Here is a 130,910-nt window from a genome sequence, read left to right on the forward strand (position 1 = left end):
AATATTCCAATAACAGCACACCATGACATGTCTTATTCCTTATGCTTCTACATTTCCAACATGTCCTCCTTGATCCAGTATCCAGCAAGCTACATAGAAAACAATCCAATTTGATTATAATGAGCTAATATAGCTAATATAGGGATCGAAATGAGAAACCATGTCCATTGAGATTTTGAAGGTACTCACTGAAATCTGCATACTGACACAACCATTTTTCATTCTTCTTTCACAAGTCCATGGGCACTCCAGCTGGTGATCGTAACAGCCCCCCCCCAAGGAGCGGCTTCCAGACGCTCCTCAACAGGAATAGACATGAGTCCAGGGGGAGGGATGGAGGGCCAGGTCCATGTGGAAGTGGAGGAACAGGGGACTGAGGCAGAGCGGGCTGAGCAGGGTACCAAGGTGGGGCAGGCGGAACAGAATGGCACCAGGGCGGAGCGGGCGGAGCTGAAGGGCACCAGGGCAGAGCTGAAGGGCACCAGTGCGGAGCGGGCGGAGCTGACGGGGACCAGGGCTGAGCGGGCGGAGCTGACGGGGACCAGGGCCGAGCAGAGGAGAGCAAAGATCCCCACAGCGGAGCCGACAGCCACCACAGCAGAGCAGATGTCCACCAACATAGAGCTAACAAGTTAGGTGCCCACCAAGGCTGATCAGGCTGGACTGGAACAGAGAGCACAGAGAGGTTAATAACGGGCTCTGGGGACAAGACAGGACAGGCTGAGAGTTCAAAGACGGCCTCCTTGGCCATGACAGCGCAGGCAAAGAGCTCAGAGATGGCCTCCTTGGCCATGACAGGGCAGGCAGAGGGTTCAGAAGCGGACGCCGCCAACTCGGGAGGTTCTGCAGTGGAAACTGCCACCTCGGGAGGAGCTGGAGCGGACGCCGCTGATTTGAGTGGTAGATGCCACCTCAGGAGCTAGAGCGGGCTCTGGGGCAGATTCGAGGACTGGAGCGGGCTCTGGAGCGGGCTCTGGAGCGGGCTCTGGAGCAGATTCGAGGACTGGAGCGGGCTCTGGAGCAGGCTCTGGAGCAGATTCGAGGACTGGAGCGGGCTCTGGAGCGGGCTCTGGAGCAGATTCGAGGACTGGAGCGGGCTCTGGAGCGGGCTCTGGAGCAGATTCGAGGACTGGAGCGGGCTCTGGAGCGGGCTCTGGAGCAGATTCGAGGACTGGAGCAGGCTCGAGGACTGGAGCAGGCTCTGGAGCGGATTCGAGGACTGGAGCGGGCTCTGGAGCGGATTTGAGTACTGGAGCGGGCTCTGGGGCAACCTCATGGACTGGAGTGGACTCTGGAGCAGGCTCAGGAAAAGATTCATGGACTGGAACAGACTTGGGGGTATATTCTTGGACTGGAGCAAGAACAGAGCAATATGTAGCCCAAACACACAGTATGGCGACTGCCATTACAGGGAGCACTGAGGATAGGGGAAGTGTCTCTATGACGACCAGTGCTGAAGCTCTTGGAATGCCTGCTGCACGCACCGACATCAACGGTGGGTCCGCCAGACTGGACACCAGCCTCAAACGCCCTTGGAACACCTTGGTGTCTTCAAACGCAACATCCACAATGCTCGGGAATACTGGAGTGGCATCCGTGATGGCTGAAGACTGAGGCTTGACATCCATAAGGGCTGGAGACACTGGTGTGACAGGCATCTTGGGAAGAGGCTCTGGGCAGGCGGCCATCTTGGGAAGAGGCTCTGGGGATCACAGAACAAGAAGCTGCAGAAAACACAGGAGTGGTGACCATAATCACAGGACCTGCTGGTGGCCATGATGGGTCAAGCTCCGGAGCTTGCCGCTGTTGCCGCCCCCCCCCAAAAAAATTATTTGGGGCTTCAAAGTCCTCTGCCTCTCCCACAGTAGAAGGAGAGCCACATGACAACAGTGCATAGTCCATAAAGTCTCTTAAACTACAGTTGAATTCCCCTCCAGGTAACAATGATTTCGTTGGCTCATTCAGTCCAAAACGGAACAAGTCCTTAAACAAAATCTCATCATATAGCGGTACTTGATATGACAACTGACAGAATAGTTGAACGTATTCCTCAATGGATAGGACCTTTTGCCGAATGTGCAGTAGTTGATCGACTGGGTCCATGATTGGACTGGAATGCACAAAAAAGCCGCTGGATCCGGGTGTGGCGGATTATTCTGTAACGTGGGGGTCGACAACGGAGTTGGGGATCCAAGTGCAAGGCTTTATTTACAAACGTGGTCAAAACAGGCAGGGTCGAGCACCAGCAAGCAGTACAAACAAAGGCAGAGACAAAAGAGTAATCCGAAACACAGGCAATGGTCAGGGTCCATGGGCACTCCAGCTGGTGATCGTAAAACTCTACTTGTTTTTTGGACTGTGGAGGGTAATCTAACATCATTTTGGAGAAATTTTGGCCTACTCTTCTTTACAACATTGCTTCAGTTCATTGATGTTTGAACGTGTTTGGTTATGCACAGCTCTCTTAAGATCCTGCCACAGCATTTCAGTAGGGTTGAGATCGGGGCTTTGACTTGGCCATTCTAACTACCTCTTTTTTTTTTCTTCTTTACCCATTCAGATGTTGATTTGCTGGTTTGCTTGGGATCATTGTCCTGCTGGAGCTCATCACTGTCTCAATGATTGCAGGTTTTACAGGTCCTGTGGCTGCAAAGCAAGCTCATCACCCCTGCACCACCATGCTTGACAGGATTGAAATCCATTGTGTATTTTTGTTGTCATCTGATGTTATTTGTTTGTTTATAGAAGTTGGTGAGGACCACACAATTGTTACTTAGGCCCTGATAATAAACACATGGAACTGAAGGAGGGTGTACTTTCTTTTTCCCGTGATTGTATGTTTTCTTTTACCCAGATTCCACTTCAATCTATCATATTTTTCTAGTGTTCAAACTTATGTATTAACTACATTTATTTAGTTAGTACAAGTTTATTTATTTACTATATTTATTAGCCAATCAAATTCATACCACTGCCAAAGCACAAAAATCATTTAGGGTAAGGACTGTATATCTCATTCACTTTTCATACATTCAGTTTACTCAAATAAAAAAAACTGATCTGTTAGGTGGGCTGCCAGAGCCAAGAAACCAGTCTCTAACTTAAAATAACTTTGTGTAAGACTGCATTCACAACATTACTTTTCACATTTACAATGCTGGCTAAGAAAGTATGGCGTATTATAAGTGCATGTATTCCTTCTATTCTTTAATCTCTTCTTCTTCTTTTTTTACTCTCTTAATCTCTGTTCACCTACTGCATGTATGCAAACGTGCATGTGTGTGGATCACATTCACATCACTCGTAATGTCTGTATTTATTTCTGAAGGCCAAAACAAAACCTCAGTGACATTATGGAGCAATGAAGCAGTGTGACCATGAAGAGGTAGACAAGGGAGTGTCAAAATGTTGGTGTTACTAGCAATAATTTCAACCTTTTCAGCTACAGCTTCAACAAATTTCATGTTGGATGAAGCTCTTATTTTATTAGTACACAGAGAAAATCTTTTTCCTTACATCAGATAAATCATTCATTCTGATGTTAGATAAAATATTAGAATCTTTATCAGGATCACAAACAACCCATAACACTTGTGATCCTGATAAACGACATACAAATAGCTTTTTGAGACTTATGCCACATCCTTTGTGTATGTATCTACAGAAACACATGTACACATTTATTCACATATAGATAACAGAAACATTGATCACATTGTCATTGTCTCATCATTAGTGTTTTGTAAAAGCCTCTAAAGGCACAACTTTGTTTGTACCACAGTACAGGAAGTTCTGCTTGAACAGTGGCCTGAAGGTCTCGTCCCTGAGGCCATAGATGAGTGAGCTGAGGCAGCGTGGAAGGACCAGCACTATGAAGAAGATGAGGAAGCGCATCTGTGTGTATACAGGGAGTGGCAGGCTTCCCAGCAGGTACTCTATATACTCATAGAGAAATGACATGAGTGAGAGGCCGAGCTGCAACGCGTGCAGTACCACAGTGCGCGAGGCCTTGCGGGCAGAAGAGGAGTCAGAGGAGGCGGCACGCGCCTGCCACAGGATGGCCACATACGTGTAGAGTAACACAATGGCCACTGTGATGAAGAGCAGAACTTTGAATGTCACACTCCTGCCCTGCTGCCAGGGTGCCACCATGAGTTGTGCAATGGTACACACTGTAGGAGACAAGTAGAAGGATGGCTCTGCGAGGAGGAAGAGAGCACACACATCAGTTAGCACATCACTGATGCCCAAAACCCACACCAGAGCCACAGCCACATTCACTCGCGCCGGCGTAGCCAACTCGCTGTGCCGCAAAGGGAAGCAGATGGCCGTGTACCTCTCCAGGGACATGACAGCCAGGTTGAGTGGCGCATTCACAAATGTTGATGTAGACAGAAGCACGATGAAGGCGCAAGCAGCACGCACCACCACAAGGTAAAAGATATTGAGCATGTAGAGCAACAGGGCGATCACCAGGTGAATGGTGTCATTCAGGAGCATGTGGGTAAAGAGGATGTAGCGTGGTGTCTCACGGAAGATGGCCTTGGTGCGCAGCGTAAACAGCATCACAGTATTAATGTAAATGAAGAGGGACTGCGTGGACAGCACCAGGAACACCTTAAAGATCCTCTCACCTGTAAAAGCGAGTCTGATGGCCTGCATATCAACAAAGGTCAAAGGGCCAGACATGTTGGCCATCAGTAGTCCTGCAGAAAGAAAGGGAGAATTAATTAGAGCAAGGGGTTTCTTTCACAAGTTTTGCAGCCAGAAACCCCTTCAAGTGTAAAAACAATCACAAGCCCTCCCAGTGATCACAGCGCAGATTAGTTTCATCTGTTTTACAGATGTGTACTACTATATTTAATGCAGACATTGCTGCTTTTTATTCCTGAAAGTTCCACCCACTACAATAAAGTGTATTCAATACATTTTGTATCATTATTATCACTTTTCATAATATTATTATGATTGTACGTAGATTCAGGTTGGCATTTTATATACATATACTTAATTTTTAAGTTATGGCACAAAACTCTTACAGCACCAAAATATGACACAGCATTAACTCTCAGTACCTGGTTATTATAAAGCATTAAACACAACAAAACTGGCAATGATCAGTAAAATCAGTAAACTGTATAATTGACTATTTAATTACAGACTATTGTAATTTGGGTTATTTACACTAACACACATTACACAAACTGCCAGTGAGACATTTTTCAACACTCAGTGTAGAGGTTCTTGTGATTTATTACAATTTATTCGCTATTGGTGCCATAGATAATCCAAATATCAACAGAAACCTAGTAAAGAGGAATATTAAACGAGCATCCAGCAGAGACATAAAAAGGTATTGAAGGACTTTAACTGGCTGCTTTCCAATCATACTGGGCCTATAAATTATGCTTAAAGGAAGGTGCAGTAGGACGGTAAAACATTCATTTATACGTATTATTTATTTAGATTTTAGAAACCATGAATATGGCTTTGGACTTCAATTGATATGAACAATTTTGCTATGATGGCTTAGGACTACAATTCCCACGAACAGTTTTGCACTCAAGTCTCCATCAGTGAACAGCTGATAACTTGTAAACCTTATAATGCTCTGTTATGACCATTGTTAAAAGCACTATACAAATAAAATAAAATTGAATTGAATTGAAATAAAACCAGCTAATTGCCTGGTTGTCCAAAATGCTGACATTTAAAAATTTTGTACAATTTTGTAAATGTTATTTAAAAAACAACCTGTAATGCTTCAGTCACTGTAAAACATATATTTACAATCCATTCATTAAAGAACGAAAATTGTATATAAACATATTTAAAGTTCTTGCTTCACAACATATAGAGTACTTTAACAGCAAATACTATAAAGCATAATGTAATATGCATATTAAAGATATATCTATCATGTAAGCATATATATATATATATATATATATATATATATATATATATATATATATATATATATGCTTATATATATATATATATATATATATATATATATATATATATATAATCATGCTATATGTAACATACAACTAGAATATATCATGTAACCAGCTAAAGTTTTCTTAAAGTATAAAATTGTCATTATTGCAAATGTAAAAACCACCTACAGTGTAGTGAGCTTTACACCTGAAGCACTCACACCCCTGCTCAGTCTCTGGGTGACAAAGGCCACTATTTAAATATACCACATCTCTCTTACATCAGCGAGCCTTGAGAGTTTTAAGCTCCAAAAATGTTTGTGTCAATAAACATTGTCCCTTAACTCATTAAAGTAGAAGACATCATTAATGGACTTTTCTGAAGTCATATCCATGTGCAGGCAGGAATAATTTTGCGATGAATGTTTTGACTCATCATTTAAATCCAGTGTCACATTTATTCATATATATTAATATAAACTCACTGACCACTTTATTAGGAACACCTGCACATTCATGCATTTATCCATTTAGCCAATCATGTAGCAGTAGCACGATGCACAAATTCACGCAGATACAGGTCAAACAGCAGAATGAGGAAAATGTGATCTCAGTCACTTAGACTGTGGCATTGTTGTTGGTGCCAGTATGGTTTGAGTATTTAAGAAATTGCTGATTTGCTGACACAAATGTTTATACAGAATAGTGGAAAAAATGAAAAATATTCCAGTGAGCAGCAGTTCTGCAGGTGGAAACACATTATATTTGGAAAGGTCAGAGGAGAATGGTCAGTCTGGTTTGAGCTGACAGGAAGGCTATTTCCAACCAAAGTGAGCAGAAAAGCCAAGAACAGGTATCTGAGGCTACAGTGGGCATAGGCTGGACAGCTGAAGATTAGAAAAACATCTCCTGGTCTTTTCCCTAACCTCAGCTGCTCTGTTTCAGTGAGCCTGTCATACTGAATGAGAATAAAATCTTATTCATGTAACTTCATAACTGAGTGTGCAGTATCATGTTTCCTATTTAAGGAAGATGGATATGGAAAATGCTTATGTAAGATTGGTTTCTTCTGAGTTCTCTGGTTTCCTTCCACCTTCCAAGAACATGCCAGTAGGTGTATTGGCTACGATTGTCCCTAAATGTGAATGAGTGTGTGAATGTGTGTGCAAATTGGTCTGGAAATTGTACAGTGTAAAGCTGGCTTAAGGGCTTATATTTCATAACAACTGCATTTTTTGTATTATTAAATTAAGCAGAAATAAAAAGGGAGGCTGATGAGGGAACTATTTATAGCTGCTATAACGTAAGTGATAACAAGAACTAACTTTTTTCACAGATGTTCCACAACATTAAATGTAATTATAAATTGATAAAAAGTACATGTTGTTCTTTCATTTCTTTCAATTGTTGGCAAATTGCTTTGATAAAAGTGCAATAAAACACTCTGAGATGTCACTGATTATATTCCTATAACAGCACACCATGACATGTTTTATTCCTTATGCTTCTACATTTCCAACATGTCCTCCTTGACCCAGTATCCAGCAAGCTACATAGAAAACAATCCAATTTGATTATAATGAGCTAATATAGCTAATATAGGGATCGAAATGAGAAACCATCAACATGTCCATTGAGATTTTGAAGGTACTCACTGAAATCTGCATACTGACCATTTTTTATTCTTCTTTCACAAGTGAATTATTGACTGTATTTATTTTTTGTTTGGTGATAAAATTTCATTAATCACATTCTCACTGGGAAAATGTATTTAAATAACTAATTAACATAATTAACCAATCCCCAGTGCTTGAGTACTAATGTGACTCAAATATGTTATCCTTTGAATGTGTTTATCCAGATTCAAATTCAATCATTCTTGGTTCTGTAGAATTCCAATTTATTTATTAAATATATTTATTTGGTTCAACTGTATTTATTTAGTTCTAGTTTGTTTATTTATTAGCTATATTTATTAATCAATCAAATTCATACCATAGCACAAAATCAAGTATGGTATTAGTTTCACTCACGATTCATATATTAAAGTTACTTAATTTTGGAAGGGAAAAAAGATCTTGTGAAAAAGTTTTATGAATTTGAATGATCAAGGATGGTTGGATTCCATTTGAGTTCATTCAAATAAAGTCATGCGAAATGGTACAGACGTTAAGTCTGTCCCAACCCTAACCTTATGAAGAGATACAAATTTAGAAGTGTGAAATGATTTGTTTTCAGTAATAATGATTTCATGTGTGGAATTGTATGAAACTGTATAAAATTGGCTCTTTGGCTACACAAGAGAGCTCACCTACGAGACACACCCACAAAAGAATATGTGCAGGCCAGAAGGTCATCAGTGACGATCTCTCAGTTTAGCTGCCAGAGCCATGAAAACACTCTCCCAAACTTTGAATCACTTTGTGCAAGGCTGCATTCACAACATTATTTTTGTCATTTATAATTCTGGCCATCCTACAGGATGGATCGTTTAGGTAATAAATCTGTTTTAACCAAGAAAGTATGGTGTATTATAAGTGCATGCATTCCTTTCTATTGTGTTCACGTGTGTATGGATCACGTCCATTTCAGTCTCAGTGGCTGTATTTATTTCTGAAGGCCAGAAGAAAAACTTAGTAATGTGACATTATGGAGCAAAAAAACATATGATTGCGAGACAGCAGGCAGTGGAGATGTTGATGTTACTCGAAATAATATTAACATTTTCAGTGACGGATTTGACACATCTTTAGCAAATATCACATTTGAAATGTTGGATGAAGCTCGGATTTTATTAGTACACAGAGAAAATATTCTCCCTTTTTTACAGCATTAATTCTGAGATACAGCATTAATTCTGAGGTTAGATAAAATCAATAGAATCTGTAGTTTATCAGGATCACAAACACCCCATAACACATGTAATACCCATAAACTACATACAAATATTTTTTAAGACATAACATGCCACATTTTTGTGTACATGTCTACAGAAATACACGTACACATTAAATCATAGACAGATGAAAGAAACAATCACATTGTCATTGTCTCATAATTAGTGTTTTGTAAAAGCCTCTAAAGGCACAACTCTGTTTGTACCACAGTACAGGAAGTTCTGCTTGAACAGTGGCCTGAAGGTCTCGTCCCTGAGGCCATAGATGAGTGAGCTGAGGCAGCGTGGAAGGACCAGCACTATGAAGAAGTTGAGGAAGCGTAGCTGTGTGTATACGGCAAGAGGCAGGCTTCCTAGCAGGTAATCTATATACTCGTAGAGGAAGGACATGAGCGAGAGGCCAAGCTGCAGTGCGTGCAGTACCACAGTGCGCAAGGCCTTGCGGGCAGAAGAGGTGTCAGAGGAGGCGGCACGCGCCTGCCGCAGGATGGCCACATACGTGTAGAGTAACACAATGGCCACCATAACAAAAAGCAGCACTTTGAATGTCGCACTCCTGCCCTGCTGCCAGGGTGCCACCCTGAGCTGCGTGATGGTACACAGTGTAGGAGACAAGTAGAAGGATGGTTCTGCGAGGAGGAAGAGAGCACACACATCAGTTAGCACATCACTGATGCCCAAAACCCACACCAGAGCCACAGCCACACTCGCTCGTGCTGGTGTAGCCAACTCGCTGTGCCGCAAAGGGAAGCAGATGGCCGTGTACCTCTCCAGGGACATGACAGCCAGGTTTAGTGGCGCGTTGACAAACGTCGATGTAGACACCAGCACAATCATGGCACAGACAGCACGCACCACCACAAAGTATAAGAAACTGAGCATATAGAGCACCAGTGCTATCACCAGGTGAATGGTGTCATTCAGGAGCATGTGGGCAAAGAGAATGTAACGTGGTGTCTCACGAAAGATGGCCTTGGTGCGCAGCGTAAACAGCATCACAATGTTAACATAAATAAAGAGGGACTGCGTGGACAGCACCAGGAACACCATAAAGATCCTCTCGCCTGTATAAGCGAGTCTGATGGCCTGCATATCAACAACAGTCAAAGTGCCAGACATGTTGGCCATCAGTAGTCCTGCAGAAAGAAAGGGAGAATTTCTTACAGTACATGGGAATAGCCGAGGGCTTCACAGCACAGATTTTCATTTTTTATTTTAGTTTCATGTATACAATCTAATTATACAAACACTGAATATTTTACAACTATATACGACTATATTTGCTGGTGCCATTTGTGTTTTTTATCCTGAAAGTTCCATGCAGTGAAATAAAATGTATATTCAAAATATTTTGATAACTTGTAAACCTTATAATGAACCTTCATGGTTACACAATTGCACTTTTTGACCATATAGTATACAGTCATAGAAGGGAATTATTTATAATCGCACTATCCAGTGTCACTCAGATGAGGATGGGTTCCCTTTTGAGTCTGGTTCCTCTCAAGGTTTCTTCCTCATATCATTTCAGGGAGTTTTTCCTTGCCACCTTACCACCTCGCCTCTGGCTTGCTCATTAGGGATAAATTCATAAATTTTAAATTTATATCCTGAATTAATATATTTCTGTAAAGCTGCTTTGCGCTCTGTTATGACCATTGTTAAAAGCACTATACAAATAAAATAAAATTGAATTGAAATAAAACCAGCTAATTGCCTGGTTGTCCAAAATGCTGACACTCAAAAATTTTGTAAAATTTTAAAAATGTTATTTAAAAAACAACCTGTAATGCTTCAGTCACTGTAAAACATATATTTACAATCTATTCATTAAAGATCGAAAATTGTATATAAACATATTTAAAGTTCTTTCTTCACAACATATAGAGTACTTTAACAGCAAATACTATAAAGCATAATGTAATATGCATATTAAAGATATATCTATCATGTAAGCATATATATATATATATATATATATATATATATATATATATATATATAATCATGCTATATGTAACATACAACCAGAAAGCATAATTTCTAGTTGATAAAATATATCATGTAACGAGCTAAAGTTTTCTTAAAGTATAAAATTGTCATTATTGCAAATGTAAAAACCACCTACAGTGTAGTGAGCTTTACACCTGAAGCACTCACACCCCTGCTCAGTCTCTGGGTGACAAAGGCCACTATTTAAATATACCACATCTCTCTTACATCAGCGAGCCTTGAGAGTTTTAAGCTCCAAAAATGTTTGTGTCAATAAACATTGTCCCTTAACTCATTAAAGTAGAAGACATCATTAATGGACTTTTCAGAAGTCATATCCATGTGCAGGCAGAAATAATTTTGTTATGAATCTTTTGACTCATCATTTAAATCCAGTGTCACATTTATTCATATATATTAATATAAACTCACTGACCACTTTATTAGGAACACCTGCACATTCATGCATTTATCCATTTAGCCAATCATGTAGCAGTAGCACGATGCACAAATTCACGCAGATACAGGTCAAAAGCTGTTCATGTTCACGTCAAACAGCAGAATGAGGAAAATGTGATCTCAGTCACTTAGACTGTGGCATTGTTGTTGGTGCCAGTATGGTTTGAGTATTTAAGAAATTGCTGATTTGCTGACACAAATGTTTATACAGAATAGTGGAAAAAATGAAAAATATTCCAGTGAGCAGCAGTTCTGCAGGTGGAAACACATTATATTTGGAAAGGTCAGAGGAGAATGGTCAGTCTGGTTTGAGCTGACAGGAAGGCTATTTCCAACCAAAGTGAGCAGAAAAGCCAAGAACAGGTACCTGAGGCTACAGTGGGCATAGGCTGGACAGCTGAAGATTAGAAAAACATCTCCTGGTCTTTTCCCTAACCTCAGCTGCTCTGTTTCAGTGAGCCTGTCATACTGAATGAGAATAAAATCTTATTCATGTAACTTCATAACTGAGTGTGCAGTATCATGTTTCCTATTTAAGGAAGATGGATATGGAAAATGCTTATGTAAGATTGGTTTCTTCTGAGTTCTCTGGTTTCCTTCCACCTTCCAAGAACATGCCAGTAGGTGGATTGGCTACAATTGTCCCTAAATGTGAATGAGTGTGTGAATGTGTGTGCATGGTTGCCTGTGATGGACTGGCATCATATTCAGGGTGTGTTCCTGCCTCACGCACAGTGTTCCAGGATAGGCTCCGGATCCACAACAACACTGGCAAGGATAAATTAGTTACTAAAAGTGAGTGAGTGAGTCAGTGAGTGAGTGAGTGAGTGAGTGAGATCCTCTAAAATAAGATCTGTGATTAAAATCACTAAATTCTGCTTGTCATCCATCAGCTTCATCCAGGCTCATACAGAAAATGGGCTTGCATAAACAGAAACATTCTTTGGTGAGCTTGTAATTCTTTTCTGTCCATTAGTATGCTTCATTTGTGTTTTTTCCAGTCCCGCTATCACGTGTTATCCTATACCGTCCTCCTATTTGAGGCTTTCAGACAAGCGTGGTAACAGAGCTCACACTCTGAGATTTTAATAAAAAGTCACTGATCATAACTTAAAACCAAAGAATTCTTTTGCAATGTACAATTTTCATGTGTGTCAGCAAAATTCATCTGGAAATTGTACAGTGTAAAGCTGGCTTAAGGGCTTATATTTTATAACAACTGCATTTTTTTTTGTCTTATTAAATTAAGCAGAAATAAAAAGGGAGGCTGATGAGGGAACTATTTATAGCTGCTATAACGTAAGTGATAACAAGAACTAACTTTTTTCACATATGCTTATGCTTCTACATTTCCAACATGTCCTCCTTGATCCAGTATCCAGCAAGCTACATAGAAAACAATCCAATTTGATTATAATGAGCTAATATAGCTAATATAGGGGTCGAAATGAGAAACCATCAACATGTCCATTGAGATTTTGAAGATACTCACTGAAGTCTGCATACTGACACAACCATTTTTCATTCTTCTTTGACAAGTGAATTATTGACTGTATTTATTTTTTGTTTGGTGATAAAATTTCATTAATCACATTCTCACTGGGAAAATGTGTTTAAATAACTAATTAACATAATTAATCAATCCCCAGTGCTTGAGTACTAATGTGACTCAAATATGTTATCCTTTGAATGTGTTTATCCAGATTCAAATTCAATCATTCTTGGTTCTGTAGAATTCCAATTTATTTATTAAATATATTTATTTGGTTCAACCGTATTTATTTAGTTCTAGTTTGTTTATTTATTAGCTATATTTATTAATCAATCAAATTCATACCAATACCATAGCACAAAATCAAGTATGGTATTAGTTTCACTCACGATTCATATATTAAAGTTACTTAATTTTGGAAGGGAAAAAAGATCTTGTGAAAAAGTTTTATGAATTTGAATGATCAAGGATGGTTGGATTCCATTTGAGTTCATTCAAATAAAGTCATGCGAAATGGTACAGACGTTAAGTCTGTCCCAACCCTAACCTTATGAAGAGATACAAATTTAGAAGTGTGAAATGATTTGTTTTCAGTAATAATGATTTCATGTGTGGAATTGTATGAAACTGTATAAAATTGGCTCTTTGGCTACACAAGAGAGCTCACCTACGAGACACACCCACAAAAGAATATGTGCAGGCCAGAAGGTCATCAGTGACGATCTCTCAGTTTAGCTGCCAGAGCCATGAAAACACTCTCCCAAACTTTGAATCACTTTGTGCAAGGCTGCATTCACAACATTATTTTTGTCATTTATAATTCTGGCCATCCTACAGGATGGATCGTTTAGGTAATAAATCTGTTTTAACCAAGAAAGTATGGTGTATTATAAGTGCATGCATTCCTTTCTATTGTGTTCACGTGTGTATGGATCACGTCCATTTCAATCTCAGTGGATGTATTTATTTCTGAAGGCCAGAAGAAAAACTTAGTAATGTGACATTATGGAGCAAAAAAAACATATGATTGCGAGACAGCAGGCAGTGGAGATGTTGATGTTACTCGCAATAATATTAACATTTTCAGTGACGGATTTGACACATCTTTAGCAAATATCACATTTGAAATGTTGGATGAAGCTCGGATTTTATTAGTACACAGAGAAAATATTCTCCCTTTTTTACAGCATTAATTCTGTGATACAGCATTAATTCTGAGGTTAAATAAAATCAATAGAATCTGTAGTTTATCAGGATCACAAACACCCCATAACACATGTAATACCCATAAACTACATACAAATATTTTTTAAGACATAACATGCCACATTTTTGTGTACATGTCTACAGAAATACACGTACACATTAAATCATAGACAGATGAAAGAAACAATCACATTGTCATTGTCTCATAATTAGTGTTTTGTAAAAGCCTCTAAAGGCACAACTCTGTTTGTACCACAGTACAGGAAGTTCTGCTTGAACAGTGGCCTGAAGGTCTCGTCCCTGAGGCCATAGATGAGTGAGCTGAGGCAGCGTGGAAGGACTAGCACTATGAAGAAGTTGAGGAAGCGTAGCTGTGTGTATACGGCAAGAGGCAGGCTTCCTAGCAGGTAATCTATATACTCGTAGAGGAAGGACATGAGCGAGAGGCCAAGCTGCAGTGCGTGCAGTACCACAGTGCGCAAGGCCTTGCGGGCAGAAGAGGTGTCAGAGGAGGCGGCACGCGCCTGCCGCAGGATGGCCACATACGTGTAGAGTAACACAATGGCCACCATGACAAAAAGCAGCACTTTGAATGTCACACTCCTGCCCTGCTGCCAGGGTGCCACCATGAGCTGTGCAATGGTACACACTGTAGGAGACAAGTAGTAGGATGGTTCTGCAAGGAGGAAGAGAGCACACACATCAGTTAGCACATCACTGATGCCCAAAACCCACACCAGAGCCACAGCCACACTCGCTCGTGCTGGTGTAGCCAACTCGCTGTGCCGCAAAGGGAAGCAGATGGCCGTGTACCTCTCCAGGGACATGACAGCCAGATTTAGTGGCGCGTTGACAAACGTCGATGTAGACACCAGCACAATCATGGCACAGACAGCACGCACCACCATAAAGTATAAGAAACTGAGCATATAGAGCACCAGTGCGATCACCAGGTGAATGGTGTCATTCAGGAGCATGTGGGCAAAGAGAATGTAACGTGGTGTCTCGCGGAAGATGGCCTTGGTGCGCAGCGTAAACAGCATCACAATGTTAACATAAATGAAGAGGGAGTGTGTGGACAGCACCAGGAACATCCTAAAGATCCTATCGCCTGTATAAGTGAGTCTGATGGCCTGCATATCAACAACAGTCAAAGTGCCAGACATGTTGGCCATCAGTAGTCCTGCAGAAAGAAAGGGAGAATTTCTTACAGTACATGGGAATAGCCGAGGGCTTCACAGCACAGATTTTCATTTTTTATTTTAGTTTCATGTATACAATCTAAATATACAAACACTGAATATTTTACAACTATATATGACTATATTTACTGGTGCCATTTGTGTTTTTTATCCTGAAAGTTCCATGCAGTGAAATAAAATGTATATTCAAAATATTTTGTATCAATACATATATATATGTATATATATATATATATATATATATATATATATATATATATATATATATATATATATATATATATAATTATTATGTATATTATGTAACATAGTATAAACACAACTAGAAAGCCTAAAGTATATCATGTGAGCAGTTAAAGTTTTCTTAAAGTATAAAATTGTCATTATTGCAAATGTAGAAACCACCTACAGTGTAGTGAGCTTTACACCTGAAGCACTCACACCCCTGCTCAGTCTCTGGGTGACAAAGGCCACTATTTAAATATACCACATCTCTCTTACATCAGCGAGCCTTGAGAGTTTTAAGCTCTGTGTCAATAATGTCTGTGTCGATAAACATTGTCCCTTAACTCATTAACGTAGAAAAGACCATTAATGGACTTTTCTGAAGTATTTTTTTATTTTTTATGAATGTTTTGACTCATCAGTTAAATCTACTGTCACATTTACTCATGTATTAATATAAACTCACTGGACACTTTATTAGGAACACCTGGACCCCTGTGCATTCATGCAATTATCCATTCCACCAACCATATGGCAGGACAATGCATAAAACCATGCAGATATAGGTCAACCATATCATCTTAATATTCACTTTAAAAATGTGATCTGAGTGGCACTGACTGTGGCATTATTGTTTTTATCTATTAGAAAAATTGTAATTGCAGGCTAATTGTTATGATAAAATAGGAACACTTTGTAATGGGCTGATACACCCGTTTAGTGATTGACTAAACTAACACCTTCAAATGGTGTAACTCTAGAAGAGCCGTGTGGCCTGGTAGTGGGTAAATGGTGCTAAGCGGTGGTCTAGCCTGCATTAGCCGGACATATATACATATCTTATATAAATTCCAAACAATCATACTAGAGAGAAATTGAAGTCTCTTGATGCTTACAACTTTGTTGTTTGGTGTTTGTGAGCATTTTACGATTACAGTGTACAAAGAATTCAACTTAATAAAAGTTTGATGGACTATTTTTTTTTCAAGTTTGAGTAAAAAAGGCATGAAAAAAGTCAGACCAATAAATTTTACATTTTTGCATTTTTTACCTATATTTCGAAAAGCTAAAGGATCTATTTCTTAAACTGAAGAATATAAGGTTGATAAGTAATATCCAATGAGTTCATTTAGAATTTCTCTGCCAGCTTATCATCTTGCGTTGAGTCAGCTGTGTGATGACGTAAAAATTTTTGGTGATGACATCATATTTGATCAGGTAGATTTCATTTATGTGTCTAAAAATGTTTCTTCCATTTATGTTATAATTTTTTATTATTTATATTTTTAAATCAGCTTCCACCTTGAACCATGTCCCATCAGCCTCATAGACTAAAGCCATGTCACAGTAAAGTCACATTGGCCCAACATGGTTTTCTTTGGGCATCCCACACTTTGGCATGTCCACATGAATCCCATGTGGGACCACTGTGGGTTAGTCCACATTGTGCCAGTACCTTTCTTACCCACATTGGCCCATCAGAGGTTTCTGTGGCCAACCCAAACTTTGGGCTGTTTACATGAATCCCATGTGGGACCACTGTGGGTTAGCCCACATTGGCCGAACGTGGTTTTCCTTGGGCAGACCAAAATTTGGCATGCCCACATGAATCCCATGTAGGACAACTGTGGATTAGCGCATATTGGGCCAATACTTTTTATTATCCACATTGGCCCAACACAGGTTTTCTGTGGGCACTTTGACATGCCCACACGCATTCCATGTGAGATGACTGTAGGCAAGCCTTCATTGGGGATTTGCACATTGGTGCAACATTGTCCCCATGCCATTGGCCCCTTATGGGCTTCCCACATCAGGCCAGTGTCACTGAACCAATGTCGCGCTGATGAGCAAATCACCAATGGCCCCAAGTGGGCTGCCCACATCGGACCTGTGAGGGTCTGTGTTGCTATACTTCATGGTATCTGAGCTTCAACATGGGTTATGTGGGTTACTTGTGTGACTTGACTGTATGAAGCCACAGTTAAAGTGGGACATCACATGTTAACTTAAAAATAAGTTGTTATTTTTGGTTACATTGCAACATTGAAATATTGGCAGTGAAATATTTTCAATTCAGCATGTTGAAATTTCCTAATATTTGCTTACTAACAAGACTAGTGCTTGAAGTCACTCTATGATTTTGTGAAAAGTTGAACTTTTTTGGGTTTTCCCCATTTTCTCCATAGTTTGGTCACCTGCCAATTCCCACCCTCCAGCCAGCTCTTCCCTATCATATTACAGCTATCAGCAAACACTCTTTACTTAGATTTTTAGTTGTACAAAATGATAAAATAGTAAAAAAACAAACAAATAAATTATTGATCTACAATTCATTAATTACTGATGGAAAACAGATAGAAGGTCTTGTTTCACACTATATATAGTACTTTAATAGCAAATAATCTAAAGAATAACAATTATGGAAAACAAGTATTAAATTGTAACTACTGCAAATATAGAAACCACCTACAGTGCAGTAAGCTTAAGACCTGAAGCACTGACACTTTTCTTATGTCTCTGGGTGATAAATATCACTATTTAAATATACCACAGATCTCTTACATCAGCGAGCCTTGAGATTTTTAAGCTCCAAAAACATCTGTGTCAATAAACGTCCCTTAACTCATTAAAGTAGAAAAGTGTCAGGCAGCAGAGGTGGATGCAGATCCAGATAAAGACTTTATTCAACAGGCAAACAAATACAAAATATCAATCAATATCAGAAACCAAAAAACAGGCGAAGCTCTTCCCACAGCAAGTTTTAAGAAACCTTCTTATTTCCTGATTTGCTCTCTCTACTCGTTTGTTGGACTGTGGATGGTTATCTAACATCATTTTGGAGAAATTTTGGCCTACTCTTCTTTACAACATTGCTTCAGTTCATTGATGTTTGAACGTGTTCGGTTATGCACAGCTCTCTTAAGATCCTGCCACAGCATTTCAGTAGTAGGCCATTCTAACTCCTTCATTTTTTTCTTCTTTACCCATTCAGATGTTGATTTGCTGGTGTGCTTGGGATCATTGTCCTGCTGCATGACCTAATTTTGTCCCAGCTTAAGTTGCAGGACAGATGGCCTTATGTTTGTCTCAAGAATATTCTTATATAAAGTGGAGCTTATCGTTGTCTCAATGATTGCAGGTTTTCCAGGTCCTGTGGCTGCAAAGCAAGCCCAAATCATCACCCCTGCACCACCATGCTTGACAGGATTGAAATCCGTTGTGTATTTTTGTTGTCATCTGATGTTATTTGTTTGTTTATAGAAGTTGGTGAGGACCACACAATTGTTACTTAGGCCCTAATAATATAAACATGGAATTTACCCAGATTCCACTTCAATCTATCATATTTTTCTAGTGTTCAAACTTATGTATTAACTACATTTATTTAGTTAGTACAGGTTTATTTATTTACTATATTTATTAGCCAATCAAATTCATACCACTGCCAAAGCACAAAAATCATTTAGGGTAAGGACTGTATATCTCATTCACTTTTCATACATTCAATTTACTCAAAAAAAAACTGATCTGTTAGGTGGGCTGCCGGAGCCAAGAAACCAGTCTTAAACTTAAAATAACTTTGTGTAAGACTGCATTCACAACATTACTTTTGACATTTACAATGCTGGCTAAGAAAGTATAGCGTATTATAAGTGTATGTATTCCTTTTTTAATCTCTTCTTCTTCTTTTTTTAATCTCTGTTCGCCTACTACATGTATGCAAACGTGCATGTGTGTGGATCACATTCACATCACTCATAATGTCTGTATTTATTTCTGAAGGCCAAAACAAAACCTCATTAAGAAAATCTTTTTCCTTACATCAGATAAATCATTCATTCTGATGTTAGATAAAATATTAGAATCTTTATCAGGATCACAAACAACCCATAACACTTGTGATCCTGATAAACGACATACAAATAGCTTTTTGAGACTTATGCCACATCCTTTGTGTATGGATCTACAGAAACACATGTACACATTTATTGACATACAGATCACAGAAACGTTGATCACATTGTTCTTGTCTCACCATTAGTGTTTTGTAAAAGCCTCTAAAGGCACAACTCTGTTTGTACCACAGTACAGGAAGTTCTGCTTGAACAGTGGCCTGAAGGTCTCGTCCCTCAAGCCATAGATGAGTGAGCTGAGGCAGCGTGGAAGGACCAGCACTATGAAGAAGAGGAGGAAGCGCATCTGTGTGTATACAGGGAGTGGCAGGCTTCCTAGCAGGTACTCTATATACTCATAGAGGAAGGACATGAGCGAGAGGCCAAGCTGCAGCGTGTGCAGTACCACAGTGCGCAAGGCCTTGCGGGCAGAAGAGGTGTCAGAGGAGGCGGCACGCGCCTGCCGCAGGATGGCCACATACGTGTAGAGTAACACAATGGCCACCATGACAAAGAGCAGCACTTTGAATGTGACACTCCTGCCCTGCTGCCAGGGTGCCACCATGAGCTGCGTGATGGTACACACTGTAGGAGACAAGTAGAAGGATGGCTCTGCAAGGAGGAAGAGAGCACACACATCAGTTAGCACATCACTGATGCCCAAAACCCACACCAGAGCCACAGCCACATTCACTCGCGCCGGCGTAGCCAACTCGCTGTGCCGCAAAGGGAAGCAGATGGCCGTGTACCTCTCCAGGGACATGACAGCCAGGTTGAGCGGTGCGTTGACAAATGTTGATGTAGACACCAGTACGATGAAGGCGCAAGCGGCACGCACCACCACAAGGTAAAAGATATTGAGCATGTAGAGCACCAGTGCGATCACCAGGTGAATGGTGTCATTCAGGAGCATGTGGGTAAAGAGGATGTAGCGTGGTGTCTCACGGAAGATGGCCTTGGTGCGCAGCGTAAACAGCATCACAGTATTAATGTAAATGAAGAGGGAGTGTGTGGACAGCACCAGGAACACCTTAAAGATCCTCTCACCTGTAAAAGCGAGTCTGATGGCCTGCATATCAACAAAGGTCAAAGGGCCAGACATGTTGGCCATCAGTAGTCCTGCAGAAAGAAAGGGAGAATTAATTAGAGCAAGGGGTTTCTTTCACAAGTTTTGCAGCCAGAAACCCCTTCAAGTGTAAAAACAATCACAAGCCCTCCCAGTGATCACAGCACAGATTAGTTTCATCTGTTTTACAGATGTGTACTACTATATTTAATGCAGACATTGGTGCTTTTTATTCCTGAAAGTTCCACCCACTGCAATAAAGTGTATTCAATACATTTTGTATCATTATTAGCACTTTTCATAATATTATTATGATTGTACGTAGATTCAGGTTGGCATTTTATATACATATACTTAATTTTTAAGTTATGGCACAAAACTCTTACAGCACCAAAATATGACACAGCATTAACTCTCAGTACCTGGTTATTATAAAGCATTAAACACAACAAAACTGGCAATGATCAGTAAAATCAGTAAACTGTATAACTGACTATTTAATTACAGACTATTGTAATTTGGGTTATTTACACTAACACACATTACACAAACTGCCAGTGAGACATTTTTCAACACTCAGTGTTGAGGTTCTTGTGATTTATTACAATTTATTCACTATTGGTGCCATAGATAATCCAAATATCAACAGAAACCTAGTAAAGATGAATATTAAACGAGCGTCCAGCAGAGACATAAAAAGTTGTTGAAGGACTTTAACTGGCTGTTTTCCAATCATACTGGGCCTATAAATTATGCTTAAAGGCAGGTGCAGTAGGACGGTAAAACATTCAGTTATACGTATTATTTATTTAGATTTTAGAAACCATGAATATGGCTTTGGACTTCAATTGATATGAACAATTTTGCTATGATGGCTTAGGACTACAATTCCCACGAACAGTTTTGCACTCAAGTCTCCATCAGTGAACAGCTGATAACTTGTAAACCTTATAATGAGCCTTCATGGTTACACAATTGCACTTTTTGACCATATAGTATACAGTCATAGAAGGGAATTATTTATAATCGCACTATCCAGTGTCACTCAAATGAGGATGGGTTCCCTTTTGAGTCTGGTTCCTCTCAAGGTTTCTTCCTCATATCATTTCAGGGAGTTTTTCCTTGCCACCTTACCACCTCGCCTCTGGCTTGCTCATTAGGGATAAATTCATAAATTTTAAATTTATATCCTGAATTAATATATTTCTGTAAAGCTGCTTTGTGCTCTGTTATGACCATTGTTAAAAGCACTATACAAATAAAATAAAATTGAATTGAAATAAAACCAGCTAATTGCCTGGTTGTCCAAAATGCTGACATTTAAAAATTTTGTAAAATTTTAAAAATGTTATTTAAAAAACAACCTGTAATGCTTCAGTCACTGTAAAACATATATTTACAATCCATTCATTAAAGAACGAAAATTGTATATAAACATATTTAAAGTTCTTGCTTCACAACATATAGAGTACTTTAACAGCAAATACTATAAAGCATAATGTAATATGCATATTAAAGATATATCTATCATGTAAGCATTATATATATATATATATATATATATATATATATATATATATATCATGCTATATGTAACATACAACCAGAAAGCCTAGAATATATCATGTAACCAGCTAAACTTTTCTTAAAGTATAAAATTGTCATTATTGCAAATGTAAAAACCACCTACAGTGTAGTGAGCTTTACACCTGAAGCACTCACACCCCTGCTCAGTCTCTGGGTGACAAAGGCCACTATTTAAATATACCACATCTCTCTTACATCAGCGAGCCTTGAGAGTTTTAAGCTCCAAAAATGTTTGTGTCAATAAACATTGTCCCTTAACTCATTAAAGTAGAAGACTTTTCTGAAGTCATATCCATGTGCAGGCAGGAATAATTTTGCGATGAATATTTTGACTCATCATTTAAATCCAGTCCTGTCACAATTATTCATCATATTAATATAAACTCACTGACCACTTTATTAGGAACACCTGCACATTCATGCATTTATCCATTTAGCCAATCATGTAGCAGTAGCACGATGCACAAATTCACGCAGATACAGGTCAAAAGCTGTTCATGTTCACGTCAAACAGCAGAATGAGGAAAATGTGATCTCAGTCACTTAGACTGTGGCATTGTTGTTGGTGCCAGTATGGTTTGAGTATTTAAGAAATTGCTGATTTGCTGACACAAATGTTTATACAGAATAGTGGAAAAAATGAAAAATATTCCAGTGAGCAGCAGTTCTGCAGGTGGAAACACATTGTCTTGAGAAAGGTCAGAGGAGAATGGTCAGTCTGGTTTGAGCTGACAGGAAGGCTATGGTGACTCAAATAATCACTCTTTCCAACCAAAGTGAGCAGAAAAGCTAAGAACAGGTACCTGAGGCTACAGTGGGCATAGGCTGGACAGCTGAAGATTAGAAAAACATCTCCTGGTCTTTTCCCTAACCTCAACTGCTTTGTTTCAGTGAGCCTGTCATACTGAATGAGAATAAAATCTTATTCATGTAACTTCATAACTGAGTGTGCAGTATCACGTTTCCTATTTAAGGAAGATGGATATGGAAAATGCTTATGTAAGATTGGTTTCTTCTGGGTTCTCTGGTTTCCTTCCACCTTCCAAGAACATGCCAGTAGGTGGATTGGCTACGATTGTCCCTAAATGTGAATGAGTGTGTGAATGTGTGTGCAAATTAGTCTGGAAATTGTACAGTGTAAAGCTGGCTTAAGGGCTTATATTTTATAACAACTACATTTTCTGTCTTATTAAATTAAGCAGAAATAAAAAGGGAGGCTGATGAGGGAACAACTGTTTATAGCTGCTATAACGTAAGTGATAACAAGAACTAACTTTTTTCACAGATGTTCCACAACATTAAATGTAATTATAAATTGATAAAAAGTACATGTTGTTCTTTCATTTCTTTCAATTGTTGGCAAATTGCTTTGATAAAAGAGCAATAAAACACTGAGATGTCACTGATTATATTCCTATAACAGCACACCATGACATGTTTTATTCCTTATGCTTCTACATTTCCAACATGTCCTCCTTGATCCAGTATCCAGCAAGCTACATAGAAAACAATCCAATTTGATTATAATGAGCTAATATAGCTAATATAGGGATCGAAATGAGAAACCATCAACATGTCCATTGAGATTTTGAGGGTACTCACTGAAATCTGCATACTGACACAACCATTTTTCATTCTTCTTTCACAAGTCCATGGGCACTCCAGCTGGTGATCGTAACATAGCCCCCCCGCAAGGAGCGGTTTCCAGATGCTCCTCAACAGGAATAGACATGAGTCCAGGAGGGGGATCGAGCGGAGGCAGAACAGGGGGAGGGATGGCGGGCCAGGTCCATGTGGAAGTGGAGGAACAGGGGACTGAGGCAGAGCGGGCTGAGCAAAGTACCAAGGTGGGGCAGGCGGAACAGAATGGCACCAGGGCGGAGCAGGCGGAGCTGACGGTCACCAGGGCGGAACGGGCAGAGCTGACGGGCACCAGGGCGGAGCAGGCGGAGCTGAAGGGCACCAAGGCGGAGCAGGCGGGCACCAGGGTGGAGCTGAAGGGCACCAGGGCGGAGCTGGCGGAGCTGAAGGGCACCAGGGCGGAGGTGAAGACCACCACGGCTGAGCAGGTGGATCGGAAGATCCCCACGGCAGAGCAGACAACCACCACAGCTGAGCAGATGGGTCCAAAGATCCCCACGGCGGAGCAGACAACCACCACAGCTGAGCAGATGGGTCCAAAGATCCCCACGGCGGAGCAGACAACCACCACAGCAGAGCAGAGGAGAGCAAAGATCCCCACGGCGGAGCGGATGACCACCACAGCAGAGCAGATGTTTACCAACGTAGAGCTAACAAGGCAGGTGCCCACCAAGGCTGATCAGGCTGGACTGGAACAGAGAGCACAGAGAGGTTAATAACGGCCTCTGGGGACAAGACAGGACAGGCTGAGAGTTCACAGACGGCCTCCATGGCCGTGACAGGACAGTCAGAGAGTTCACAGAGGGTCTCCTTGACTGTGACAGAACAGGCACAGAGTCCAAAGACGGCCTCCTTGGCCATGACAGGGCAGGCGAAGAGCTCGGAGATGGCCTCCTTGGCCGTGACAGGGCAGACAGAGGGTTCAGAAGCGGACGCCACCAACTCGGGAGGTTCTGCAGTGGAAACTGCCACCTCGGGAGGAGCTGGAGCGGACGCCGCTGATTTGAGAGGTTCTGCAGCGGGAGCTTCCACCTCAGGATAAGCTGGAGCAGACGCTGACGACTTGGGAGGTTCCGCAGCAGGAGCTGCCACCTGAGGAGTTGATGCAGAGGCCGAAGACCTGGGAGGTTCTGCAGTGGGAGCTGCCACTTCGGGAGCTAAAGCGGGCTCTGGAGCGGATTCCAGGACTGGAGCAGGCTCTGGAGCGGATTCGAGGAATGGAGCGGGCTCTGGAGCGGATTCGAGGACAAAAGCGGGCTCTGGGGCAACCTCATGGACTGGAGTCGACTCTTGGAGTCCTGAGAACAATGGCAAGAGTCCGGGGTGGAGTGCCCTCTAGTGGAGTCCATGGGCACTCCAGCTGGTGATCGTAACACTCTACTTGTTTTTTGGACTGTGGAGGGTAATCTAACATCATTTTGGAGAAATTTTGGCCTACTCTTCTTTACAACATTGCTTCAGTTCATTGATGTTTGAACGTGTTCGGTTATGCACAGCTCTCTTAAGATCCTGCCACGGCATCTCAGTAGGGTTGAGATCGGGGCTTTGACTTGGCCATCCTAACTACTTCATTTTTTTTTCTTCTTTACCCATTCAGATGTTGATTTGCTGGTGTGCTTGGGATCATTGTCCTGCTGGAGCTCATCGTTGTCTCAGTGATTGCAGGTTTTCCAGGTCCTGTGGCTGCAAAGCAAGCTCATCACCCCTGCACCACCATGCTTGACAGGATTGAAATCCGTTGTGTATTTTTGTTGTCATCTGATGTTATTTGTTTGTTTATAGAAGTTGGTGAGGACCACACAATTGTTACTTAGGCCCTGATAATAAAAACATGGAACTGAAGGAGGGTGTACTTTCTTTTTCCCGTGATTGTATGTTTTCTTTTACCCAGATTCCACTTCAATCTATAATATTTTCCAAGTGTTCAAACTTATGTATTAACTACATTTATTTAGTTAGTACAAGTTTAGTTATTTACTATATTTATTAGCCAATAAAATTCATACCACTGCCAAAGCACAAAAATCATTTAGGGTAAGGACTGTATATCTCATTCACTTTTCATACATTCAATTTACTCAAATAAAAAAACTGATCTGTTAGGTGGGCTGCCGGAGCCAAGAAACCAGTCTCTAACTTAAAATAACTTTGTGTAAGACTGCATTCACAACATTACTTTTCACATTTACAATGCTGGCTAAGAAAGTATGGCGTATTATAAGTGCATGTATTCCTTTTTTAATCTCTTCTTCTTCTTTTTTTAATCTCTTAATCTCTGTTCACCTACTACATGTATGCAAACGTGCATGTGTGTGGAACACATTCACATCACTCATAATGTCTGTATTTATTTCTGAAGGCCAAAACAAAACCTCAGTAACATTATTTAGCAATGAAGCAGTGTGACCATGAAGAGGTAGACAAGGGAGTGTCAAAATGTTGGTGTTATTAGCAATAATTTCAACCTTTTCAGTTACAGCTTCAACAAATTTCATGTTGGATGAAGCTCTTATTTTATTAGTACACAGAGAAAATCTTTTTCCTTACATCAGATAAATCATTCATTCTGATGTTAGATAAAATATTAGAATCTTTATCAGGATCACAAACAACCCATAACACTTGTGATCCTGATAAACGACATACAAATAGCTTTTTGAGACTTATGCCACATCCTTTGTGTATGTATCTACAGAAACACATGTACACATTTATTCACATACAGATCACAGAAACATTGATCACATTGTCATTGTCTCATCATTAGTGTTTTGTAAAAGCCTCTAAAGGCACAACTTTGTTTGTACCACAGTACAGGAAGTTCTGCTTGAACAGTGGCCTGAAGGTCTCGTCCCTCAAGCCATAGATGAGTGAGCTGAGGCAGCGTGGCAGGATCAGCACTATGAAGAAGATGAGGAAGCGTATCTCTGTGTATACAGGGAGTGGCAGGCTTCCTAGCAGGTACTCTATATACTCATAGAGAAATGACATGAGCGAGAGGCCAAGCTGCAGCGTGTGCAGTACCACAGTGCGCAAGGCCTTGCGGGCAGAAGAGGTGTCAGAGGAGGCGGCACGCGCCTGCCGCAGGATGGCCACATACGTGTAGAGTAACACAATGGCCACCATGACAAAGAGCAGCACTTTGAATGTCACACTCCTGCCCTGCTGCCAGGGTGCCACCATGAGCTGCGCGATGGTACACACTGTAGGAGACAAGTAGAAGGATGGCTCTGCGAGGAGGAAGAGAGCACACACATCAGTTAGCACATCACTGATGCCCAAAACCCACACCAGAGCCACAGCCACATTCACTCGCGCCGGCGTAGCCAACTCGCTGTGCCGCAAAGGGAAGCAGATGGCCGTGTACCTCTCCAGGGACATGACAGCCAGGTTGAGCGGTGCGTTGACAAATGTTGATGTAGACACCAGCACGATGAAGGCGCAAGCGGCACGCACCACCACAAGGTAAAAGGAACTGAGCATATAGAGCAACAGGGCGATCACGAGGTGAATGGTGTCATTCAGGAGCATGTGGGTAAAGAGGATGTAGCGTGGTGTCTCACGGAAGATGGCCTTGGTGCGCAGTGTAAACAGCATCACAGTGTTAATGTAAATGAAGAGGGAGTGCGTGGACAGCACCAGGAACATCTTAAAGATCCTCTCACCTGTAAAAGCGAGTCTGATGGCCTGCATATCAACAAAGGTCAAAGGGCCAGACATGTTGGCCATCAGTAGTCCTGCAGAAAGAAAGGGAGAATTAATTAGAGCAAGGGGTTTCTTTCACAAGTTTTGCAGCCAGAAACCCCTTCAAGTGTAAAAACAACCACAAGCCCTCCCAGTGATCACAGCACAGATTTCATCTGTTTTACAGATGTGTACTACTATATTTAATGCAGACATTGGTGCTTTTTATTCCTGAAAGTTCCACCCACTGCAATAAAGTGTATTCAATACATTTTGTATCATTATTAGCACTTTTCATAATATTATTATAATTGTACATAGATTCAGGTTGGCATTTTATATACATATACTTAATTTTTAAGTTATGGCACAAAACTCTTACAGCACCAAAATATGACACAGCATTAACTATCAGTACCTGGTTATTATAAAGCATTAAACACAACAAAACTGGCAATGATCAGTAAAATCAGTAAACTGTTTAATTGACTATTTAATTACAGACTATTGTAATTTGGGTTATTTACACTAACACACATTACACAAACTGCCAGTGAGACATTTTTCAACACTCAGTGTAGAGTTTCTTGTGATTTATTACAATTTATTCACTATTGGTGCCATAGATAATCCAAATATCAACAGAAACCTAGTAAAGATGAATATTAAACGAGCATCCAGCAGAGACATAAAAAGATATTGAAGGACTTTAACTGGCTGCTTTCCAATCATACTTTATGCTTAAAGGCAGGTGCAGTAGGACGGTAAAACATTCATTTATACGTATTATTTATTTAGATTTTAGAAATCATGAATATGGCTTTGGACTTCAATTGATATGAACAATTTTGCTATGATGGCTTAGGACTACAATTCCCACGAACAGTTTTGCACTCAAGTCTCCATCAGTGGACAGTTGATAACTTGTAAACCTTATAATGAACCTTCATGGTTACACAATTGCACTTTTTGACCATATAGTATACAGTCATAGAAGGGAATTATTTATAATCGCACTATCCAGTGTCACTCAAATGAGAATGGGTTCCCTTTTGAGTCTGGTTCCTCTCAAGGTTTCTTCCTCATATCATTTCAGGGAGTTTTTCCTTGCCACCTTACCACCTTGCCTCTGGCTTGCTCATTAGGGATAAATTCACAAATTTTAAATTTATATCCTGAATTAATATATTTCTGTAAAGCTGCTTTGTGCTCTGTTATGACCATTGTTAAAAGCACTATACAAATAAAATAAAATAAAATTGAATTGAAATAAAACCAGCTAATTGCCTGGTTGTCCAAAATGCTGACACTTAAAAATTTTGTAAAATTTAAAAATGTTATTTAAAAAACAACCTGTAATGCTTCAGTCACTGTAAAACATATATTTACAATCCATTCATTAAAGATCGAAAATTGTATATAAACATATTTAAAGTTCTTGCTTCACAACATATAGAGTACTTTAACAGCAAATACTATAAAGCATAATGTAATATGCATATTAAAGATATATCTATCATGTAAGCATTATATATATATATATATATATATATATATATATATATATATATATATATATATATATATATCATGCTATATGTAACATACAACCAGAAAGCCTAGAATATATCATGTAACCAGCTAAAGTTTTCTTAAAGTATAAAATTGTCATTATTGCAAATGTAAAAACCACCTACAGTGTAGTGAGCTTTACACCTGAAGCACTCACACCCCTGCTCAGTCTCTGGGTGACAAAGGCCACTATTTAAATATACCACATCTCTCTTACATCAGCGAGCCTTGAGAGTTTTAAGCTCCAAAAATGTTTGTGTCAATAAACATTGTCCCTTAACTCATTAAAGTAGAAGACATCATTAATGGACTTTTCTGAAGTCATATCCATGTGCAGGCAGGAATAATTTTGTTATGAATCTTTTGACTCATCATTTAAATCCAGTGTCACATTTATTCATATATATTAATATAAACTCACTGACCACTTTATTAGGAACACCTGCACATTCATCCATTTATCCATTTAGCCAATCATGTAGCAGTAGCACGATGCACAAATTCACGCAGATACAGGTCAAACAGCAGAATGAGGAAAATGTGATCTCAGTCACTTAGACTGTGGCATTGTTGTTGGTGCCAGTATGGTTTGAGTATTTAAGAAATTGCTGATTTGCTGACAAATGTTTATACAGAATAGCGGAAAAAATGAAAAATATTCCAGTGAGCAGCAGTTCTGCAGGTGGAAACACATTGCCTTGAGAAAGGTCAGAGGAGAATGGTCAGTCTGGTTTGAGCTGACAGGAAGGCTATGGTGACTCAAATAATCACTCTTTCCAACCAAAGTGAGCAGAAAAGCTAAGAACAGGTACCTGAGGCTACAGTGGGCATAGGCTGGACAGCTGAAGATTAGAAAAACATCTCCTGGTCTTTTCCCTAACCTCAGCTGCTCTGTTTCAGTGAGCCTGTCATACTGAATGAGAATAAAATCTTATTCATGTAACTTCATAACTGAGTGTGCAGTATCATGTTTCCTATTTAAGGAAGATGGATATGGAAAATGCTTATGTAAGATTGGTTTCTTCTGGGTTCTCTGATTTCCTTCCACCTTCCAAGAACGTGCCAGTAGGTGGATTGGCTACAATTGTCCCTAAATGTGAATGAGTGTGTGAATGTGTGTGCATGGTTGCCTGTGATGGACTGGCATCATATTCAGGGTGTGTTCCTGCCTCACGCACAGTGTTCCAGGATAGGCTCCGGATCCACAACAACACTGGCAAGGATAAATTAGTTACTAAAAGTGAGTGAGTGAGTCAGAGTGAGTGAGTGAGTGAGTGAGATCCTCTAAAATAAGATCTGTGATTAAAATCACTACATTCTGCTTATGTCATCCATCAGCTTCATCCAGGCTCATACAGAAAATGGGCTTGCATAAACAGAAACATTCTTTGGTGAGCTTGTAATTCTTTTCTGTCCATTAGTATGCTTCATTTGTGTTTTTTCCAGTCCCGCTATCACGTGTTATCCTATACCGTCCTCCTATTTGAGGCTTTCAGACAAGCGTTGTAACAGAGCTCACACTCTGAGATTTTAATAAAAAGTCACTGATCATAACTTAAAACCAAAGAATTCTTTTGCAATGTACAATTTTCATGTGTGTCAGCAAAATTGGTCTGGAAATTGTACAGTGTAAAGCTGGCTTAAGGGCTTATATTTCATAACAACTGCATTTGTTTTGTCTTATTAAATTAAGCAGAAATAAAAAGGGAGGCTGATGAGGGAACAACTATTTATAGCTGCTATAACGTAAGTGATAACAAGAACTAACTTTTTTCACAGATGTTCCACAACATTAAATGTAATTATAAATTGATAAAAAGTACATGTTGTTCTTTCATTTCTTTCAATTGTTGGCAAATTGCTTTGATAAAAGAGCAATAAAACACTCTGAGATGTCACTGATTATATTCCTATAACAGCACACCATGACATGTTTTATTCCTTATGCTTCTACATTTCCAACATGTCCTCCTTGATCCAGTATCCAGCAAGCTACATAGAAAACAATCCAATTTGATTATAATGAGCTAATAAGCTAATATAGGGGTCGAAATGAGAAACCATCAACATGTCCATTGAGATTTTGAAGGTACTCACTGAAATCTGCATACTGACCATTTTTCATTCTTCTTTCACAAGTGAATTATTGACTGTATTTATTTTTTGTTTGGTGATAAAATTTCATTAATCACATCCTCACTGGGAAAATGTGTTTAAATAACTAATTAACATAATTAATCAATCCCCAGTGCTTGAGTACTAATGTGACTCAAATATGTTATCCTTTGAATGTGTTTATTCAGATTCAAATACAATCATTCTTGGTTCTGTAGAATTCCAATTTATTTATTAAATATATTTATTTGGTTCAACTGTATTTATTTAGTTCTAGTTTGTTTATTTATTAGCTATATTTATTAATCAATCAAATTCATACCAATACCATAGCACAAAATCAAGTATGGTATTAGTTTCACTCACGATTCATATATTAAAGTTACTTAATTTTGGAAGGGAAAAAAGATCTTGTGAAAAAGTTTTATGAATTTGAATGATCAAGGATGGTTGGATTCCATTTGAGTTCATTCAAATAAAGTCATGCGAAATGGTACAGACGTTAAGTCTGTCCCAACCCTAACCTTATGAAGAGATACAAATTTAGAAGTGTGAAATGATTTGTTTTCAGTAATAATGATTTCATGTGAGGAATTGTATGAAACTGTATAAAATTGGCTCTTTGGCTACACAAGAGAGCTCACCTACGAGACACACCCACAAAAGAATATGTGCAGGCCAGAAGGTCATCAGTGACGATCTCTCAGTTTAGCTGCCAGAGCCATGAAAACACTCTCCCAAACTTTGAATCACTTTGTGCAAGGCTGCATTCACAACATTATTTTTGTCATTTATAATTCTGGCCATCCTACAGGATGGATCGTTTAGGTAATAAATCTGTTTTAACCAAGAAAGTATGGTGTATTATAAGTGCATGCATTCCTTTCTATTGTGTTCACGTGTGTATGGATCACGTCCATTTCAATCTCAGTGGCTGTATTTATTTCTGAAGGCCAGAACAAAAACTTAGTAATGTGACATTATGGAGCAAAAAAAACATATGATTGCGAGACAGCAGGCAGTGGAGATGTTGATGTTACTCGCAATAATATTAACATTTTCAGTGACGGATTTGACACATCTTTAGCAAATATCACATTTGAAATGTTGGATGAAGCTCGGATTTTATTAGTACACAGAGAAAATATTCTCCCTTTTTTACATGAGATACAGCATTAATTCTGAGGTTAGATAAAATCAATAGAATCTGTAGTTTATCAGGATCACAAACACCCCATAACACATGTAATACCCATAAACTATATACAAATATTTTTTAAGACTTAACATGCCACATTTTTGTGTACATGCCTACAGAAATACACGTACACATTAAATCATAGACAGATGAAAGAAACAATCACATTGTCATTGTCTCATAATTAGTGTTTTGTAAAAGCCTCTAAAGGCACAACTCTGTTTGTACCACAGTACAGGAAGTTCTGCTTGAACAGTGGCCTGAAGGTCTCGTCCCTGAGGCCATAGATGAGTGAGCTGAGGCAGCGTGGAAGGACCAGCACTATGAAGAAGTTGAGGAAGCGTAGCTGTGTGTATACGGCAAGAGGCAGGCTTCCTAGCAGGTAATCTATATACTCGTAGAGGAAGGACATGAGCGAGAGGCCAAGCTGCAGTGCGTGCAGTACCACAGTGCGCAAGGCCTTGCGGGCAGAAGAGGTGTCAGAGGAGGCGGCACGCGCCTGCCGCAGGATGGCCACATACGTGTAGAGTAACACAATGGCCACCATGACAAAAAGCAGCACTTTGAATGTCACACTCCTGCCCTGCTGCCAGGGTGCCACCATGAGCTGTGCAATGGTACACACTGTAGGAGACAAGTAGTAGGATGGTTCTGCGAGGAGGAAGAGAGCACACACATCAGTTAGCACATCACTGATGCCCAAAACCCACACCAGAGCCACAGCCATACTCGCTCGTGCTGGTGTAGCCAACTCGCTGTGCCGCAAAGGGAAGCAGATGGCCGTGTACCTCTCCAGGGACATGACAGCCAGATTTAGTGGTGCGTTGACAAACGTCGATGTAGACACCAGCACAATCATGGCACAGACAGCACGCACCACCACAAAGTATAAGAAACTGAGCATATAGAGCACCAGTGCGATCACCAGGTGAATGGTGTCATTCAGGAGCATGTGGGCAAAGAGAATGTAACGTGGTGTCTCGCGGAAGATGGCCTTGGTGCGCAGCGTAAACAGCATCACAATGTTAACATAAATGAAGAGGGAGTGTGTGGACAGCACCAGGAACACCATAAAGATCCTCTCGCCTGTATAAGCGAGTCTGATGGCCTGCATATCAACAACAGTCAAAGTGCCAGACATGTTGGCCATCAGTAGTCCTGCAGAAAGAAAGGGAGAATTTCTTATAGTACATGGGAATAGCCCAGGGTTCACAGCACAGATTTTCATTTTTTATTTTAGTTTCATGTATACAATCTAAATATACAAACACTGAATATTTTACAACTATATACGACTATATTTACTGGTGCCATTTGTGTTTTTTATCCTGAAAGTTCCATGCAGTGAAATAAAATGTATATTCAAAATATTTTGTATCAATATATATATATATATATATATATATATATATATATATATATATATATATCATTATTATGTATATTATGTAACATAGTATAAACACAACTAGAAAGCCTAAAGTATATCATGTGAGCAGTTAAAGTTTTCTTAAAGTATAAAATTGTCATTATTGCAAATGTAGAAACCACCTACAGTGTAGTGAGCTTTACACCTGAAGCACTCACACCCCTGCTCAGTCTCTGGGTGACAAAGGCCACTATTTAAATATACCACATCTCTCTTACATCAGCGAGCCTTGAGAGTTTTAAGCTCTGTGTCAATAATGTCTGTGTCGATAAACATTGTCCCTTAACTTATTAATGTAGAAAAGACCATTAATGGACTTTTCTGAAGTATTTTTTTTATTTTTTATGAATGTTTTGACTCATCAGTTAAATCTACTGTCACATTTACTCATGTATTAATATAAACTCACTGGACACTTTATTAGGAATACCTGGACCCCTGTGCATTCATGCAATTATCCATTCCACCAACCATATGGCAGGACAATGCATAAAACCATGCAGATACAGGTCAACCATATCATCTTAATGTTCACTTTAAAAATGTGATCTGAGTGGCACTGACTGTGGCATTATTGTTTTTATCTATTAGAAAAATTGTAATTGCTGGCTAATTGTTATGATAAAATAGGAACACTTTGTAATGGGCTGATACACCCGTTTAGTGATTGACTAAACTAACACCTTCAAATGGTGTAACTCTAGAAGAGCCGTGTGGCCTGGTAGTGGGTAAATGGTGCTAAGCGGTGGTCTAGCCTGCATTAGCCGGACATATATACATATCTTATATAAATTCCAAACAATCATACTAGAGAGAAATTGAAGACATACATGTCTCTTGATGCTTACAACTTTGCTGTTTGGTGTTTGTGAGCATTTTACGATTACAGTGTACAAAAAATTCAACTTAATAAAAGTTTGATGTAAAAAAGGCATGAAAAAAGTCAGACCAATAAATTTTACATTTTTGCATTTTTTACCTATATTTCGAAAAGCTAAAGGATCTATTTCTTAAACTGAAGAATATAAGGTTGATAAGTAATATCCAATGAGTTCATTTAGAATTTCTCTGCCAGCTTATCATCTTGCGTTGAGTCAGCTGTGTGATGACGTAAATATTTTTGGTGATGACATCATATTTGATCAGGTAGATTTCATTTATGTTTCTAAAAATGTTTCTTCCATTTATGTTATTATTTTTTATTATTTATATTTTTAAATCTTGAGGACCAAACATCACCAGCTTCCACCTTGAACCATGTCCCATCAGCCTCATAGACTAAAGCCATGTCACAGTAAAGTCACATTGGCCCAACATGGTTTTCTTTGGGCATCCCACACTTTGGCATGTCCACATGAATCCCATGTGGGACCACTGTGGGTTAGTTCACATTGTGCCAGTACCTTTCTTACCCACATTGGCCCATCAGAGGTTTCTGTGGCCAACCCAAACTTTGGGATGTTTACATGAATCCCATGTGGGACCACTGTGGGTTAGCCCACATTGGCCGAACGTGGTTTTCCTTGGGCAGACCAAAATTTGGCATGCCCACATGAATCCCATGTAGGACAACTGTGGACTAGCGCATATTGGGCCAATACTTTTTATTATCCACATTGGCCCAACACAGGTTTTCTGTGGGCACTTTGACATGCCCACACGCATTCCATGTGAGATGACTGTAGGCAAGCCTTCATTGGGGATTTGCACATTGGTGCAACATTGTCCCCATGCCATTGGCCCCTTATGGGCTTCCCACATCAGGCCAGTGTCACTGAACCAATGTCGCGCTGATGAGCAAATCACCAATGGCCCCAAGTGGGCTGCCCACATCGGACCTGTGAGGGTCTGTGTTGCTATACTTCATGGTATCTGAGCTTCAACATGGGTTATGTGGGTTACTTGTGTGACTTGACTGTATGAAGCCACAGTTAAAGTGGGACATCACATGTTAACTTAAAAATAAGTTGTTATTTTTGGTTACATTGCAACATTGAAATATTGGCAGTGAAATATTTTCAATTCAGCATGTTGAAATTTCCTAATATTTGCTTACTAACAAGACTAGTGCTTGAAGTCACTCAATGATTTTGTGAAAAGTTGAACTTTTTTGGGTTTTCCCCATTTTCTCCATAGTTTGGTCACCTGCCAATTCCCACCCTCCAGCCAGCTCTTCCCTATCATATTACAGCTACCAGCGAGGGAGGGTGAAGGTTAACATGTGCTTCCTCCGAGACACACGAAGCCAGCCAACTGCATCTTTTCGAACTACTGCACACAGGGCAGCGTAAAACCCTTGGAAGACAGCACTATCTGCTCTCTTTCACTTACGTGAACTCACAGACACCCTCAGTTGGCTAGTGTCATGTGTGATGAGAGAGTATGCCATCCCTCCCACCCAGACAGCATGGCCATCTAGCCACAGATTGCTGTGGCATCATCAGGATTTGGATGTGCAATCTCCCACTGAAAGGACGAATGCTTTTCTGTTACTCTGGAGTCCCCAAATTTAAACTTTTTAAACTTCTGGAAGGACTGCTTTGACAAATAAAAGCACCACCAAATGCTTTTTAAAAAACCCATAGGATTACATGCAAAACATGCACTGGCTATTCAGAAAGAATGGCACGTGTGAAAACAGCCAAACTATGGACCATAAAATCTGTCTTGTTAACTTCTTTGAATAAACACCTACTGTGCTGGGTGATATTTCAATAAAAAATGTAATTTAAATATGACTGCCTCATAGCTCCAGGGTCCAGGGTTTGATCCTGATCAGGTTCATAAAGGTTACCATCTGTGCAGAGTTTCCCATGGGGTTCTTTCAGGTTTGCTGGTTTCCTCCCAATGTCCAAAAATATGCAGGTAGGTAGACTGGCTATTGCCTGGTATGAATGTGTGTGCGTGCTTCCCTGTGATGGACTGCCATCCCATCCAGCATGAATTCTCCCACCTTGTGCCAAGCCTGCCCCAGATACGCTGAAACCTTGACCAAGAAAATGCATTTACACACACAAATTAAATGAAGGTTTTGTAAAACGCAGTGATTTCATATTCATAAAGAAATATTAAATAGGAAATATTATAGAAAAAAGACATATAAGATAAATCTATAACTTAAGCTAAATAAGAAGAGTCATTCAATTAAGAAGAATTGGCAGCATATAAAAGGAGGACAGGCTGTAAAGGCTCAGTAAAGCCGGTTCCGTTTTCTTCTTTCCGTATCTTCTTTTAATGCTGTGCTACACTTTATTAGTGCCAGCACTAAGTGACTTATAAGTGACCAATCTGGTATGTCTTAATTTGCAATCTGCCATATACTCCCTAGTGCTGCATGCCATCATTGGCTTCTTTATGACACATGCCCTCCTGCTTTTCCAACATGGCACTGATTTGCAATGTACTTCTGCCTGACAGTCACTGCCTGAGACACTTTGCTTTAAATCAAATTTTTAAACATAGCAGGATCCTTGTGTGATGTGCTTGGCATCCTGATCACCTGGGTATAGTACACTTTTTTATGTTTTCTACACCAAACCATTCTCGTTTCACCTCACTTAATTCATACCCATTTACCTTTTCTATAATTTGGATTCAGATTTTGTTACACTACTAAATAATATATTTTTACTGGCATAGACATGACTCAAAATAACTTCCACTTCTTCTTCTGACAATTTTCTGCTGTTTATTCATCATTTTGTTCACTGAGCTTTGCTTTTTTTATGGAGTTTTGTGGACCTCACTAAATACAACTCAGCTGTGCATGCACTTGTTTTGCACTTTATGGGTGATTGGCAACATACACACATTAATATGAAGAAAATTTGTAAATCTGGCTAGAATTTTTAGTTCAGGATGGCTTATGCAAACATTTACACACAACTTTACTAAAAGATTGACGAATGACCCCCTCTGTCCATGGCACAGTCAGGTGCGGCTGATTCGGCTTACACACACAAAAAATATGTTTTTAACCTGCCTCAGTCCAGCGGGATCATAACATGAACTTGGGATTGACTTTATTAAGTACTGCATGGTGATGAAATACAAGAGGGAGTATTTTGTCCTCTGTAATTAACAGAAGAGCTGTCTTTCATCAGCGTAAATCTCTAGAGTAAACCTAAAAACCTCCCCAGTTCCATGCAATTATCAATCCTATTAATTATTAACGCTTGCCTGTTTGTCATTGACATTGTTTTGACAAGTGCCGCTGTGAAAAGGAGATAAAAATAACATCCTCATGCAGAACAGTTTGACAAACCTGAGCTGTTGCTGAAAATAATGAATTGCTCATGTTTCTATACTTTCAGTTTTTTTGCAGCTCAATCAAAAGTTCAGACACACTTGCTTGAGTGTCTGTTTTTCATCATCTAAAAAGAAACCATTCAACAAAAAAAATTTACCAAATTATAGTGTTCCTTTTTATCCCCAGTGTTGTCAGTCAGCCATGTTTGATGTCTGACCTCTTTACACAATCACTTTTATAACAAACAGGAAATAACCCTACACATAGCTCCTAACTGTAAGCTTAACCCTAATCCAATGAGCCCAATGAATACTGCACATCCTATCAAGGAGACTGTGTCTAAAAGTAAGATTTTCAGTGACTTATGTGAAAGACGCTTCATTAACAGCCCACATTTCTGCCAAAAAACAATAAAAAATTTGCAATTACACACCAATTTCTGATTAATATGACAGAAATCTATTATTTTGATGAAGATCCTCTTGTGAGAAAGTTTCTAAAATTACAGCCTGTATTTCCTATAACTATTTGGCGTGAGAGCAGTAGCTTTGTGTACCATCAATCTTTTAAATGAGCGAAAAACACTCACTGACAGTTGTGCTTAAAGTTTATAGTTCTTCAAACTTTACTTTCATCTCTAAGAAGCTTTGGAGAAACAATAACATTCAAACCAGTTGATCTTGCTTGTTACTTCAGCTGCTGTCTCTTTAAGGACTGTTTCTTTAAGGACATTTTATCAACTTCTGAAGATGACAGCTAATGAAAACATTTTATTTTATAGTGTGTTAACAAATTAGGGAAAAAATCTGTTCCAATAACTGCAAGTGCACACTTGTATGAGGTACCTGATGCACACTTAAAAGCCTTTAGGGAATGCTGACTAGGCAGATTTTAAAACATAAATTAGGGCTATTGCTATATAAAATATATTTATTACACTGTAACAGCGTACAGACACAGAGGGTTATGTTTAAAATGTTTTATTAGTGTAAAAGAGAATCTACACATAATGAATATGAGACTGAACTGAGAGCTGAATCACATCACAGCTCGTTTAAATCACTGATATAAACACAAATCACCTCTTTTATGTCACTGTAAAACACACTCAAAAAAATGGCAGCATCTTCGTCTACAGCACTTTGTATCGGCCTTTGGCTGTCGGCTGGTACGAGTTTTGCTGAAATGGAAGAAAAGAACTATTAATGTGCAATCAAAAAATATTTTGCAATGTAACGGTTTAGCTATGCTTCAACAAATGAAACATTAGAGAAAGTTCTGATATTAAACCATCATTCACTTTATTGAAGGGGTCAGAGTCTAAAATTATTTACGTTTATGAATAATAATCCCATAATACATGCAACAAATAATAATAATGAGGAGGAAGAGGTTACCAAGCGTATGAGCTCTTCTTTGATGAGCCGTGTGATCTCTGCTTTTGCTTTCTGCACTGCCAACTCATTTGCACCTGAAACATTAAACATATCACATCATTATTTTATTCAGATTTTTTATAACAGTTCACTAATGAGTGATATTCTCAATGTCAATCAGGCTTAAACGATCAACACAGCATAACTGTGTTTGTGTGTGTTCTTACTCTCAATGGCGAGGTAAATCTTGCGTTCTCCCTCTTTGGGTTCTTTGCCAGGGGGGAAGTACGTCCCTCTGATGGTGATGGCAGCCTCTGAATATTCGCCAATCCTCTGCAGAGCCTCTTTAGATGTCACCTTCCACCTCGCCGTCTACATGCCAACAACACATCAATAATAGGTCAATAACTGTGTGTGTACCTGTCTCTTCTTCACACAGTGTACACACACACACACACACACACACACACACAGAGTGTATCAGGATTAGATGTGTGTACCTGTCTCTCACTCACTCACTCACTCACTCACTCACACAGAGTATAAGAGGGGACAGGTGTGTGTACCTGCTCCCTCACACTCACACAAAGCATATCAGGTAGTAGGTGCGTGTACACCTGCCTCTCTCTCTCACACACACACAGAGTGCATCAGGGGTTAGTTGTGTGTACCTGTCTCTGTCTCTCCCACTTCCACACACACACACACACACACACACACACACACATACACACACACACACACACAAACACTCCCACACACAAACACTCCCACACACAAACACTCCCACACACAAACACTCCCACACACACACTACCACAGAGTGTATCAGGGGTTAGTTGTGTGTACCTGTTTCTCTCACACCCACACAGAGTGCATCAGGGGTTAGTTGTGTGTACCTGTTTCTCTCACACCCACACAGAGTGCATCAGGGGTTAGTTGTGTGTACCTGTTTCTCTCACACCCACACAGAGTGCATCAGGGGTTAGGTGTGTGCACTTCTCTCTCTCTCTCTCTCTCTCTCTCTCTCTCTCTCTCTCTCTCTCTCTCTCTCACACATACACACACACATATTAAGACTTTGGTGAGTGTTTGTCTACCTGGGGAAAGTCGTTGATCTCCAACTCCTCTTCATACCGCTTGACACTCTCTGCCTGTTCAGCACTCTGTCGCTCCTCCTCCAGTTTCTCGATGGGTGTGTAGTTCAACTTGGCGTTGATTTTCTCGGCGAGCTGCTCAGCAATGGTCTTAGCGGAGATGGAGGGTGCGATCATGGTGCCACCCCTCATGATGGCATTAGTGGCCTGCTGCATCACGTCCTGACATTCAGAGGAAAAAATTACAACACCACGTGATGTGCAGAGCCAAGTCTCGAGTTGTGTTCCAAAAACAGAAGTGTACTGAAAATCAGCGTGGCCTGCTAGCTAATGGGCTAATTAGTAGTTAAGACTGGGACAGAGCCTTAAAATTGCCAAGGTTTTACTAAGAACTCTAACTAGCATGCACTTTTTAGAGTTTGGGATGGACCCATCCTGTCTCACCTGAGCTTCTGCACCGAGGTTTTTCTGGGCATTGATCTTCAGTGCCAGTTTCTTGGCAATCTCAAGTTTCTGGATGTTTCCAGCTGAAGGTGCAGCGAGACCACCAAGTCCTGCAGCAGTAACGCTGAGTCCTGAAGCGGAAGGTGCAGCACCCCCTGGAGCCGCCAGGTCTTTCACACGCTTCTTAGAGTTGAACATGCTTTCGATCTGCTCATCTATCTGTGAGGGGAACAAACATCTCCTTTAAACACTACCATACACCATTAAACATTGATCATAAATGATTAATGATCAGACAAAATTTTGAACCAATCTGTGTCACACAGTCAGACCATACACATGCAGGTGGTGTGACCTTAGCTGGCCTACTTGTTAGTGAACTATCAGTTTATACAGCCACATTACAAAGAACAGTCTTAATTCATACTACCTTCCATGGACACTTTCATACGTGATATACAAAAATCATCAGTTAATCAGAACGTTAACTCTGCACTGAATCTTCAGACTTACATCCAGTGCTGTGTCCTCATCGTCCGAGTCGTGAAGTCCGAGTGCCGCCTTCTGCAGTTTCTTCCTTTCATTAGCCAGAGCATGTTCAGTCTCATCGAACTTAAAGCCTTTCCCTGAAAACCCACTGCTGCTCTTAATACTCTTCCCCTCCTGCATACACACACACACACACACAGGTGGTGTCACAGTTGCGTGGTGTAGCTGCAAGAGTGGTGTCAGCGGGTGTGATGTAGCTGAAAGTGTGGTGTTATGGGGTGTGGCGTTGGTGAACGAGTGGACTTATGTGGTGTGGTGTAGGTGAGCGGGAGGTGTTATGTGGTGCAGTGTAGATGAACAGACAGTGTTATGGGAGTGTGCTGTACCTGAACAGGTGGTGTTACTGTGGTGTACGTATATGGGTGGTTTTATGAGGTGTGGTGTAGATGAAAGCGTGGCATCATTGGGATGTGGTGTAACGGATGTGGTGTAGGTGAATGCGTGGTGCTATGGGGTGTAGTGTAGGAGAGTGGGTGGTGTTATGGGGTGTAGTGTAGGAGAGTGGGTGGTGTTATGGGGGTGTGGTCTCAGGGTCTCACCGCTTTCTGCTGCTCCTTGAATGTAGCCCAAAGCTGCTCAAGCTCAGGAGGAACTGAGGACCCTGACAACTCCAGAGCTTTAATGATCTCTCCTGCATAACGCACCTGCTCCTCTGTGATAAACGTGTATGCGTAGCCCTGACAACATAACACACAACAGCTAACATAGTAACACACAATAACTAACACACACACACACATTATATGGCCAAATGTATGTGGACACATAACCGTCACAAATGTGTGATTTTTTTTTTTTTTTAAGCATCCCATTCCAGACTTTGCCCCCCCTTCGCTGCTATAACAGCCTCCACTCTTCTGGGAAGGCTTTACACTATATTTTGGAATGTGGCTGTGGGGATTTGCCTATGTACCCATAAGAGCATTAGCGAAATCAAGTACTGATGTCAGGCGAGAATACCCAGCGTGCAATTGCAATCATCCCAAAGGTGTACAACGGGGTTGAGGTCAGGGCCACTCAAGTTCTTCCATACCATGTTGTGATGAACCTCGCTTTGTCCTCAGGGGCATCGTTATGCTCGAACAGGTTTGGGCCCCTAAGTTCCAGTGAAGGGAAATCATAATGCTACGGCATACAAAGACATTATAAACAATTATGTGCTTCCAATTTTGTGGCAACAGGTGATCAGGTGTCCACATACGTTTGGCCATATAGTGTGTGTGTCTGTATATGTGTGTGTGTGTGTGTTATATGATGTTGAACAGGGGTGTACTCACTTTTGTTTTATACCGTGTGTGGGAGGGGGAGAGAAAACAAGTGAGTACGGTATAAAACAACTGAGTACACCCTTGTTCAACATCACTAAAATGTCATAGGATTCAAAATCATATGAAATAACTACATTTATTTTAACTTAAACAGTAGAATATATGCTGTTATATATAAATAAAACAATCAGGTTAGACAAACCATACTGAAATTACAGACATTGTAGAAACTCAATGAAAAAAAAAAAAAAGTGAGTACACCTGTGATGGTTTTTCCAATTAATGTTAATTGCATACACCGTTAGACCTTTTCACAAAAATAAAATGGCTGGCTGCCTGTTTGTTTAGACAAACTGCATGTTACATAGATCATTTTCTCATATTTTAGTGATATTCGACAGGGGTGTACTCACTTCTGTTACATACTTTATATTATTATTATTAGTATCATTATTGGCATCATTCTTAGCATTATCAGACCTTATTTCCAGCTCTGCCAGTCCTCCCGGCACGGTGGACATAGTCCTCATAATGATTGGGACAACTGTAGTTCACCACCAGGATGAGCTGCTTTACGTCCAGGCCTCTTGCAGCCACCGATGTGGCCACCATCAGCCGACACGCACCGCTCTTAAAATCATTTATTATACTATCACGATCATACTGATCGATTCCTGTGACAGAGACACAGGGTATTAATACCATACTACGCATATACCACAATATTAATACACTGAAGTTAGTGTGTGTCTACCTCCATGCAGAGACATGCAGGGGTACGAGGCCTTCATCAGATCTTTCAGCAAGCCGTCAGCGTGTTCTTGTTTATCTACAAAAATAATCACTGAGCCTTTCTCCTGATAATGACCCAAAATCTCCAACAGCTTCAGGAACTTCTTCTCCTCCTCAATCACAATCTGACCACATACACACACATACAAACACACAGCTCAGGTTCTGGAATAACAACACTAAGTGCATGTACAGTAATGCTTATGCAGTAAAGTGTGTGTGTTTTGGGGGGGATTATATTCTCACCACATGCTGCTCCACATCTGAACACACCACGCTCCTTCCTCCAACCTGAACCTCGACTGGTTTGTTGAGAATGCGGCGAGCTAAAGCCTCCATCACTCGAGGAAATGTTGCTGAAAACATCACCGTCTGACGATCCGGCCGCACGTTATCCACTATGCGCATTACCTACACACACAAACACATACACATCACACTAATGCATCTGCAGTTACTACATCACTCAGTCAGATGATCTAGACAAGGACAGAGGGGGTCGGGGCAAACATTAGGGGCCTGCTTTATCAACCATGCATATGCATAGTTTTGTGTGGTAGAAAAGTGGAATACATTACATTTCCAAAACCAGCAGCAGAAAAGGCAGCAAAAATAACAAATTTTCACACTATTACAGAGTTTCTATACACATTTAAATCATTACTATCTTATATATTATATTATTACATTAATATCTTTACTTCACTGTCAGTGAAGTTCATCTTCATAGACCTTTTGTCATGTTCCATGTCTGAAACAATCAGCACCTCGAGTAGGCTACTGTGCATTTTAAAGGACGTTGTTCACCATATATGGAGATTTGAGGGTGTTTCGTTTTGCAAATGAGTGTGGCTGTGCACAAGCACATCAATTTAGAATGTGTGGGATTTATCAAAGGCCACTGGTTACTGCTATGTGTACACACTTGTGATAAATACCAATTTTCTTGTGCGTATGGGTGGGTCTTACATCAGGTGCGTGTTTAGTGAAAGCAGTGTTTGGTGTGACAACTCACCTGTGGTTCAAAGCCCATATCAAACATTCGATCAGCTTCATCGACTACGACATACGTGACTCTGCGCAGGTTTGTGACTCGTCCTGAAAACAGCATCAACTCCACATTAGTGAACACAGTGCAGCAAACACACACACACCCTGCATTAACACTAACACTGATGCGGCTCTATGACAGACAGAAGGTTACTGCTACTGGTTTCTTGCGTACCATCGTTCGGCACAGCCAACCTGTTAAACAAACATTAAACAGCACGCGCTCACCTGGAAAACACACAGCACAGATTACACGCATGTGTGGGAGCACAAGCTAAGGATTAAAACACATATCACACGTAGGTATTGGAGGAAATAAGACCTTCTGTCATACACCACCTTCATCTTCTGTAAACACTTTCACTTACACAGAAAGGAAAATAAGTGACAATATTTACTGCAACTTATTCATACTTATTCTAGCTTACAACATACACGAGTTAGATAAACATCTATATAAATGTGGCGCTTATTTCTATACTTTCAGCTTCTCAGCATGATTATTTACCACAATTAAATAAGACCTACAGAAATGGTGTGTGTGTTTGTTAGAGAGAGAGAGTGTGTTTGAGATGATCTTCAGCCACCACGTGTCTGATCTCCTGATGTCACTCGCACTCCTCATTAAACACATCAACATCTCAAAATCCCTGTGAGCTCATAAATACACATATTGGGATGAAGACACGCGCGCGCGCGCGCGCACACACACACACACACACACACACACACACACACACACACACACACACACGAGGACACACTTACCACTGTTGGCTCCCAGCATGTCAATCATTCGACCAGGAGTGCACACAATGATTTCAGCTCCACGCTTCAGCTCTGCTATCTACACACACACAAACACATGCATGAATGCATGCACATACACACACAGTGTTAAGGTATCATTCTAAACACAGGCTATGTCCCAAACACCAGTGTGTTTATTACAGGTCACTGTGAGAGCCTTGTGTCTCTCTCAATCCAATTTTGTTCCATTAAAAATCAGGTCACTGGATAAAAATGTGAGATCGCACTGAATGATCTGACCTCCAGCGCTGTGTTCCAGAAAACAGAACATGAACTTTATATTTTATTTCTTTAAACACACAACTCACAGTGCATTATGGGTAATACACACATATGAACATATACAGAGATACACACAAACCTGCTCGCTGATGCCTGTCCCTCCATACACACACACCACTCTGAGCCCCAGCGGCTTGGAGAACTTTTTACACTCTTTAGTGATCTGCAGAGCGAGCTCACGTGTCGGCGTCATGATCACCGCTGAGACACAGAGAAACACATTAGCATGAACACTAAATACACTTATCGAGTGTTAGACTTGTGTGTTTGCAGTGTGCGTGTGTGTGTACCGATAGGCCCCTCGCCTTCCTCTAGGGGTCGCTGGTCTAAAATATGGCGAAACATGGGCAACAGGAATGCGATGGTTTTCCCACTTCCTGTTTTGGCAATGCCAATGAGGTCACGTCCTGACATGATGGCGGGAATTGCCTGAGCCTGGATGGGCGTTGGCTTCTCGTAGTTATGCCTGAAACACACACACACACACATTTCATAAAAGGATTTAAAATTGCTGGAACCAAAACAATGCCTCAGCCATCAAAAAGTACAGTATCTGTGTGGGTAGTCATTTTCTTTCTCTCTCTTCTCTCTGTCGCTCACGCTCTCTCACGCACACTGTGTTCATCACTGTTCCAACACTGATGTGACATGTGAACATGTGATCACAGACACGGATGTTAATGCTGAGTGTGAACAGGGTCTGAAGTGAATCATCTACAAACGTCCTGGTTTTCAGAACCAGGGCCAAGTTAAATTTCTGTTTCTGAGTTGGTTTTTGAAAAGTAAATATTTTAAGGAGCAACACTTACTATGTTGAACATCACTGACTTGTTAAAATACAAACTTAGCATAATGACTGATGCCTTTACTGCCATTTCCAAAAACCTGCATTTAGCCAGTTTAATCTAACACTTCACTTATACAGTCATGGAACCCAAAACTTAAACTGTCCAAGGGGAAGTGAACAAAAAATAGGAATGTAAGAACAGGATTGGGACTGGGCCAGTGGAGAAGCACTCACTTTTTAAGGGCGTTTAAGACCTTCATGGATGTTCCACACTGCACCCAGGTCTTTATGGGTTTGGGACAGCCTTTCCCCTTCACTGTGATTCCCTCAAGCTCCAGACGATACTCATTCACCTCTGAAACACACACAGGCAGTCAGGTCAAGTTCAGTATTGCTTTGTGTATTCCTGACCATAAGCGTAGTCGGTACCATACCCTCCGGTGTCATTTTGGCCAGTTCAGGAACTTCTACGTAGAAATTCTTGCGGTAGGGTTCATACTGGATTTTCTGATGATCCACAGGCTCCAGAATTTTTCGCTGTTTGGTCTGGAAGCCGGTGAGAGCCGTCTGAAGGTCCACTTCCTCCTCCTCTGATGAATACTACACACACACACACACACACACACAGACTCCCTCATGAGTTTCATCAGTTTGTGTTAAATAAGAACTCAAGTCTCACACACCATTACATCACAGACAGACCCAGTTTACAGTAACAGTGATGCATCTTTACACTCAAACACACACACAGCTGTGTATGTAAAGGCTTTTACCTCCATGGCGTCCTGATCGTTCTCCATTAACTCTCCTTTCTTTTTGGTGGTGTGAGGAGTCTTCTTCGTCTTCACCACTGTCACCACCTTTGTCACAGTCATGCCTCCTTTCTGCACACATACAATTTAAACACTTTGTTGACACGAACACATGCGAACACAATGATGACAAACTGCAACACTGTTTTGACGTGTGAGTGACACACAGGGAGGCATGCCCTCTCTCTCTCTCTCATACAAACACACAACTCACACTAACAAAACTATATTAGAATTAGAGATCAGAGTTTCATTGTGTGTCTCACTTTGTCATTTCCTCCCTTCATGGTGCCCATGTTGAACTTCTTCACTTCCTCCTTCACTTCCTCCATGTAGGCATCCAAGGGATCAAGCTCCTCCCCTCCATCCTCCACCATCGCCTCCGCTTCCTCCACCTTCCCCTCCTTCTCCTTATCCTCATCCTCCTCCCCCTCTTGATCCACTGAGGCCGGACCCTCTTCATCATCATCTACACACACACACACACACACACACATTCATTACTGTCTACAATCAATACTGCGTGTGTGTACAGTGTCTTATGCTCTCTCTCTCACACATACACACCATCGTCATCCTCCAGGCTCCACTTCTTGCCCTGTTTCATCTCTTCCAGCTCCTTTTTGATCTCGCCAATGTTCTCCATGGCCTTTTTCCTCTGCTCCTCCCTCCATTTCTCCACCCGCTCCTTTCTCTTCCTCATCTCCTCCTCCAGTGTCGTCTGGTCAAAGTCCTGCTGTGGGCCAATTCATTAATACGGTTAACTCCTGCCAAACTACAGAAGCAGAGAGGGACACACAGAGAGGGACACACAGAGAGGGACACACAGAGAGGGACACACAGAGAGGGACACACAGAGAGGGACACACAGAGAGGGACACACACAAAAACACTTACATCCTCCACTCGCTCCTCCTCCTTCTCCTCTTTCTTCTTCTTATCAGCTGACTGCTCACCTCCATCTGACTTCTCCTTACTGCATCACACACACAAACACTCCAGTCACCACACATCAGTACAGACAAACTCAGTGATTATTCTTTTTTTCTCATTAACATTGTTAGATGTTTGACCTTCGCCCTTTGCTGCGGCTCCTCGACCTCCTGCGCTCACGACTTCTGGAGCGTTTGCGCTCACGACTCCGAGACCTCCTGTTGAGCACACATACACACAGTATTACGATAATCACGAGGATGAGAGAGAGGCTCTTGTGTGTGTGTGTGTATGTGTGAGAAAGTGTGACCTCTGTCTCTTGCGGTCTCTGGAGCGTGATCTCCTACGCTCTCTGCTGCGTGATCTCTCCCTGCGGCCCCGCTCACGTGCTCGCTCCTCTTTCTTCACACGCTTAGAGTCAGGAGAGCGGCTTTTAGAGCGACTGCCCGAGCGTCCTCGTGACGATGAGCGTTTCCGGTAATGTCTGTAATAAACACCTTAATATTGTTAACAACAAAAGTTTTAACACTCATAACAAACAGATTTATTATTAGTGTACTCTGCACAGGTTATTATTTATCCTAGGCGAAATGCAGACATCAACGGTATATGTATAAAAATAAATAAATAAATAAATAAATAAATAACGTCCCGGGATTTTTTAGTGTGAACACACTGTCTGTCTCAGAGTGTGACGTCACACACACACACACACACACACACACACACACACACACAGCTGGCTAGCTAGTTCGCGATTTCTGCGGCTAGCTCACTTAAGTAGCGACTGAAATAGACAAGGAGCTCCTCATTAAATAACGTGTTCACTAAATAAACTTGACCTAAGCACCATTAATAATAAAAATTAGTAATACTAGCTGCTGTTAGCCGGTTAGTTAGCAAGACCGCTAATCTTAATTCACTAATATTTGTCCGCTAGCTAGTATTATAAGCTTCACTTCAGTTAGAACTAATATCTCTTTCTCTCCGCGAGGCATATATTTATTTTTTATCATTAGATAACCAGTTCTATAAATTAATAAAGTAATACAATTAATTTCCTCACCGAGACTCCCGTCCCATACTGTCTGTAAACTGCTCAACTGTTTCCCAACGTTTTTGTTTCTTCTCGTCCAACTTCCGGTTCCGGTCTTTCTTCTTCGGTGTTTATTTAGTGGCGATTACAACCGACTGAAGCTGATGTACTGCCACCTGGAGGAGTCAAACAGTAATGAAGTCAATTTAATTCAATTCAATTCAAAGAGATTTATTTGCACGACTTGACAATAAAGCTCAATCACACCTCTATTACAAATGATTAGCTCTTCCCTTAGCACTGGCTATGTACCTAAATCTTATAAACTAGCAGTTATCAAACCCCTGATTAAAAAATCTGACCTCAAACCCCATCAGCTGTCCAACTATAGTACAATATCAAACCTCTCCTATATAGCCAAGATCCTAGATCAGCTTGTATCACAGCAGTTAGGCTCATACTTCCATAGGAATAAAATTCATGAAATCTTTCATTCAGGGTTTAGGCCTCATCACAAAACTGAGACAGCGCTGGTTACAGTGGTAAATTACCTACTATTGGCCTCTGATCAGGGTTCAGGAATCATGTCTCCTTACTTGTGTTACTTGACCTCAGTGCATCTTTTGATACTACTGATCATATTATTCTCCTTAATAGACTAGAAAATGTGGTTGGAGTTAAAGGAACGGCTCTTTCCTGGCTAAGGTCTTATTTGACTGGTCAGGTGTAGATGTTTGTAGATGTAAATGGTGACTTCTCGATGCACGCTAAAGTAAAGATTGGCATTCCACAAGGTTCTCCTGTTTTAGGTCCACCGCTTTTTTCTCTATATATGCTACCTCTTATTCATAAACATGGTATTAGCTACCACTGTCATGCAATGTGGACACTTTTTGAGCTAATATTGCCCACCACTCCTTGCGTGTGGGAGGAGGAGTTTTGTGACAGTTTGCTGAAAAGTGTACACAAAAAGAGTACATACTTTTAGTGCATAGTATAAGTGGGTGAATAGAGGGGTCCCTGGAGGACTAGTGGTCAGGCCACAGCGGTCTCACCGCTTCAGCCCGGGTTCGATTCCCGGCCAGGGAACCAATGGGGTTGTGTGCAACAGTGCACTCCTAGTGCTGGTCCCAAGCCCGGATAAAACTGGGGAGGGTTGCGTCATGAAGGGCATCCAGCATAAAACTGTGTCAAATCAAATAAGCGGACCAATGATCCACTGTGGTAATCCCTAATGGGATCAGCCAAAAGAAGAATAACAACATAAGTAGCTGAATAGAAACGCGGGGGTATTCTGTGAACCTGGAGATCATGGACGTGTCAACCTGCATTCTACCCATCTTCTCACATAGCAGGAGAGGTTGGATGGTGTTCAATGCACTTGAGAAAACAGATCAAATATTCTTTACACATTTCTACTTTGTGTGTCCCTGAAATATGATAGTTTTGGACTTTTTGAGGTTGACTGTCAGGACCCAGGCCTGTCAGTACTGCTGCAGCATGGGGGACAGCAGGACGAGGTCGTCTGCATGCAGCAGCAATTTGATCAGTTTCCTAATCACATTGGTTTACATCTTATAATCCACCAACTGTTGTTTAATTACAGAAAATGTAATCCATATAGTTTAATTTTGACTTGCTTTTAACTACAATATTATTTTCTAGGGTGGCTTTAATTTAACAGTAGAATCCATTGCAGCACATATGCATTTCACATGAAGCATAGTCTGTAAAATACACATGCACATGACTGTTTACTGAAGTTTATTGTTCACACTTTGTCTTATAATGAACAGTAATTTTGCAGTAACAGGCAGCAGTGATTGTTATACAGAATAATTACATAAAAGTAAGCAGCATAAATAACATTAATAACAGAGTTTTTTAAAAAAAAAAATCCCCAAAAAATGTCACATCACAAACAAGCCAGCAACACAGTGAGGAGCGAAACACTATGACACTTATTAACTCGCATTTCAGCAAACACAAACACATTTATGTTCTCCCCTAATAATGCTTAAGTGCACAACAGCAGCAGTGTGTACTAAGCCTGAGGGGAGAAGTATGTAGTGCGCAGCGTGTAGGGATGTTGAACAGGAACACACACATACACACTGCAGGGAGAACACTGTACTGAAGTCTCAAACACACAATTTCTGTACAGTTTGCTGACTAGCTATCATGCTAATTAGCTAGCCTGCTAATTCATTAGCATTGAGTAGTAGTGCACCTCCAGCAGTAAAGATGGAGGATTAAAATCCAATCATGACTGTCAGGTCTGTTAAAAGTTCCTTTGTAAACAGCTTCAACTGGCAAACGGCTGATAAAGTGACCAGGGGGACTTAACCAAAGGGGACGTATTTAAAGCAGGATTGGAATACTGCAGTTAGCTGTAATAAACATGCTGATGTATGTTACTTGTGTGTATGAAGTGTTTGTGCTGTACAAAGCACGCATGTGTGTGTGTTATTTAGGTGGACTGAGAGGAGAAAGCAGTAATGATCTCGTGGCAGGTGATGAAGGTGAAAAAATAAACACAGAGATCAGAGAAAACATCTCCCATCGTCCTGTAGGTTTCTGCCGAGCGACTAATCACTTCAGCTGGAATCCCTGAGAGGAGCAGCGCTGCAGACAGCACCGTCGTCTTCATCTTCCTGTCCACCTGGACATGAACACAAAGGGCGAACAGTCAGTAGAGCGGGACATGTGTACAGCAGGACAAAGTTCCCTCACATAGTGACAACACTAACCCAGCACATTAACACCATCACTGCAGTGTCTGTACTAGTGTTTATTCTGCCGTACATGTATTTATTTAATGGTCTCAGTGTCTGTATGTCTGTCTCTGATGGTCTGTTATTGTCTCTGTGTAGTTGTCTATCTATCATTATCTCTGTGTGCCATTTTCAGTGTGTCATTTTCAGTGTGTCCATCAGGGTCTGTCTGCCTGTCTGGCCATCGTTGTCTGCCTGTCTCACCTTTGGGAAGTATTTGTATAAGCCCATGTAGGCGAGCTCCAGGGTGAGAAAGGGTGCGAATATGGACTGTGGGGAAAAATATAAAAAAAGATAAAAGTACAAATTAGGCAATTGATAAGATAATCAATTAAACAGCTGATCACATAATTAGACAACTGTCTAATAAAAGGTGTAAATGTTTTTCTGTGTCACTCTCACCAGGTAGTGACAGACAAATACGCGTACACACACGGCTAACACCACGCTGCCAAGTAGCCGGAAAAGCCGAAATGAATCAAACTCTTCCGCGTCTGCACCGCTCTCCTGAGACACCTTCTCAGTGGCCAGTTGACCCCGCAGCTTGATTGCATCATCAAAGCGAGACAGGTAGGTGTTTAGGCCCCTGCGAGGGGAGCGAGAGCGTTCTTCACTCGATGTCTCCCCCCGTGGCCTGAGCCGAACCCCTCGCTCTGTTTCCTCCCCCTCCTCCTCCCTCCTCTCATCTAACACCGATCCCTCGCTCCGAGCCTCTGAGACAAATGGAGACACCCTTTTAGTGGACATAGAGGAGGAGAAACACTCGTTCCTGTCCAAGTCCAGGTGGAACCGTGGCTCTGTCACACGCTGGGGTTCTGTAAAAAATAAAAATAAAATAAAAAAAAAAAACACAAGATAACTGATTAAAGCTTTACTTTCAAATAACATAAGGAAGTAAGGAGCTAAAATTCAAAATGATTTCTTATTTTATACAGAGTGCATTATACAGGGGGTATAAGTCATTATTTATTTAATATTGTGCATTAACACTTACAACGTGCAAGCAGTAAAACCCCAATGTGTCACAGGTTTTTAAGCCAAATTGGGCTTGTTTTGGAACAAAGTTGCAGGTGGAAAAATCAAGTCTGCAGGTGGTGGTTTTTGGGCTAGTTAAAAAGTAGTCTGTGTCTGCCAAGACCTAGTTTTAAAGCAAGTAATCACAATTAAATCTAATCAATTTCTGCAAGAATAGGCTACAGCAAACAATGGGAACGTGTAAAAGTACAGACAGTGTGTCTACAATGTACAGAACCATTTCTGTTTTAAAATATATTGTAAAGATTGGGTGAGGAAAAGAGGATTACGAAAGAAGAAGAAGCCTTTGTCACATATACACTACAGGACAGTGAAATTCTTTTCTTCGCATATCCCTGCTTGTTAGGAAGCTGAGGTCAGAGCGCAGGCTCAGCCATGATGCAGCACCCCTGGAGCAGAGAGGGTTAAGGGCCTTGCTCAAGGGCCCAACAGTGGCAGCTTTACAGTGCTGGGGCTTGAACCCTGACCTTCTGATCAGTAACCCTGAGGCTTAACCATTGAGCACCACTGCCCAGTGGACTAGATGATGATTTTATTAAAAGGCATATTGCAGATCAGGAAATTGTGTGCACCACAGTTAACTTTTTCCCACGCAATATACTGAGAAAAAGAAGAAATTTTATTTCCCTTTTCTAACAACCTTTTCGGGCTAATGTCAGTCATACAACTGAGGCCTGGCTTTCTTCAACACCACATCTGGGGTCAGGCTGTCACACAGACATATACATACACATATACACACACACACATACATAGACACGAACATACACACACATACATAGACACTCACATATACATACACACACACAGACACGCACATATACATACATACATACACACACACATACATACATACATACACACACACACACACACACACACACGCACATATACACACAGACACATACATATACATACACACAGATATACATATACACACACACACACACACACACACATATACATACACATATACATACATACATACATACATACATACATACATACATACACACACACACACACACACTGCTGAATCAGGTGTGTGTGAGCAGTGAGATCACCACCAGGACTTTATTTAATTATTTATTCCGCTTTGTAGCTTATTGCTCACACGCTGCAGGCCTGCTTCGCTCTCCACAGTAACAGCGCCAGAACCGAGCTCCAGCGCAGATTAAACCGCTAACAGAAGTAGAAGAGTGTAGAGGAGTATTAATGCATTAATCTCACCGCTGTTTTCTCCGTCATTTTTATTAAAGCCCACTATTCTGTTCATCCTCTGCTCGGAGTTCATTAAGAGTTTCCTGCGGCGGATTTCTGCTCTTCTCTGCGCCGCACTCACTCCTCTCTCCTCCGGCGTCGAGCTCTCAGCCTCCATCCCACTAACACACACACTTCACTTTCTTATTTACTACAGCCTTATTTCATAAAACCGCGTTTTCTTCCACTTTCTTCCACAATCCACCAGGGCACTGTCCTGTTCCGCCTTCTTATAAACAGGCGCTTTGTTCAGGACGCGCAGTGATGATGTCATCACACCAGACACATCACAGTAAGAAGCTGAAAAAAGCATGAGCAATGTTTTAAAGCTCTTTATGGGATATTTACAGAGAGTACGTCTAGCACGATTTTTTTTATCATGATCTCAAGTATAAAATTTTATTGTTTTATTTAGTTTTTTGTCGAAAAGAATTAAGGCGTGTGATAGATTCAATCAACGAGCCACGAGAGGGCGTTAGTTACAATGATTTTACAGCAATATTTTATTATTAATATTAATAGTAATGTTCACTATAAGCAATTCTTCCCTCACCCAATTTACTCTGTTAACGGTATTTTTTTTTTTTTTTTGTCTCTTAGCAGCATAACAGGCAAAGATAGCACACATCCATCCATTCATTCTCCATACCGCTTACAGGGTCACGGGGAGCCTGGAGCCTGTCCCAGGGGTCTCAGGGTACAAGGCAGGGGACACCCTGGTCGGGGTGCCAACCCACTGCAGGGCACAATCACACACACATTCACACACTACAGACAATTTAGAGATGCCAGTCAGACTACTACACATGTCTTTGGACTGGCGGAGGAAACCGGAGAACCCGGAGGAAACCCCCAAAGCACAGGGAGAACATACAAACTCCACACACACACAGGGCAGAGGCAGGAGTCAAACCCCCAACCCTGGAGGTGCGAGGCAAACATGCTAACCACTAAACCACCATGCCCCCCTAGATAGCGCACAATAATGTCTTAAGTGCAAAAACCTGCACATTAATACAGAATTCAGTTATTGTGATGCGGTCAGAGGGACTAATGTGTTGGGGATATTATTATGTATTGAGACAAATCAGATTTTGGTGGGGTAGTTAAAATATATTTATTTGTTTTTTATTTGTTTAGATTTAAATCATTAAATTACATTATAGGAATAAAATCTGAGGGAAAAATCTTTACAGTTTTGTCTCTAAAGTAAAAGCCTCTGCTCTTCTTTCTCACATTACTGCAGCTCTGAACCAATGACTGTATAAGATCAACATGAAGGGCCCTTTCGGGATGCATGAGTACCAGAAATAGCAGTTACATACAAATGTTCTAAACTAATTCAAAATCTAAATTTCCAAAGTCATAAGTGTATTTGAGGGAATTGAATTTTCAGTTATTCCAACACTATTACTGTTACGAAATTTGAAATATGCTTGGCAGAATCTGTATGTGGTGTAATGGTGTGTTGCCGTCTGTTTTGAAGAAAACTTTAGATTATGAGAGAAATCAGATTAAATATAGAAACATACGCAGCAATCTAAACAAATTTGCTTAAAATGTTTTAATTCTGTAGTATAATATTAAAATATAATGAATACCGAAATACTATATAAAAATAAATCTAGGTGTTTATTGGCATGTTTGCCAGAGCATCAAACATGGCCCGTGTCTCCTGGTAACATTTTAGCACGACCTGTGTTTTTGCCCACTCAGCCATTATAGCCAAGGTATAGCATGTATAGCAGGTATAGCAAGGTATAAACACATGAAATTCAGCTCATATTGATTTATGAAAATAGATGAGTGCCTTTCCTGTTCCATTTTTTCACTGTAATGAGCTCTCATGGGTTTTTCAGCTGATGTCACTATCGGTGCTAACTTCCGTGCAGCTAACAATACTAACTAGCTATTTTCAGCTACTCAATATATCAGCTGAAAAGTTCATGAGAGCTCACACTGATGCTGCTCATGCTGCTGTGAGAATGGCCACTGACTGTCACTACCGGTGGTACCAGTTAGCATCATTAGCTGCAAGGGAGATAGGTAGCACTACATATATTTCTGTGAAAGTGATTCATCCAAAGCATTACCTTACTTGGGTTTCTAAGTGACTGAAAAAAGGTGTCTACTTTATTCATTATGAAAAAAATAGACTTTCACACTGTTCACTGATTTACACAGATTGCAATTACATATCTGTCCAGGAGCAACATTGTTAATATTGTATCCAATGTCATCCCTTTCACCACTAATAAGCTTCTCCATATTGGGAAAGCACTTCCAATGTTTATTCTAGTTTTTGTGTCGCTTGTCATTAAGTTTTTTGGAAGCATGGTGAGATTTTTGTGCTTACTGTAAAAGTATGTGGCTGTGTTTCACAGTTACTAGTTTCTGTCATATGTTTCAGCAGATTGAAATAGGGTGGAGTGTCTATAAAATGTCTGACAGGAGGTCCACGTAAACACAGACAAGCAGTCTGTCACAGACTTAAGTTTTCTAAATGGATTTTCCCAGCCACATAATAAATTTGTGCTGAGGCTATGGCTGAGGCTATGGCTTAAACAATTATTTATAATCACATTCCACATATTTTCCAAGTTATTTGTACTAATAACAAAAAATACTATTGCTCCTCTGATTTCCTCCCACCTCCCAAAAACAAGCCAGCAGGTGAGTCGACTAAGATAAATTGCCATTAGTGTGAATGAGTATGTGAATTAGTGTGTGTGCATGGTGCCCTGAGTGGCATCCCATCCAGGGTGTATTCCCACCTCACGCCCACACTGTGACCCTGAGCAGAATAAAGAGTTACTGAAAGTGATTGAGTGAGTCCTGTGTCTGAGTCCTGAACACTAAGTGGAAAGCTATATGGATTTGTGCATTATTCTAGCTACTGACATAGTAGTATGGATAAGATAGGGGTGATGTGATCAAACTTTCTGCTTCTAATAAGACATCTGGCATCTGCATTCTGGACTAACTGGAGTTTAGAACATTCTGTGTATTCCTGATCATAGTAGTGCACTAGGATTAGGGTGGAAGACATATTTTCCATGTCCTATGTAGTACACTTTTACGAAGATTGGAGCGGAATGCTCAGCTACATTTGGAGCACAGCCTATCTCGGTGTGCCGGTCCAATCAGGATGGGGCGCTACTGCGTCACTGTGACGTCACACAAACACACGAAAAATGGCGGCGGCTCTGAGCAGTGAGTTTAGCGACTTGGTGCAGATTAAAAAGCAGCTGATTTCCATGATATCCCAATGTAAAGAGCGCGGACTGGTGCACAGTGTGAAGTGGTGAGTTATTTTATATCACACTTTACACAAAAACCGCACCGTGAGTGTGTTATTAACCGATACGCTCGGGCTGTTAGCCGCCTGGCTAATGTCTGTGTTCATGAGTTTCCAGAGAGTGATTACTGAAGTTATTTATAATTCTTCACACATTTTCACATTAAGTAATGTTCACTAACTACCAAACAATATAACTAGTACAGAAACGAGTACGCGAGTTCAGTGTCTGACCCAGTAACCATTCAGTCTGTCCCCGAGTCAGAGCCGCGACAGTGTTAATATTAATATTAATATTACAAACCCTGCTAAACACTGCACAGTAATGTACTAAACAGGCTAAACACTACATATTAATGTATTAAACCTGCTAAACACTACACATTAATGTATTAAACCTGCTAAACACTACACATTAATGTATTAAACCTGCTAAACACTACACATTAATGTATTAAACCTGCTAAACACTACACATTAATGTATTAAACCTGCTAAACACTACACATTAATGTATTAAACCTGCTAAACACTACACATCAATGTACTAAACCTTACACATTAATATACTAAACCTGCTAAACACTACACATTAATATACTAAACCTGCTAAACACTACACATTAATATACTGAACCTGCTAAACACTACACATTAATATACTGAACCTGCTAAACACTACACATTAATATACTGAACCTGCTAAACACTACACATTAATATACTGAACCTGCTAAACACTACACATTAATGTACCGAACCTGCTAAACACTACACATTAATGTACCGAACCTGCTAAACACTACACATTAATATACTAAACCTGCTAAACACTACACATTAATGTATTAAACCTGCTAAACACTACACATTAATGTATTAAACCTGCTAAACACTACACATTAATATACTGAACCTGCTAAACACTACACATTAATATACTGAACCTGCTAAACACTACACATTAATGTATTGAACCTGCTAAACACTACACATTAATGTATTAAACCTGCTAAACACTACACATTAATATACTGAACCTGCTAAACACTACACATTAATATACTGAACCTGCTAAACACTACACATTAATATACTGAACCTGCTAAACACTACACATTAATATACTGAACCTGCTAAACACTACACATTAATATACTGAACCTGCTAAACACTACACATTAATGTGCTAAACCGGCTAAACACTACAAATTAATACACTAAACAGGCTAAACACTAAATATTAATATACAAAACCTGCTAAACACTACACATTAATGTACTAAACATATATTTTAAATATATTAAACAGGTTAAGCAGTAAATATAAAACTCTGATTTTTCTGTGTGAAATCCTTGTTATTACATGTATTTATGATTATGTTCACTTGTTATTGCATTCACTTAGAATTAAATTTTTTTTCTTTCCATTCTGCCTTATGGTTTGTGGATTTTACAGTCCAGTGAATAAAAATCTGATCACAAAAAATCATGATCACAACATGGATTTAGTTTATAATGCAGCTGTTCACATATTAATCAAACGTCTTCCATTATAATTATTATCATATTAATCAAACGTGTTCCATTATAATTGTTTTAGGGATTTTTTTTCCTTTTCAAGTTACAGAAACCCAAAGCAGTTACACTGTTGTTTTTAAATCCTCTTGTAATTTATACAGCTCTCTTACAGAAAATATCAGTTTAGTTTAATAAGTATTTGAAATCCACAGGCGTGTACAGAAATCTGTACAGAGTTTCACTAAGAGGAATGCGATTATATCACACTTTGTATCACACTGATTGTGTAGACATTTTTAATTCTCTACATTTCTTACACTGTCTTATTAACAATAAGACAGTGTAAATTAATTAATTAATTAATAATCAGTACATCATCTTTATTCTGCCTTCTGCATGTGATATTGAGATTAAAATGTATTATATGTAAAATGTATTATATATGTGTGTGTGTGTGTGTGTGTGCGCGCTCAGGGCGTCTGAGTTGGCTTTTTCTCTTGATCCTCTCCCACTGAGTGAGATTCCCTCTCCACCCCAGATCACTGAGGTCAGTGTGTGTAATTCATCTGACCAATCACAATGCTTCTCTTTATTTACTCACTATATGAATGGTGTTGATCAGCAGGAGATGAAATTTGTTTATGGTAATACTGACTCACAAATTTACAGCTAAACTGTATCTTCTCTGTTTGTTTTAAAATAGAAAGGTAAATGCTACAAGTTAAAAAGCCACACATGTTATCTTATCGGTGATGATGTCATCACAGTATGTCCGCACACTGTATATAGAGGCAATAATGTCACTCCCTCCTCAGACACTGCTCTCTGTGTGAAGTTATGATCTGTATGTGAACTAACCATAATATTTGTTGTATAACAATCTGCTAAACAACTCCTTATTTTCACATAGTGCACTACATAGCGGGTAAGACATTATTTCAAGCCCTATGTAGTGCACTAACAAAACCCAGAATCAAGGGCTACTACTTTACTATTCTCTCTCCCATTTCTGTTCTTATTGTCCTTATGTCTCTGTGTTTAGGACGAAGCGCACGACCTGGATGCTTTGTGTTTGGCAAAGTCGTATTTCGATCTAAAGGAATATGACCGTGCAGCGTATTTCCTGCGTGACTGCCACAGTCAGAAAGCGTATTTCCTCTACATGTACTCACGCTACCTGGTGAGCCATGCCCACTGTCACTGTTCGCTTACACTAAGTATTTATTCATGCTGGCTGGTGTTAAGTGTTTCACTGGTGTGTTCAGTGTTTATTTATGCCGAGTGGTGTTACGTGTGCTCTGGTGTTTTCAGCATTTGTTTTTTTTCTGTATGTTTCAGTCAGGAGAGAAGAAGAAGGACGATGAGACAGTGGACAGTTTGGGTAAGACAGAAACAGTTGTTTGGCTGTTTTTGCAGTATATGGACTGAATGATCACCAAAAGCTTTCATTCGGTGGCATGTTTCAAACTAATTAATTACGTTTAGGGGCTGAATTGAGTCTCCTTTGCTCTGTGTGTGTGTGTGTGTGTGTGTGTGTGTGTGTGTGTGTGTGTGTGTGTGTGTGTGTGTGTGTGTGTGTGGGTGTGTGTGCGTGCGTGCACGTGTGCATGCATGTAGGTCCTCTGGAGAAGGGTCAGGTGCGTAATGAAGCTCTGAGGGAACTGCGAGTGGAGCTCAGCAAGAAACACACAGCTGGAGAACTGGATGGATTCACACTCTACCTGTAAATACACACACTTCACACACCACATGTTTATTCATTTTGCCTCTAAAGCTGAATCTCTGCTCCCCTTACTGGTGTAGTGTAGTTTAGTGTTTGTCCCTTTAGTGTTGCTGTAGTACAGCCGTGTGTTGTTTTTTGGTACAGTTCAGATCCCAGTGATTTCCAGTTCATTTTAAGATTGGCATTAATGACAAGAAATTTAGCCAACAAAACTAACTGAATTAATCAGGGATTATTTCCCCACTGAGCATCTACAAAGATCAGTCAAGTGAAGAAATGATGATGACTTCAGGAAGTCAAACACCGCAAGTGAATTTTACGTAACGTGATAAGGCAGAACCTGATGTGGATGATGCTGATACTCAAAGTAATACTAATCATTTCCTGTTGTACACTTATTATTCTTTAAAATTTGGCTGTAATGTTGTTCTCCATAAATAGATTAGATTATAAATATAGCAGTAGGTGGAGACTCTTACAGTCAAACTGGAATGAACTCTCTTCCCTTTTGTGTGTGTGTATCTGTAGCTATGGGGTTGTGTTGAGGAAGCTGGATCTGATGAAGGAAGCGGTGGATGTGTTTGTGGAGGCCACACACTCTCTCCCTCTGCACTGGGGCGCCTGGCTAGAGCTCTGCAACCTCATCACCAACATTGACATGGTACGCATTCAACACCACTCATTCACTGTCAATGCCACACACTCACTTTTAACACTACAGTGTTTCTGAAAATGACCGTACCGCCTCTCAACACCGCGCGCCGCCTCTCAACACCGCGCGCCGCCTCTCAACACCACGTACCGTCTCTCAACACCACATACTCCTTGCTGTCAACACACACATATTCTCAACACTGTCACTGCACAATCTCTCTGAGCAACACCACACACCTTTTCGACACCACACACACTCTCTCAACAACACAGTCAACCCCCTACATTATAAACCTTGCCCAACATTGAGGTAGTACACACTTAGCATCTAGACCTGGATTTCTGCTGTGGCAAAAGTGCTATGCAAACAAAAATAAATTCACACCCACACTTACCACCATACACACTCAACATCTGTCTGAACTTAATGCCATGCACACTTAACACCATGCACACACTCACTATCACTGAAAACTGTCAGCTCTTCAGCCTCATCACCAGCCTGAAGATGGTGCAGACTAAATTCAGTTTAAGAGAGATGGAGACTTCATCCAGACACAGACAGAGACGGTGAAGACTTCTATCTCTCTGTCTGTGTCTGTAAGTGAAGTCTCTGTATTTCTATCTGTTTGTCTATAACTGAAGTCCCTGTCTGTCTGTCTGTAGCTGAAGTCTCTATCCCTGCCGGACTGTTGGGTGAGGGACTTCTTCATGGCCCACATGTATACCGAGCTGCAGATGATTTCGGAGGCACTGCAGAAATACCAGAGTCTGAAGGAAGCTGGATTCTCCAAGAGTACCTACATCATCTCCCAGATCGCTGTCGCCTACCACAACATTCGAGGTCTGGGCCATCAACTTTTTCATCATCATCATCACACGTAGACTTATCTGGACTGCAACTTTGAATGTGTGGTTTGGGATGATATACACTGTCACACAGTGAAGTCTCTACAAAAAAAAAAATACTGTGCTAATGTAGCCTGTTAATGGGCTAATATGCAGCAAATGCACTCAGTACATACTAGTTTACATTAGTAAACAAACTTGCCACTTGCATTGCATTATGGGTAATACACACTCCCTCACACACTGAGAATGCACACTGGATGAACACACACTGCTCATAATGCATTATGGGTAATACAAGCACTCCCTCACAGACTCTCTTTGTGTTCTAGTAAGAACACTAGGTAGTGATTGTATTGTGTGTGTGTGTGTGTGTGTGTGTGTGTGCGCGCGCACAGATATTGACCAGGCATTGGATCTGTTTAACGAGCTCCGTGAACAGGATCCATTCCGCATTGAGAACATGGACACATTCTCTAACCTGCTGTATGTCCGGGTGAGAAAACGCTCATATCATACTCGCATTACACCTACAGAGTGTTTAATACAAAGCACGCAGGGGCACACAGGACATGTGTCTTTAAAACACGCAGCCATCATGCCTCTGAGGTTTGGTTTAAGTGAGCAGCAGGAGCTCAGAGAGATTTGTTTTGTTACTCTGGCTCAGAACTGTACCGGGATCAGAACTGGGGTCAGTATCAGGTATTGTCTGAAAGAGAGAGCTAATATATCGGCATTGATTACAAAAATATAAACAGTAATGTTATAAGTTACATCCAGCACCTGTCCTATATCAGTGTTTTTGGAGTTGAAGTGTTATGGACTTGCATCACATGCAGGGTTTACCCACCTTATACCTAGACTATGACTGGGATAAAGCTGAAGTTGAATGAATGTATTAATGAATGATATCGAAGTCAATGGAAAGACTTTACAAGCACTTGTGTGTGTGTGTGTGTGTGTGTTAGAGTATGAAGCCAGAGCTGAGCTATCTCGCCCACAGCCTGGTAGAAATCGACAAGTACAGAGTGGAGACCTGCTGTGTCATTGGTCAGTAATCACACACATACACACTAACATTACACTAATATCTCACTATACGCAGTTTCAGATGTTTGTTTTTTATATAAATAATTAGTGTATATATGCACACATGGTTACTAATAAAACCTTTAAAGCTGGTCACAGATAATTAACACTGAAATTCAACACCCAGAGAGGAGCAGCAGTGTGTACTATTATGGCAGTGTTAATCCTTAGTGTTAATTGTGTAGGTAATTACTACAGTATGCGGTGTCAACATGAGAAAGCGGCTCTGTATTTCCAGCGAGCGCTGAAGCTGAGCCCTCGCTGTCTCGGGGCCTGGACACTGATGGGCCACGAGTACATGGAGATGAAGAACACGTCTGCCGCCATCCAGGCCTACAGGTACAATTAACACAACATAATTAACACTGTCTCGTTCTACTTGTACACTAAACACCATCCAGGCCTACAGGTACAAATAACGCCATAATTAACATTGTCTCCGTCTACCAGTACACTAAACAACTTCCAGGCCTACAGGTACAATTAACACACTTTAATCAACACTGTCTCAATCTACAGTTGTAATTAATACACCCCATTAAACTCCACCTAGGTCAACACACACACACACTGTACAGCATATTATATTATGTGTTGTATGTTGTAGCTATGTTCATTCCACCACTATACAGGTGAGTTTGTAGGTGCATAATTAATGACTGTGGCCCTGCACAAAGTATTGGCACCTTTCTACCCCGTACATCTGAATACTGACCTGTCTGATTGGTGACACTGATAAAATGGCTATGAAGTGTATTCTGTATTGGTATAATGGTGTATTGTTTTATATCATATGTATTATAATGTTGTGTGTGTTTGTGTGTATAAGACATGCAATCGAGGTGAATAAGCGGGATTACCGAGCATGGTACGGACTCGGTCAGACTTACGAAATCCTCAAGATGCCCTTCTATTCGCTCTACTACTACAGGAAAGCTCACCAGCTCAGGTGCGTAGTGATGTATAGTGATGATCAGTTCTTATTTGCAGTGCAGATGTGGGTGGAGTCACTCATTCAAAAACCAACCAAATTGCATGTCATTATGTGGTCACATGATCACAAACTATTTGTCATGTGATCAGAAAGAAACGCACTTATATCAGATGTATGCGGCCAAATGCTCTTTAGTTTAAGCTAAGTATGTTTCTGGTCATGCAACATTATATATGTTGTTCTCGATGTGAATGTTATCAGACATGACTGAAGGTTTCACTGCAAAGAAGGGTGTTTAATTTAGCTAGTGTTTTACAGAGTAGTGGTTGTTTGGCTTGAGTGACTACTAGTGACAATTTTGGGTCACCCACATGTCCCTGTTCTCTTGGTAACCTACAGTAAGTGGAACTAAATTCAGCAAATACAGCATGAATCAATGTATCACAGATTAGCAAACCCCAAAAGAGTGTAAAGAAAAAAGAAATGCTTTTACTTTGTCTCTCTTCTTGCTTTGGCAGCATTGTTAATGTGTTTGTGTGTGTGTGTGTTTCAGGCCCAATGACTCCCGCATGCTTGTAGCTCTTGGTGAATGTTATGAAAAACTCTCACAGCAGGTTGAAGCTAAAAAGGTCAGGAGCTTTGAACATCATGCTAAATTATGTTTATGCCAAAGTGGATGGTGCTATTATGGTGTGTATGTTGCAGTGTTACTGGCGAGCGTATTCAGTGGGAGATGTGGAGAGAATGGCACTGCTCAAACTTGCCAAGTATTATTATTATTATTATTATTATTATTACTACTACTACTGCAGAATGATTTGTAACAGGTGTGTGTGTTAGTGATGAACACAGTGTTCATGTGTTTGGTGTGTATCCGTGTCCGTGTGTCCATGTCCAGGCTTCATGAGCAGCTGAACGAGTCGGATGATGCGGCTCAGTGTTACATCATCTACATCCAAGATATTTTCTCCTGTGGGGTAAGTGTTTAATGCTGTAAGTCTGTTAATGCTGTGAAAGTTTGTCATGCAGGTGAGCATTTAATGCCGTCTGCGTGAGTGTTTATTGTTGTGAACATGAGTGTTTAAAGCTGTGAGTGTTTATTGCCCTGAGGGTGAGTGTTTAATGCTGTGAGTGTGAGTATTTAATGCCGTGAGCATGAACGTCTAATAATGTGAGTGTTTATTTTCATGAGGGTGAGTGTTTAATGCTGTGAGTGTTTTAAGGGAGAATATTTAATCCTGTGAGGTTTTTATTGTCTTGAGGGTTAATGCCATCATGTTGAGTATTTAATGCTGTAAGTGTTATTTTAATTGATAATGAAGGTTTGTAAAATGTAATGGTGCTTAAAAATAAAGCCAGCATTTAACAATATTATCGCTAAATACAACTGAAAGTGTTTAATAAACATTTTTTTTAACAATCTGTCCACTTTATGAAAACTGTCTGTCTGATCAACACCATGAGAATGAACATAAAACTCTAACCATGCTGGGGTACGAATTAACCTACAAACTGAGCTGTATGAAGTAAAGCTGGTAAATTAGACATGTGTGTAAGTTGTTGAACCTGTGCGTGTGTGTTTGTGTGTGTGTGCGTGTGCAGGAGCAGTTGGAGCATGTGGAGGTGAGCACGGCGTTGCGTTATCTTGGTCAGTATTACTTCAAGAACAAACTGTATGACGAGGCGTCACTGTGTGCACAGCGCTGCTGTGACTACAATGAAGTGAGTATCTCTCTCTCTCTCTCTCTCTCTCTCTCACACACACCCCCACCATAATGTGAGATGGTGTCAGTGGCAGAATGAACACACCACTGCTGTATACACCCACTGTCCATTTTAATAGTAACACCTGTACACCTGCTCATTTTTGCAGTTATCCAATCAGCCAATCATGTGGCATAAATAACTGCATTAATGAGCAGGTGTACAGGCATTCCTATTAAAGTGGACGGTGGGTGTATCTTCATGTACCGTATTTAACATCACAGGAACTTTAACACGATGACAAGTGTGTGAACAAAACTGCTCATGTAAAACCTGTGTGCAAATATGACAAGTGTGTGGAGTTACAGAGGTGTTTCTCTCCCTCTCACTCACACACACATTAATTATTAAACGTATCTTGCACAGCACTCCCAAAGTTTTTTAAAGTGAGACGTTTGTGTGTGTGTTTGTGTAGGCTCGTGAGGAGGGAAAAGCTCTGCTGCGTCAGATCTCAGCTGTGCGGGAACAGGGAGAATCATCGTCTGAGCAGAGTGTGTTTAACCCACTGAACACGGCCACACACACACTGCAGAGTGTGTACAACACCACCACACCCATTCGGAGAGTGTCGCCTCTTGACCTGTCCTCCATCACACCCTGACAAATACACACACATACACATAGTTCTCACTTAATCATGTTATTATCCTGTACAGACTGATATTTTCAGTTTGCTCAGAAATAACCTGTATGTGTAATTTGATAAAATAAAGTTTTCCATTTTTGAAACATGCTGCAGGAGCATGACCATGAGAATTTCAGAGCTGTGTCTCAGTTTCAGCAGTGTGAAAAATAGTTCTTGCAAACAATGAAGAGAGAATGTCCTGTAGGAGACTCTGAAGGGGAAAAAAATGCAAGAAAAAGCTGATGGTCTGAAGGAACCTGATGATGAAGTCTGCGAACTTCACTAACCAGCACCTCCTCCTGGTGTTAGTCAGAACAGATGTCTGTCAGGTGTAGTTCAGATCACATGAGTAAATATTTAGTGGTGTCTGATTCTCTAATAGGATTTTGTACAACTCATAAATAAAACTGCACTCGGTGACGGATCAGCAAACGTGTTGTCTGTGTTTGGGTTGAATGGAGAATGCTTGTGTATTTCCTCAGTGTTTGTGGGAGTTGTTCAGTGTTGAACCTGAGTAACACTGCTCACGTGAAGGTCGTGTGTTATCAGTGTTTGTACATGGTAGTAAATTTAGTAATGTAATATTTCAGACCAGATGTTTGTCTTATGTGTGAGAAGTTTATCACGTGATGTTTCACACACATTTTACTGCTGTGCTTTATGGATAAACTTCCACAAAACTGATGCATCCAGTGTGTGTGTGTGTGTGTGTTTGTGTGTGTGTTAAAAACATTCCCAGTCATGTCTGTATCTGTGAATGTGTTTTATTCTGGCCACAGCAGTGTTTCTTTTACACACAACTCATATAAACATTAAAGTGAATAATTAACAGCATAAAGATGTGAATAGATTTATCATATGACCATGTGTAATCACATCACACAAATGAAAAATCAGCATAAACACACTGTTGCATTCAATATTATAAAGTAAAAATAAAATGTATAAATGCCACGAGAACGCCCTGTGTAACAGTGTGCACACACACACAGCTAGGCTAATTGTGCTAATCGCTTACAGATGTTCTACAGAACTGTACAAACTGTGCTGTGTGATTAAAGCTTTAAACGTTATCAAAAACAGTTTTACTCCAGAGAGAACATCAATCCAATCAAATGTTGAATAAACGTTCAGTTCAAACTTCAAACTTTACATTAAGAGTCACATATATTATTTATACCATTAATTAGTCACTGATTAGCCACAGCTGATTGTTTAGTGACTCATTAAGTGTTAATCACTGCTGAGTTATAGATAAAGATAATTAACACTGTATATTTATATCCTTATCTCCCAGCTGAATTACTGCAAAAAATCCAAGTAGTTTTTTACTACAATTTATAGATCAATCCTGTTAAATAATAAACCAGTAATCTGTTAATGAAGGAGATGAATGATTAAATAACACTGAATAAAATAAAATGATCATATATACAAAATATTACAATATTTTGTAATATTTATGCATATAAAATAATCATACCTTCATTAGCATGATGGTTATTACACTAATGAACTGTTAATGAGTAGCTAATTAAGGAAATCCTGCCTCGTCCTGCTCTTCATCTTAATGAACAGATTGTTAGTGTAACTATGGCTTAATGGAGAATTGATTAATAGTTAACAGTATAATAAATTCTACATATGTGACAGGAATGTATAGTTTAGTATAAGTATGAACAGAGGAAAAGCTGCTGCTCCATAATCCGTAAGGCTTGGCTAATTAAACATTCTGCTTTACAGCACATGTTCCCAACCCTGGTCCTGGAGAACCCCCTGTCCCGCACATTTTAGTGTCCCTGCTCCCAACACACCCACTTCAACCCAGGAAAGGCTGTTAGTTAGCTGATTAGGCATGTTAAAGCTTAACTACCATATCAGTGTTATGCGCGATTGAAAAAAGAAGAATGGGACTAGGGTTGGGAAGTAACAGAAGTAACGTGCTGACATTTAACTCAGTAATAAATGTCAGAAGACTCAGGAGTCAGATTAGTGTCATTAGAACCTGCCCCTGCGTGTGAGGGCGGGGCTGGGCGGGGGAGAGGGTTGGCGTGAGCGCAGTATACGGGCATACGGTGTTGTCGTGTCTGCCTTCGCTCTCATTTTGCTGCTACGTGACGGCGTGAAGAGCCGCAGGAACGCTCGCTTCCCTGGGGGTTGGTTCTCTACCATCGCCACAGCAACTCCACAGCCCCGCCTACTGCAGGAGCTAGGGGTCACAGGGGTGACAGGAGTAGCAGGGGTGAAAGGTCGCTTAAGATCTGCCAAAGTCTCATCTTTACGATGGAGCTGAGCTTTAAGGAGCTGCAGAGTTGAGTGAAGATCCATCAGCATCTGATCCTGAAAACAAACACACAGTGAGTACAGTGTGTGTATGTACCTGTTTGATGAATGTTAAGTTGGTGGAGTTAAGGGCAGTGCCACAACTGTTTGCTTGTGTGTGTATAATACCTGTTTGATGAGTGTTGAGTCGGCGGTGTTAAGGGCTGTGCGGAGTTTCTCTCCTTCAGTATAATGGCAGCATGCTCGCTCTCCAGACTGCAGCTTCAGCACCAGTGTGTGCAGGTCAGCACGCAACTGCCTCAGAGTCTACACACAGAAACATCAGGATGAAACTTTGTAACACAGGAGTGTATCACCTGCTGTGACCTAAACCTCTCCCTGTGGTTTTTGTGGTTCTATCACACACTCCATTCACTATATAGGGCACATTTCGTCTTTAAGCAGTGCAGTGCAATGCATTATGGGCAGTTTGTAGGCTGATAGGGTTTGAACATCATTATGAAACACTACATGCTCAAATAGGTGCACTATATTATCACACACCTTCTGTCCCTCGATGAGTTTGCGCTCTGCAGTTGCAGTCAGGCTTGAGGCTCCTGGATGATCCTGAAAACGCTTCAGCTCTGAGGAAGGAAAGACAGAGAGGTGAGGCATAGGTGTAAGATAAAGATGTTGTTGGTAGATGAATGAGGAACTATTTAAACTATTTATCCCCCCCCCCCCCCCCCAAAAAAAAAAAAGAGAAAAAGACTAATGGATCGCCTTGTCAGTCAGCTCCTCCAGTTCCCATGTTAACCATAAACTGAGCATGAAAACTATGCCAGTTGGTTGCTATCGGCGATGTTGAGGTTTAAACAATAAGACCTGATGTGCAGGGGGGCATACTGGATTACGCTGTCCAATCAGACACCAATAATCAGAAACCATGTTATTCCAGTTATAGATATTCCAGTTCATTATTGACACTTGTCCCAACACGTGTCCTATTAGAATATAAAATATATGAACTGTATATTCAAGATGAAATAAGTATGTCATCATGGTGCAAGAAATGAAACTCAGAAATAGACATACTCAGAAACAGTAACAAATTTAAAAATATATATTTGGGATGGGAATCTTCACTTAAGACAATTTTGGAATGTTTACCATCGGTTTGGATAAAGTTTAATCTGGAACTTAGGCTAGTAGCTCCACTACAAAAGTAAAAAGACAGCAAACACATCTTGGCTAATGGACTACGTTAACACGGACACTATAAACACTAGATTTTCAGCTGAACTGTTTATTTATGATGGGGATTTGCTGAAGGGAAAGCAGATGAGAGCGCAGTGAATGATTACTGATGCGTTAAGTGTGTGGTATTTGATCTTACCGAGTGTTTTGAGCGTAAGCTCGGTTTGTTTGAGGTCAAGCTCAGCTCTGCACTGCTCAAGCTCAGCTTTAACTTGTGCTAATTCGGCTTTATTTTGCTCCATATCTGCATGTTCATGCTGGCTGCTGTGTTTGTGTGATGAAGCTATGCGCTGAGATCGTCGCGGCCCATCACACTCCACCAGAGAAGGAACAATAGGAGCTGCGCTTCCACCCTCCTTCTCTCTCAGGGCTGCACTGAGCTCTCGGATCTGTTCATCTCTCTCCTGAAACACAAGGTTTTTTTTTTAAAGCACCTTTCATTTGCACAGATTCTTCTGAAGAACCCAGATATTAATAATCCCTACACTGTGTGTCCCTGAACAGTACTGCACTAACAGTACACATTCATTTTATTTAAAAGGATATAGTGATAATATAGTCATTGGTGATAGAGACATGATGTGTAATGTACAGTGTTGAGTTCAAGAGTGTTAAGGTCAGCAGCAGAGTTCAATAGTATTGAGGTCAGTAATGCAGTGCTGAGGTTTGTAGCACAGTCCTGAGGTCAGTAGTGCAGTGTTGAGGTCAATATCGCAGTTTTGAGGTCAGTAACGTAGCGTTGAGGACAGCAGAGCAGTGCTGAGGTCAGCACAGGAGCACAGTGTTGAGTTCAGTAATGTGGCTCACCTCCAGTTCCTGACTGTAGTATTTCTTTAAGCTGCTCTTCAGGTTGTTGATTTTGTTCTCACAACGGTTCTCCATAAGTTCCCTCTCGCTCTCCATTGTCTCACTACAGTCAAAAAACAGAGACAGACAGAAATGTTTAGTGTATCATGTTTCATCATATATTCACAGTTACAGTGTCCATGAACTAAGACATACACCTCTACTGTACACTGTATGTGTTACTGCAGACTGACTGCGATCCCCCCCCAGAACTCACTAATGCACTTTTCCTGCAGGACCAATACACTACCTCTATTCCTCTGACTATTCATCTGTTTGTCTGTCTGTTTCTCTGACTATTTAACAATGTCGGCTTATTTGACTGTCTATCTATCCATGTTCATTTTTAATCGCTGTTAAGATGTGTGACTTGTGTTGCAGTGTATGTGTGTGTGTGCGTGTGCGTGTCTGTTACCTGAAGTCGAGCTGCATGCGGTTGATGACCTCCATCATCTCTGTACACACCTGCTCTCTGATCTTCAGCTCCAGCTCATCTTTCTCCTCCCGCTGACGCAGGACTTCTCGTTTTAGCACATTAATCGCCTTTAGCAAAGCCTGCACACAAACAATAACTTTGTGATTACAAACAATAATTTGTGAGATTAGAGAGGAATTCCTGCATACTAATAATATTTGTTAGTAGTATGTAGAATTGTGTCTGTCTAAACCTCAATAATTTCTCTGAATTCCGCATTTTGTAATATTTTTGCATTTACGTCAAGTGTTTTATCACCTCAATGCCCAGCCTACAAGCAGTGGGAATCCTCAACCAATCAGTAATTTGTGTCAGTACAAATGACTAGCCAATCAAAATACAAGAGGCAGGATGTGATGGGATACATTATTCTGCCTAAAGAGCTGTAGTGGTTCATGACCAGGAGTATTTCCCAGAGTTCACACTGCAGATGCCTGTGTCACTGAGAGGAAGCAATCTACAGCAAAGACATCACTGTGTGCATCAGTAACAGTCACTCACCTCAGGCTGGAACATGCTGACATCCTCCTCTTCATCACTCTCCTCCTCTTCCTCCTCCAGCAGGTCTGCATGGGCGGAGTCATCACGCAGCAAGGAGAGGATGTAGGCCACTCGGTTCTTAGATGCAGGACCATGGACCAGCTAGGACGGCAACGTCATCACAAAATGAGTGTGAGCGCAACTTGTGTGGCGATGACGGAGAACTTGAAGCCGTGCTGTGTGCGTACTTGTGTATGTGTGTTACCTGTGTGGCGATGGCAGAGAACTTGAGGGCGTGCAGTGTCTCATCGTAACTGGAACTGCAAGAATTGACGTTGACCATCATGCAGGCGCGGCCGAGTCCTGAGAAGAAACTCTGCAGTACTCGGGTTAATTTACTGTCTCTGAAAGGAACGACCTGCGCCGGGCGCTGCCTACAACACAATCAACATACTAATCACTCGAAATGATCAACGCACTAACCAGTCAGGAGGCCTAACATACTAACCACTATCATGATAAGTAACACACTAATCACTCCGGGAGATTAATGTGTCATGTACTTTGTGTAGTGTGTACGCTCACCTGTACGTCTGGTTGTGTCTCATTGCACTGATGCAGCGCCCCAGTGTGAGCAAGGAAGTGTTGATGTTGTTCGCCTCCTTCATCCGCTCTCCGTTCTGCTGATCTTTACAGCGCTCAGAGCCGGCCAGGTCACACACACACAACCTGAAACACCACACACACACACACACACACACACACACACACACACACACACTTCTGTTAGTATCTTTGTATGCTAATAAATAAAGGTATTGCAATTAACTTCTGTGCTGCTGTACCTAAATAATTACACACTTAACCTCAGTGTCCAAAGCGAAATTTGTTTATTTATTTCAAACATTTCAAATAAATAAATAAATAAATAAAAACAAAAGAAAGATTTAGGAATGATAGAGTTTAGGGGTTAAGGTTAGGCTCTAGATATAGTGTGGTTCATTCTGACATCCTCTCACAAACACTGACAGATTTCAAAGTGAAAAGTTGGTGAATAAATGTTTAGTGGTGTAACTCACTCGCTGATGTGTGTGGCGCCCCCCTCCGGCTGGATATGCAGCACTCTCACAGTAAACACGCTGTGACTGCAACACACAAACACAGATCAGTTACACACGTGTATAAAGAGCAGTGATGTTCATACTTAAACAGTGAACTTCATTCTGTTATGTGTTTCTGCCACAGAAAAAAACAAACTTATTGCATGGTATCTTTTGCATTGTATCTGTTTTAAATCTTTGACTCAGTTTTGTCTTTACAATGTGTGTGTGTGTGTGTGTGTGTATACCTGCACCTGGAGCAGTGGTTGAGGGGTGGGTGTGTGTGTGTATGTACCTGCGACTGGAGTTGTGGTTCAGGTGTGTGCTGGCAAAGCTCTGGTTGCTCCGCCCTACAGTGAGCACTCGCCACGCCTCATCAGCACTGCGCACATTCACCCAAGTCAGATCTGCACACAACACCACAACACACTTACACATTAACACACCTCTGTTCAACTGTTCAACACAATGCCACACTTACAGAAACACAAGTCTGATCAACGCATGACCCCCCTGCTCCCCATATCCTTAGTGGACCCAGGTCACACGGACTGCGTTTGCTTTCTGGAACCTGATTGGCTCTGAGAATTTCAGCTGTTTCTTAAAAAGATGCTGAAGTGACAAATTTTAGATACACTGACCGACTGTTCAAATAAACTCCCCTGAAAAAATTTCATAATAAATTATAAATCACAAGAATGCCAAAACACACTGTGCTGTAGGTCATATTATCCCTAATCCGGTAGAGCCCTGTGTGTGACATTTTAATTTAGTCCTGTTTGAAAGGTTATATGCAGATTCTGTGTGTGTGTGTGTGTTTGTGTGTGTACCTTTGACATAGACGTTGCCGTGCTTGTCATCGCTCAGTCTCAGCGTATTCCTCTTCTGTGTGTGCAGAGACATGGGTGGCTCCAGCAGATCATAAACAAACTCGTTATAAATCTCGTAAAATGAAACCCAGATGCCGAACTGCAGCGTTTTATCCACTGTGACATCACCGAGACCCACTCCGTCTATGTCCAAACACACACCGTCTGAGTCTGCAACACAGCAGTGTGAGGTTAAGATACACACATATACAAGGAAAATTTATTTTTAGTTTAGAAAATTTATTTTTAATTTAGTTTATGTAAATAAACCTGATGATCACCAAGTTCCCCTTTAGCACATTTCCCATATGTCTTTTTTCCACAGGACAGTGCAGTTCAGTACCTAATTTGTATCCAGATCTATCCATACTCTAACACACGAAGGTAAGAGTTTCTTTAGAGGTTGGCAATTAAAACAAACACAAACCTTGTTTTACATTAAAATGGGCATGACTCCACTGTGTCTCTTCCTTCCACTATTGAGTGGTGTTTGCTTTAATGCCGATGAGTGACCCCAACAAAACCAAGGGGGCCAATAATTTAGTTACTATTTATTAGACGTTACAGTGCAATAACATATGAATCTCAAATGACACTGTGTCTAGCATGTAGTGCAATATGTAGGTGCTACAATACTTATGTTCTGCCCTGTGCAGGCAGCATTAATAGTGAATAGGACATGATTTGGGAGTGGGTTTAACTTGAAGATGTAAGAAATGTAAACAAACTTTCAGTCACTAAACCACTGAAGACCACTGAGCCGTACAGTCATGTAGAAAAGCTGCTCTAGTCAGAGACATTAATCAGGATGACTCTATCACCCCTGGGTTTCATTTTTCATTGATCTGCACTGTTTCTAGCTTTGCCCACATGCCCCTGTTCTCTTGGTACTCTACAAAATGTGGAACCACACCACACCACACAGTCCTGTGTGCACTGTACATTTCTCTGGAGTGTGAAACGTTTTACATCAACAGATCAGATCAGAGTGTAGATTGCCGTGGTTCTCACCTTCCAGTCGTGTGATGGCTGAGAGTCCACTGATCCCGCTGTCCCAGCTAACACTTGCATTAACACCCCCACGTTGCCTACAAACCTCCTCCTGTAACACACACACAGACAATCACAGTACTACACTCACTACACACTCACTTTACACTTAAACCCAACTATCAAACAGACTAAACACCGGATATGTGAAAGCAGACATACACTACTGTAACTAAGGAGAGAAAAGAGATAGACAGGTAATTTGTCTGGTATAAAGCAGTTGGTGCTCTGTGGGGAGTTAGCCCCGCCCACCGTGGGCATGTACCTCTCGCAGCAGAGCGTGGCGTCTGTCCTCCTCGATGCGGACCTCTGCATCGCTGAGTCGGCGGACCTCCTGCTTGAGAATGGGCTTCAGGTCGGCACGGGGGTAAAGCTGTCCCGCCAGCGCAGTGAACACAGAGACTAAAGCTCGGGGGAGGAGACCGGCTTCACCTGCCGAGCCTGCACGCGGACACACAGGACACAGAGATACTCACTAACACACTGCTGTCCACACCCGTCATCATATCTACAGTACAGTGATAATGTTTATTTCATGCAATCAGTGTGTCTGTATGTGTGTGTTACCCTGAATGGTGTAGGTCTTGCCCGAGTTTGTAACTCCGTATGTGTAGAGAAGTCGGTTCTCTCCATGAAGGACATCCCGCACCATCTCCTTCATCATCTGATCATACACTTCCTGCTGAGATGCTGCTTCCCCGAAAATCTACACATACACACACAAATGAACACAGCGCAGTATTATGAGAGCTCGTCAGCTCTGTGTGTGTGTGTGTGTGTGTGTGTGTGTGTATGTATTAACAGATAGAGTACTATATTTCCCAAAAATATAACAATGTACACAGAGCTGACCGGATGGAGCTGTTAGTTAATAAATGCCATAAACACATCAGAAGCCACATGACACACTGAATAAACAGATTGTGTGTGTGTGTGTGAGTGTGCATACCTGTGTGAAGGTGAACTTGTGTACACTCTGCGACACTCCTCTCTCCGCACTCTTCATGCTGTGAGAGTCTTTAGGGGCCTTCAGGAGGAGCGTGTCTTCACTCTGCACACACACACAGCCCTGCATGCACGCACACACACCATGTTAAAAACATTACAGACAACACAACACAATCACATCTGTTCATATATAAGGTGATGTTTCCCACACAGCTCATTACACTTACTGCACATATTGTATAAACTAGTACAATATAATGTTTATGTGAGGTTAACAAAGTGACCTGATCTTCTCCACGCTGTCTTTCTGCATCTGTAAGAGGACGAACACGCAGAAACACCTGCAGCTTCTCCTCCACACGTTCTCCTTTGTTCACCTGCGTGCACACATACACTCACTGTATTACACACAGGCTATTGGGCAGGAGTCTTCAATCTTTTCCGCAAAGGGCCGGTGAATATGTTTTCAATCCAACCAATCAGGAGCCACACCTGAATCCTCTTGTTTAATCAGTTCATCTTTGCCTTCATTCAGTTAACAGGTGTGGCTCCTGTGGGGTTGGAAAAAAAAAAAAACAACCTGTAGCCATACTGAGCCTTTGTGGCTTTTTTGGTTAAGTCTGATGACCCACGCTGTAAGGGGTGTAGGGAAAGCAGGAGCAAAAGGAAGTGATCACATACTGACTCATATAGACCTGCTATTGTGTGTAAGCATTGGGGTGTGTGTGCACATGTGTGTGCATGTCTGACCTGCTGCGTGTGTGTTTCTGCAGGACCGATGACTGAAAGTTCTGTAATCGGAGCCTGTAGGCGTCTGGCATGTGCGTGACTGCCGAGATCAGCCGCCGTCGACTCCAACACACACTCCTCCTCATCAGAGGCATACACCGGCGCACTCATCACACACACCTGCAAACACACAATAATAATAATCATCTGTGTTACACCTATTCCATGTAAACTAACACATTGCTAAAGATTCTCTCTCTCTTGATTTAATTAACTATACTAGCATGACCACAGGCAGTTACAGTATTGCCAAAGCATCATAGAAAAGAGAAAAACATAGTGAGTGTTCATACAGAAGACCCACGATTATAGAGAAAATATTAATATTAATGATAATAATAATTGTAAATTCTCTCTCTCTCCCCAAACCGAGGCACGGGAAGTCTAAAACACTGATACAATACATTACAGACCAAACATAGAAGTGTCAGAGTGACACGTCTGCTGGCTTTAAATCAGCTACTGTGCTCCTGTCATCACTACAGCCTGTATAAATATTATGTCTATGTAGCCTAGAGCAAGCACACACACACATATTTATTATTTTCCAATAACAGCAAGTGTTTGTGCCCAAGTGTTTATTCATCTTTTAGAACTGCAATTGGGCAAAGATTATATTCTTTTATTTATTAAAGAATGACACACCATACGAAACAAGTTAGTTCCTGTTATCACTTACATTATAGCAGCTACAAAGTGTCATTACAAAGTGCTGACACTGGAGAGTCCTTCTATAAATGTTACATTAACATCTCCTTATTAGTTTTAGATTATTTAAGGTGTTTGAAACCTTACAAGTCTCTGTGAAGGAGTTGTTACTATAGAAATGAGAATAAACACATTCAGTAGCTGCACTACTGTCAGAGCTGCTGTTATATGAAACTAATCAACATTTTCTGACCAATCAGAATGCAGGAGCAGTATTGTGAATCATTATTTAACACATGTCTTGTGTCTGAACTGCTGGTGTCTGAACATTCCTTTAGTGGCTCAGGTTTATTAATGACACGTCTGTAATACATTCTAATTGAATTAGTGAATATTATGAACATCGCTATCTACATAATGACGTAGTTTATTAAATGTTAATGTCATTATGTCAACAAACTCATAAGTTATAAACTCACGCTAAAACATTTAAACCTATTGTAACAAAGTTTCGTCTTTAAAACAGAAACTCAAAGTAAAGCAAAATCAGGGTTAAGCTAATCATGCTAACCGCTAGCTACACTTCTAGCTACACTTTTAGCAAGATTCTTATCTGTTTAGATAATTAGTTAATTTAATAAGTTATTTTAATAACCAGTCTTACCTTTCCCTGTAACTCCTTTGATAAAAACAAAACAAAACAAAACAAAGAATTCAGTGTATATATTTTATAAATGTTTCTCTTGTAACGCTAAGCTAAGCTAAGCTACACTACACTACGTTACTTGGAGGAAACCACACTGAACTAAACTCGAATCAACACCGAATTCAAACCTCGCGCTCCAGTCGCTCCACCAATCACAGAGCAGGAAGCTCAGCCAGTCAGAGGCGACAACGCGAACAACGCGTCTCGTGATTGGTGCAAATCAGGTCGGTTGGAAAACACGAACAACGTGTTTTAGTAGGTGTTGAGATTCTTAGGTGGTGGTGTGATCTTTCCTTCATAAATAGCTGTAAATGCGGTATGTGTGTGTTACAGGTGTGTTATACCACACATATAGGAACATATATACGCTCACATGTTTTACAGCGTCACTCATTTGAGCGTAACAAAATTCCCCCTAATGATCTTTACACAGATTTCATTTATTAATAAAATCCATCTATTCGTACATGGTTTATGTAGTCGTGTTTATTTATAGGAGCCATGAGACACCTCTCTTCCTGAATTTTCCAACCACAGAAACCCAAAACCAGATTCAAAACATTGTGTGTCATATTAAGAGCACTTTTACTTACTTAGTTCTGTGTTGGATGTTTTATGTTGATACTAATAACACAACAGTAAATCATTGTGTGTGAGTGTGTGTGTGTGTGTGTGTTGAGACACTAATTAATAGCACTGATCATTGCATAACCAGACAAACCTGTTTAAACACCTGATTCAGCCTTTACTGAGGGTGAGACAAAACTGTTAAAAAGGAAAAGGAATAATTACCTAATTAAAAATTAAATAATTACGAAATACCAAATAATTTAATTGCTTTGTTACAAAATGTATTTATTTCCTCCTTTCCTGATGGCAAAACAACAGAATACATCATAATATCTTATTATCCAGTAGTAGAGGTGTACTACTACTACTACTACTACTACTACTAATAATAATAATAATAATAATTATTATTATTATTGTTGTTGTTGTTGTTGTTGTTGTTGTTGCTGCTGTTTGTTGTTGTTGTTATTATCTACAAGCATATATTTTACATCAAATCAAATAGAAAAAAATACTTCCGTAATTCTGACCATGTGACAAACCACGTGACGAACAGTCAGTTGATTGGTCAGTCGCGTTGCGATGAGGTTTTGCTCGGAAGTTGTGCAGTGCTGATGGTGCAAGTGTGGCATAAACGGAGAAGGCGGGTATTACATTTACATTTCAAACCATGCAGCGTTGTTAGGTGTTATATGATGATTGTACGATAGTCTCAGTTTTGTGCGTTCAGACAGAAGCGGAAGTGTGTGTGTGTATGTGTGTGTGTGTGTGTGCAGAAGAGTTGAAATTACTTCGGTGAAGCAGTGATGAAGATGTTCGTCATTCCGCTGTGTGTGTGGTGTGTGTGTGGACTTTATGTGCATTGTCAGTCTCCTCCTCATGTGGTGTTTATCCTGGCTGATGATATGGGTTTTAATGATGTGGGTTATCACGGATCTGAGATTAAAACTCCTGTCCTGGACCGCCTCAGCGCCGCAGGGGTCCGACTGGACAACTACTATGTCCAGCCACTGTGTACTCCATCCAGGAACCAGCTACTGACAGGGAGATACCAGGTATCCTATCTATCTATCTATCTATCTATCTATCTATCTATCCATCTATCTATCCACACACACACACACACACACATATATATATATATATATATATATATATATATATATATATATATATATATATATATGTACACACACAGTCATTGCCCACTTTGTTAGGAACACCTGCACATTCATGCATCAGCCAATCATGCAAGAGCTTCTTCAGTTAATGTTCACATCAAACATGTGATCTCTGTGACTTTGCTCACAACATGGATGTTGGTTTGAGTATTTCAGATACAGCTGATCTCCTGGGAATTTCGCACGCAACAGTCTCTAATATTCACACAGAATGAGGAAAAAAAACACTAAGTGAGCAACAGTTCTGTGGGTGGAAAGGCCTTGAGGTTGATAAGAGAGGTTAGAGGAAAATGGTCAGGTATATAGTAACTCATATAATCACTCTTTACAACCGTTGTGAGCAGAAAAGCATCTCAGCATTCACAAAATGTCAAACGTTGAGGTGGATGAGCTACAACAGCAGAAGGCCACATCAGGTTCCACTCCTGTCAGCCAAGAACAGGAATCTGAGGCTATCATGGGTACAGGCTCACCCAAACTGGACAGCTGTAGATTAGAAAACAAATCACCTGGTCTTTTTCCAGTCTTCAGATGTCCAGTTTGGGTGAGTCTGTGCCCATGATGGCCTCAGATTCTTGCTCGTGAAATACTTAAACCTGCCCATCTGGTACCAATATCCATGTCATGATCAAAGTCACAGAGATCACACTTTTTCTTCATTCTGTTGTTTGATGTGAACATTAACTGAAGCTCTTGACCTGTATCTGCATGATTTTATGCATTGTGCTGCTGCCACATGATTGGCTGATTAGATAACTGCATGAATGTACAGGTGTTCCTAATAAAGTAAACAGTGAGTGTATGTATGTATGTGTGTGTGTGTGTGTGTGTGTTTGTAGATCCACACAGGGCTGCAGCATCAGATTATCTGGCCATGTCAGCCATACTGTGTTCCTCTGGAGGAGAAGCTGCTGCCAGAGCTAATGGTGGAGGCGGGTTACTCCACCCACATGGTGGGCAAGTGGCACCTGGGCATGTACCGGAGAGAGTGTCTACCCACGCGCCGAGGCTTCCAATCCTTCTTCGGTGAGAGGGGGCGTTGACTCGGCTCTTCACCTCACTCATGCAGGCCATGTCCACATCATCATGTGATTAAATTCCCACTGATACTCTGAACCAGATTAAACACAAATGGCTTTATACTTTCGTCCCTCTGAGCCTGATCCAGGTCGACTTCCTGTTTCTGTTTCAAATCCTGTCCACTTCCTGTGTTTCAGAGCTTCCTGTGTGATATCATCTGCCCGCGGTGTAATCTTAGTGTTAATTATATTTAGTGTCAAAGTATTAAAACACAAAACCGCTTTCATTCCTTAATCTTACTGTATAGTTTATTCGTTTTATTATGTATTTTAATTGTTTTATTGTGTATATTTGTTTTATTTTTTGTTGTTTTGTTGTGTAGTTTTATTGTTTATTGTGTGTTTTTGTTGTTTTGCAGGTTATTTGACAGGATCAGAGGATTATTACACTCATGAGCGCTGTAGCTTCATTACACCACTGAATGTCACGCGCTGCGCTCTGGACCTTAGGGAGGGCGAGGACACAGCGCCATTGTACCGCACATTGTATTCTACTGAACTCTTCACACGCCGAGCGGTCAACATCATACTCAACCACAACACACAAACGGTATTCACACACACATTGATTTCTCTGTCTGTGGTGGGGTGCATTTCAGCCTTTGTTCTTGTACGTGGCTCTGCAGGTTGTAGTGAGTAGTGTATAGAGTGTAGTATGTAGTTTTTAGTGTGTAGTGAATAGGGTGATGTGTGTCTTTTCCAGCCTCTGTTCCTGTATGTAGCTCTGCAGGCGGTTCACGCTCCATTACAGGTTCCTGAGCACTACACCGAGCCCTACAGCTTCATTAAGGACCCTTCGCGCAGGCATTATGCAGGAATGGTGTCTGCTATGGACGAAGCTGTAGGGAACATCAGCAGGGCGCTGCAGGATGCAGGGATTTGGAACAACACCATACTCATCTTCTCCACAGGTACACAAGCAATAATACGCTAATATACATATACACCCAATGTACAGCACACTACTAATACACACAGCATACTGCACATAATTAATAAACAGAACATACTGCGCACAACTAATGCACATAAGTAATAGACACAATTAATACACACAGCATACAGCCCATGTTTAATGTATTAATATGTAGTGTAATAATAATAATAATAATAACAATAATAATAATAATAATTTCTAGATAATGGGGGTCAGACGCTGAGCGGGGGGAGTAACTGGCCCCTGCGTGGCAGGAAGTGGTCTCTCTGGGAGGGTGGAGTCAGGGGTGTGGCCTTTGTCACTGGACCACTGGTGGAGCGACCCGGTACTGTGAGCCGAGAGCTCATACACGTCTCTGACTGGCTGCCCACGCTGGTGGGTGTTGCTGGAGGATCGACCAATGGGACGAAGCCGTTAGATGGGTTTAACGTGTGGGACACTATCAGGTAAATATTATCTTTTATATTTTTTTATTAATGTATTTTTAAAACCATTATTATTAGTAGTATTAGATTACTGTACAGGTTATAATGTTATAGGAAATCATATTCTCCACACAGACTAGAGCATGTAATATGATCTCCCTGTGTGTGTGTGTGTGTGTGTGTGTGTGTGTGTCAGCAAAGGAAAAGCCTCTCCAAGACAGGAATTGTTACACAACATTGATCCGCTTTATGTTGACATCGCTCCATGTAAGAGAAAAAATACACATCAAACACTAACAATATTCACTATATTAACAATAAAGTGGGAGTGTTGAGACAGGTCAGCAGTGAGACAATGATACAGGTCAGCACTAAGACAGGTCAGCAGTGAGACAGAGTGGCAGATCAACAGTGAGACAGGTCAGCAGTGAGACAATGATACAGGTCAGCAGTGAGACAGAGTGGCAGATCAACAGTGAGACAGGTCAGCAGTGAGACAGTGAGACAGGTCAGCAGTGAGACAGAGTGGCAGATCAACAGTGAGACAGGTCTGCAGTGAGACAATGATACAGGTCAGCAGTGAGACAGGTCAGCAGTGAGACAGGTCTGCAGTGAGACAGGTCTGCAGTGAGACAATGATACAGGTCAGCAGTGAGACAGGTCTGCAGTGAGACAGGACTGCAGTGAGACAATGATACAGGTCAGCAGTCAGGCAGGTCATCAGTAATACAGGTCAGCAGTAATACAGGTCAGCAGTAATACAGGTCAGCAGTGAGACAGGTCAGCAGTGAGACAGGTCTGCAGTGAGACAATGATACAGGTCAGCAGTGAGGCAGGTCAGCAGTAAGACAGGTCAGCAGCAAGACAAGTAGTTATTAGCCTATTAGCTCATTTATTATATCTGTTATTTTTTCTCTGTCGTGTCTGTATGGAGGTCCAGGAAAAGCTGAAGTAGCGCAACAGGAAATGCTCGACTCGTTAAGGAGAGACTCGTTAAGGAGAAACTCATTAAGGACAGGGTCTGCTTCTGTGGCACGCTTTAATGTCTCCATGCATGCTGCTATTCGCTACAAGAACTGGAAGCTCCTGACTGGATATCCTGGTGAGTGTGGTGTTGTCATTTTTAATTAACAAAAACTGGTAATGCAGTAATATGTTAGTGTAGTAGTGTGTTAATTAGGAATGTAATAATCAGGTTATGATTTGGCTCTATGCATTGATTTAAAAGGCAATAATCATAGATCTGTTGTTATCGATTAGAATTGATTATAAATTGATTAGTATCGAAAAAGGACAGATAACCGGCATGTAAAATGTTCATATTTTTAAACTGATGTGTAAATATGGTAACAAAGTGATTGGCCCATAACTCTGATGCTTAAAATAGTCCTTCTCTACGTCATCATTTGTGATTTAATAGCAGACTTACTGCAAATTCTGAACAAAGTTGGTGTTTTAATATTAGTGTGTTAATGTGTTAGTGTGTGTTAATGTGTGTTAGTGTGCTAGTATGTAAATGTGTGGTAGTGAGTTTATATGTGTTAGTGTAATTGTGTGTTAATGTTTGTTAGTATTAACACCAGAGATATAAGAAAAATACGTACTACATTAACCACTAGTATTGCTTTCTGTTTTTATACATACTTTAACACTAACACTAACACACACCAACACTGTAACACACACTGCTGGAACACACACGTGCTATTCAACTGAAGGATGTGTTAATGAGCTGACAGTGTGAATCAATGTGAGTGTGTGTGTGTGTGTGTGTGTGTGTAGGTTGTCCTATATGGTTCCCTCGTCCAGGTGAGATGGAAGGTGGAGTCTCAGATGAAGCTCCTCCCCTTAAGCAGGTGATGCTGTTTGACATCGACACTGATCCTCAAGAGAGGAAAGAAATTTCCCATCAGCACCCGGAAATTGTGGACTTCCTGTTAAAGCGGTTAGAGCAGCTGCAGGAGGGGGCAAAGCCCGTCAACTTTCCCCCCGACGACCCCCGCTGTGACCCCCAACAGACCGGTGCCTGGGGGCCATGGCAGTGACCTGTGACTACAACTATTATTAATGTTTAATATAATAATAATTATTATTATTATATTATATCAGAGTGATTATTATTATTAGACCTATTGGGATAAACATATAGTAATTTATTTAGACAGCCAAAAATAAAAATACACGAAATAAAATCAATCAATCAAAAATTGATCTCAATCATGATTAACTTTACTAAGGAGACAGCAGTTAAAATTCATTAAATCAGTGATGATTCTTTTAGATAAATAAACAATTGTGACTGATTTAATGATGATATTTTGAGTTATTTAGGAAGATGGGTGGGGGTTATGGAAGCGTGTTAATTCAGGATTATAGTGAGGATGAAGATTTTATTAATGAAGAGTCATATCTCTAAATGCTTCCTGTCATTTTTCATCAATATGATTATAATGACGATTCATTTAGAGGAAATCTGAGTCAATAAGGAGTGAGCTATCCATATTGGATCAGGTGTGAAGGATTTCTTTAGATGAACTGAGGAAAAACAGGAAGTCTGAGTGAGCAAGACAGTCAGGGACAGAACTGATGATTTTATTGTATTGAGACGAATCTGAGATAAAGAATCTGAGTCAAATCTCTACATGTGCTCTCTGCTCTAGAACATTCCAGAGTGATCTCTTTAAGTGGTTTCAGTGTTTACATGGACCTGCTCACTTCTTTGTGTGTGTGTGTGTGTATGTGTGTGTGGGCGCCTGCCTGTGTTTTATCTACAGATGTATTTACTTCTGTTAATATAGTACTATTAATTATGTACAGTACAGTATTGCTGGGCGATTTTCAAAATGTACTAATCGTTAATATATATATATATATATATATATATATATATATATATATATATATATATATATATATATATATATATATATACATATATATATATATATATATATATATAGTGCAAACAGTGCCCTTTTAATATCCTTTCTTTAAATATCCTTTATTTAAAAAAACATTAATTTGGCACTATTTGCTATAGATGGTGCTGTTACAATTTTTGCGCATCTACATTAGTCCATTCTAATCAATAAAAAACTTTGAAAAATTATGCAATTTATTTATAATTGCATTATGTAAGAGCAAAAAAAAATATATATATAGAAATTGTAATCGAGAATTGTTCATAAAGTTGAAAAAAATCAAGATACAGTACAGTGCAATAATAGTTACTCTGAAGATTTGTGACATCACTACACATTGTTTTGATTCATGTGTTAATTTTGTTTATTAATCTGGTCCAATAAAATTAAAGATTGCATTTAAGAAATATGTGACGGTCATCAAAGTTCACTAATATTTACACTGCAGTCATAATGTTATTGTATTAATATTATAAATGTACTGCACACTGAGTCCAACAAAGTGCACTGCCTAATAGTTCACATTAGCCTGGCACTAAAAAGAACTTTTTTGCAAGCATGTATTAAAGGAAAGGTATGTACATTCAACAAAACATAAAAATGCTCACAATGGCACACACACACACACACACACACAGAAGTTTTAACATTACACTTTATTTCATTTTGGCTTTGTTATGATATAATGATAATGGATGAATATGATGAATTTTATATGAATGAATAAGAGTTATTTAAATGTAACTAATTAAAAGAAGTATTAAACTTAGAGGTGTGTCCAGTAGTGTTGAGTCACAGAGGTTCATTGTCATTGTGAGTGATTGACACTGCTGCTGGTGTTCATTATAACTGCAGTACTGAATTCCACACTGAGCCTTCACCCTCTCTCTCTCTCTCTCTCTCTCTCTCTCTCTCTCTCTCTCTCTCTCTCTCTCTCTCTCTCTCTTACACACACACACACACTGAACAGGATGCAGTTAGTTCTTAATAAGAGGATAAAATGAGGAAGATTCTAAAATTAGAGACAAAATCCCAAAGTGGACTTGCTCACAAACACCTGTTGAATGAGACACACTCAGAGCCGTGTCACACACTTAACGCACACACATCAGTAACAGTGATGTTAAAGTGCCCAGATGAAACAGCAATCAACAATCAAATCTGTGTTTACTGAAGGACATTAAATACAACTTAAGAGCACAGCGACAGTAAAAGATGAAAATCTCTAGGTGTTTATTTCACAATCCTGAAAGGAAGTAGTGTTTATTTCAGAGCCCTGAGCAGCAGGAGTCTTTATTTCACAACCCTGGGCAGATGTAATGTTTATTTCACAACCCTGAAGGAGTAGTGTTTATTTTACATCCTGAGTGAGTATAGTGTTTATTTCACAACCCTAAGCAGCAATAGTGTTAATTTCAAAACCCTTAATGGGAGTAGTATTTATTTAACAACCCTGAATGGGAGTAGTGTTTATTTCACAACCCTGAACGAGAGTAGTGTTTATTTCACAACCCTCAATGGGAGTAGTGTTTATTTCACAACCCTGAACTGGAGCAGTGTTTATTTCACAACCCTGAACTGGAGCAGTGTTTATTTCACAACCCTAAGCAGGAGTAGTGTTTATTTCATAACCCTAAGCAGAAGCAGTGTTTATTTCACAACCATGAATGGGAGCAGTGTTTCTTTCACAACCCTGAGTGGGAGTAGTGTTTATTTCACAACCCTGAATGGGAGCATAGTGTTTATTTCACAACCATGAATGGGAGTAGTGTTTATTTCACAACCCTGAACTGGAGCATAGTGTTTATTTCACAACCCTGAACTGGAGCAGTGTTTATTTCACAACCCTGAATGGGAGTAGTGTTTATTTCACAACCCTGAACGAGAGTAGTGTTTATTTCACAACCCTCAATGGGAGTAGTGTTTATTTCACAACCCTGAACTGGAGCAGTGTTTATTTCACAACCCTAAGCAGGAGCAGTGTTTATTTCACAACCCTGAGCGGGAGTAGTGTTTATTTCACAAGCCTGAGCGGGAGCATAGTGTTTATTTCACAACCATGAATGGGAGCATAGTGTTTATTTCACAACCCTGAGCGGGAGCATAGTGTTTATTTCACAACCATGAATGGGAGCATAGTGTTTATTTCACAACCCTGAGCGGGAGCATAGTGTTTATTTCACAACCATGAATGGGAGCATAGTGTTTATTTCACAACCCTGAGCGGGAGCATAGTGTTTATTTCACAAGCCTGAATGGGAGTAGTGTTTATTTCACAACCCTAAGCAGGAGTAGTGTTTATTTCACAACCCTGAATGGGAGCATAGTGTTTATTTCACAACCCTGAATGGGAGCATAGTGTTTATTTCACAACCCTGAATGGGAGTAGTGTTTATTTCACAACCCTGAATGGGAGTAGTGTTTATTTCACAACCATGAATGGGAGCATAGTGTTTATTTCACAACCCTGAATGGGAGTAGTGTTTATTTCACAACCATGAATGGGAGCATAGTGTTTATTTCACAACCCTGAATGGGAGCAGTGTTTATTTCACAACCCTGAATGGAAGCATAGTGTTTATTTCACAACCCTAAGCAGGAGTAGTGTTTATTTCACAAGCCTGAATGGGAGCAGTGTTTATTTCACAAGCTTGAATGGGAGTAGTGTTTATTTCACAACCCTGAATGGGAGTAGTGTTTATTTCACAACCCTGAATGGGAGTAGTGTTTATTTCTCAACCCTGAATGGGAGCATAGTGTTTATTTCACAACCCGCAATGGGAGTAGTGTTTATTTCTCAACCCTGAATGGGAGCATAGTGTTTATTTCACAACCCTCAATGGGAGCAGTGTTTATTTCACAACCCTGAATGAGAGTAGTGTTTATTTCACAACCCTGACTGGGAGTAGTGTTTATTTCACAACCCTGAGCGGGAACATAGTGTTTATTTCACAACCCTGAATGGTGCTTATTTCCCAAATGGAAGTGGGAGTAGTGTTTAATTCACAACCCTGATTGAGTGTAGTGTTTATTTCACAACTCTTGGGGGCAGTCGTGTTTATTGGCAGCTAATTATCAATTAATAGTCCAGATATTTTTATGTCTTTCCCCTGCAACTGTTTCTATCTGTCTATCCATCTTCATGTCTGTCTGTAGAACATAAAGTTTGTTCCCTACATTAGTGTACTAGAAAGTGCACATGACTCTGCAGTGTAAGGAGCAGGGAGATGCTTGGAACACAGCCGGTGATGTGTGTGTGAAATGACAGCACTTCAGTGTGACATTAGTGTATGATGACAGTGTGAGTGGTGTTTAATCTGCCAGTGCATTGTCACTCCCATATTCATTGTTCTCTCCTCAGCTTTAATGATGCCGGAGTGGAAAACCAGCGGAGGGTCAGACGACGACAACACACACACACACACACACACACATACCATCTCCACGTAGGAAAGTCTGAGTCACTAAGGCTCATGTCTGAAATGTCTCAGCATAATCAGCCTCCTGTGCGAGTGACCACACACCTTATTCACTGTGTAGGCCATATCGTCAAACTCCACAATGCATTATGGGTATTTGTTCTCAGACATGAGTCATGTGCAGACTTATTCTATCAAATGATTAGAGTCAATAAGTTTAATACACTGAAATGAGTGGAATGTTTTGCTCTCTGATTGGTTCAGGATTGTGGGCGGTGCTATAATCTTTCATATAAGGTAATTTACCAGATTAAGTTGCATGATTAAATCTTTACAGTTTCCACTTTGTAATTATATGTAAACGATGATTCACGTCTTATGAAAGTCTTTTTCCACAACATTTTTTGGGTGTTCACTGCTTTTAAAGCTAAAGTTCAGTGTCTTCTAGGGGAGGGTTTAAATATCAGTGTTTCTCACACACACATTTCCTTTTGTGATGTCATATTAAAGGAAGTGAAATCTTCAAGAGCTTTTCTCCTCTACATGAAGACAGAACCCTACTTCTGATTTTATTTTTTTTACCATTTTTGTTTATGGAAATGAATGATTCATGGATTCATTTAAAAAGATTAAGCTGTTTGCTTACTGAACATCACTGACTACTAAATAGTGAAGTCCCAACATAGTGCACTATGTAGTGAACAGGGTGTGGTTTCCAGTCTCACAGTTTCTCTGTTTCGGTCAGTGAGATGCTTGCTAATGTCACTTAAAATTAACATAAATTTAAACATTGACAATAACGATAACCTTTATAACCAGCAGTCTTTCTTGCTCTGTTTCTGTTGTGTAAAAATAGCAGCTGCACAAGCTAAAGTTGCTATGTAGCATGTGGGTGCAATGGCCTTCACTGCTCTGTTCACTAATGAGACCTCCTGGCCGTGGAGCTTTGGGAGGAGCGTCACTATCTGCATTTACAGCATGTCAACGGAGGATGAGACTTTCAGAAGGCTCTGCTACATTCCTGTTGGCTGTATAAAAGTGCCAATCCTCCCTCCAGTGGCTCACAATCAACCTGCTCAAGCTCAGAAGGACGCTAACAAGACAGAAAGACAAGAAGATCTAACAACTTCTAACAACAACAATGAGAGGAAGCAGCTATTCTCAGAAGACTCTAACAGTGAGCGGGTCGAGCAGGATGCGGGTCCAGAGCCCATCTCCATCCCGCTGCAGAGCTTCTTCGTCCTCCTCGGTGGCCCGTGGACGTGCTGGTTTCCAGGGAGGCGCGGTGGAGATCGGCACAGAGCTTCATCACCTTCATGCTAACGAGAAGGAGGAGATGCAGATGCTTAACGCGCGGTTCGCCGGCTACATTGACAAGGTTCAGGCCCTGGAGCAGAGGAACGCGGCGCTCAAGGAGGAGCTGCAGAACCTGCAGAGCCGATACAAGGCGGGACCAGGGGGACTGGGTGAGGAGTATGAGGCCAAATTTAAGGAAATGAAGGATCTGATCGCAGCACTGACGGCTGAGAAAGGAGCGGCTGATATCGAGAGGGGGTATGTGGAGGAGGAAGTGGAGCTCTGGACCATGAAGCTGGAGGAAGAGCTTGCGCTTAAAGGTGACTCTAAAAATCTACTACATTTAGCAGAGTGTAATAAAATCATCAGAAGACAGTATTTCGGTGTACTGCACACTGCAGATAGAAACTCAAGTTTCATTAGTCTTGTGTTGATTTTTATTCTTGTTAAAATAATTCTGTAATGAATGTAAGAAGCATCACAAATCAGTAGCGTACAAACAAACACTAGCCATGGTCATGATTTACAAAATGCAAGACAAACAGAAAAAAATAACTAAAACCAACTGAAGATAAATGTGGTGTTTGGTTCACAGAGGAGGCGGAGATGATCCTGCGCGAGTTCCGTGAGGACGTGGACAACGCCACGCTGCAGAAGGCTGACCTGGAGAGACGTGTGGAGCAGCTGGTGGCGGAGATCGAGTTCCTGAAGAAGCTGCACAGTGAGGAAGTGGCTGAGCTAATGAAGCAGATTGAGGAGTCGAAGGTGACGGTGGAGCTTGACTCGGACCGGCCTGATTTAGCCGCTCACCTGCGCAAGACCCGTGCTGAGATCGAAGCTGTAGCCGCACGCAATGTCCAGGAGGCGGAGAAGTGGTACAAAGGGAAATTTGACACACTGAAGGAGAGCGCCACCAAACGTGAGACCCAGATGAACATCATGAGGGAGGAGATCAGCACCCTGAGTAGTGAAGTGTCTGACCTGCAGAACCAAATCGACGCTCTCAGGGCCAAAAACGCCGCTCTGGAACAGCAGCTGGACGACATGGAGATGTCTCATCTGGACAAGGTGTCCAACCTGGAGGCTATCATCGCTCAGCTCGAGAGCCAGCTGTGTGAAACCAAGATGGAGATGGGCAAATACCTCGCTGACTACCAGGAGCTGCTTAACATTAAACTGAAGTTAGATGTCGAGATCGCCACCTACAGGAAACTTCTGGAAGGAGAAGAGAGACGACTCGGGCTCTCAGTCAGCGAGAGCACAGCAGGTAGGCTCACGCTTGAAATACAGGCTCCATTCTAAACCATCATTACCAAGTGTTCTTACTAGAACATTACTATTTTAAGTCTTTGTCCAAAATGTTTCCTCAATGGTTATTTAGATGGTTAATGGTTCTAGCTTTCTAAAAGGGTTCCACTTGGAATCTTTTCTGAAAGAGAAATCTTCTGTTGTAGAAGATTGAAGTGTGAAGAACCCTTTATGGTGCTAAATGTCTCCATTTCCTTTAGCACAGAACACACACACTCTTCCTGGGGGGTGACTATTTGATATTGGAGAGTTTGCATGGTGTCAGTCTCAGTGTGTGTGAGGGTGTGAGAGTGTGTCTTTATTACCTATAATGCACTAATTATTGAGTCATTTTGTAAGTAATCAATTTATTTATAAAGCACATTTAAAACTGCCAGAGTTGACCAAAGTGCTGTACATAGTTATAGTAAATCGTTATAGACGAAAATATAATGAAGAAATATAAAAGAAAGGGAAAAAAGAATGTGTCACAACTAAATACAGATTAAAATGCAAATTTGTAAAAATGTTTTTGTGTATGATTAATAAACTCTGTGCTGGTGTTCCTCTTAATGAACATTTCACTAAAATTTAACTAACTGTGTGTGTTCCTCTTCATTCTTCAGGAACTTCTGCAACTTCGTCGGCCGCAGTCAAAGAATCAGCCTAATGCACTTCATCACACAATATGCACATACACATAAACACACACACACACCCACTCTGACTGCACCATCATTACCTATGCCTCCTGAGATGTCCTTCTCCCAATATCTGCTGTAACTGTCCTGAACACATCTTAATAAAGCTTGACTTGAGTGCACTACTGAGTTGGCACGTGTGGTGATTAGGACCAAACCGGTCAAAATCTCCTGTTTATACACACACCGTCCACTTTATTAGAAACACCTGTACATTCATACAGTTATCTAATCAGCAGCGTAATGCATAAAATCATGCAGATCCAGGTCAGGAGATTCAGTTAATGTTCACATAAAACATCAGAATGAAGAAAAAGTGTGATCTCTGTGACTTTGATCGTGGCATGGATGGTACCAGATGGTCTGGTTTGACTATTTCATAAACTGCTGATCTCCTAGGATTTTCATACAAAACAGTCTCTAGAGTTTACTCAGAACACAGGTGCTAAAAACAAACAAAAAACTAAGTTAGTGACAGTTCTGTGGGTAGAAACGCCTTGTTGATGACAGAGGTCAGAGGAAACATGGCCAGATTGGTTCAAACTACCAGGAAGGATATAGTAACTCATATAATCACTCTTTACAACCGTGGTGAGCAGAAAAGCATCTCAGCATTCATGAAACATTGAACCTTGAGGTGGATGAGCTACAACAGCAAAAGACCATGTCAGGTTCCACTCCTGTCAGCCAAGAACAGGAATCCTAGGCTATCATGGGTACAGGATCACCCAAACTGGACAGCTGTAGATTAGAAAACAAATCACCTGGTCTTTTTCCAGTCTTCAGATGTGTTCTGATTGGCTGAGACAATAGCATGTTTGATAACTGGTGGTGTATAAACTGTTATTAACTATCAGTATTTCTCCATCTTCAGTTTATTTATTACTGAGTATGTAAATTAGAATAAAAATGTCTCTCTCACTCTCTCTCTCTCTCTCTCTCTCACACTCACACGCGCACACACACACACACACACACGTCCGAGTTACTGTGTGGGTTTAATAGTTGCTCATTTCACAAAATATCCCAATGTACAAACTGGTTCAGCAGAATAAAGCATGTGTATGTCCATCACAACGTCCTCGCTTTCTCCAACACTAAACTGTACACAGTTTCAGCTTTTCACATAGGAAGTGGGGTTTGCACTGTGAAATCACTTCCTCTTCTTCTTCTTCAGTGCTTTCCACTCACCCTCCTGAGTGGCCAAACTACCGTACAGCTCCTTCACTTTCCTCTTCCTCTCTGCATCCCTGTTACACACACACACACACACACACACACACACACACTTCTTCAGAACACTGCATGTGACCAAAACTGCTTATATAATGATTGAAAACTCTACATTACACTTCGCCACTTTATTTGCATTCTTTTCATTAGTCTCACTAAATTAGTCAGTCATTACTGCATTAGTTTCATTTGGATTATGTGTGTGTAGCGTACAGTGTGCAGTGTGTCCAGTGTAGTGTGTAGTGCACTAACCTGCGAAGGGTGTCAGACAGTTTGGTGTGAGCGAGGAAGCGTGTGTCCTTCCTGATCTCCCTCAGAGCACCTTTAAACTCTTTCTTATACTTGTGTTTCAGTCGCTCTCTTTCCTTCTCCTCCTTTGTGTTCCCTCGTTTCCTGCCGTAGTCCAGCCTGAATGCCATAAACACCAAAATATGACTATATTCATAAAACTGTAAAATGTGTGAATATTGATGAATTAAAATGTGTGAAAATTTTAAACATCGAGTCTGGTATTAAACTGAGTATACAAACACCAGCACTGCATCTCATGCAATATGTAGAACATTAAATTCAGTAAGACAGGTGTTTGTATCTTTACACAACAGTTTATATCTGATGTTTGTATCTTTACACAACAGACTTTCATACACTATACAAATATAAATACAAAATAAAACCACATTCTCCACTCTACAGTACTGATCTACACTCTACACTCATTCAATTTTAAAATTTCTCTAACATTACGTTTCAGCAGTTGGGATATTCCAGCTGCCAGCTGAAGAGGATGCCATAATAGGCATTACAGCAGCCAACCAATCAGCAACTACACTTCAACTTACACTGAATGGAACTGTACACACATTAAGAGTATACACACTCGCTATACTCACACAGTTACAACTTCACACTCACTATACTCTCACAGTTACAATGTCACACTCGTTATACACTCACAGTTATAACAACACGCTCTCTATACTCTATTACGATCACATGCTTGCTATAATTACGCTCTCGCAGACACATTCACTATAATAATCACACATTCACTATACTCTCAGTTATCGCACACTCACTATACACTCTCACACTACCTATAATCACACACTCACTATACTGTCAGTTACAATAAATAACACACTCCCTATAATAATCACCCACTCACTATACATACACTCTCACAGTTATCACCCACTTGCTATAATCACACACTCACTACACTGTCAGTTATAATAACACACTCCCTATAATAATCACCCACTCACTATAAATACACTCTCAGTTATCACACACACTATACATACACACACAGTTACCACACACTCACTATAATCACACGCTCACTATACACTCACAGTTATAATCAACCGCTATAATCACTATACTCAGTTATAATCACCGGCTCCTTATAATAATCACACACTCACTATAATCACACGCTCACTATACACTCACAGTTATAATCAACCGCTATAATCACTATACTCAGTTATAATCACCGGCTCCTTATAATAATCACACACTCACTATACTGTCAGTTATAAAAACACACTCCCTATAATAATCACCCACTCACTATACATACACTCTCACAGTTATCACCCACTTGCTATAATCACACACTCACTATACTGTCAGTTATAATAACACACTCCCTATAATAATCACCCACTCACTATAAATACACTCTCAGTTATCACACACTCGCTATAATAATCACAGACTCACTATACACTCTCACACTACCTATAATCACACACACTCACTATACTGTCAGTTACAATAAATAACACACTCCCTATAATAATCACACACTCACTATACATACACTCTCACAGTTATCACCCACTTGCTATAATCACACACTCACTATACTGTCAGTTATAATAACACACTCCCTATAATAATCACCCACTCACTATAAATACACTCTCAGTTATCACACACTCGCTATAATAATCACAGACTCACTATACACTCTCACACTACCTATAATCACACACACTCACTATACTGTCAGTTACAATAAATAACACACTCCCTATAATAATCACACACTCACTATACATACACTCTCACAGTTATCACCCACTTGCTATAATCACACACTCACTATACTCTCAGTTATCGCACACTCACTATACCCTCTCACACTACCATAATCACACACTCACTATACTGTCAGTTATAAAAACACACTCACTATAATAATCACCCACTCACTATACATACACTCTCAGTTATCACACACACTTGCTATAATAATCACACACGCTATACATACACGCACAGTTATCACACACTCACTATAATCACACACTCACTATACACTCACAGTTATAATCAACCGCTATAGTCACTATACTCAGTTATAATCGCACATTCGCTATAAATCAATATATTCGGTTACAATCACACATTCATTATAATCACATGCTCACTATACTCACACAGCTTTAATCACACACTTGCTTTACCCTCAGTTTTAATCACAGGCTCCTTATAATAATCACACACTCACTATAACAATTATTCATACTTGCTATAATTACACACACACACAATAACCACACACACACAGTATATAGCGAGCATGTGGTATAACCACACACTGTCTGTGCACTCACACTTCCACCACTTTGGGTTGCAGCAGTTTGAGAGGGATGGGCTTCTTCTTATCAAACACCAGTGGTGCATGCTGGGACGGAGTCTCTGGAATGACCTCCAGGATTTCTTTGTGCAGCTCCTACAAACACGGCAAGCACACAACCCATTTATACGCTTGCAAATAAATAACCATGCTATAATACTACCAACTGGAAGAGGAAACTGGAAAAAAAAAATCTATTCATCTTACAGTTTTTAATTTTATTTTTTCTTTTGACTCTGAGTGTGCTCAGCTTTGTAGAGTGTCAATGTCATGTGCAAACTGGTGAATATTAGCTAGCAGGCTAGTAGAGTGTTACTGTGGTCTGTACTGTAATGGGAAACACCGTCTGCTGCTCACCTGCAGGGCTGGTGGGTAATCTGTAACAGGAAGATGTTTAGCCAGGAGGATTCTGATTGGCTGGAAGATGTGCTGGTAGGCAGGAAGTTGTTGATAAAGCGCTGTGCATCTCTTTACTAAATCCAAACATACGTAAAGCACAGACAACCTGCAACACAGCGAATTAAAATCCGAATCAAGGTTGTTAAGCTCTCATTGTGCTTTCACAATGCTAACACATGACAGTTATTAATATTATTAACGTAATCATTAATAGTAATATACAGATCAGTATTCCCTGTTTGGAACAATTCCAAAATCTAATCAGTTCATCTGCTGGTAATGATAATTCCATATAAATCCTACAAACCACTCATCCTTGACATATTGTGCTAACAGGAATCTTGGATGGTTGAATGGATGCATGGACAACCCAAAAACATTCAGTGCCTAGTGGCAGAGCCATAAAAAAAAAAAAAAAAAAAAAAAAAAAAATCTGTCTCCAGCCCTGCACTGAGGTATACAGTACAGTATGTGGGGAAATACATTCAAATCTATACTACAGGTTGATGCAATGCTTACTCTCCTTTACTCTATATTACACTATATTTATATTTCATTTTTTTTTTTTTTTCATATTTTTGCTGCAATTTCACATTGTAACTGCTATAATGACTTTTCTGTCAGACAATTTCCTAAACAGATTTTAGCTCAAATTTTATATATATATATATATATATATATATACATATATATATACACACACACACACACACACACACACACGGTATTATGTTTCCAGGTTGTCCGTGTGTTTAATGTATGATCTGAATATATGAATTATGCAATGTTTTGTGTTTAAATTGTCATATTTGCAGTCTTTAAGTGATGTGATTACTACTACAACTACTGGTCTAGTATGACACTTTTCCTCAGGGCTGGAGAATAAAAAACACCAAGCTCTGTGTGTGCGTGTGTGTAAGGAAACTTCACATACTAAAATAAACACTTTAGTCATCATTGTGATGCATCACTTCTCTCCGACAGTGGAAAAGCACAGAGGAGTGACAATTAACACACACACACACACACACACACACATGCATAACATTTACACTGTTTAAACCTTCTCAGATTACAGTGTGAAACTTTTGAGAACATTGAAACATTCAGATGGAACTTAAATTCCGACTGCCAGCTGATGATGTCGTGATGGGCGTTACAGCAATCGACCAATCAGCAGCTAAGATTTGATCCTTTAAGCTCACACCAAGCTCACACCTCACTGTGCAGTAAAACTGTGTATAAAGCCCAGCTTCAGTGTGTGTGTGTTACCTGTAGTGGTGCGTGTATTACACATTGTGGTGTGCCTATATGTGTCTGTGTTACATGTAGTGGTGTGTATGTGTTACCTGTAGTGGTGTGGGTGTGTGTGTGCACTACATGTAGTGATGTGTGTGCGTTATATGTAGTTATATGTATGTGTGTGTTACTTGGAGTTGGCTGTGTGTGTGCTACTTGGAGTGGTGTGTGTGTGTGTCTGTGTGTTACTTGTAGTGGTCTCTCTCCCTCTCTGTAGTAGCTGTAACTCTGTGTGCTGATGACAGTGAGATGCTTTTCCTAATCCAGCTGTGAGCAGACTGCGGATCACACACACGCAGCAGCTCACTGCTCTTCCCCTGTGGCCTGAATGGAGGAACCACATGGTAATCTAAACACAAACACACACAAACACAAACACACACAATTAAATTGAACATTTGTATTAAAACAGTGTCCTCCTGGTGGAAATTAAAGCAGTGTTAACAGCGTTAAAGTTTATAATGTTTCATATGTGCATGCGTGGGTGTGTTATTTGTACAGATGTGTGTATTACCTGTGCAGGTGTGTGTGGGGACAGCGAAGTGCAGGAGCCCCAGCAGATAGTTAATGAGCTCAGGGATAAAGCGCTGGGAGAGAGAGACACACTCTACCGCTACACAACACAGAATCAGGCCTGCACACACACTCTCCAGAGACATGACTGCACACTGTGTGAGAGAAAGACACACACACACTTTAACAGAGTTGTGTTTTGGGCCCACAGACACTGAGTCACACAGTAGAGTCTCTACACAACAAATCACCAAAAAACTGCACTAATGTAGTCTGCTAGCTAATGGACTAATAAGTACTTAATATGAGATTAGTGTTAAATCCTCACAGAGACATACACACACAGACACACACACAGACACAGACAGACACACGCACTACCTTAGTGAGAGCCTGGCTGATGTAGAGGAAGGCTGGCGTTGTCACTGGATGACGGAAATCAGATGCAGGAAACAGCAGAGTGACAATCTTCAGATAGATGAGCTACAAACACACACACACACACACACACACACAAAACAGTTACTTCTCACATCACACCATTCAGACACTGTATATATAAGTGTGTATATACATACCATATCCAAGCCTGGAATTGCAGCACGACCTTTGACCTCTATACTCTGCTCCATACTGTGAGCAGCATCGCCAATCAGCGACTGCATCACCTGACACGCTGCTTCAGGAAAGAGCTGAGACAGAGAATAGATCTGCCTGAGAGACAGAGAGAGAGAGACACAGAGACAGAGAAAGAGAGACAAATAGAGAGAGAGAGAGAGATTTTGTTTGCAATCTGTGTAGACTGACTCAATTAACTCAGGTGGATGGACAACACATGCACACACACAAGCACACACTTACGGGATGAGTGTGTTGATGGTGGTGAGCTGTGGGGGATCATGGGTAGCCAGTTCACCTACATACTCCAACAGGAAGCCAAATATCTTCTGTAAAACAGATGTACACAGTTAAACTCCGCCCCCACGGTCTGATTGGCTGAAACCCATCTGAATAAAGCAGCTCTGAGGGATACTATTTAAATATACACAACCATTTAATTTTAAAGTTACAATGATTACCACAAACCTCATTTGAATTATCGAGGCAATAAAATACTCACCTTAGAAGAGTAAAATTTTTTCATAAATTTTTAAAGATTAAAAAAAATACATTAGTGAAGCAATCAGAAGAACAGCACTAGTAATTCAACAACCAGCAAAAACAGGAAATAATGTAGCAACTACATTATACTGGAGTGTCTGCAGTGGTGGGCAAGTTTCTCAAGTTTCAAACTTAAATTCCCATAATGCACTGCAGCAGTGTAGTGACAACAGACAGCATTAACGTGAGAAATGAGGAACAGTGAATATTTCCTCATTCAGCAGCAGGAGATAGTTAGCTAAGTTAGTGTTGAATCATTATTGAAACACAGCTGAATTAGCTGAAACTGCTAATTCAGGGTGTGATGTCACATCAGAGGTCAAAGTTCACCTGTAATTTAGCTTTGTTTCCCACAGCCAGACTGGGGTGATTGCACTTCTTTGTTCTCTCAAGTATGAGGCACTGTTCTTCAGCTGAGTGACCCTGCAGCATCGTCTTCAGATCCGTGTAACACTCAGGAGCTAAAACACACACACACACACACACACGATCAATCTCCTTTCCTGCCTCTTTCCCTCCCCATTTGTCTGTCCATCCTCCACCAATCTATCTACCTCTCCCATCTCTGTCTATCTGTCTCTTTGTACCTGTGAAGGTGTAGGGCAGCTCTGCACGGGCTGTGTCCTGAATCTCTCTCCTCTCCTCTTCACTCAGAGTGCACTTCACTTCAGCAGTAGACTCTTCCTCTTTTTCTCCATCTTCCTCTCCCTCATCCTCCTCATCATCATCTCTACTGTCCTCCAAATCAGAGTGATCATAATCACTCTCGTCATCATTGTCTTCATCACCACCACTACCACCATCATCATCATCACCATCATCACCCCCTTCATCATCATCATCATTCTCCTCCTCTTCATCATCTCCTCCTTCACCTTCCTCTTCCTCAACGTTCCACTTCCCATCCTACACGTGAGAGAAACGTGTGTGTGGGGTTAGTAAAAAAAAGCAGTAAACACACACCAAAAAAAAAGAACACAGTAGTTTTTCGGTCTAGTCCTTTTACAAATCGCTTGTCTAATGTCCCTCTTAGAAACTGTTTCCACACGGCTGATATTTTCATCGTTGATCTGCTGCTCAAACTATTCTTTCATTCTGGGTCAAATCTTTCAGCCTTATTTCTGTAAATATATTTAGTGGCTCTTAACTACAGGTGAGACCAATAGTTTATATACACCTAGGCTGAGTTTTTCACAACATCACGCATTTCATGTTGCTGTAGATTTCGTTCGGCAAGTCAGTTAAAGCATCTACTTTTTTTCACATCAGAGGTAAATTTAAAACAATCAAACAGACCAATTTGACTGTCCCTTTCTTTCCAGAACTGATGTAATGACTTTGAGAAGCTGCTGATTGGTCAGATATCATAAGTAGGAGTTAACTAAGAGTGCACCCGTGGCTGTATTTTAGAGCCAGTGCCTTTATGCCCTTGATACCACGGAAAAATCCACGCAACTCAGCCAAGACCTCAGTAAAAGATTGTGGCCCTCCACAAGTCAGGTTCCTCCTTAGGAGCAATTTCAGAAAAAAAAAAAAATATTAAGGTACCAAGAGCATCTGTACAAAGAATTGCATGCAAATATGAAAATCTTAGGACCGCACAGATTCAGGAAAGAGATCTAATTAACTTTCAGGGATGTATGAACTTTGGTCCAAAAGGTTTAACTGAACCCCAAGACAACAACAAAGGAACTGGTGAAGAGGCTGGAAGCATCAGGTACCAAAGAATGAACATCCACTATTAAAAAAGTCCTAAATCATCATGGCCTGAAACACTGTCACACAAGCTAGACCAGTATAAGAAAAGCCAGATTGAAGTTTGCAAGTGATTACCAGGATGAAGACCTGGCCAGCTAGAGGAGTGTTCTCTAGACAGATAAACAGTTTGGCCATAACGATCAGCCTTATGTGTGGAGAAAAAAGGGTGAGACCTTTAATCCAAAAAAACACCATCTCAGCTGTGAAGCATGGGGGTGGCAGCATCATGTTGTGGGGTGTTTTGCTGGAAAAAAGACTGGTGCACAGAAGAAAATATATGGCATGAGGAAGGAGGATAATCTAGAAATACTACGACATCAGCGAGAATGTCGAAACTTGGTCGTATCTGCAACTTCCAAAAGGACAATGATCCTAAACATATCAAAAGTTGTAAGAAAATGGCTTGAAGACAACAAAATGAAAGGACTGGAGTGGCCATCACAAAGCCCTGACCTGAATCCCATAGATAATTAGTGGACTGAACTGAAAATGTGTTTCCAAGCAAGCATGCCCACAAACCTGAGGAAAATCTCACAATTGTGAGAAGCTTGTGCAAAGCTACCCCAAATATTTGATTCAAGTTCAAGCAATTAAAAGGCCACCAAATACTAACAAAGTGTGTGTAAACTTCTGCGCCATTACAAATCTGATATGGTGAATAAAAGCTGAAATAAATCTGTCTCTCAGCTATTACTTTATTTTGAAATGATCTCTTATGGAAAGAAAGTAGACAGTGACTTAACACAAGAAATTTATGGTAACATGAAACGTGTGAAAGTTGTGAGTCTGAATGTCTTTAGCCGAGGTACATGTTAACTTTTTGCCTGCACTGTATATATTTATTTAGTATCAGATTAAAAATAAAAAAAGTCAGCAAGTCATTGGCCACTATTCCAGCTGTGAGCTGTGGTGTCCTGTCTTCACATCACATGTAAAAGATAATATTCAGATCTTGCTAGTGTGTTCCTGATTCTGAAAGATCGCCTGTAATCCGTGCATGCTAATGAATTTGTGTACCTGGTAGGACAGTGTTTTACGATCGTCCTTGTCGAGGATGAATCCATCATTGAGGTCGTCAGCTGACATGTGTGTGTGTTTGGGATCTTCCTCCACTTCTCCCTCCATCCTCCTCCGTCTGTCAGCCTGTGCAACACACACACACACACACACACATACAGTAATGACATCAAATGTGCTTTAAAATCCCCTCACTCAGGCTGTGTTCTGTGTGTTCAAGAAGAAGTTCCCTAGGTAGGCAGCATGTTTGTGATGTTTGTGAGGATACAGCCTGTGTGAGAGAACAGTCTTATGAAGTCCCATATTGTGGACAAATGTAAAGCTGTGTATGTTTAATGTGAGAGACACGATAGTCAGAACTAGGTTAAGTGTGTGTGTGTGTGTGTGTGTTACCTCCAGTTTCTGCAGTCTCTCTCTCTCCTCTCTGGCGATCTCCTCTGGTGTTTTGAGTTTCTCAGACGGCTGAGCTTTCATCTCAAATCCCAACTCCCGCACCATCATGTCATATTCATCCAGCTACACACAGACACACAAACACATACAAACAAACATATATGAGCATGCAAAGACAGAACAGTGAGTCTGATCATACACTAAATTACACTTAACACACTGAGGAATATAATATTTTTCACAGTTAGGCCTGAAGGTGGTGCTGTAGATTTGAGGAGTCACTTTTCACACATTTCTGAGAGAATCTGTCAGATTAATATCACCTGCGCCCTCTAGTGGGCACTTTACTGTATCTGACCTATTAGAAAGCAGCATGCTCAGTGACGAGTAGGTGATTGGTCAGAGTGAGTGTCATTCTTTGACATTACAGAATATTACTGGAGTAATTACAGGGTTATTAACACATTACCAGTGTTTATTATTAACATGAGTAGTAAAAACAGAAAGGACTGTAACTGTAATCTCTATACACACAAAAATCAAGTGTGTGTTATTGTGTTATGGTGTTACTCTATGTTATTGTGTTATTGCATTATTCTATGTTATTGTGTTATTGCGTTATGGTGTTATTCTATGTTGTTGTGTTATGGTGTTGTGTTATGGTGTTATTCCTGTCGTCCTCATCCTCACCTTCGGTTTGTCCTTCTCCTCCTCCCGTTCTTTGGGAGTTTTATGTGCCAGAAGGTTCTGGATGGACTTCCACTCCTGATCCAGTTTCTCCGTCAGCTCATGTGTCTCCTCTTTCTGCGTCTGACGCTCTCGCTGCACACGGCACACACGCGCACACACACACACACACACACACACACACACACACACACCATAACCATTACAATCATCACTAGTACACAACTAACTACAAACATAAACTAGCTTTACATTTATTTATTTAGCATAACGGCTAACTGTAGCGTTGGCATCATGAACAGCTTTAGCTGCTGTGTGTTCTTCACCTTCTCCTGTTTGGATTTGAGGATGAGCTCCTCGATGAGCTCCTGACGCGTTTTGTTTTTTGTCTCTTCTTCTTCACTGGTTTTCTTCCTCAGTAGACCCCCGCCTCCTCCGAAGTGTGACGCCGTGATTTCAGCTTCACACACACACACACACACACACACACACAAATGTTATTAGAATTATTATAGCGTTACACTTTGTTAAGTGTCTACAGTAATACTCTGTGTGTGTGTGTGTGTGTGTGTGTGTGTTCTAACCAGACAGCAGGCCTTTCTCCTCTGAGTCGCTTTCGCTGTCCACTCCATCTGTAAACTTCTCCATCTCAGCCAGGGACTGTCCATAATGCGTTAATTCCTCCTCATCATTCAGATTAAACATGTCTTTCTTCCCCTGAGTGCGCTGTACACACACACACACACACACACACACACACACACACACACAATCAGGAGACATATAAACAACACAACACACAGACAAGTGTCCTATTACTGCTGTTTTATCTTATTTATCTTACATTTTTTAATTCTTTATTAGTGTTAATGCAGATTCTTCAGCGCAATACACTATTTCAGGCCCTTATTACTCTTCCTTTACATCTCTTTATCCCACAGTGCTGTCAAATATTGGATTCTGATTGGTCAGAAGGTGTTGATTAATTTTCTATAACAGCAGCACTGACAGTAGTGCAGCTATGAATCACATTTATTTTTTATATTAATGCGCTTGTTCTAATACATTGCCTTTTCTATAGTAACAGCTCATTCACAGGGACTTATATGGTGAATGATCAACATAACCTAAGCCTAATAATAAATAGATTAAAACTGTGTTGCTATCTGACAAAGCAAAACCCATGTGGTCGTTGATATGGTGAAGTTTTCTCTAAGAAGGTGTTTATTTAACATTTATGGAAGGAGTCTGTAGTTTCAGGGCGCTGTAACTGAGGTAAAGCCATAACTTTACAGTTTCCACGATGAGAAAATCTTCAGGACAGAGGAGCTTGCGCTCTCTGGTTAATTCTCATTAAGTTCAAGAAAGAGAATAAAGAGAAACTGGTGAGGGATGGTGAAGTGATAACAGGAACTAACTTGTTTTGCAGACGTTCCACAACATCAAGCAAAACTATAAAATGCGTAAAAAGTGACATGACATTATTTAATAAATAAAAACATTTAACCGTTGGCAAATTGCTGTGGTATAAGAGGAGTAAAACACTTGGGGACATGCTGTTATAGGAAAATAATCGATTTGCTATGACGTATCACACCACCCCAGCTTGGAATATTCCTCACTTTAATTCCAGCTCCTTAAAAGCATAATATTCAGTATTCTTGATACTAATATTGATACCCTGCTCTGTGCTGGGTTGAGTGTACCTGTCTCACTGCACTGTTACCTGTCTCTCCATGGCGAATCTCTGCAGAATTTTGTCCTCAGGTGCCATCTTGGTGTCGTACTCTCCAAAACGCCGATCGATGAACGCGTTCGCTTTGTGTTTCATTCTGAACTCCTTCAGCAGAGTGTGTTTACGCTGCACACAAAAAAAACACACACAAGCCCAATTCAGCTGAATTTTAACAACAGACACTGTCACAAAGCAGCTTTAGAGAAATCCACATATTGATTTAGATCCCTAATGAAAAAGGCAGAGAGTGACAGTGACGAGGAAAACCTCTCAGGTAGAATTATAAATCACTGTATACAAACACACAATGAGACAGGGATCACCTTATTATATGCTTTAGAGTGAGATGAAGAGTGAGACAGAGGGAGAAATTGAGGGTGAGACAGTGGATAAGACTGAGGGTGAGACTGAGGGTGAGACTGAGGGTGCAACAAGCGTTACATTGTTTTGCACTTTAGAGCAAGAATTAGAGTAAGACAGAGTGTGACAGAACGTTAGACAGAACAGGAGACAGATGTTACATTGTTATGAGCTATAGAGTGAGACTTACACTCAGAAAGTGACTGTGACAGAGAGCGAGACAAAATGTGAGACAGGTGTTACCTTGTTATGAGCTTTAAAATGATAATTAGAGTGAGACAGGGCGTGAGACAGGGCGTGAGACAGGGCGTGAGACAGGGCGTGAGACAGGGCGTGAGACAGGGCGTGAGACAGGGCGTGAGACAGGGCGTGAGACAGGGCGTGAGACAGTTGTTACCTTGTTATGAGCTTTAAAATGATAATTAGAGTGAGACAGGGCGTGAGACAGAGTGTGAGACAGGGCGTGAGACAGGGCGTGAGACAGTTGTTACCTTGTTATGAGCTTTAAAATGATAATTAGCGTGACACAGGGCGTGACACAGAGCGTGACACAGGGCGTGACACAGGTAGATAGGTGTTACCTTGTTATGAGCTTTAGAGCGAGACACGCCTGGCAGTCCCACATCATGTTTGCTCTTTCGGCCCAAAACATCAAACTTCTTCTTGTTAATCTTCACTTCAAATGGGTTCATCTTAATCTGTGCATGTGCACTACTCCTGCGCACTTTATCAGACACACTCCTTTTCTTCACCGGCTTCCCCATTTCACACTGCAACAGAGAGAAACATAAATCTAACAGCTTTATTCCTGCAGCTAGGAAATGAAATGGAGTTCCAAATAAAGAAACTCAGACAGTTTTCTCTGAAAGTTGTGTAATCATCATCATCACCATCATCATCATCATCTCTTACATCTGTTCACTGCAGATAAAAGCTAGACTTGATAGTCATAGCGCACAACACCTCTACACAGTTAGCCTGATTAGCTTCATCAAGCTAACACATAAACACTGCGTTAAACGCTACTTTAGCTCGCGAGCCTGTTAGCCTGTTTTCTAACACTGATTACTTACCTAAAATCAGTTAAAACCCCAATTAATTACAGGACAAAAAGTGACAGCTTTCTTAGCCAGAGGTTCAGATTTAATCCATCACGGATAAGATGAATTCACGTGGTCCACACAGCAACACACTCCGGCGTGTCGAACCCCAAAGGTCAAAGTTCACGATGGGACTGAGCGTGTGATCTCACCACCTGCTGGCCGGGAGTGGAATTACAGCACTGCACCATCGCCTGGGTGGCTAACACGATGAATTCATCCAGCATGTCTGCTTTTTATTGGCTCATAAAGAAAGTATAAATACATAATTATAGTTATAAATATAATTAAACCCGAATGGACAAACAAAGACTTTTGCACTCTTGCACTATGAGACAATTTTCTGCACACTACACTCCTCTAAAAGCTGCTAAGCATATTTTTACATATAAAGTCTATATTTGTCGACTAGATTCTATTCTATTTTTCCATTTTATTCATTATATTCTACTTTTAATATATTCTGGTTTATTATGTATCACTGTTGCACCGTGGGACGAGGCACTAAGGAAAAACATTTTACTACATACTGTGCAAAAGTCTTAGGCACATGCAAAGAAATGCTGTAGAGCAATGATGCCTTCAAAAATAATGAAACTAAATGTTTCTACATTAAAAAAAATACTATAAAGAGCAGTAAACAGTAATAAATGAAACAAAGTCAATATCTGGTGTGACGATCCTTTGCTTTAAAAAAATAGTAGTCTCAGGTGCAGTGTGTGCAGTTTTATAAGGAAATGAGCTGTAAGTGTTACTGAGCATCTTGCAGAAGCAGACACAGTTCTTCTGGAAACTTTGACTGTCACACTTGCTTCTTATTTCTGCAGCAAAACCCAGCAGCCTTCATCATGTTTTTTTGTCTGAAAAGTGTCTCTTATGTAACCTGCTGCTTTCTTTACTGACATACAAACATTTTTCTGTAACATTTAATTTTGTGCTGGAAAACTAATGTTTGGAATTCTAAAATGTTTTTGTACTGAATCGATAATGTAGAAGTCATAAAATGAAAATCTATAACAAAGTTTCTACTAAAAAAAAATAGGGTGCCTAAGACTTTTGCACAGTACTGTAAATACATCACATGTATATAATATGTATGTGACAAATAAAGAACTTTGAACCTTGAATGAGCCTGAATAAACGGCTGAAATTATTTACGAGGCTCATTATTCCATGTAAAACTTTGTCCCTGGATTACGAGGTGATAATTATGAGGTGATGATTATGAGGTGATAATTATGAGGTGATAATGATGAGGTGATAAATCCACTTAGCACAATGTAAGACAGTCAATATTTCATTGGTAATAAAATATTAAAACTGTCTTTCATATCATACATTAATAAATTATAGCAATGTTCGGCTCAGGATTTCTGTCTAAACAGACCATTTAAAATCCTGCAAAATAACAAGCCATAAAGAATAAAACAAAAGTCTGTGTCCACATGGTATGAAGCCTATGCATGTGTTTACAGTTCAGTGATTTTCAGTTCAATGTTTTGTCACATTTTAAGCAGTTTTGTTTTGCCCATTTCTGCATTTGTGATTTGAAGCCGGTGGAGGAAACGTGGTAGTGTTGTGGATGAAGAAAAGTCGAAAGCTGCATTTCAGATCAGCTGAAAGGACTCGAGGTTACATGCAAAAAGATTAACATGGAGAGAGCTGCAGGAGTGAAGTGTTGAGATGATGAAGGACTGAACAACCTCAGTGAAGAAAAATGCTGAATGGTCATGCTGTGAAGAAGAACCTGCATGAGAAGTTGTACTGAATGGTCACTCATCCCACACTGCACGGACGCTCCCACCACATGTGTACAGATATTTCTGAAAACATGGCTTTCATTTATCATATCATTTTCAGTATTTGGCGGACACCCTTATCCAGAGTGACTTACATTTATCTCATTTATACAACTGAGGGTTTTGCTCCAGGGCCCAGCAGTGGCAGTGTGACAGTGCTGGGATTTGAACTCACAGCCTTCCGATCAGGAGTCCAGCATTTTAACCACTGAGCGACCTCTATCCTTGCTAGTTTTTTCTCTATAGTTTTTTCCAAGGTTAATAAATATTAAAACTCAGGTTGAAGTGCTTTCAGGTATCCCTCAATGCAGAACCAAAAGTCCAGGGGGTAGTGTCAGACCTGATTCTGCTCCTGGACCCTACGTTCATGGACAAATGTGACACGCAGCTGCAATTTCAATGACAGCTGCAAGTATGAAAGCGACAGCTCAGTGAGATTTTCTCAACTCTATTTAAGTTAAGTATGACTCAGTAATGTGCCATTGAATCCAAATGATCGGCTCAAATTATTCCTTGGACCAATCAAATGGCGTGTCTGGTATGACAAATCTTTAGTTCTCCCCTCACTACTTTAGTTCCTGCTTGCAGTGAGTTCTCATTTACTGTTTGTCATGCAAAAATGAAAAAAATCATCATCTTCAGTAACTGCTTCATGCTGGTCAGAGACGTGATGGATCTGGAGCCAGTCCTAATAGCACTGGACACACAGAGGAAGAATTCACCTAAGATGGAACACCAGTCCATCACAGGGCACCATTCACACACATTCACAAATCCATTCACCACTGGGGCAATTTAGAGTAGCTAAAGCTTAAGATTCAACTTTATTGTCATTGTGCAGAGTACGTGTACAGAGCCAATGAAATGCAGTTTTTTGCATATCCTAGCTTGCTAGGAAGCTGGGGTCAGAGCACAGGGTCAGCCATGATGCAACACCCCTGGAGCAGAGAGGGTTAAGGGCCTTGCTCAAGGGTCCAACAGCAGCAGCTTGACAGTGCTGGAGCTTGAACCCCGACCTTCTGATCAGTAACCCAGAGCCTTAACTGTTCAGCCACCACTGCCCAAAAGCACTGCCTAATCCACCTATCTGCATTTTTCTGCACAGTTGGAGGAAACTGTCATATACAACATTATATTGGTTACTCATTAAAGAGAAATGTAATGCTTAGAAGGAAAGAGATTGTTGGTGCCTCTGGTGAGTGTACATAGCTAGTGCAGTTAGCTTGCACTGCTAATCAAGCCTAGCATTCACCTTTTTTCATCAGAACTGCAAAAAACACTGGATGGACAGTACACACCCACAATTGACAACAGAAGCACTCGTTAAACACCCGAAAGACACAAACTACAAGTGACATGAGCGATAGTGGGAACACAAGGGAAGTCGAACCAAAAGTCCAGAGAGTGGAGACAACTCTGTGTTTCAGGCTGGATAAGTGTGTTGTAGAGACCTGGGCAGACATTTTGTTTTTAAGTGCAGCCTTAAGTAGTAGTTCCATCTTATTTGTAGTCCACACACATGAATATATTTTTGTCCTTAAACTTGGTGTCTTGGTGTGTTTCACCTAACAGTTTATGAAATACTGGATGATCATGGGCTGGCATGCTCTTATGAGCATCAAACCTGTATATATATATTTGAAGTGAAGTGAAGTGACGTGTAGCCAAGTATGGTGACCCATACTCGGAATTTGTGCTCTGCATTGAACGCACTATGTATGTATAGTGGACTCACTCAATCAAAATTCAGTAATCTTTGGATCTGGAGCCTATCCTAGGAGCACTGGGTGTGAGGCGTAAATATACCCTGGATGTGATCGCTGGGCACCATGCTCACATACGCTCATTTACATCCGGGGTAATTTCACATTGCCAGTCCACCTACCTGCATGTTTTTGGAAAGTGGGATGAAACTGGAGAACCCCGAGGAAACCCACATGGACACAGGGAGAACATGTGAAACGCCAGCGTGACAGTAAACTGAGCTTGGAACCAGGGACCCTAGATCTGTGAGGAGACCATGCTATCCACTATCCAATCCCAATTTCCCCACAAATAAACACAACTCAACTGGGTGGAAAACCAACAAATCTGGCAGCATGCTTTTCTTCTCTTTTCTTCTCTTCTCTTCTCTTCTCTTTTCTTCTCTTCTCTATCTTCTGCCTGTTTCATGTTTAAAACACACACAGGCAAACAAACCCACAGAGTGTTACCACACAAGCAGTGTTTACCTTGTGTGTGTGTGTGTGTGTGCGTGTGTGTGTCCCACACTGTCCTCCCTCTAATCAAAACCAGATTCATTTATTTACTCAAACACACTGCGCATGAACATCCTGCAGTGAGCCGGTGTGTGTGTGTGTGTGTGTGTGTGCATGTGCATGTGTGCCGGCATGGTGCAATGAAAACCTGCTGCTTGTGGCTAAAATACACACACTCAGCGTTCCCACAGTAAACTGCAACAGCAGCCATGCTGAACCCTTTGATCTATTTTTTTATATTTACACAAATTTGGTAACGGAAAATACACACACACACACACAGATGATTGGTTACTGTTGTACTGAGCTTTTATTGATTACTCAGGTGTCGTACTGAGCTGGTAATGGTTACTCGGGCATTGCACTGAGCTGTGATTGATTACTCAGGTGTTGTACTTTGCTGTAATTGGTTGCTCAGGTGTTGTACTGAGCTGTGATTGGTTACTTGGGTGTTGTACTGAGCTGTGATTGGTTGCTCAGGTGTTGTACTGAGCTGTGATTGGCTACTTGGGTGTTGTACTGAGCTGTGATTGGTTGCTCAGGTGTTGTACTGAGCTGTGATTGGTTGCTCAGGTGTTGTACTGAGCTGTGATTGGCTACTTGGGTGTTGAACTGAGCTGTGATTGGTTGCTCAGGTGTTGTACTGAGCTGTGATTGGTTACTTGGGTGTTGTACTGAGCTGTGATTGGTTGCTCAGGTGTTGTACTGAGCTGTGATTGGTTGCTCAGGTGTTGTACTGAGCTGTGATTGGCTACTTGGGTGTTGAACTGAGCTGTGATTGGTTGCTCAGGTGTTGTACTGAGCTGTGATTGGCTACTTGGGTGTTGTACTGAGCTGTGATTGGTTGCTCAGGTGTTGTACTGAGCTGTGATTGGTTGCTCAGGTGTTGTACTGAGCTGTGATTGGCTACTTGGGTGTTGTACTGAGCTGTGATTGGTTGCTCAGGTGTTGTACTGAGCTGTGATTGGTTACTTGGGTGTTGTACTGAGCTGTGATTGGTTGCTCAGGTGTTGTACTGAGCTGTGATTGGCTACTTGGGTGTTGTACTGAGCTGTGATTGGTTGCTCAGGTGTTGTACTGAGCTGTGATTGGCTACTTGGGTGTTGAACTGAGCTGTGATTGGTTGCTCAGGTGTTGTGCTGAGCTGTGATTGGTTGAATGACTGTTAAATTGGCGGGTTTATAGTGTGTGTGAATCAGAAACAGAGACAGGTTGATTTAATTTAGTTAGTACTCCCTCTCATTCTGTCTGTCTCACTCTTTCTCTGTCTCTCTGCCTTTCCCTCTCATGCACATGCATACAGTGCGGGGAATAAAAATAAAACTGTAAAATCTGGAAACAATCTTTCTTTCTCTTTCTTCTCTCACTTTTTCCTTGTCTTTCTGTCTCTCCTGTCTCTCTCTCTGACTCTCTGTATCTGTCTCTCTCTCAGCAGGATCTGTTTTTCTCCTTTGTGCCGTGTGTTTCTGTCATTGTTCTGTTGCTATGAGTCTCTGTTCACACTGATTGACACAGGATGTGAGTCACACACACACATATACACACACTCACGTGGGGATTAGAGAAGGTGATGTCATGCAGAGTGGTGATCAGGCTTTGGCTCAAGATCTATGAGGACACACACACACACACACAGACACACACATACGTCTTTGGGTTTTACTGGAAGTCTGAAGGGAAAAACAGGCGGAGAGAACCAGCAAAGTTCAGTCAGGTTTATTTATTTGGCAGAGAGCAGTGATTATGTGGCTGGTGATTATTCTCTCTCTCTCTCTCTCTCTCTCTCACACACACACACACACACACACATATACACACACACTCTATGGATGTATAAGAACAAATGACTTTAGGGCTTTTCCTGTTGTACAATAATCTCTCTTCCTCTTGGTTCTTGTCCTGAGACTGGGAGGAAGTAAAGAAGGAAAAGGAAAGATATAGGAAGATATGAAGAAAACAGAGAGAGAGAGGAAGGAAAAAGTAAGAATAATAAGAGGAAATAGTAAAGGGTTGAGCGGAAAAAGAAGGAAGAAGTAAAGGAGGAACACAGAAGATTCTTAACAAAGGTCATGGCTCCTTTAGTCCACTGATCCAGAGTCAGTTTCACCTGCGCAGGTCTACTTGGGTTTTACAACCAGGAACTGATCCAGGAACAGTGGGAGTAAACTTCCTGCTTCCTGGTTAAACATGTGCAGAACTTCGACCCATAACAGGAATTGACAGTGGTTTAGTGGTTTCAGCACCTTCATCACTGAGATGTTTCCTCATCATCATCATCATCATTATGTACAGTATATACACACTTATTTACAATTTCATTCTTCATTTCAGTGAGTAGAAAACAAATCTAGGCAACAAACCAAAAACAACAAAACAAATGAATGAGTAAAGTCAAAGAACACAGAGAGAAAAATGAAGAAGGAGGATTTTTTCCCACATCAGAACACAATAAAGAGCAGAGTTTTAGTGGTGAGATAAAATAAAAGTGGTTTTGTTCTCTTGTCATTAGATTGCTGTCACGCTGGCATTAATGTGACTGACATCAGGGCCTCTGTTTCTCCTGTGGTTCTCTCTCAGAGGAGGCAGATGAGGTTTTTGCCCTGTTGGATCTCCTCCTGGACTTTGTCGCTGGACGTGGCGATCTCGGCTTGTGCGCTGAACACGGCGCTGATGAAGCTGAGCACGGTGCCGAGCAGCGCTGTGTAAAAAGCCCAGCCCACTGAGCACAGCGCCGGGTTATACGCTGACGAGTTCACACCACAGTACTGCTTCACCTTCTCACTGCCCCACCCTGCTGCGTACAACAGCTGACCCAGGATCAGGAACAGACCTGCACACACACAGAGAAAGAGAGAGAGAGAGAGAGAATTAACACCACTGTACACAGGAACTGACCAAGGATCAGGAACATTCAGAGAGAGATTGAGAGAGAGAGAGAGAGAGAGAGAGAGAAAACCATTTGCAAATGGGGAATTGTGTGTTTCTCCACCTACTCTCTGTCACTCCAATCGAGACTTCAGCAGATGAAAAACAGACTGTCTCACTCTCTCCCTGTCTCTCTGTCCCTCTCTCTCTCTTACTCTCACTCTCCCTGTCTCGTTCTCTGTCTCTATCTCTGTTTTAGATGAGGAAATGAAAACTGGGTCATAAATTCTTTCCACATGTCGCCCAACCACTGCTGACTGATCGGAGGCATGGTTTCAATTCACACACACACACACACACACACACAGCTGCACTATATTACTGCTGTGTACAGAGACAGGATGAGTCATAATTCTTTAAGAGTAAGAAAAGTGAGATTTTAATGATGACACACTGATCATCATCATCATCATCATCACGATCATCATCATCATCATCACTATGAGCCTGAAGTGCTCTGCACATCACATAGCTGCCTAAAGCTGTCAATCACAGCTTATAGCACCACCCTGAATGGCCAATCAGATCAGCTTGCAGCCCAAATGGTCATTTGGGGCTCAGAACATCGGCAGACCAACCAATCATGGCTCAGCATACGTTTAGGAGTTGCACTGTAGATGAATGACTATAAAAGAAAATTCTTCTGTACAACTTTGTGTGTGTGTCTCTATGTGTGTGTGATTATCTGTGTGTGGGTGATTATCTTTGTGTGATTAACTGTGTGTCTCTGTGATTATCTGTGTGTGAATATCTGTGTGATTATCTGTGTGTGTGTGATTATTGGTGTGTGTGTGTGTGTGTGTGCAGGATGATGTCACCACTGGGGTATCTCTTCCTGTAGGGTCACTGAGATGAAAAGCATCATGGGACTGTCCTACAAATGACACAAATGATTGAACTGTTTTTCTTTTTCCATCAACTTAATGAAGAGCAGCACGATGACATCATTAAGAGATCGCTGGCCAATCACATCAGGGCAGTGGCCCAGACTCTAGGAGGAAAATCTCTAACCTCTTACACACACACACAATGATTGTATCCCCACCTACACTAAAGGAAATAAAACACTTCACACCGACCTTTTCAGAAATCACTTTACCTTCTTAATTTTCATATTAAACACATTAAACACACTTTCACCTAAAAAAAACTGTCGCTCACTTTTACACACTGCAGCTGAGACACTTGTCCACAAGTCACAAGTCTTGATCACTGTAGTGCTGTTAAGGTTCTCACCGACACCAGACCCCAAGAGAACATCACGATCACACCTAAACACCTTTACCAGCTCTCTGTTCATTTCCCCTCAGCTGCTCACACACTCTGATCTTCTGACACTTATCTGCTCTCTGTATCTAAATTCAGGCCTTTTAAGACTCTGGAACACTCTGGAACACTCTGCAACAGTGGTTCTCAACTGATGACCCACATTTTATGACCCAACTCTACAATAGAGTTATTTATCATATGGAAGTAATCCAAAAAATGCATATTAATTTTGCATAATAATGTTCCTATTACTATATTAATACTGTTTACTGTTTACAATACCAGTACTGTTATTAATACTATACTAATATTAATATTGATAATAATTAAGTTGGATAATAATCATTTACTACTTGAGATAATAGGAAATAAATCAACATATTAACAATACATATTGAGTTGTTAAGGTTGTACTTCATAAATACTTACAATGGAACGTATCAGTTTATTAAATGACATGCATATGTTTAATAAAGTGAAAAAGTAATCACTCACTATATAAATGCATACACATACTCCTGAGTAAGTGCAATTTACCTAGTCTAACAAATAAAGCAAAGACTGACCCAGATATTGAATTACAAATTGTACACTCAATATGAAAAATGCACGACTATTAAATGCATAAACAGAACAAGGAGATTTAACTGCAGATAACAAGAACAGAGCTGAAATCATAGCCTGTGCAAATCAATGGGAAACCTGAGGGTGTGATTTCAGTTTGATAAGAGTCTCAAAATCAGGATGGCACAATCAAATAGATCTGTTGATTCGTTTAGTTGGAGTGCATTCGCCGAGGAGCTCTCTGGGCATGTCGACTGCAGCGGGTGAAACAAGATCCTCTGCAATTGCGTGGGCCTTGTTGCATTTTGCAATGCGAGTTTGTACGATGCTTGCCCTGAAAAGTGCACACGTTTTTGATCATTTTTGAGCTGTGTCCAGATCTTGTTGCTTTCTTTCGAAAAACTCCACAGCCTTGTCTTTATGGCTTGAGTGTTTTGTTTCTAAACGCATTTTGAATTTCGATGGTTTCATGCTTTCCACTGCCAATAAACTCACCACACAAAACACACTGTGGTCTGCATAAACCATGCTTGTCCTCTGCGCATGTAAAGCCTTATTTTATGTAATTCGGGTCATTTATTGTTTACCTTGCATAGTTTTTTCCAGCCTTTTATAGGAAGAGGGAATTTTACTCTGTTTAATCCACGTTAGCACCAATTGTTTCCAGATGAATTAGCACAAAATTGACAGAATTTGATTGGATGCACACCATCACATGGCCAAATTTTTTATTGGCTATAACAACAGCTATGGGGAGCATTCCTTATGTATTTATTTATTTATTATTTTTCACTTTTTTAAACTATAATTTGCTTTATTGTCATATTTTTCCATACTTTTCCATTTTATTAAGTTTTATGATTTGCATTTAGCAACGTTTTTTCCTCCCAGTGGTCCGTGAACATCAAAACACAACTTAAAACCTTCTCCTTTTGTTATTCCACTGACCTTATAACGTTCAGACTATTTGGAAAGGATAACATTTCCTGCACACTGTTAAGTAATGTTGCTGGAGAGTGTTTGTAGTAATTCTGATTGATTCACATGGGATAAGCATCTCTGTATAAATCACGGAGATGATGAATACACTGTCATTAAAAATTCCACGCATACATTCACCTCATTTAATACACACTGATTGTTTTGACCTTTATTACTATAAGTGCTAGATGTTGGGTACAATGGCCACGCAAGTTTTGCTTGATCATTACTAGGTCACATGACCATAATATTCCACTAAAACTTGTAACTTGTAACCAAAAAAAAATCCCCCCTCAAGTCAGAATTCCTCGTAAGATTGGAATGGTCTCCTCAACCCTGAGTTCAGCAAGTGATGTCCAATCAACATGGCTGCTCACAGCATGAACAGTAGACAAAGTAGCACTTCATACCTTCAAATTTTATACTGTATATACAAGTATTTTCTTTAGATTAATCCACATACAGGCATATTTATTTGTTAAATCTATAAGGTTGACTAACTATACAATTCGCTGTTTTGAGAAGGAAAATATACACCACTCATCACGGTTAGCTGCTAAGAAACGTCTAACGTTGGGGGCGTCCATATTTTTTCCCACTTTGTAGCTTGAATGCACGGAGGTAAAAAAATGACATAATGCTTTGTGCTGACTGTCCACTTCCAAGGTAAGTCAAATGCAGCAGTAGACTGTACCTTTGCTATCATGATGATGACGACATATCCTTTTGAATTTTATCTATATTTAATTGTTCTGTATTTTAAACTCTGACTAGGTTTGATTACAGTAGGAGACAAAAAAGAGTAAGCACGTCCCGGAGTGTCTATAAACTGAAGAAAAAGAGTGTGTGAAAAATGCCTTTTCCCACAGGATATAGTGCAGTCTTTATCACCATGTCAGTGCAGATGGGATACTTATACTACCAGGGATTGTTTCTACTGCTTACTTTATAGAAGGTAAAATACAGCGCAGTCTTTCCCTATGCATGTACAGTCCTATGTACTGTGTGTATGTGTAGACTGAAAAGAATTACATGACACGATGGATTCAGACTAAAATCTCAGAGATACTCCAGTAATAATTACATTAACCAAATTACCCACTTTCTTTCTTAATTTTTATCTGTTTAATATCTCATTCTCATTTTCACATGTACTCTTATTATTATTAATTTTTAGTTAACCTGTTTTATTTCTATTTCTAAAATGTGTGTTGTTTTGTATGTGTTCCTCAGCAATAATAAATAACTAAATGTGCTTCTATTTAAAATTCTATGATTCCATAAACAAAATAAAAGTCTATTATTATTATTATTATTATTATTATTATTACTATTATTTTCTTGTTTTTTGGAACTGTGTGGAAACTAGATGTTTATGTTTAGCGAGTGGATGAAATCATGACCGAGTTGCACCAGAACACTGCATATTTAAACTGTTCCAGTGGGGCTCATGGGCACATTAGTACTTTACTGCAGTTTAATGTGGAGAAATGTTCCAGATCAGGCACAAGCACCATGTTAGAAAGGGCTACACAGCCTAATGTGAGAGTTGATGGTACCCAGAATGCAATGTACACCTCAATGGAATTGACTAAAGGTGAAAGGTCAGTTTATCCTCCCTCTCCAATCACAGTACTCTGGAACAAACACCAAGATACACTCAGCTTCTCATGTGACTCCCCGCTCTCCACACACACACATACACACAGAGAGAGAGAGAGAGAGAGAGAGAGAGAGAAAATCCCGAATGGAGATGACACAACAGTGAAAATATTTTGACTCACTTTGAATTGCTATGGAGTTAAAAAGAGCTGTGGGCTTGACCTCTGACCTCATGAGGTCATCATTAGTGAATCACACAGACACATGCACACACACACACACTCGGGGGAGCAGTGTCGTTTAGTTTAGCATCTGGCGCTTTATTGCAGTGGTAAATGTTTAAACAGCAGGAAGGTCTGGAGTGACATCACCCTGCTTACAGTATAATGTATAAACCTGTCTGTCTGTCTGTCTGTCTGACTGTCTGTCATTTGCAGACACTTTGTAAAAGCAGCTGAAATGCTGCATGAAACATCACTGATACAAAACAAACAAAAAAAGTAAGATAACATCTTAATCAGAGACTGCTATCTCAAAGACTAATATGTTTATGGATAAAATTATGAATGAATTGAAGGTGAGCTGTAAGTGTTGCAGATGAGTGTTCAGTCAGCTTATCTTTCTAACTGAGACTGCATCAAATTAACAAAAACACATTATTTTATTAATTTGACAACTCAGAACAGTGAATAAAACGGGTCATAAAATAGCCTACATCCTGCACACATTTTCTTGCACACATATTGTGGTTTCATGACCTTGATTTAGTATATTGTGGCTTCATTAATGTGTGTACACTATTAACAGTCAGAGTGTGATATAAATATAAAAGAAAATACAAAATAATAGGTTGTGCAGGATGAAGTGCTGTTTTAAATAATGAGGGTGGAAGCCCTATTGTTAAATTAAACCAAATTTGCAGTGGTTGATGTGATTAATTATGAATAGGACTCTGTATGCAGTAATACAGTATATAGGCAATGTACTAGACTCCTATAAGATTTATTTCAATCCTTGCCAACAGTATATCATCACATTAGTCTTTTTTATTTTTCATTCGTAAATTGTCTCTTGCTGTTGTTACACTGTATTACATATGACTGCAAAGAAAAATGGTATTTTGTTTTTTGGTCCACAATGTCTATCCCTTAATTTTTGTGGGGTTTTTTCAGCTGCTTTTACTCAAGAAAAATCTGGCAAACTCAGGCATGACCTACATACAGGTGATTTTAATAAATGGCGAATCCAGAAAATTGACTTAAGCAGTTACATAACCTGACTCTGAATACTCCATGACGACTCCATGCATAAATATTGACTTAACTTTTGGGCAACTCTGAATACGAACCACAGTGTTCACGTTACTATTAACCTGAACATCACTGAACAGTTGACGTGGAACCCAATGGACAGCTCTGACCTGCCCTCTAGTTGACAGAGCTTTTAATCCCCCAGTGTACAGAATGTACGCAGGTGAGTGTGTGAACAAAATTGCTCTTGTAGCTACTGCATATGTATGTGTGCATGTTTGTGTGTGTGTGTGCATGTGTTTGTTTGTGTACCTGCAATGCCCTGCAGTAGTCCACACACATTGAAGATGCTCTTCCTCATGATGCTCTGGAAGCAGATGGTGAAAATGGAGGTGAAGGCCACAGCGCTGAGCAGCAGGATTCCCGTCGCCAGAAAAATGGCTGCCGCTTTCCAGAATCCGCTCGCGATCTCATTGAATGTCAGCGCATAAGGGCCACACATGACTCTGCCAACAAAAACACACCGCCCAAAAAGCCCCAGTGTGGGGCGGTAGGCCTCAGTGGATGCCTCAGAGGCAGAGTCAGGGACGCGTGGGAACCCAACGAGCCAATCAGGGCTAAGGAATGCAATGAGCTCGCTGAAGGCTGCGGCGATACTGAGGAGCGTCCAGAGCATGGAGCGGCATGTCACAATCACATGACACATGGTGATGTCAGAGGGGGTGTGTATAGGGGAACCTGAGTGAAAGAGTGCGCAGGGACTGGATGGAGAGGTGGGAAAAAACAAGTAAGCGCAGCAGAAAAAGTGGAGAGTGAACCAGCCACTCCAGGTCGTGTCCCAAATCACAACCTTCTATGATTCCTGTCTCCCTCTTTGTCTTCTTTCCTACAGATATAATAATCCTGTTGTTCTTTTCGCTGTCTCTGTCTCACTCTTTCTTTCCTTCTTCTGTCTCTCCTCCTTTTCTCCTACATCCTACTGAGGGAGTGAGACCATGGCCGTCTGTCTCTCCTACACAAACACACACACAGAGAAAGCGAGGTTAGTTTTGGTTTAAACAAACACTGTCTCTTCATTTTGAGAGAAAGTTGATTTCATGAGTCACTTGTGAGTGTGAAAGTGAAAATGACACAACACCGACTTTTGATTTAAAGAGCATGATGTGGCTGAATAATAACTGTAGGGTGGATTGAAGCCAAGAATGTTTTAGGATCCTTCCAAATGGAAGTGTTACAAACATTGCATTAAAGGGCCCTGTTAAACACTAAAGACTGAAGGCAGTGACTGATGGACCCTTCACTCATCACCCCTTTATCACAGGTGGGATTTCAGTACAGACCACATTCACACTACAGCCAGTAACAGTGAACTGTAACCGTGCGCCATGACGTCATCACCGTGCACCACTCACAGTGACATCATCATTGCTATTTAGCTCCTTAGACAATATTTGATAATGCTAGCTGACAGGACGCCATCGGCCATAACTTTCATCTCCTCCTAAATGCACACTACATGCCTCTGTAGGACATAGGGCACAGCCATGATCACTTCATACACAGCACAGTGTAGTGATAGATACAGACAATAAAAGAAATACACACTCGTAATCGAGTCTGTAACACACACACAGTCACTCACTCACTTGTATCTTTCAAAACTTGACATCTAGACATGCATTGTGTGTGTGTGTGTGTGTGTGTGTGTGTAATTTAATTCCCTCCTTCAGTGAGCACTGGACTGTCTGCAGCTGATAACTGTGTTTATGTTTGCCTCCAGAACACACACACACACACACACACACACAAACACAAAAAGATTAACAGTCTCAGGTTTCTTCTAACCCTCTGTAATCTCTTTAAATCAGAACCACAAAAACATGTCATCCATCATCTATCATTCATTATCCCTCTTCCCCGTCCTCTATTCCCTCTATTAGTGTAGAGTTGGTGTGTGAGAGGGTGTATTAGTTCAGCGTTGGTGTGTCTTAGTGCAGTGGTAGTGTCTTAGTTCAGTGTTGGTGTATTTAGCATTGAGCTGGTGTGTATTAGTGTTAGTGTGTGTTAGTGTAGTGTTGGTGTTTGTTAGTGTGTTAGTGTTGGTGTGAGTGTAATGTTGGTGTTTGTTAGTGTAGTGTCGTTATGAGTGTAGTGTTGGTGTGTGTTAGTGTAGTGTTGGTGTGAGGGTAGTGTTGGTGTGTGTTAGTGTAGTGTTGGTGTTTGTTACTGTAGTGTCGTTATGAGTGTAGTGTTGGTGTGTGTTAGTGTAGTGTTGGTGTGAGGGTAGTGTTGGTGTGTGTTAGTGTAGTGTTGGTGTGAGTAGTGTTGGTGTGTGTTAGTGCAGTGTTGGTGTAGTGTCGGTGTGAGTGTAGTGTTGATGTTTGTTAGTGTAATGTTGGTGTGAGTGTAGTGCTGGTGTGAGTATAATGTTGGTGTTTTTTAGTGTAGTGTTGGTGTTTGTTAGTGTAGTGTTAATGTGTGTTAGTGTAATGTTGATGTGTGTTAGTGTTGATGTTTGTTAGTGTAGTGTTGGTGTGTGTTAGTGTAGTGTTGGTGTGTGTTAGTGTAATGTTGGTGTGTGTTAGTGTTGATGTTTGTTAGTGTAGTGTTGGTGTGTGTTAGTGTAATGTTGGTGTGTGTTAGTGTAGTGTTGGTGTGTGTTAGTGTAGTGTTGGTGTGTGTTTGTGTAGATGTTTGGTAGTGTAGTGTTGGTGTGTGTTAGTGTAGTGTTGGTGTGTGTTAGTGTAATGTTGGTGTGTGTTAGTGTTGATGTTTGTTAGTGTAGTGTTGGTGTGTGTTAGTGTAATGTTGGTGTGTGTTAGTGTTGGTGTTTGTTAGTGTAGTGTTGGTGTGTGTTTGTGTAATGTTGGTGTGTGTTAGTGTAGTGATGGTGTTTGTTAGTGTAGTGTTGGTGTGTGTTAGTGTAGTGTTGGTGTTTGTTAGTTTAGTGTTGGTGTGTGTTAGTGTAGTGTTGGTGTGTGTTAGTGTAATGTTGGTGTGTGTTAGTGTAGTGTTGGTGTGTGTTAGTGTAATGTCGGTGTGAGTGTAGTGTTGATGTTTGTTAGTGTAATGTTGGTGTGAGTGTAGTGTTGGTGTGAGTATAATGTTGGTGTTTTTTAGTGTAGTGTTGGTGTTTGTTAGTGTAGTGTTAGTGTGTGTTAGTGTAATGTTGATGTGTGTTAGTGTTGATGTTTTTTAGTGTAGTGTTTGTGTGTGTTAGTGTAGTGTTGGTGTGTGTTTGTGTAGATGTTTGGTAGTGTAGTGTTGGTGTGTGTTAGTGTAGTGTTGGTGTGTGTTAGTGTAATGTTGGTGTGTGTTAGTGTTGATGTTTGTTAGTGTAGTGTTGGTGTGTGTTTGTGTAATGTTGGTGTGTGTTAGTGTTGATGTTTGTTAGTGTAGTGTTGGTGTGTGTTAGTGTAGTGTTGGTGTTTGTTAGTGTAGTGTTGGTGTGTGTTAGTGTAATGTTGGTGTGTGTTAGTGTAGTGATGGTGTTTGTTAGTGTAGTGTTGGTGTGTGTTAGTGTAGTGTTGGTGTTTGTTAGTGTAGTGGTGGTGTGTGTTTGTGTAATGTTGGTGTGTGTTAGTGTTGATGTTTGTTAGTCTAGTGTTGGTGTGTGTTAGTGTAGTGTTGGTGTGTGTTAGTGTAGTGTTGGTGTGTGTTTGTGTAGATGTTTGGTAGTGTAGTGTTGGTGTGTGTTAGTGTAGTGTTGGTGTGTGTTAGTGTAATGTTGGTGTGTGTTAGTGTTGATGTTTGTTAGTGTAGTGTTGGTGTGTGTTAGTGTAATGTTGGTGTGTGTTAGTGTTGGTGTTTGTTAGTGTAGTGTTGGTGTGTGTTTGTGTAATGTTGGTGTGTGTTAGTGTAGTGATGGTGTCTGTTAGTGTAGTGTTGGTGTGTGTTAGTGTAGTGTTGGTGTTTGTTAGTTTAGTGTTGGTGTGTGTTAGTGTAGTGTTGGTGTGTGTTAGTGTAATGTTGGTGTGTGTTAGTGTAGTGTTGGTGTGTGTTAGTGTAATGTCGGTGTGAGTGTAGTGTTGATGTTTGTTAGTGTAATGTTGGTGTGAGTGTAGTGTTGGTGTGAGTATAATGTTGGTGTTTTTTAGTGTAGTGTTGGTGTTTGTTAGTGTAGTGTTAGTGTGTGTTAGTGTAATGTTGATGTGTGTTAGTGTTGATGTTTTTTAGTGTAGTGTTGGTGTGTGTTAGTGTAGTGTTGGTGTGTGTTTGTGTAGATGTTTGGTAGTGTAGTGTTGGTGTGTGTTAGTGTAGTGTTGGTGTGTGTTAGTGTAATGTTGGTGTGTGTTAGTGTTGATGTTTGTTAGTGTAGTGTTGGTGTGTGTTTGTGTAATGTTGGTGTGTGTTAGTGTTGATGTTTGTTAGTGTAGTGTTGGTGTGTGTTAGTGTAGTGTTGGTGTTTGTTAGTGTAGTGTTGGTGTGTGTTAGTGTAATGTTGGTGTGTGTTAGTGTAGTGATGGTGTTTGTTAGTGTAGTGTTGGTGTGTGTTAGTGTAGTGTTGGTGTTTGTTAGTGTAGTGGTGGTGTGTGTTTGTGTAATGTTGGTGTGTGTTAGTGTTGATGTTTGTTAGTCTAGTGTTGGTGTGTGTTAGTGTAGTGTTGGTGTGTGTTAGTGTAATGTTGGTGTGTGTTAGTGTAGTGTTGGTGTGTGTTAGTGTAATGTTGGTGTGTGTTAGTGTAATGTTGGGGTGTGTTAGTGTAGTGTTGGTGTGTTAGTGTAATGTTGGTGTGTGTTAGTGTAGTGTTGGTGTTTGTTAGTGTAGTGTTGGTGTGTGTTAGTGTAGTGTAGTGCTGAAGTTCAGGACCTTCTTCTCTTTCTCCTCTGTCTATCTCTTCATCTCCTTTTCCTCTATCCTACCTACTTCTCTTTTTGCTATGTCCTTACTTTTTCCTTCACTCCTTTTCCTATCTGTGTGCAGGTCAGTGTGTGTCAGATCTGCACTGGGATGGAAGAAAAGCAGAACAGAGAAAAGATATAATTAAACACACACACACACACACACACACACACGCAAAGAGAGAGAGAGAGAGAGAGAGAGAGAGCTGTAGATTACAGGGTTCTTATGCAGGAAGGGTGGAAATCAGATCAGTGTGTGTGAGTGTGTGTGTTCTGGAGGATAGAGGAGAGTTTTTTGGTGTTTTCTCAGCTGGGGCAGAGGCTGTAGAGAATTTAAAACTTTATCAGAAGTGTCTACAGCACCTGCAGTGTGTGTGTGTGTCTGTCTCATGAAGTGAATGATGGATAGACACCAACAAATTATCCATCCATTTTTCTATCCATCCATCCATCCATCATTCATCCATCCATACATCCCCATTTTTATCCCGAATCTCAATCCATCCATCTATCCATTAGGAAGTGTATACATTGTGCTGTTTCCCACAGCTGCAGCTATGTATGTGTGATATCACTGTAATAAACAATGCAGCTGTTACTGATAATGACAACCTTTGCATTTGTGTGTGTGAGTGTGAGTATGTGTATGTGTGAGAAAGAGAGAGAGAGAGAGAGAGCGAGAGAGAGAAAGAGGCATGTCCAGGTGGCATATGGGAAATGGCACATCCATCAAAAACAGGCCAATGGAAAAAGTCACACACACAATTGTATACATGCTCAGCTTCATATATATATATAATACTGGTGCTTACTGTGCTCCCTGGATTTCCTGATAACATAAACACAACAATAGTCATGCACACACACACACAGAAAAAACATGTGCGTGCACACACACACACACATACACACACACACACACACACACACACACACACACATACACACTATCTGGATTGATTTGTTTGCTCAGAATCACTCAGCTCCTGTATTATATCAGATTCCCCAGGTGTGCCAAAACTTTAGACATCTTTAAAGTCAAGACTTTAAATCAAGACTGATCTCTCAAAGTTTAATGCAGTGTGTTTAAACATTTATATATTTTATTACATGCTTGTTATTGACTGTCATTGTGATGCAAAGGATAAACCACACACACACACACACACACACACACACACACAAACACGGGAAGTCACAGTTATAGGAAACCATAACAATACAGTCAGCTTGAATACACTAAATATATGCGTGCACACACACCGCAGGAGGGCTGAGGAGGGGGGAGTCACCGTAGGACAAATGGATGTGTGTGTCTGTGTGTGTGTGTGTGTGTGTGTGTGTGTGGCTAAATAGGTTTTCATATACAGTATATACGAGAGTGAGTCATATGAAAATTTAAAAGTACAACATATATTAGCAGACAAAAGATTTTTTTTTTCCAGAGAACTTCCGGACACTCATTAAGTGCTGCAGAATTAAATTAAATGATCTGCACCATGGAGTTTATTTTCAAATCCACAGCTGGCTTTGTAAATGTTGTAGCAAACTTATGTTGTGATGATTTTGCGAGTTGGTGATTGATGATTTTACTGGCCCCACCCCCTCTGCACTCTTCAGATTCTCACTGGCCCCACCCCCTTAGCACCCTGGAGATTTACTTAGTTTAGGTCTGAATGTATTAGGTCTAATCCATTATTAATCAACAACATGGTTACGTAAACTGTGTTTCAGAATCACAGAGTACAAGTTATAAAAACGTGTCTTTACTAATCTACAGATTCGCTAATGTACAGATTTATTAATGTATGTATTCCCTAATCTATATATTCCTTAATGTATAGGTTTCATGATGTACATATTGTACACTAACGTAAAGATTTAGTAATGCACAGATTTACTAATGTATTAATTCACTAATACACAGATTCACTAATTTCATCACTGCATATATGCAGTACATCATAAAATACTACAATTCATCTTAAAATTACACCCTAAAATACCACACTACACCCTAAAACACTATACCTAACACTGAAATACTACACTACACCCTAAAACACTATACCTAACACTGAAATACTACACTACACCCTAAAACACTATACCTAACACTGAAATACTACAATACATCCTAAAATAGTATACTGCACCCTAAAACACTATACCTAACACTGAAATACTATACTACACCCTAAAACACTATACCTAACACTGAAATACTACACTACACCCTAAAACACTATACCTAACACTGAAATACTACACTACACCCTAAAACACTATACCTAACACTGAAATACTACACTACACCCTAAAACACTATACCTAACACTGAAATACTATACTACACCCTAAAACACTATACCTAACACTGAAATACTATACTACACCCTAAAACACTGTACCTAACACTGAAATACTACACTACACCCTAAAACACTACACTACACCCTAAAACACTGTACCTAACACTGAAATACTATACTACACCCTAAAACACTGTACCTAACACTGAAATACTATACTACACCCTAAAACACTGTACCTAACACTGAAATACTACACTACATCCTAAAACACTACACTACACCCTAAAACACTGTACCTAACACTGAAATACTATACTACACCCTAAAACACTTTACCTAACACTGAAATACTACACTACATCCTAAAATACTACACTACACCCTAAAACACTGTACCTAACACTGAAATACTATACTACACCCTAAAACACTGTACCTAACACTGAAATACTACACTACATCCTAAAATACTACACTACACCCTAAAACACTGTACCTAACACTGAAATTCTACACTACATCCTAAAATACTACACTACACCCTAAAACACTATACCTAACACTGAAATTCTACACTACATCCTAAAATACTACAGTACACCCTAAAACACTATACCTAACACTGAAATTCTACACTACATCCTAAAATACTATACTGCACCCTAAAACACTGTACCTAACACTGAAATACTACACTACATCCTAAAATACTACACTACACCCTAAAACACTGTACCTAACACTGAAATACTATACTACACCCTAAAACACTGTACCTAACACTGAAATACTACACTACATCCTAAAATACTACACTACACCCTAAAACACTGTACCTAACACTGAAATACTATACTACACCCTAAAACACTGTACCTAACACTGAAATTCTACACTACATCCTAAAATACTACACTACACGCTAAAACACTGTACCTAACACTGAAATTCTACACTACATCCTAAAATACTACACTACATCCTAAAACACTATACCTAACACTGAAATACTACAATGCACACTAAAACACTATACCTAACACTGAAATACTACACTACATCCTAAAACACTGTACCTAACACTGAAATACTACACTACATCCTAAAATACTACACTACACCCTAAAACACTGTACCTAACACTGAAATTCTACACTACATCCTAAAATACTACAGTACACCCTAAAACACTATACCTAACACTGAAATACTACAATACACACTAAAACACTATACCTAACACTGAAATACTACACTACATCCTAAAATACCACACTACACCCTAAAACACTGTACCTAACACTGAAATTCTACACTACATCCTAAAATACTACACTACACCCTAAAACACTATACCTAACACTGAAATTCTACACTACATCCTAAAATACTACACTACACCCTAAAACACTATACCTAACACTGAAATTCTACACTACATCCTAAAATACTACACTACACCCTAAAACACTGTACCTAACACTGAAATTCTACACTACATCCTAAAATACTACACTACAACCTAAAATTATTCTACACCATAAAATGTTACAGTACATCCTAAAATACTACAACACATCCTAAAATACTACACCACACATCTGAAGTACTATACTACATCTTAAATTACCATGCTATACCCTAAGAATACTTTGCATACTAAAATATTACACTATATCCTAGAATGCTACAGTAAGTTGCATCCTAAAATACCACACTACACGCTAAATGGTACAATATATGCTAGAATACTAACTACCCCAACAATACTACACTACATCCTAATATATTACACTACATCCTATAACACTACATATTTAAATACTATACTACTTCTAAAATGCTACACTACATCCTAATATACTACACTAAACCCTAAAATTCTACATTACATCCTAAAATACTGTAGTACACACTAAAACAATACATCACATCCTAAAAACTACACTACATCTTAAAATACTAATACCCACTAAAATACTACATTACACCCTCAAATACTACACAACATATAACATACTACATCTACACACTACTGTAGAACATTACCATATCACACTACGTCCTACTATAGTGGTACTACACACTACTATGGCACACTGCAAACTATTACAGTTATATATTATACCCTACTATAGTGCACGACACACTACAATAACACACTGCACACTACTATAACATGCTACACAATCACACTACACACTACTATAGCACAATACACAATCCCACTGCACACTACTATAGCGCACTACACAATCCCACTGCACACTAATATAGCACACTACACTATCCCACTACACACTAATTTAGCACACTACACAATCACACTACACACTACTGTAACATGCTACACAATCCCACTACATAATCCCACTACACACTACTATAGCACACTACACAATCCCACTACACACTACTATAGCGTGCTCCACAATCACACTACGCACTACTATAACATGCTACACAATCACACTAACAACTATTATTGCATACTACAACTTACTATAAAGCAATACACACTACTATAACACACTACAGACAGCTAAGATCCTTCAATGGGCTTCATGCACTGAGAGCTAAAACACAAGTCAAACAATATTAAATGAAATCAAAGTCAAATCAAACATCAAAGAAAATCCAGTGAAATCAAACATCAAAGAAGATCCAGTGAAATCAAACATCAAAGAAGATCAAAGTGAAAGGACTTGAACAAATTCTCTGATTAATTAGAAATCTGACCTGGTCAGTGTGTATTTTCTGTGTCCATATCCAAGTCAGGACCACACGGCTCCCTCACACACACTGACTTAGAAAATCCCCCACTGCACTGTCTACTCCCCCGACTCCACCCCCTCCACGTCACCAAGGCAACCCCCACACCAGACCCCGCCCCCACATCCATCAAAGTCCTGCACTGTTAGCAGCAAAGTCCATTCTGAATACAGGCTACACACAGACCTGAAGTCTCCCTCTCCCTGTCTCCCTCTCCCTGTCTCACTCTCCCTGTCTCACTCTCTCTTTCTGTTTAAAGTGGTCAGTGGGCTGTGTCTTAATCCTTAGTCCCAATTCTAACAGCTTTGTTTCAAATCATTTCAAACTGACTTGAGGTCAACCAGGAAACGACAGCTGGATTTAGAGACCTATGTGTGTGTGTGTGTGTGTGTGTGTGTGTGTGTGTTGTATTAGCTCTACCTGCAGATACACTCACATACAAATTACAAATGCAGCCACTCAGGAAGTTTCCATACTGTCATGACTGGCAGCTTAACAGGGAAAATACAAAGAGGAAAGACATACACAAACACGCACACACACATACACCAGACTGCCTACTGTGAGTGTATGAGTGTTACAGGCTCGCTAAAGCAGATCACTGCTGATTCTTAAACACTTAAAATCTTTAACGGTCTTTAAACAGCTCCACTGCAAAACTCTAAAACTACGTTTACATTGAAACCCAACAAGAGTCTTGTTTTACTGTTAAAACTTTTATCACTGTATTAAATAAAGTATTTAATTAAACATTGAATAAAATATAGTAGGAAATAAAATATGTGATTTAGATAAATAAGGTATTAAAAAATAAGATATTAAATAAGGTACTTAATAGCTACAGGCACAAAAGAAAAAAAAAAAAAAAAAAAAAAAACCAGAACTGAGATCCACAGTGCAGCCTGCCAATCTTTGGAGTCTTCAATATGACGGACTCTTCTGACCCTCCACCCCAATTAACCCCCTGTTGCTCCCTCTACCCCAAACCCACCCCAGGGGCAGATGTGATGGCAGGGGTAAAAGCATAAAAGTGTTACTTCTGCACAATAATAGCAGCTCTGTGTGATAGAGCCGATATCCTCTTACAGCAGTGTGAACTGAAACAAAGTGGGGGAGGGACACACACACACACACACACACACTACAAAATACTACACTATATCCTAAAATACTATACTACAAATAAAGCACTACACTACACCCTACAACACTACACTACACCCTAAAACACTACACTACACCCTAAAATTCTACATTACACCCTAAAACACTACACTACATTCTAATGTACTACACTATACCCTAGAATACTTCACCACACTCTACAAAACTACACTACACCCTAAAATAATAAACTACATCCTAAAGTATTACACTACAACCTAAAATACTAAACTACATCCTAAAGTACTACGTTGTACCCTAAAATACTAAACCTATCCTAAAGTACTACGTTGTACCCTAAAATACTAAACTACATCCTAAAGTACTACATTATACCCTAAAAGACTAAACTATATCCTAAAGTACTACGTTGTACCCTAAAATACTAAACTACACCCTAAAGTATTACGTTGTACCCTAAAATACTAAACTACACCCTAAAGTATTACGGTGTACCCTAAAATACTAAACTACACCCTAAAGTATTACGTTGTACCCTAAAATACTAAACCTATCCTAAAGTATTACGCTGTACCCTAAAATACTAAACTACACCCTAAAGTACTACATTATACCCTAAAAGACTAAACTATATCCTAAAGTGCTACGTTGTACCCTAAAATACTAAACCTATCCTAAAGTATTACGCTGTACCCTAAAATACTAAACTACACCCTAAAGTACTACGTTGTACCCTAAAATACTAAACTACACCCTAAAGTACTACGTTGTACCCTAAAATACTAAACTACACCCTAAAGTACTACATTATACCCTAAAAGACTAAACTATATCCTAAAGTGCTACATTGTACCCTAAAATACTAAACCTATCCTAAAGTATTACGCTGTACCCTAAAATACTAAACTACACCCTAAAGTACTACGTTGTACCCTAAAATACTAAACTACACCCTAAAGTACTACGTTGTACCTTAAAATACTAAACTACATCCTAAAGTACTACATTGTACCCTAAAATACTAAACTACATCCTAAAGTA

The 130,910-nt window shown here is 40.4% G+C and overlaps 14 protein-coding genes across 18 annotated transcripts in view; 3 read left to right on the forward strand and 11 right to left on the reverse strand.

Annotated features, from left to right (window-relative positions):
- Positions 1-2,561: 2,561 nt before the first annotated feature.
- Positions 2,562-4,689, reverse strand: LOC128320420 (odorant receptor 131-2-like). Its single transcript, XM_053240240.1, has one exon. The coding sequence runs from the start codon at positions 4,687-4,689 to the stop codon at positions 3,733-3,735; it is 957 nt and encodes a 318-aa protein (XP_053096215.1). The 3' UTR covers positions 2,562-3,732.
- A 3,289-nt stretch (positions 4,690-7,978) lies between these two features.
- LOC128320501 (odorant receptor 131-2-like) lies at positions 7,979-10,024 on the reverse strand. Its single transcript, XM_053240385.1, has one exon. It carries the CDS (start codon positions 9,964-9,966, stop codon positions 9,001-9,003), a length of 966 nt encoding a protein of 321 aa, XP_053096360.1. The 5' UTR covers positions 9,967-10,024; the 3' UTR covers positions 7,979-9,000.
- A 4,172-nt stretch (positions 10,025-14,196) lies between these two features.
- LOC117599162 (odorant receptor 131-2-like) lies at positions 14,197-15,153 on the reverse strand. The gene has a single exon (XM_034311302.2). It carries the CDS (start codon positions 15,151-15,153, stop codon positions 14,197-14,199), a length of 957 nt encoding a protein of 318 aa, XP_034167193.2.
- A 4,202-nt stretch (positions 15,154-19,355) lies between these two features.
- LOC117599163 (odorant receptor 131-2-like) lies at positions 19,356-20,412 on the reverse strand. The gene is made up of 2 exons (XM_034311303.2): positions 19,500-20,412; positions 19,356-19,381 (listed from the first exon to the last, which is right to left on the reverse strand). Exons 1-2 carry the CDS (start codon positions 20,410-20,412, stop codon positions 19,356-19,358), a joined length of 939 nt encoding a protein of 312 aa, XP_034167194.2.
- A 5,454-nt stretch (positions 20,413-25,866) lies between these two features.
- Positions 25,867-27,390, reverse strand: LOC117599164 (odorant receptor 131-2-like). Its single transcript, XM_053240414.1, has one exon. It carries the CDS (start codon positions 27,331-27,333, stop codon positions 26,368-26,370), a length of 966 nt encoding a protein of 321 aa, XP_053096389.1. The 5' UTR covers positions 27,334-27,390; the 3' UTR covers positions 25,867-26,367.
- A 4,708-nt stretch (positions 27,391-32,098) lies between these two features.
- Positions 32,099-33,326, reverse strand: LOC128320492 (odorant receptor 131-2-like). Its single transcript, XM_053240365.1, has one exon. It carries the CDS (start codon positions 33,321-33,323, stop codon positions 32,358-32,360), a length of 966 nt encoding a protein of 321 aa, XP_053096340.1. The 5' UTR covers positions 33,324-33,326; the 3' UTR covers positions 32,099-32,357.
- A 5,489-nt stretch (positions 33,327-38,815) lies between these two features.
- ddx46 (DEAD (Asp-Glu-Ala-Asp) box polypeptide 46) lies at positions 38,816-49,248 on the reverse strand. Of its 2 annotated transcripts, none has more exons than XM_026941270.3 (23): positions 49,118-49,248; positions 48,362-48,535; positions 48,192-48,269; positions 48,016-48,094; positions 47,686-47,851; positions 47,385-47,587; positions 47,080-47,190; positions 46,741-46,906; positions 46,541-46,661; positions 45,810-45,985; positions 45,599-45,720; positions 45,196-45,274; positions 44,393-44,475; positions 43,624-43,788; positions 43,340-43,502; positions 43,066-43,259; positions 41,857-41,994; positions 41,282-41,431; positions 40,769-40,987; positions 40,328-40,546; positions 39,455-39,599; positions 39,249-39,322; positions 38,816-39,031 (listed from the first exon to the last, which is right to left on the reverse strand). In XM_026941270.3, the coding sequence occupies exons 1-23, from the start codon at positions 49,132-49,134 to the stop codon at positions 38,984-38,986; spliced, it is 3,090 nt and encodes a 1,029-aa protein (XP_026797071.1). In that variant the 5' UTR covers positions 49,135-49,248; the 3' UTR covers positions 38,816-38,983. The 2 variants fall into 2 exon arrangements, with proteins under 2 accessions (XP_026797071.1, XP_026797070.1); XM_026941269.3 differs by having other exon boundaries at positions 47,686-47,854.
- Positions 49,249-50,834: 1,586 nt separating this feature from the next.
- On the reverse strand, positions 50,835-54,417 carry camlg (calcium modulating ligand). The gene is made up of 4 exons (XM_026940942.3): positions 54,127-54,417; positions 52,264-52,676; positions 52,066-52,131; positions 50,835-51,749 (listed from the first exon to the last, which is right to left on the reverse strand). The coding sequence occupies exons 1-4, from the start codon at positions 54,272-54,274 to the stop codon at positions 51,558-51,560; spliced, it is 819 nt and encodes a 272-aa protein (XP_026796743.1). The 5' UTR covers positions 54,275-54,417; the 3' UTR covers positions 50,835-51,557.
- Positions 54,418-57,304: 2,887 nt separating this feature from the next.
- cdc23 (CDC23 (cell division cycle 23, yeast, homolog)) lies at positions 57,305-67,044 on the forward strand. The gene is made up of 16 exons (XM_026941124.3): positions 57,305-57,460; positions 59,450-59,522; positions 60,018-60,155; positions 60,314-60,356; positions 60,593-60,698; positions 61,227-61,359; positions 62,019-62,196; positions 62,600-62,697; positions 63,170-63,251; positions 63,476-63,629; positions 64,120-64,239; positions 64,778-64,853; positions 64,930-64,991; positions 65,123-65,201; positions 65,827-65,946; positions 66,404-67,044. Exons 1-16 carry the CDS (start codon positions 57,351-57,353, stop codon positions 66,587-66,589), a joined length of 1,758 nt encoding a protein of 585 aa, XP_026796925.1. The 5' UTR covers positions 57,305-57,350; the 3' UTR covers positions 66,590-67,044.
- A 313-nt stretch (positions 67,045-67,357) lies between these two features.
- Positions 67,358-78,157, reverse strand: kif20a (kinesin family member 20A). Its single transcript, XM_026941123.3, has 19 exons — positions 78,002-78,157; positions 76,651-76,809; positions 76,185-76,277; positions 75,902-76,021; positions 75,520-75,658; positions 75,218-75,393; positions 74,914-75,004; positions 73,864-74,073; positions 73,329-73,440; positions 73,013-73,078; positions 72,519-72,662; positions 72,199-72,367; positions 71,955-72,095; positions 71,394-71,533; positions 70,940-71,042; positions 70,272-70,536; positions 69,440-69,519; positions 69,065-69,202; positions 67,358-68,953 (listed from the first exon to the last, which is right to left on the reverse strand). The coding sequence occupies exons 2-19, from the start codon at positions 76,798-76,800 to the stop codon at positions 68,612-68,614; spliced, it is 2,679 nt and encodes an 892-aa protein (XP_026796924.3). The 5' UTR covers positions 76,801-76,809; positions 78,002-78,157; the 3' UTR covers positions 67,358-68,611.
- A 1,014-nt stretch (positions 78,158-79,171) lies between these two features.
- Positions 79,172-85,122, forward strand: LOC113543096 (arylsulfatase B). The gene is made up of 8 exons (XM_026941125.3): positions 79,172-79,668; positions 80,634-80,820; positions 81,233-81,423; positions 81,577-81,784; positions 82,013-82,256; positions 82,432-82,502; positions 83,170-83,337; positions 84,018-85,122. Exons 1-8 carry the CDS (start codon positions 79,420-79,422, stop codon positions 84,278-84,280), a joined length of 1,581 nt encoding a protein of 526 aa, XP_026796926.2. The 5' UTR covers positions 79,172-79,419; the 3' UTR covers positions 84,281-85,122.
- A 4,509-nt stretch (positions 85,123-89,631) lies between these two features.
- Positions 89,632-91,981, forward strand: LOC113543197 (vimentin). The gene is made up of 3 exons (XM_026941273.3): positions 89,632-90,191; positions 90,467-91,138; positions 91,785-91,981. The coding sequence occupies exons 1-3, from the start codon at positions 89,717-89,719 to the stop codon at positions 91,826-91,828; spliced, it is 1,191 nt and encodes a 396-aa protein (XP_026797074.2). The 5' UTR covers positions 89,632-89,716; the 3' UTR covers positions 91,829-91,981.
- On the reverse strand, positions 91,507-106,306 carry nop14 (NOP14 nucleolar protein homolog (yeast)). Its single transcript, XM_026941272.3, has 19 exons — positions 106,141-106,306; positions 105,649-105,837; positions 104,699-104,833; positions 103,557-103,698; positions 103,299-103,432; positions 102,976-103,107; positions 102,286-102,408; positions 101,893-102,018; positions 99,705-100,023; positions 99,448-99,578; positions 98,818-98,903; positions 98,535-98,670; positions 98,338-98,439; positions 97,958-98,111; positions 97,633-97,792; positions 96,103-96,250; positions 95,723-95,841; positions 93,345-93,500; positions 91,507-93,109 (listed from the first exon to the last, which is right to left on the reverse strand). The coding sequence occupies exons 2-19, from the start codon at positions 105,829-105,831 to the stop codon at positions 93,013-93,015; spliced, it is 2,583 nt and encodes an 860-aa protein (XP_026797073.3). The 5' UTR covers positions 105,832-105,837; positions 106,141-106,306; the 3' UTR covers positions 91,507-93,012.
- Positions 106,307-111,869: 5,563 nt separating this feature from the next.
- Positions 111,870-130,910, reverse strand: part of lhfpl2a (LHFPL tetraspan subfamily member 2a) — a 28,052-nt gene continuing 9,011 nt past the window's right edge. The window contains exons 1-4 of one of the 4 annotated variants that reach the window (XM_034311001.2): positions 128,712-128,745; positions 123,706-123,761; positions 119,128-119,827; positions 111,870-113,054 (exon numbers count right to left, since the gene is read on the reverse strand). In XM_034311001.2, coding sequence (XP_034166892.2) covers positions 112,798-113,054; positions 119,128-119,521 — 651 coding nt within the window. In that variant the 5' untranslated portion in view covers positions 119,522-119,827; positions 123,706-123,761; positions 128,712-128,745 and the 3' untranslated portion in view covers positions 111,870-112,797. Of the gene's footprint in view, positions 113,055-119,127; positions 119,828-123,625; positions 123,762-128,711; positions 128,794-130,910 lie in introns of those variants that run through there. The other 3 variants (XM_026941247.3, XM_053240432.1, XM_034311002.2) reach the window with 3 other exon arrangements.

This window comes from Pangasianodon hypophthalmus, chromosome 15 (genome assembly GCF_027358585.1).
Source record: "Pangasianodon hypophthalmus isolate fPanHyp1 chromosome 15, fPanHyp1.pri, whole genome shotgun sequence".
NCBI classification, from domain to species: domain Eukaryota; kingdom Metazoa; phylum Chordata; class Actinopteri; order Siluriformes; family Pangasiidae; genus Pangasianodon; species Pangasianodon hypophthalmus.

Excerpts from the sequence above, each read along its gene's own strand:
- LOC128320420 (XM_053240240.1), bottom strand. The coding sequence starts at position 4,689 with ATGTCTGGCCCTTTGACCTTTGTTGATATGCAGGCCATCAGACTCGCT.
- LOC128320501 (XM_053240385.1), bottom strand. The coding sequence starts at position 9,966 with ATGGCCAACATGTCTGGCACTTTGACTGTTGTTGATATGCAGGCCATC.
- LOC117599162 (XM_034311302.2), bottom strand. The coding sequence starts at position 15,153 with ATGTCTGGCACTTTGACTGTTGTTGATATGCAGGCCATCAGACTCACT.
- LOC117599163 (XM_034311303.2), bottom strand. The coding sequence starts at position 20,412 with ATGTCTGGCCCTTTGACCTTTGTTGATATGCAGGCCATCAGACTCGCT. Across the intron at positions 19,382-19,499 it reads GCAGAACTTCCTGTACTGTG|ATCCATACACAAAGGATGTG; the intron begins GTACAAACAGAG and ends GTGTTTCTGTAG.
- LOC117599164 (XM_053240414.1), bottom strand. The coding sequence starts at position 27,333 with ATGGCCAACATGTCTGGCCCTTTGACCTTTGTTGATATGCAGGCCATC.
- LOC128320492 (XM_053240365.1), bottom strand. The coding sequence starts at position 33,323 with ATGGCCAACATGTCTGGCACTTTGACTGTTGTTGATATGCAGGCCATC.
- ddx46 (XM_026941269.3), bottom strand. Across the intron at positions 45,275-45,598 it reads GGACAGGCATCAGCGAGCAG|ATAGCAGAGCTGAAGCGTGG; the intron begins GTTTGTGTGTAT and ends GTGTGTGTGTAG. Across the intron at positions 39,032-39,248 it reads AAGAAGAGCTCATACGCTTG|CAAAACTCGTACCAGCCGAC; the intron begins GTAACCTCTTCC and ends CTTCCATTTCAG.
- camlg (XM_026940942.3), bottom strand. The coding sequence starts at position 54,274 with ATGGAGGCTGAGAGCTCGACGCCGGAGGAGAGAGGAGTGAGTGCGGCG. Across the intron at positions 52,677-54,126 it reads AAATGACGGAGAAAACAGCG|AACCCCAGCGTGTGACAGAG; the intron begins GTGAGATTAATG and ends TATTTTTTACAG. Across the intron at positions 51,750-52,065 it reads TATACAAATACTTCCCAAAG|GTGGACAGGAAGATGAAGAC; the intron begins GTGAGACAGGCA and ends GTTCATGTCCAG.
- cdc23 (XM_026941124.3), top strand. The coding sequence starts at position 57,351 with ATGGCGGCGGCTCTGAGCAGTGAGTTTAGCGACTTGGTGCAGATTAAA. Across the intron at positions 62,197-62,599 it reads CGCCTACCACAACATTCGAG|ATATTGACCAGGCATTGGAT; the intron begins GTCTGGGCCATC and ends GCGCGCGCACAG. Across the intron at positions 65,947-66,403 it reads GCTGCTGTGACTACAATGAA|GCTCGTGAGGAGGGAAAAGC; the intron begins GTGAGTATCTCT and ends GTGTTTGTGTAG.
- kif20a (XM_026941123.3), bottom strand. The coding sequence starts at position 76,800 with ATGAGTGCGCCGGTGTATGCCTCTGATGAGGAGGAGTGTGTGTTGGAG. Across the intron at positions 72,096-72,198 it reads TCTCTGCCATCGCCACACAG|CTGGTCCATGGTCCTGCATC; the intron begins GTAACACACATA and ends TTGCCGTCCTAG. Across the intron at positions 69,203-69,439 it reads AACTCATCGAGGGACAGAAG|ACTCTGAGGCAGTTGCGTGC; the intron begins GTGTGTGATAAT and ends TTCTGTGTGTAG.
- LOC113543096 (XM_026941125.3), top strand. The coding sequence starts at position 79,420 with ATGAAGATGTTCGTCATTCCGCTGTGTGTGTGGTGTGTGTGTGGACTT. Across the intron at positions 80,821-81,232 it reads AGGCTTCCAATCCTTCTTCG|GTTATTTGACAGGATCAGAG; the intron begins GTGAGAGGGGGC and ends GTTGTTTTGCAG. Across the intron at positions 81,785-82,012 it reads CATACTCATCTTCTCCACAG|ATAATGGGGGTCAGACGCTG; the intron begins GTACACAAGCAA and ends AATAATTTCTAG.
- LOC113543197 (XM_026941273.3), top strand. The coding sequence starts at position 89,717 with ATGAGAGGAAGCAGCTATTCTCAGAAGACTCTAACAGTGAGCGGGTCG. Across the intron at positions 90,192-90,466 it reads GGAAGAGCTTGCGCTTAAAG|AGGAGGCGGAGATGATCCTG; the intron begins GTGACTCTAAAA and ends TTTGGTTCACAG. Across the intron at positions 91,139-91,784 it reads AGTCAGCGAGAGCACAGCAG|GAACTTCTGCAACTTCGTCG; the intron begins GTAGGCTCACGC and ends TTCATTCTTCAG.
- nop14 (XM_026941272.3), bottom strand. The coding sequence starts at position 105,831 with ATGGGGAAGCCGGTGAAGAAAAGGAGTGTGTCTGATAAAGTGCGCAGG. Across the intron at positions 104,834-105,648 it reads GCTCTAAAGCTCATAACAAG|CGTAAACACACTCTGCTGAA; the intron begins GTAACACCTATC and ends TTTTGTGTGCAG. Across the intron at positions 95,842-96,102 it reads ATTACCCACCAGCCCTGCAG|GAGCTGCACAAAGAAATCCT; the intron begins GTGAGCAGCAGA and ends CCGTGTTTGTAG.